The sequence below is a fragment of the Alnus glutinosa genome, chromosome 7, assembly GCF_958979055.1.
Source record: "Alnus glutinosa chromosome 7, dhAlnGlut1.1, whole genome shotgun sequence".
Taxonomy (NCBI): domain Eukaryota; kingdom Viridiplantae; phylum Streptophyta; class Magnoliopsida; order Fagales; family Betulaceae; genus Alnus; species Alnus glutinosa.
This window is the reverse complement of record NC_084892.1, coordinates 13,097,324-13,241,502: the sequence shown is the minus strand read 5'-3', so window position 1 is coordinate 13,241,502 and position 144,179 is coordinate 13,097,324. Positions and strand designations below refer to the sequence as shown.

Sequence of the window (144,179 nt, the reverse complement as noted above, 5' to 3'; positions counted from 1 at the left end):
TCAAGGTTTCATCCGCCCAAACGTAATGGCAAATCGTCCAGACGCTCTTCAGAGTTTGAGAAGACCCTAGTGTTCCAGCGCATCCGTCCGGACGACGTGGTTATACCGTCCGGACACCATTCAATGTTTGACAAGTATTAGGGTTTCTGCCTCAAGACACAGTTATGGGAAGACGGTTGTTACCGTCCGAACGATGTGTGATCCCGTCCGGACGATGATCTCTATAAGGAAAGAACGTACATTCCAAGTTCAACCGTCCGGACGTCAGCCTTCATGGTCCAGACGATCAAGCTTCATATATGGAAATTGCGTGCCCCAATTCAACCGTTCGGACGTCAACCTTTCGGGTTCAGACGCTCAAAGCCTTTATATGGTAATGACGTGCAGCCGAAGTACAACCGTCTGGATGATAATGCATCACCGTCCGGACGCGGCCTTGTAAGGAAGCTTTCAGTGCTACTTTGGAAAAGCGATTGCAGTTGACCGTCCGGACGCTCGGTCAAGCCGTCCGGACACCCTCAGGTATTTTGGTCATAACGTTTTACTCAAATATCAGATTCGGACGAAATTGGCTTCATTGGAAAGCTAAGAAAAAGTTCTGTAATTTGAACATCTGGACAGCCATTAATAGCGTCTGGATGGCCTCCGTCCGGATGGAAAGATTTACCCATCCAGACGGCCCTGCAGAAAATTCCATAATACTTTTCGGACAAGTAAAACTTGGCCCTTCCGGACGGCCCAAGGCTCCCGTCCGGACGCGCGTACCTTAGACTCCGTTTTTGACTCAAAATAGGGTTTCCTAAGCGTATAAATAAGAGGCTCTAGGCATGCTTTCAACATAGAATTCTGTGGTGAATTCTCTACAGCTTAGAGAGAGTGTTTAGGGAGATATTGAAGATCTGCTAGCTCTCTAGCTTTGCCAGTGTGTGATTTGATCAGCTGTGAAGTCTATCTTAGGGGTTGGCTCTAAGGTAAAGGATTCCATTGAAGATCCCTTCAGGTAGGAGACCTAGTTGGGAGGCACTCGTGTTGGGTTACATGTTAGAGAGCAAGGTACGACCACTGCATCAGGGGTATGTGAGTGCTACTGCTTTGTATCTAGCTTTGTCTTCTGAATAGTGGATATCCTGGGTTTAGGTGTCCCAGAGTGGTTTTTCTCTTAACTGAGTTTCCACTTCGTCAACAAAATATTTGTCTCCTTTAATTCTGCATTTAATATTTTGTTACACACTGTTCACACACACTGTTAAATTAGAAGTCCATTTAATTTTTCAATTGGTATCAAAGCAGGCACACTCCGTTGAAAGGATTTATTTCCTGAGTGTGATCCTCATCTCTTGTGACTTCTATTTTTTTATTACACCTTTTATCATAGATTTCTCTCAGTTATCTGAAGAAAATCATGATGTTGAGCTCTCTCAAGTTTTTGCTAAAATAGATAAAATTGTTTCTCCAAAAGAGCTCAAAAAGGTGAAGCAAGAAAAAAAACTCTTTGATTGTTCAGTTATCTGAATCACATGCTTTGATTGACTATTTGAGATCTGAGAATACTATGCTATCTAACATTATTGATACACTTGAGAATAAATTAAAAGAATCTGAGGATATCTTGAAAAAATTCTCAAGTGATAATTTGAAAAGCATGTTTTGTATTCATTCAGATATTTCTAACAAGCCTACTTCAATTGTTGATGATATGAGTACTTCTACTTCACATGCTTCTGATTCTGAAATAGATTCTATTGATATTAAGCCAGTGATAGTAGATACAGCTTGTTTAGAAAATTCTTGCTTAACTAATCATGTGATGCCAAAATCCAAAGATACAGGTACACAAGCTCATGGTAAGTTTGTCCCTACTTGTCATAATTGTGGGAAGATTGGTCATATTAGGCCAAATTGTTATTTGTTGAAATCCCACAGGCCTTGGATTAAGCAAGATGCTCTGAAGATTCTTCCTCAACAAATTATGTCCCTCCGCATAGGAGACATATAAAAGGTAAAGGCAATGTTATCTGTAAGAATGCTAATCATAATTTTGCAGAGAATACAAAGAAGCATTCAAACAAAAGAAGCTTGCCTACCTGTCATCACTGCGGCATCACTGGTCACATCCGATCCAAATGCCCACAACTCCAGAAGTTGAAGGTTCAGAGGAAGCTGCCAACTAGAGTTACATCAGGCACTCTACCTCCTACGGCGCTTCAGGCTCCAAGGCATCAACATCAGCATCAGCAGCAGTTGGTTCCTGCCTATCATAGTGGCAAATCAAAGAAGAACAAATCAAGGCGCTACAAGAGAAAGCCGTAGAAGCCTATTAGCTACCATGACTATGAAGGGTTTCTGGGCCTGATGCAAGGTATGCTAAGGAGAATGGACAACATAGGCAAGACCTGCAAGCTACCGCCACGAGTCAAGCAGGTATGAGTCAAGAAGGATGAGACCATTCACCCTTTGAAGGGGTGTGGACTCACCTAGTAAAGGTGAAGTCTTCCCATGCGTAGGATTTTGGTTCCTAAATCCTAGTGCATGTCAGGTATGTTTGCATTGCATCGTTTATCATGTCATATCTTATTCATTCCTTGCATTCTATTTGAAGAACCTTTTTATTCTATCCCCATATTTTCTCTGGTTTTCTTGAGAAACATCTGCAGATATTTTTTTTTGGGATGACAGTTAAAGCACGCCGAGCTGCTGCTTTTCTGTCTTGGTATTTCTAAACCTCTCTCCATGAGGACAGGTTTGGTTTTACCTTACATGTTGGGATTAGATGTCATTTCCTTTTCCATAAGCATGTCTTTGTTGTTGTTTTTTTTCTGTCTCATTTTTCAACAAAAAAATAAATAAATAAATTAGGGAGAAAATGTAGAACTTTATTTCTTTCTTTTGATAGCTTTTCAGATATTGCAAGTATTTTTGCATGATATCTCAGTTCATTGTGCATTGATTAAATATGCTTATATATGATTGAGAGTTTATGCATGATATCTATTAAGTTTTCCTGTTGCATCTTAATGATAGATAGTTACTTTCCTCATGCGATGAAAATGTGCACTATCTAAGACTCCCCTAAGGTACTTCTTTTCCTTCTCTGACTTTTTACTTCTAGAAATTCTAGATAAGAGAAGAGGTCTTTGATTAAGATGGTCAAATTGACCACATGCTAGTTGAACCTAGAGCCTAAAAATTCTGGCACTCTCTAGATTGCAACATCATAAGAATCGAGCAGTAAATCATATGAATTCTGTGCTTTAATTATTCACTGCTTATATGCTGAATTTGATTTATGCCTTGCCCTCTACGTGCAAGTAAAACATTTACTTTGTCCTTCATGGTACAAGTAAAACAATTAGGTACTGCATCTTAGGGGGAGTGTATCAGATGAGGGTGGCTAGGCCCTAGTAAGATAAGGTTTGACTTTTGGCTGATCTTTCATTGATTTTCTCTCTTGTTTGGAAAATCTTGTTACTTTTTGTCATATCAGTGAATTTCATACCTTATTGAGAAAGTCTTCAAACACACACGCATTGCATGAGTTGAGTAATCTATTTAAAATTTCTATCTGTAGGGAAATTTGTGCTTATTGAATACTTAACTCTCATTTATATCTTTGCATATTTTTGCAATGCTATTTGACTGCTTTATCAGTTGATTATACATGCGTGTTCTAAAGCTAACTTTTGGGGAAAATATTTTTCTGCATATTTTCCTCAAGTTTCAGATTTTCAAGTGTGAAGCATTCGGACGGACCTATTCTTCGTCCGGACAAGCGCAGTCTTACCATATGCTGACCTAGCAGTTGCCATCCGGATGGTTAAGTGACACATCCGGACAGGATCTCTACAGGTTTAAGACTTGCGTCTCTTTCTCTGCCATACACACATCTTTGCATTTTTATTGATTTATCATGGCATCTTGTGTGTTTTTCTCATCGATTTCTCCCGAGATTTTGGCATTTTTTGCACATCTCTTTTCATCCCATGATCTTCATTGTGTCTTCCGTTATTCTTTTAAGTCTTTGTGCTTTTAGAATATTGGAATATTTATTTTCTTGAGATAGTGTGCATGAAAATCCTTCTCTGTCTGTGTGTTGGGCTAATCTTGATATATTTATGCCTTATGAGTAGCTGCATTGCTTATATTTCTCTTTGGCATCCATTTGGCAGCCGTCTTAAATACCACATTATTTTTGGAACTAATAGGATCTAATGGTATTTTTGGAAGTATTTCTGGTTGGTTTTGATTTAGGAATATGACATCGAGCGGCTCCCAACACAATGTTTGACAGATGGATCCTTTGGAAAACTGACTATTGTTGAAGTTGGATGTTCAAATTCCAAAGGTCTCAGGATTAAGATGAGTTTTTCCCCCTATCTCATGCAGAGCCTTCCGTAGCATTCCGTTAGATCTGCATCAGTTTGAGGTTCAGTGGTGACTCTCCTCAGTTATCTTGCAGACCAGTTAATAAGAGGATGTCAATATACGGATAACCAGTTTCAGACTTTGCAAAATCAAGAGATTGAAGGATTTTCAGTTCGTGGTTCCCGGTTTCCTGAGCTAGAAGCCGAAGTAGTACAAATCCAGCTTTTACGGATTTCTCTCCGTTACTTGATTTCAATGGATCAACAGGATTTAGTACTTGGAGGATTTATGTTCCTCCCTTTTGAGCCACTTGCAGACTTTTCTCTATTTTCCTATCGTTTTGGATTTTAGAAAGTTTTTTGTCTGTGGATATTATTACTCTGTTTACCCTTGTACTTTTGAGACTTTGAGGGGGAGTAATTTTTGTGTGGTTTTTCTCATTACACTGTTTTACCCTTTGTCCCTTTGTGACAAAAAGGGGGAGTAATTTTTTATTTGGACCGGGATTGTATTTTTAACCGGTCATGTGATTTTTGTCCCATAATGGCCAAACGGGGAATTTGTTAGTTTTTGTATTGGCTGCATTCTGTTGGACAAAATCACTTCTATGTAATGTTGCTGCTTTCACAGGGATGCTACTTTATCCAGAGTCTACTCTTCAGCTATGTTCTTCGAAAAGATTCTGTGAAGTTTTGAAGGATTTATTTCGGTTCCCTGTCAGCCGTCCAGACGACGTGGTATTCCATCCGGACGCTCATCAGTCAGCAACATCCGTCCGAACAACGAGATCTTTCCGTCCGGACGCCCATCAGTGTCTAGATGCTTCGAACAGTTCAAGGTTTCATCCGTCCGGGCGTAATGGCAAATCGTCCGGACACTCTTCAGAGTTTGAGAAGACCCCAGTGTTCAAGCGCATCCGTCCGGACAACGTGGTTATACCGTCCGGACGCCATTCAGTGTTTGACAAGTATTAGGGTTTCTACCTCAAGACACAGTTATGGGAAGACGGCTGCTACCGTCCGGACGATGTTCTCTATAAGGCAAGAACGTACATACCAAGTTCAACCGTCCGGACGTCAGCTTTCATGGTCCGGACGATCAAGCTTCATATATGGAAATTGCGTGCACCAGTTCAACCGTCCGGACGTCAGCCTTTAGGGTCCGGACGCTCAAAGCCTTTATATGGTAATGACGTGCAGCCAAAGTGCAACCGTCCGGAAGATAGGGCATCACCGTCCGGACGCGGCCTTGTATGGAAGCTTTCAGTGCTACTTTGGAAAGGCGGTTGCAGTTGACTGTTTGGACGCTCGGTCAAGCCGTCCGGACACCCTCGGGTATTTTGGTCATAACTTTTTACTCAAATATCGGATTGGGACGAAATTGGCTTCATTGGAAAGCTAAGAAAATTTTTTGTAATTTGAGCATCCGGACGGCAATTAATAGAATCCAGACAGCCTCCGTCCGGACGGAAAGATTTGCCCATCTGGACGGCCCTGTAGAAAATTCCATAATACTTTTCGGACAAGTAAAACTTGGCCTGTCCGGACGGCCCAAGGCTCCCGTCCGGACGCGCGTACCTCAGACTCCGTTTTTGACTCAAAATAGGGTTTCCTAAGCGTATAAATAAGAGGCTCTAGGCATGCTTTCAACATAGAATTCTGTGGTGAATTCTCTATAGCTTAGAGAGGGTGTTTAGGGAGATATTGAAGATCTGCTAGCTCTCTAGCTTTGCCAGTGTGTAATTTGATCAGCTGTGAAGTCTATCTTAGGGTTTGGCCCTAAAGTAAATGATTCCATTGAAGACCCCTTCAGGTAGGAGACCTGGTTGGGAGGCGCTCATGTTGGGTTACACGTTAGAGAGCAAGGTACGGCCATTGGATCAGGGGTATGTGAGTGTTACTACTTTATATCTAGCTTTGTCTTCTGAATAGTGGATATCCTGGGTTTGGCTGCCCTAGAGTGGTTTTTCTCTTAACTAAGTTTCCACTTCATCAACAAAATATTTGTCTCCTTTAATTCCGCATTTAATATTTTGTTGCACACTGTTCACACACACTGTTAAATTAGAAGTCCATTTAATTTTTCAAAACTCAAATCTTAATATAAATAAATGTTGGAACTTAAATCTGTGGGTGGCCACCCAGAGATCGTATCTAAATTCTTTTTTTTTTTTTTTAAATTTTTTCAAATTTTCAAATTTTCAAATTCTTTAATTTTTAATTTTTTTTAAATTTTTAAATTTTAAATTTTTGTTTTTTTTTGTTAAGTTTAGTTTGAAAAAATGAAAGAAAAATATGGTTATTTTTTTAAAAATGTTGTCTATTCCCTCAGGAATGAGAGGAATAGCTATTCCAAGGAATAGATTCCTACCAGATAAAGGAATAGCTATTCCAATGGAATACTCATTCCATTCCAAGGATTTATTTCGTGAACCAAACGAGGCCTACATAATAGTAATTTTGTCAAACAGAATGCAGCCAACACAAACTAACAATTTTCCTAACATGGAAAGCCTTAATATGACAAGTTCAATGTCACAAATATCGAAAAAGGCAATTTTCGAAAGTCAAAGAAAATTCTGGCACACTTACAGCTCAGCAAAGGCTATTCCATTGCTACCATCCGGACGGCCTAGAGGAAGTGGTCGGACGCCCATCAGTGTTCGAAGAAGTGGCCGAACACCTCAGCAGACACCAATCACAGGGAACTCATGTTCGCACAGATGTCCGGACAACCCAGCGGACACCAACTCTTGAGAGCAGCTGTTCACATAGGTGTCCGAACAGCAAACTGAAGGCTACGAATAGTGAAGACAGCATGCAACCGTCTGGAAGCTAGGGTAATGCCGTCCGGACTCGATGACTGAAAATTAATGAAGGAACGCGTGAAACCGCGTGAAAAGAAGTTGGTTGCTAGTTGCCGTCCAGACGCCCACTGTCTTGGTCCGGATGACCCCCAAAGAACTTCAAATCAGAGTTGTATTAGGTCTTCTAAAGCTTATATATAAAGGTCTCTAGGCATGTATTCTTTAAGAATTCGGTACTGAATTCTATTGTGCTAAGAGATGGTTTTTAGACAAAGATTGTGAGATTAGCTAGCTCTCTTAGAGTTTTATTTGTGTGATTTGATCAACCCATTGAAGTTCAGTTTAGGGAGGAGCCCTAAGCTAAAGGAGTCCATTGAAGACCCCTTCAAGCAAGAGGTTTGGTTGGGAAGTGTTCACGTATAGGTATGTGTCAGAGTTAAAGGTATGACTACTACATCAGAGGTATATGAGTATGAGTGCTTTGTAACTATCTTTGTCTTCTGAATAGTGGATTTCCTGAGTTTGGCTATCCCGAAGTGGTTTTTCTCTTTGAGAAGAGTTTTCACTTCGTCAACAAAATATTTGTCTCTTTTAAATTTCGCATTTAAATATTTTGTTGCACAATTGATCACACACACACACATTAAATTAGGAGTCTTTTTTTTAATTAGACACATAGGACCACATGATTATATAATAATTATTGTTGTTAATGTTATTAACTTAATATATGTTAGTTAATATTTATATTAACTATTGTTACAATTTTTTATCATTAGATACTTATTAAATCTATATTAAGTGTGTGTGTATATATATATATAGATTAAGTATCTAAATATCTAGATTTTGGATTTTTGTATCATTACTCATAAATATATAATTACAGAATAAGTTATAAATAATAACATTAAATAAGTATGTGTTGACATATTCACAAATTAATAAGCTATAAATATTAAACAATTAAGTATGTCTTCAAATCAACATAATCAAATACAATTCAGCGAATTGGATCACCTGGGAAGGAAAAAAAAATATATAAACATAAATGTATTTTAGGACTACTAGTCCAAGTTCTTTTTTTTTTTTTTTAAACGAAAGATTTGAATATTTCATTGATTAAATATTACGAGCATAAAGCTCTTACATTACAAAGCATAAAGCTCTGCAAAATCATAGTCACATATTATGACGTTACAAAGTCATAAATACAAATAAAATTCTTAGAATAAAGTGTTATCTATGACTTCCATCTTCCGCTAACTCATGTACAAAAATAGTTAAAGAGCAAATTAGATCTAAGACAATGGTAGCCAAATATCCTAAAAAAATTATTTAAACTGGTCGTGAGAGATAACCCCTCACACCTAACTAACCGTCATCCCATAGATCGCACATGAGGGCATATCTAAAATGAATAAAACTCTTATTCAAAGCAAAAACACAACCAGCAAATAGTAGAGGCGGTCAAGGAGAAGATGAACGACATAGGACGAAGGTAGATGGACAGATGCATAGTGGAGAGGTCAAAATTGCTGATCTGATCGGAGAACACTTACAAATAAAAGAAAAAACCAGAATGTGAGAGGGGAATATGAGTGGGGAGTAAAAAGGGAAAGAAAGAGGAGGAGGGAGCAGATTTGCTCCCTCATTCTCTAATAGTCCAAGTTCATAAAAAGATCAAATACAAATTTAATGTATTATTGATTCAAAATATTATTTGATATTAAATTGGAATATTAGAATTATAACACATCTTGGCAAATGCAAATATGTGAATGAGATTGACCAAATCTACCTAATAAACTAAAGATTTACTTCTTTCAAATAAAATTTCAATTTTTTAATTAAAGGTTTTATAATCCTTTCCTTAATTATCCAAAAGAGATTTTTTTTTTTTTTAAATTCAATATATCCTAGTTATGTGATATCTCTCATTCTTTTTAAATCTCAAGATAAAACCAAAAGGGAAAGGAAATTTCCTTTTTTAAGTTTAATTTTTAAAATTCAAACTTTGCATTAAACTTCACTCAAATCACTCTTAAATTACTCTTCCTCATAATAGGCTAGTATTGAGTTTTGCAAAAATCTTCCCTCCAAAAGTCACACGCCTATGGCTAGGAGTGTAAATGAGCCGATCTTAAGCGGGTATTACCTGTTCAAGCTCGGCTCAAATTTTTTGTTGTCTGGCTCGAGCTCGACACGAGCCTCCTCTTTGTGTTCGAACTCGGCTCGCCATGGTGTGATCCATGTGTGAGCTCGAGCTCGAGCATTTTGGCCGAGCTCAAAATCGAGTATTCGACTCGAGTCGAATATTTTAATTTTATATTTTTTTTTTGAAAAAAAAAATATATTAAACTAATTTTATTAATGCTATTCCCTCCAAAAACAATTACAAAGAAATTTATACATTAATAATCAACTAAACCTTACAACTCAAATTTTAACAAATACAAATCAAATGCCATTACTGCATTACATATCAAATTAATCAAATATAATTAAAAAAAAGGGGGGGGGGGGGGGGGGGGGGGGGGAGGGGGGTTAAAAACACTTTTGGTACCTATGGTTTGTAAATTTATTTTTTTGTACATTAGTTTCAATTCGCATAGCAGATAGTACCTGAGTTTTAGGAAAAGACGGATATGGTACCTCCGTTCATTTTTCAGTCCAAAATCTAACGAATTGCCACGTGTCTACTCTCAGGTGTTGACACGTGGGAGAAGGTAAAAAAAAATAATAATAAAATAAAACAGAAAATAAAAATCTTTAAAATTAATAAAGAATTAAAAATAATAAAACTTAAAAAAAAAAAAATAATGTTAAATACCTCTTTGCCTCCTGTGGTTTAAAAAAATAATTTTTTGCCCCCTCAGTTTTCATTTTTTTATACGTGGTACATGTGCTATGCGCAAAGACAGAGATGGTACCTCCATCAATTTTTCCATCCAAAAATGACGAATTTCCACGTCAGCGACACGTGGCACCATTGAAATTACGACATGTGGCTACACAATTCTTTTCATTTTTTTAAAAAAAATTTAAGCCTAAAAAAAAAAAAAAAAAGTTCAGTTTGGCCCACGGAGGTGGCCGAACCACCCCCATGGGCCACGAGGGTGGTTCGGCCACCCTCAGATCGGCCAATCTGGGGTTGGCTGAACCACCCCCGTGGCCCATGGAGGTGGTTCGGCCACCCCATGGGCCAAAGTGAAAAAAAAAAAAAAAAAAAAAAAAAAAAAAAAAAGTTCAGTTTGGCCCCCGGGGGTGGCCGAACCACCCCCATGGGCCACAAAGGTGGTTCGGCCACCCTCAGATCGGCCGATTAGGGGTTGGCCGAACCACCCCCATGGCCCATGGGGGTGGTTCGGCCACCCCATGGGCCAAAGTGAAAAAAAAAATAAAAAATGTTTTGGCCCATAGGGGTGGCCGAACCACCCCTAGGCCAAATGGGGGTCATTTCGGCCACCCCCATTTTGGCCCTTCGGGGTGGCCAAACCACCCCCAAGGGCCATGGGGGTGGTTCGACCACTCCCAAAACTAGCCTTAAGGGTGGTTAAGCCACCCTCTTGGCCAAAATGGGGGTGGCTGGCCACCCCATGTGGCCCAAAGGGGGTGGCTGAATTTTTCTTTTTTTAAAAAAAAAAGGCTTAAAATTTTTTTAAAAAAGGAAATTTGAAAAAAATTGTGTAGCATCATGTCGCAATTTCAATGGTACCACGTGTCACTAACGTGGAAATCCCTCAGTTTTGGATGGAAAAATTGACGGAGGTACTATCTCCGTTTTTTCGCGTAGCAAATGTATCACGTATGAAAAAAAAAAAAATGAAAACTGAGAGGGTAAAAAATAAATTTTTTAAACTACAGGGGTGTGTAAGGTATTTAACCCATAAAAATACTAAAAACTTTTTAAAAAAACATGTAGAAAAAATAAAGGAGGGGGTTCTGCCACCCCCAATGGCCAAAGGGCAAAAATAAAAAATAAAAAAATTGTGAGGGTTTTGGCCATTGGGGGTAGCTGAACCACCCTCGTAGCCCATGTGTGGCCGAGCCACCCCAAGGCCAAACCCTCTTTTTTTTTTTCTTTTCTTTTAGAGGCTTTGGCCATGGGGGTGGTTCGAGGGCCAAAGCCTTCACAATTTTTTTTCTTTTTCTTTTTTTCTCTGTGACCATTGGAGATGGCCGAACCACCCCCATGAGGCCGGCCAAAGGGGTGGCTCAACCATCCCTCTTTTTTTTCAACTTTTTTTTAATATATATATATATATATATTTTAGGTTTAGTATTTTTAATTTTTTGTTAATTTTTAAAGATTTTTATTTTCTGTTTTTTATTTTTTATTTTTTACATTGTACCACGTGTCAACACATGAGAGTAGACACGTGGCAATCCATTAAATTTTGAATGGAAAAATAAACGGAGGTACCATATCCGTCTTTTCCCAAAATCTAGGTACCATCTGAGATGCGAATTGAAAATGAGGTACCAAAAATTAAAGTTTACAAACCACAAATACCAAAAATGTCTTTAACCCTAAATAAAATTACAAATACAATAAATTGGGCTTCATGTCACTAATTTTTTTTCCACAAAATAACTCCATTCAAATCAGCTCAGCAGCCTTGAATTTTGATAATCAACATTCAGGGAATTAGTGACATCAAATGCACTAAAATAAAACTTGTAAAAACACTAAAAAAAAATTAAGTTAATTTTAATTCCCTTGCATTATTTACACAAGTTCTATATGCTTGGTAAAAATGTCAAGGGAGATTTAATAACACAATTTAATGTGCCTAAATCATTAAATAGGAAATCATACATTACCACCTGGTCCACCTCCAAGGCCAAGCATATTGTACAATAAATTCAAGTAGTTAATTTAACACTATGGTCAGATATTAAAAGCAATCAAAGCCAATGCATATTGTATAGAAAGAGCAAAAGATATGTTTTCAAAACAACCACAAATTGTATATGGGTACAATTTTTATTTAAAGATATTAAGAATGAGTCGATGATTTTTATTTGAATATACAATATGCATCTATCAATGAGTATATGCTGGTCACAGACTCTCCATTCAAAACTCAAATGCATGGGAGCCAAGACACATCAGTTTCTAATTTGTTCTACCCAAAATAATAGTTACAAAGAATGGCAAAAAAACTAGCAAAATCATACATATATAATAAGCATGTTTCCCTCTACTCACAAACATACCACTTAAAAGTATTGTCCTTCCCTTTCCATAATTAACCAAAAGGTGAACAACTGTTATCCCTGAGATGAGATCTCAACATAAATTCAAAATTGTACAATATGCATTTGTTTCAACAAGTTCACCAACAAAAATTTTTGCTATAGCCTATCCCTGTCACTACAATTGTTAGTGAAAATGTCTTGTGGTATTGTTAGAACAGTTTTCGGTCTAGTGACGTATAGATCTTTGATTCGCCTTGTTCTTCGTAATCTACAAGGAAGAACAAACAATGCGTCAGAGGGGGGGTCTCCCGACGTCCCCTCTCCGATGCCTAAGTCAGTGGGCCATTTTGGAGAGTATTGAGAGTCAAGAGTTTTGTAGGGCTAGTTTGGCAACTCATTTTCATTCTCCTTCTATTTCTTTTCACTTCTTTTAAAAATATCAAATCAAAAACATTCTAACTTTTTTACACTTTTTATATCACATCAACTATATTTTATTATTATTCAAATAAAAACATCCACTACAAAACAAAACTTTTTCACTTTTCTATAAAAACATTCTTAAATTTTATATCACATCAATCACTTCTTATTCTACAACACACAAATATTCCACAATACAATTACTTACCAAACAAGCCCGTATATTTTCAGTACATATTCAGAGTGTATTTTGTACCTGGGGTAGTAGCCTATTTATAAGCACATAGTTCTCAACCGCACTGTTCCACCTTCATGTCATGGCTAAGTGGGACCCATAGTGGGATGAGATAGAGGTTGAGTGAGAGAATGGGAGAGTGGGAGAGTGGGAGAGTGGAACACTTACTCCTCATGGGATAATGTATTTATTCCATGTGTTCTAAACATAGCCTTCAAGGTGTTATAAGACTCTGTTAAGCCTTAGTGACTGAGCAGGTCAAGTTGGGCCAGCAATATCAACTGGGCCTTGGTTCGGGTATAGGCCCATTTGCCTAGGGGATGATAATTTCCCTAACAGATACCCCCCGATTCCCATTGGCTGATTTGTCCAACTGGTCGGGCATTGGGAATCTTCTTTTGTACTTGCAGATGGGGCTATTTTTGTTTGTTGATAATGAGGATTCAATGTTGATGGTCAGACGCTTGTGGAGACCGTGGTTGTCGGAGTGTCTAGTAAGCGGCATAGCTTTTACCCCCTTGTGCTTGTGACTTTTTGCATGTGGTAGTAATTTTGAATGCTCGAAGCTGTTCGCAGTTGACACATTTCACTCGCCGTTGACAAATCGGAAGATTTCCTAGTTGTCAATATGGCAATCTTTTTCATTTGACAATGTTCTATTCAGGATACACGGGCTATCTCGGCCTCGGGATATTTTTGTCTCGGAATTTTATTTCCGTCCCGGGAAAGTTCATGTTTTGTCTCAGAGTTTTGCTTAGATTTGGAAAAAAAAATTTGTCTCAGAGACTTTTTCAAACTTGGAAATTTTTTCGTCTCAGAGACTTTTTAAGTCTCGGAAAATTTTTTGTCTCCGAGACTTCTTTAGTCTCGGAAAATTTTTTGTCTCTGAGACTTTTTTAAACTTGGAAAATTTTTCATCTCGGAGACTTTTTTAGTCTCGGAAAATTTTTTGTCTTGGAGACATCTTTAGTCTCGGAAAATTTTTTGTCTCGGAGACTTTTTGAGTCTTGGAAAATTTTTCATCTCAGAAACTTTTTTTAGTCTCGGAAAATTTTTGTCTCGGAGACTTCTTTAGCCTCGAAATTTTTTTTTGTCTCGGAGACTTTTTGAGTCTTGGAAAATTTTTCATCTCGGAGACTTTTTTAGTCTCGGAAAATTTTTTGTCTCGGAGACATTTTCAGACTTGGAAAATTTTTCATCTCGGAGACTTTTTTAGTCTCGGAAAATTTTTTGTCTCGGAGACATTTTCTTTTGTAGGGGTTGTCTCCCTGTTTGGTTTGTTTTGATGACTTTTGCCGAAGCAGGATCCCTAAAATCTATTGGAGCAGATGTATATATGTATCGAATAATGATTAGTTTGCATACCTGAGTTGATAGGCTGATTTCCAAGCAACTATGGTTGTTGGCATTTGATGATGTTGGGAGCCTTGGCTAAGTCTTTAGGTGCTCGGACTGGTGCCGAGACTTTGGATGCTCGGGATTGCCGAGTCTTTTGCTCGGGATTCCTGAGTGTTTGGTGCCAGAGTTGTGTCAGGTCTTTTGTGCCTGGCCTGGGCGAGGGCTTTATGCATGGGCTGTGCCAGGTCTTTTTGGCCTGAGTTGTGTCAGGTCTTTTGTGTCTAGCCTAGGCGAGGGCTTTATGCCTGGGCTGTGCCAGGTCTTTTTTGCCTGAGTTGCGTCAGGTCTTTTGTGCCTGGCCTGGGCGAGGGCTTTATGCCTAGGCTGTGCCAGGTCTTTTTTGCCTGAGTTGTGTCAGGTCTTTTGTGCCTGGCCTGGGCGAGGGCTTTATGCCTGGGCTGTGCCAGGTCTTTTTTGCCTGAGTTGTGTCAGGTCTTTTGTGACTGGCCTGGGCGAGGGCTTTATGCCTGGGCTGTGCCAGGTCTTTTTTGCCTGAGTTGTGTCAGGTCTTTTGTGCCTGGCCTGGGCGAGGGCTTTATGCCTAGGCTGTGCCAGGTCTTTTTTGGCCTGAGTTGTGTCAGGTCTTTTGTGCCTGGCCTGGGTGAGGGCTTTATACTTGGGCTGTGCCAGGTCTTTTTTGCCTAAGTTGTGTCAGGTCTTTTGTGCCTGGCCTGGGCAAGGGCTTTTTGCCTGGGCTGTGCCAGGTCTTTTTTGCCTGAGTTGTGTCAGGTCTTTTTAGGCTCAAATCGTGCCGAGTAATCTCGAGGCAGGATGAGGTTGTAGTGCTCGAATCCCCTCAACGTGATTCGAGTCATATAAGTTTCTCTGACTTGAATCCCCTCAACGTGATTCGAGTCATATAAGTTTCTCCAACTTGAATCCCCTCAACGTGATTCAAGTCTCGGCTGGCTCAAATCCGCTCAACGTGATTCGAGTCATATAAGTTTGTTGTGATGGCTTTTTGCGTTTTAGTATGCAACACAAGGTCTTCTGGAAGCCACCTGTCTTCCAAAGAATATTCTTTAGTTGGTTGCCATCAAAATTCTCTCGACGGGCCCTCTTGACGAGCTCTCTTGACGAGCTCTTGACTTCTGTAGCCAAGGAAGACCTGCGTAGGAGAAGCTTGACAAAGCATGGGTATTTTTTTAGAATTTTCCGATCTCGCCAAATAGAGACCTCTGGTATGAAATATTAGCCTTGCCTGTGTCTAAAAGGCACATAGGTATGCATATATGCAGCAGAATCTAGCAATTAACAATTTATTAATGCAAAGTATGCAAAATTGCACTAAGATTCAATCATGCAACTTAATATAGTCTTCATATTCAGTTGTCTTTTTCACAGGGTTGGTACCCCCCCAACTTTTATGCTTAGCTCTTTTTTAGCTAAGTATGAAAGTTTAGGATATTTGTTTTGTACTACCGGAGAAAAATTTTGTTGGTACCCACCAATTTTTAGACTTGAAGTGTAATCATTTTATATGTTGCGGTGAGAAGTTCATTTTAAACTTTACCGATCAATGCATGAGATATATTTGACTGTCTAAAAATTTATGAGTAGGCTAGCATAAATGAAAATGTAAAGAGTGAACTTATCTCAATATTCTGATGAAGTTGTGCATTGAGCCTCGATCGGATTGCTCCCTTGGCTTGGAATGTTTCCACTGCTCTGAATTTATCTTCGACTCGGATTTTTATCCTCGGGAAAATTGGAGCCTCGGTTTGGCTCGGATTTTATTCTCGCCTCGGAGTTTATCCTTGGCTCGGATTTTACCTTTGGTTCGGGATTTATCCTTGGCTCGGATTTCACCCCTCGAGAAAATTGGACCCTCGGTCGGATTGGAGCCTCGGTCAAATTGTACCCTCGGTCAAATTGGACCTTAGGTTCGAAAATTCTCTTCGGCTCGAATTTTCACGGCTTCGAATTTTTCATCCTCAACTCTGACCAAATAGAGAATATTATAAATTTATGAGTAAAACAAACTCTTCCTATTCGACATTTATCAATTGATGGGAATATTGCTTTTGGAAAGCAAATCCCTCATTTAATGTTCAAGCCGGCCTGTCAATATATTTTGCCAAAGATATGGAGATAGAATAAAAATGTTTTGCTTGTTTTAATTTATTAGCTGTTGACCCTACCCTTAATAAGAAAAGGAAAGCAGACATGCACAGTGTGTGCTTTTCCACCCAGGCCTCCATTTGAGACTAATGCCTAGGTAGGCATTTTATATGGGTTTGTTAAGGACAAAGCGTGTTCTACATTTTGGATTAGCAACTTATCTTATAGTCAGTGAGGTGTGTCGCAGCCTGCTCCAGGAGTTGATCTTGGAAGGATAGGTCTCTTCGGGGAAATTGGATCCTCGGCTCCGATGGGACCCTCGGCTTGGAATCTCTTCTCCGCTCAGAGTTTCTCCTCGGGATCTTTGGCTCGGAATTTTTCATGGTGATGAAAGACCCCGAAAATCCTACAGGAAGGAGTCCCTCGTGGTGGGAAGCTCGGCGGATATTCTCAATTGGTCGGCATTTAATAAGTACTCAGCTTGGAAAGTTCTCTACATGTCTTGAAATCGTTCGGCTCTAGGATCCAGGTTCGCAGCACCGGCCTTTAGTCCTCTGGAGCTTAGGTCTGTGCTTGAAACTGAGATCAGATGAGAGCCGGCTGTGATTTTGTTTGGCTGGAAAGTCAGATCCCCAAGACTCATGGCTCGAGTAACCCTCGGCACTTTGAGTGTGTCGCGAGAGTTAAGGGGCTCAGGAGGTGGAACCCGCATCTAGTGGCGCCCGTAGAAGACGACTCAAAAGCGGTGACTATGCTAAAACAGCGGGACCTGGTTTGATCTACATCATCTTCAAGAATCCTGTGGGCTTGAACTCGGTGTCATTTGGAGCCCCATTCTTGTGGGTCTCATGGTCATGTTGTGACGTCCCACATCGCCTAGGAATGAGGATGTGTTTATATGTATAAATGCATCATTTATGACAAACGCGTTTTAAAGCCATGATGGTTATGAACCTATCAGAACTCCGCAGTTAAGCGTGCTTCTGCGAGAGCAATCCCAGGATGGGTGACCTCCTGGGAAGTCTGGTTTGGGGAGCCAAAAGCGGACAATATTGTGTCATTGGGGGTGAGCCGTTACAAATGGTATCAGAGCTAGGTTATTGTGATGTCCCACATCGCCTGGGAACGAGGATGTGTTTATATGTATAAATGCACCATTTATGACACAACGCGTTTTAAAGCCGTGATGGTTATAAACCTATCAGAACTCCGCAGTTAAGCGTGCTTCTGCGAGAGCAATCCCAGGATGGGTGACCTCCTGGGAAGTCTGGTTTGGGGAGCCAAAAGCGGACAATATTGTGTCATTGGGGGTGCGCCGTTATACATGTCCCATGGCCTGTAAAGCTTGTGGGTGGAGACCGTAAGTGGTGATTGGCATCATCCCGATGGTTGAGCAGCGCTGGGATGGTTTGGCAGTGCTGCTTCCGGTGGTGCTGAAGGTCGGCGGAACAGTGAGCCACTTCTGAATTTTGGCTCGAGCCTAAGATCCAGGACCGAGCCCAGCGCTTCTAGGAGTTTCAGCAATGACCAACCCGGGGCTGGCCGAGGAGGCGTCGTTTCGGTATCGGCAGCATGGCGGTACTCTTGCTTGGGCACATTTATTTCAGCTGGACCGGACGTTTCTATCTTGCAGGTTGCTGAGATTACTCGTTGGGTTTGGCCTTTCCAGTAACACCTTTTTCTTTCTTTCTTTCTTTCTTTCTTCTTTTTTTTTCTTTTTTTTTTGGAGCATTCGTAGCTCTGTGACTTTGGTGTTTTGGATTTTCAATAGTAAGAGCACTCACATTGGGTGATCTAACGTGGCTCATCGTCGAGCTTCACTCTGCTATAACTTGTCATTCGCCCAATAAAGAGATGTTCTAGATTCATGGTTGGTCGACAGTATATCTGTTTGGTTGGAACTCTGGCCTCAGTAAATGCCCTTTAGACTAGTCTCTCGGATGGGGTGCCACAGTATTTCTAGATCCGCATATTGTTAAGCCTCTGTGGCTCGGAAATCCCAACCTCGTGAATTGATCATTTTTTACGACATTGGGAGAGAAAAGTCCTTAGTGATCAATTTAGTGATCAATTTTGGCTCGGAAATCCCAGCCTTTTGGATTTCTCCCACAGCTCGATTATATATGATGTCGAAGATCCATTTTGTGTCAGCATGGAAAGATCATTAACATCCTCTCCATTAATATCCCGAGTCAGAAGCATTGAACATAAAAGAGCACAAATACCACTCTTTTTTTTTATATACTTCTGACAAGCTAGGGCTTAAAAAAGCAAGAGAGTTAGTGGGTTTTGCACGAATTCAATGTACAAAATTCTCAGAGAATGGCTTAGATAACTATAGATATAAGGCCAATTAAAATGCTATAATCTTCTAAACAGATCACAAGGTTAAATTATAATATAGAGACCGAAGGGTGTTCATAAATTACTTTTATCAATACCTTTTAATTATAGGTATCACACGTAAAAGTAAGATTTCAAATTTATCCATTGTTAAAGAGATAATTTTGTATGAATAATGGTGCTGCCAGAAAAGCACCATTTTGACACATGCATGGAAAAATTGCACAAAATTCAATGAAGCAATATTTGTGTTTCTCACAACTTTCCCATTGAGACTTGGCCGCCTCTCAACCTCTTGCTTAAAGACAAAACTTTCAAATAGCAATGAATCATTCAAGCATAACTCTTTTGATAAGCAATTACTCGGTGTGAGGTTCGCGCAAATCAAGGTAAACTTTTATCTCTCTCTTTTTTTAAAAAATTTTTAAAAGCAACGTATTGAGGTAAAGGGAGGGTTTGGACTTATCTTATATTTGATGAAGATGAGCGGCATAGCAGTTGTAAGGATATTTACGTGACTTTGAGGAGCCAACAGGAATACTTCCAGAGCTACTAGCAGCCTCCACACGATCTAAAATCTCAGACGTGGGCTGTGGTTTATCTGTCTTCATCAGAACCTTCGAACCCACTATGACCCACGATGAGCTGGAGCTTATCATGGCCACCCTCGGGTTTCCTTTGAAATTCCTCACGCCATCCATTGCAGTAGGTGCTTCCTCAACTTTGTCACCTTAATTCTGATGCAGGTGGAAATTGCCGAATGAAACTTTTCAAGTCAACATTACCGGTGTTGCTCCTTCTCAGTTACAAAACTCCACTGGTTGGAGCGAATTGATGCTCAAATCATTTGTGTCTCCTTCTCGATGAGGGTAATACAGATTTCACAGGATACAAGAGAGACAAATCAATCTTATTTAATGTGATGGGCTAAAAGCCTCCACGCGATCTAAAAAGTGGATATATATTTTCTGAAGTTTCTATGGCTGATATGAATGGTCAAAGTTGCATAAAAGAAACCTCCAGAATTTCACACCACTCATGTAAGAGTCATTTGCGGCAGTTTCTAAAAACATAGAAAAACATGCATGAGTTAAAGATCAAACATATCTGGTATATACGGTGAGGCCCAACACTGATTTGACGTGCGTTAAAGCACGTTTGATATAGCTAGATGTAGATCAGTTGTTTGTGAACTCAGATTTATGTAGATCTGGATGATAGTACATCTGCATATCTGGCAAAGGCCAGGACCGATTTGGCGTGATTGGATGCAGAATTGAGATGTATAAACGTAGATCTGTGCAAATCTACTGTAGATCAGCAGATATTTGCCACGGATGATAAACAATTTGGGGAAGGAGGCGTGCCCAGCCAGTCATAGCCATGATTTTAGAGACAAGAACTGTCTGATCGCATAGTCACCATTCTGAATTTTTTTTCGCAAGAAACTATTTGTCGTTTCCCACAGACGGCGCCAAACTATTAGAACAGTTTTCAGTCTGGTGACGTGTAGATCTTTGATTCGCCTTGTTCTTCGTAATCTGCAAGGAAGAACAAACAATGCGTCAGAGGGGGGGTCTCCCGACGTCCCCTCTCCAATGCCTAAGTCAGTAGGCCATTTTGGAGAATATTGAGAGTCAAGAGTTTTGTATATTTTCAGTACATATTCAGAGTGTATTTTGTACCTGGAGTACCAGCCTATTTATAAGCACATAGTTCTTAACCGCATTGTTCCACCTTCATGTCATGTTGAGTGGGACCCATAGTGGGATGAGATAGAGGTTGAGTGAGAGAGTGGGAGAGTGGGACACTTACTCCTCATGGGATAATGTATTTATTCCATGTGTTCTAAACATAGCCTTCAAGGTGTTATAAGACTCTGTTAAGCCTTAGTGACTGAGCGGGTCAAGTTGGGCCAGCAATATCAATTGGTTCGGGTATAGGCCCATTTACCTAGGGGATGATAATTTCCCTAACAGGTATAATTCATCATATGAGGTATAGGTGCAAATTACAGTAGGCTCAAGAAAAAGGGCAAGTGAAAAGATTTGTCCTTCCTCCCATACCCATTTGGGCCATTCCCAACCTCAAACAAAAAATGAATAAAAGAAATAAGGTTAGTTTGATATATGAAGGACTTGCTTCGTTCAAGTTAATTACCACAGAAGTCATTTATTATAAGAGACACAAGAAAAAGCCAAGCTTTAGATTGAATAGTTTTCAGAAACATAAACGATAAGATGTTATTATTGATGAAAAGATCTGCAAAGAAACTATAAGATGTTATTCAAAAACATGAACCATAAGACCCCAAGAAATCATTCTGAGTGTGGTAAGACTACAAACGTACTCGCTTGGCAAATTGCAACCACAAGTTGCTTGATGCAACTTCAAATTCTCCAAAATAAAACCTAATGTGTAAACACACTAAAACAAAATTGAAGTTAGTTTTTTCTCCCTTGTATTATTTACACAAGTTTTAAGTACTTGGTAAAAATGTCAAGGGAGTTTTGATAATAACACAATTTAATGTGCTTAAATCATTAAAAAAAAAAAATCATACATTACCTCATTTCTTCAACAAAATAATATAGCACAAGATATTCAACAAAATAACATAGTCCAACTTAACCCCCAAACCAAAATATACAGTTATACACTTATATTACAACACTTTAAAAAACTTTGTAAACATAAAGAACAATAACCATTATTTGGCCTCTAGCAAGGTTATCTCCAGTTCACTTTGTTCAACCTAACATTAAAAAGAAATGAGTAATTAGTACTTTATAAAAGCAAATGAAAATGATAAATACCAGTAAAAAAAAGTAAAACTCACCATAGACTTCTTTTTAAGCCCATACTTTGATCTGACCAAATCAGCTCCACACAATAACATTTGAACCATCTCAGTTGATAATGAAGCTTGATAGGGATCAATAACCCTTTCACCGGCACTAAATGTAGACTCCGAAGTCACAGTGGTAATTGGTGTTGACAATATATTTTTAGCAACTTTAGACAAAATATGATACTTCAGGCTATTTGCTTTCCACCATTCCAAAGCATTAAATTACAAACCATTTTCAGGTAAGAATACACCTTCCTCTAAATATATTTCTAAATTTGATTTAATAGGTTGATACACCGTATCAGCACTTTTGAGGAATGACTCGTACATTTCCATACCACCCTCAACACTTTCACTAATTTCACTAATTGAATGACTATGTGAAGAGCATCCTTGACCTTGAGCATTACTTAGAAGATTCTGTTCCAAAGATTTGAATTATATTCATTAACATACACACCATATATCTCATTCAAAGTTCTTTTAATGAGCTCAATATTCTTAGTAACTTTAGCTTCTCGATATATTATAGGAAAATAAAATCATATCAACACCAATTTAAACCTTGGGTCCAAGACTGCAACAATCGCCATCAACAAATTGCGCTCACCCCAATATTTATCAAACTTGGTTTTCATTTTTTATGCAATGGATCTAATGTAGTCATTTTCATCCCCACATCTCTTGGTTTAGGACGTCTTTCATTCACCATACCTCAGGAAGGAACAAGTTAGATGTTGAATAGTCACTCCCGGACTATGGCATTAAAATTTCCAAAAATTATTCTCAATTTCTTTTAAAAATTGTATTAATTAAATACCTAAACCTAGAACTCTATTATTTAATTGAATTAAACATATTCCCTTAAAATCACATTTACCAAAATAAATACAAATTTAGTGCATTATTGATTTCAAATATTATTTGATATTAAATTTGAATTTTATAATTATAAAGTATCTTGGCAAATGCAAATATAGGAACGAGATTGACCAAATCAACCTAATAAATTAAGATTTCCCTCTTTCAAATAAAACTTGAAATTTATAATTAAAGATTTAACAATCAAACTTTCCTTAATTATCCTAAAGAGATTTTTTTAAATATATATATATATTTCTCCTAGTTGCATGATCTCTCTTACTTTTGAATTTTTTAAATCTCAAGAAAAAACCATAAGGGTTCCTTTAATAAAACAATTTAAGCTTAATTTTTAAAATTCAAACTTTGTATTAAATTTCACTCAATTTCGAAAATTTCCTACAAATTGGTTTGTAGGAAATTTCTTACAACTCACATATAAAAAGGACATGTGTCCTTTAAACATGTGATAAGCACATGTTTTTATTAATGCTATTAAAAAAGCATGTAAGAAGCACATGCTATTTAAATAACATGTGAATTTCACACATCAAGGGACATATGTCGATCTTATATGAGAGTAATGCTATATATCATCTCCATGTCCTCCTTTTATCCTCCCAAAATTGATGTGGCTCTTGAAATCACAATTGAATTTATGATAGATCATTATTGAATAAATATCATCCATTTGTCCTCATTTTGTCCCCCCAAATTTGATGTAGCTCTTAAAATCACCATTGGATCAAAATTCAATAATGATCTATTATAAATTCAATTGTGATTTTAAGAGGTACATCAATTTTGGGAGGATAAAAGGAGGATAAGGGGATGATATGTAGCATTACTTTTATAAATAAGTTGACAAATGTAAATATACTAAATTTTAATGCTTTCAAATAAAATTTGAATTTTTAATTGAAAATTTTATTAAAAACTTTCATTAATTATCCTTAAATAGCCGTAATAGTTACTCCACGTTTAATTAACTTAATTTATCATTACTATTTTTTCCTGTTGAAGAACAATTAGCGACCATTGATTTCTACGTGATAGTTATATAGTGTTTTGCATTTCCATGAGCTCATGATCATTGAACAGATCCAAAGACTTGCATTTAATTATCGAATGTCAAATTTTAATCCACGGTTATGATCTCTTTTTAAATATACGTGATGCCGATCTTATAATAGACGGGCGTACAAGGGATACATTTCCAAAATTGAAATGAACATGTTACACGACTTTCAACGCATGCGAATCGATACGATGACCTTTTTTTTTCAATGTTTTGTGAAATTTCAATCGTCTGATATTTCTTTATTAGATTCTAGTCATTGGATGGAGAATTTGGATTACAACTGTAACGCATCTCTATACGTGAGAGTTATATGGTGTTCCGCATAGCCATGAGTTCACTCCAATTGATATGATCTAACGAATTATATTAAATGATGAAATATGATATTAAAATAAACGTTTAAGATCAAATATGGAGCCGATTCCATCTACACGCCCGAATTGGAAAAAATTTAAAATCCCTACTTTTAAGCATTTACCAACGCACGTGGACCAAAACTGACAACATATTAAAAATGCATGTATGAGGAAAAGTTTGGCCGTCAGATTATTTTTGGGATATCTTGGTTGTGGATTTTGGAAAATGGTTTACAATTGTAAACCACGTTTTACACTAGAATTTTTATGGTGTTTCACATAGCCATGAGCTCACTCTCACTAATCTGATCTAACAAATTGAATTAAATAGTGAAACAAGTAATTGCAATTAACGGCTAGAATCATACATGAGGCCGATTTCATCTACACATGCATGGAGGGGAAAAATTTCAAACCTCTTCTTTCGAAATCCTTCGTAAGTAATAATAATAATAAAAAAAATAAAAAATAAAAATAAAATAAAAATAAAAAAATAAAAAAACTTACCATCTCTAATAAGAAAAGAAAGAAAAAAAAAAACTTCATATCTTGATTCTCACTTCGTGTGCGTTTAGGATTGAGATTTTGTAGACAATAAGCGCGATTTTAAACCAAATCATAGAACATAAATCGTTTGGGAACTGCGTTTTTAAAAATTGCGATTTGAAAACGCAGAAAATCTACTTTTTTAAATCGCAGGTAAAATGATGTTTTTTTGAAAACACATAATTTTAAAGGCTAATTTGCGATTTTAAAAAATAAACTACGATTTTGCCAAACGCTTAACTGCGTTTTTTATAATCGCACATTTGAAAATCGTTATTTTAAATCGCACTTTTTGAAATCACAAACTCAAACGGACCCTTCTTATTATTTAATGCACGTTCCCATTTTCTTCTGTATTGTCTCCAATTCCTCCTCATTCAGCTAGCATCACCCCTCAACACCTCACCCCCACCAAATCAGGCCACGAATGACCAGATCGAACCAAGCTCCATTTAGATGGCCAATACTTCATTTGTCTTTTTCTCTTGCTTCTTCTTCTCTAAAAGTACCTTTTGAAGCTTTTTTCTACCAGGTATTGCAGTAAGTTTATACACTAGTTACAAGTGACTCAAGATGCTACCGTGGCCCCCTTTTTTCCCTGCTCTTTCGTTTATTTGATTTGATTTGTATCAATTTTATTTGTAATAGTATTTCATTTGTGTTTGTTTAAATTTGATTATATTTGGTAAAATTATCATTAATAAAATTTGTTGAACTTGTTTTTTTTTAATTTTTTAACTTAATCATTAAATTTAATAAACCTACTCAAGTCGAACTCTCAAGCTCGAGCTCAACCAATATGTTCGTGCTTGAGCTCGAGCTTGCACAGGGTTCACCCCTTGGCGAGCCGAGCTCGAGCATAGAAATGGAGCTCATCACAAACTCGAACTCGAACTCGAACTCAAGCAAATTTCAAACGAGCCGAACTTAAGCAAGCACTGCTCTCTCATGATTAACTCGTTTACGCCCATACAATCAAGACCACGTAATACATGTGTGTAACTAGTGGTTAGTTTGTCTTTTGATAAGCTATTGGGACTCTCTAGGAGTCTAGATGTAACTAGTTGTAAGCTACTTGAAGTCTTGTCTCTGTACAAGATATTTATAAACAGTGAACCAAGCATATCTGCTAAGTAAGACAATTACAACAAATCATTTGTCTTGTCGGTTATATAAATTACTAGCAATTTGGGCACATAATTATCGTAGATCTCAATCCATCTACAACAATGAATCCTACAAGCACTTTCTGTTATAAGAAAGCTATGATCAAACAAGCTTAAGATAAAATAAAATAAAAATAAATAAATAAATATAAAATATAAAAAAAAAGTCCTATGAACTAACAATTGAATATGTGATTTCGAATGATGAGAAATGAAGAGATGTGATTGCGAATGATGAGAAATGAAGAGATTTTATCTCTTTGTTTTTTTTAAGAGGCGGAGAGGGGATGATATAGACCATGGGGAAGGGGGAGAAGTGCAGTGCAAAAAGGCTGAGAGGATGTGACGGTGAGTTTTTTTGCTGGCATAAGAAGACAAGACTCAAGAGAGGATGGGTTCTAGAATTTGCTGAAAAGACAAGGGGCCAAGGACTCAAGGTCCACGTGGCACTAGCTTTAGGTCTGGAAAACAAACTGGATTCGGCTTCAGATTTGTTTGTTGTCATTTTCTTATGTTTCTCGCCGACCTCTTTTTTAAAAAAAAAAAAAAAATTCACTACTAAATTTTGTAAAACTCAAAAATTTAATAATAAATTTACACAATTTTTATAGAGAGATAAATAAGAGAATGAAAACAAACATTTCTCATCTAACAAGAAATAAATAAATAAATAAATTAAATTTTAAAAAAAAAAAAAAAAAAAAAAAAAAAAAAAAAGGAAGAAGAGTAGATCTCCTTAAAAACAACAAAAATCCAAATTTAATAAAAACTTTGTTTAACCAAACTACATCGTTTTTACGCTCTCAACTTAGAGAAATGACATCTCTTTCTTTTTTTGGATATTTAGTGGGATCGTCAAACCTAAAATAATTTATGTTTAACCTAAAAAGCGACTTTAGTTTCGAAAAATGAATTCCATTTTTAAATTTCGTAAATCATTTTTTTAGTTTGAGTTTCTCATTTTCAAATTGCTGGACCACCACCGAGCTATCTCGGACCACCGTCAAGCCTCCATCGAGCCACCTCAGTCCACAGTCGAACCACCATCGAGCTATCGCCAGGCCACCACTGAACAACCCTCGAACCACCCCAGACCACCACCGAACCATCCCCAAACCACCACTGAGCCACCATTGGACTACCATCGATCCACCGCCACCCTCAGACCATCACTAAGCTACCACGAACCACCACCGAGCTACCCTCGTACCACTATCGAGCCACCATTGGGCAACACCAGATCACCACTAAGCCACCACATTTTGACCATCATCAAACCACCTCCAAGCCACCGTCAACCACCGCCGAAACATCACTAAATAATTGAAGGGCCTCCGCCAGACCACCACCGGAACTCAAAATCATTAGGTTAGTTTTTTGTTAAAAAAAATATTTTTATGTTGTGAATAAAATTTGGTTTTTATAGGTTAATATGATTAATGAAAACAAGAAAAATATTTGTGATGTTCTGCACAAGTTGAACGTCGTTCTTTCTGAAAAAAAGGTTTTCTAGAAACAATTTCCGACGAAGAAAATTTACGCCGAATCAAATGGAGTCTTTAAGTTCAGGTCCAACTACTACTACTTTATATTGTTACCTTGATAAAGCATTTATGAGAGATACTCTAAGTGAAGATAAGAATATTAAAGCATTAATATTTTCCTAGTTATAAACAAACAGGAAAGAATTGAAAAATCAAGAAATGATCTCTGCAACCAGCCAAACATACTATTTAAACTTATAGGATGAATATTTGTTTTTATCAATGGTATAACATGCGTAATGCTATATGTAATTGCGTTCAATTTGTCATAAAACACTTGCAAAAAGGCCTTAAATTTTTCTTGTCCTTTTTACACGACTTTCCGCCCTTTGCCTCTTTGGTTCTCTTCAAGAGCTCGTTCGAGCTGCGGTGCCATTCGTTAATGGCAACATTGTCAGCGGCTGCAAAGGCAAAGCTTTGCAGGAAACTCAAGTGATTTTTATAACTGCAAATAAAAGGACATGGGAAGGACCCATCTCCAATTTCTTATCCTAATTAACCACACCTACAAAATATACAAATCATTCTACACCAGTCTTGAAAATGCAATCTATTCAAAAAAAAAAAAAAAAAGAGGGTTTAGGATCTGGAGCCGTGTCGCAAAATATCCTCTGTTTTCTTTCTCTGCCCTTCATGTTTCTCTACCATCAGTTGTCAGCAGGTTAGCAAATGACCATCTGGATTGTAGGCTCAGTATCGCGCCAAATCTGGGGTGAAGGAAAAAGGTCAAACCAATGTATCACCCCTGGCCCTGAGGATATTATATTTACAGAGAGGGCAGGTTGCATTTATTCGGAGCCATCTGCTGATGCATGCACAATGGAAATGGTGGTTGCAGGGAAGGGTACAAAGCTCCACTCCATCTACATATCGTGAAAGGCAGATGCAGCACTCCTACAAGACAGGTATGCAAGTTAGAATCCATGTTTGACTGTTCTATAAATTTTGCGCCAGCAATTGGAAGAAACAAAATAGCTTCTTTCCTATGACCATCACAGACAAATAAAGTGCAATTCTAAAAGTTTGATGAATATCAACCGGATCATATGGAAAAAACATACATAGTAAGCAATATTACATGGTAAGTTGTTAGATCATCTGAGTTCGATTTACTGATTAGCATAGCCACTCAGATTTATTAGGTGAAATGGATATCCAGCACATAAATGATGACAAGTTGTTTTGGATTAATACAAAAGATTTAAGTTACTAAGCAATAGCCAAAATAAACACAAACTACCCTGATTTTAAAAAGTTGAAAAATATTTATGGATTAAAAAAGGGGGAATTCAAGGAAAAAATTGTAAAATTACAGTTGCAAAATGAATTATCAAAGAGCCGAGTACTACAATATTCTATTAATATATCCACATTTATGTCACCTAAATATAAGCTGGCAGGGCAGATGGGGTTCAAAATTATTACAGCATTGAAGCTGTAAATCCTTGTTGGAAATAAGGGGTAAAAAATGATATAAATTAGAAAGAGTAGCACAAGATGCTTCCACGGAAAATAAACCAATAAATTTGGGCAATGACGTATATCTGAAGTACATAAAATTTATAACTAAAGTGAAGAAAACACGGAAGATAAAGCATTGGTGCTCACAGAATCCTCTGGATGAAGAGAAAGTTCATTGACATGGTTCCTATTTGCTGATTCCACCCTTCCCCACTCAAATTTCATTCTATCATCGTCAAAGGTACCCAGTGGATTGGCCTGTCGAAATCTATACTTGGGAAGATACCTGATATCATCTTCAGATGCGCCTTCTCTGATTGTCATAGCATAGGCAAATGCTACAATTGGGATGCAGCAGCAGAGAGCAAAGAAAATGATAAACGCCATTCCAACGCAAAAGATGATAAAGAATACATCAAAGGCTAGAAAAACCACTGTTAACCTGCATATAACTCACAAGGTACATACATCACTGAGGGTTCTATTACATTCACTAAAACTAAATCATGGTTGACTATTAAATTCATTATCATCATTTCTCTTATGTTAGCTTGCATACTTTGCACAGGCCACCAATTGCTAACATTAATGATGATCTTGAAATTTTATTGTCAAAGGCCCGTACAATGATCAACAATTTATCATGATGAATAACAAAAAAATCTAGGCATATATATTTAACACACTTGGAATCAAGGGATAAAATCGAAAACTAAAAAAAAAAAAAAAAAGGGAACAATGTAGCACTACAAACACATTAACAAATGATACAAATTAAATCTCTTCCTTTGAGCATCCCTAAGCATTGCTCTTTCTTTGTGTGTGTGTGTGTGTGTACATATATATGAGAAACAGGATTTGAAACAAATTGAACTCTTATTTGTGCAATTTGGAGGCGAAGGAGAGAAAAAGAAAACAGGGGGGTATTGATACAATTACCACAAGAAGTATTTCCATGTGCATTTGTTTACAGATATGGAAATTGATGGCTCCATCTGCAGGATGATAAATATACGTGCAAAATCCACTAGAAAAAATAAAAATAAAAAGCTTAGTTTTTTACTTGTTTGTCTTTATACATATCAAGTAGATTTGTTAGGGGGTCCTATTTTCCTCTATTTCAATGTATTCTTGTTGAATAAACCATTAGAATCGTGGTTCTTACCAGTAGAGGCGAGGAGAATCTTGCAGAAGTGCTTGGCCACCCACAACAATCCAATAGAATCCCAACACCCACCAGACGGAGGATATGATCGTATTTATTGACTCTAACCTCTTCACAATGCTGAAAATGGAAAATTAAAACCGAAATAGGAGATACATCAACATTCTTCCATCATTGTTACAATTGCTGCCCATACTAATCAAGATCTGAGCCCTTCAAGAAAAGAAGGGAAGAAAAAAAAAAAACAAAAAACGAAAAACGAAAAAGTTACCGGGCGTGAGCCAGAGGTGGAGCGGCAGGATCATGAGCAGAAGAAAAGGGGTTGAGAGAGTGAAGGTAGAGAAAGGCGACATGGAAAACGCAGTGGAGAGAGTAGCCAGAGAGCCAAACCCTGAGAGGCGTGGACGGCGTCTCCTTGAAGGTGGAGAGGAGCACCACCACGGCCACCGCCAGGAAGGCCAGGTCCAGCACCACAATGGGCTTCCAGTAGTAGTTGTAGTAGTAGTAGTAATAGCCGCAATTTGTTTCTCCGCTGACGTGGCTGTCATCGTCGTCGTCGCGGTGCTCGGAAGCGATCAGACCGGTGAGAGGGAGACTGAAGGTGGGCCGCCAGGGCACCGAATCATTTCTCCCGTTGTTTTCCACGCGTACAGGCAATCCCCGCTGCTCTTCCTCCATTTTGGACACAGCCGAGCCGAGGGGAGGAAGAGAGAGTGGTGGGAGTGGAAGCGCGGAGGACCAAAAGAGGAAGGGAGAGAGAAGGAGCGTAATGACGTCACATCACGGCGACGTTGACCGTTTTTGTCATATTTCCTTAATGGAGTTCGGTTTCGTCGTTAAAAGAGTAGTGATTGGTTAACGTTAGGTACAGTGACAGCGTTAATACGACATGATTGGCTTCTATAGTTGGAAAATTAGGCTACCATAATTAATTAATTGCTTCAACAAATCAAAGAATACCTAAAAACTCCCCAACGACTTATATATAATAATGCCGTAAAAAAATAATAATTTAAAACATGCTCCGTTAGTTTTAAAAAAAAAAACCAAAAACAAAAAACAAAAACAAAAACAAAACAAAAAAATCTAAGTCCTCGATTATAAGAAGACAATTTGTTCCAACCAACCTAGTTGAAAGGGGAAGGCCACATAACTACAATTTAGGTGAATGCCACGTAATTATTAAATTTTAGTCCAATTGTAATTTTAAAAGTCACATCAGTTATGAAGTGAAACAAAGGAGAATGGAAGTGACATTTAGAATTATTTCTCTTATCAGCCTAATTTAAAGAAAGAAAAGTAATCCTCACCAAATCCCAAATAATTTCATCTTTCCTCATATCATTTTTTTTTTTTTCTTGAAACATGATACTTGGTATTCTCTTATCCTTCTCCTATCATTTTTCGCTGATGTGGCATTATCAATCCACATTTAGATCGATCTTAATTAAAAAAAAAAAGAAAAAGAGATGTGCTATATATCTTTCTCTTATCCTTCTTCTATCTCTCACTGCTGACGCGAAATTATCAATCCTCCTTTAGGTCAATCTTATAAAAAAAAAAATAAATAAATAATCCAATGGTCCACATCAGTAGAAAATAATAGAAGAAAGACAAGAAAATACAAAGTAGCATTTCTCCAAAAAAAAAAATCAAATGGTGAATTAACAATGTCACATTAGCGTAAAAAGATGTGAAAAATAATAAAATACAAAGTAACATTTTTCTTTTTCCCTTCTCTTTCTTATGTTCTTTTCTAAAATCACACAATTCACTAGCGGCTTCCCTTTTTTTTTTTTAACCAACAAATCTCTCATCTATCATCATTTTTGTTTGTGATATGACGAATTAAGAGTGAGTTTAGTATCTATAAAGAGTAAATTCAAATAATTTTCAGATTCTTTTGTGCTAATTACATCCTATAGTAAAATATTTTTTGACCAATTCTAAAGTGAGTATTTACGAAAAAAAAAAAAAAAGCTTCTTAGTAAATATTGGTAAAGGATTTGGTCTGATAAGATGCTAGAGAAGGTTTGGTTTGATACGACAGAATTTTTTTTATTTTTTATTTTTTCAAGAAATTCATGAATTTAGGGTACTACTGTTTTGGCAAAATTTTGAGATTGTAGGATTTGAAGGGTTCTGATTTATCTGGCAAGTTTGACTTTTGAAATGGAAGTATGAATATTAATATATTATACGTATGGGAGGGAAGGTGTTGACTGTTGAGCCATTAGGATATCTTTCTAAATGAGTTAATTTTTGGTAAGAATACTAGTTTAGCCGTTTAGGCTCGGTGGGTTTCTTTAATTGGGATTTGGTTCTATAGAACCTAGGGTTTTTTTTTTTTTTTTTTTTTTTTTTTTTTTTTTTTTTTTGACATGTCCACACAAGAGGGGAGGAAGAATTCGAACTAGTGACTTCCGCTTCATGAGGCGTGGTCTTCAACCGATTGAGCTACCTCTTGGGAGGTAGACTTTAGAGTTATTGGTTTTTCAATAATGATCATGTTTTTAAAGATGGCCGTAAAGATGATCAAAACAATTAATAAAAAGAAATGTTACAGGTACCAATGAATAAGCTTCACATCATCTTGATATTCATCTCTTGGTAAAAAATTTGATACTCCTATCATTTCTTTAAAATAAAAAAAAAAATAAAAAAACAAATCTCTTTTTTCAGTAGAATCTTCTCAGAGTTTGAAATTTATAAACAACGTATAACAACTCCTTTTTTTCAATTATTTTATATTTCTCGTGGACTTGATTCAAAGTCCAGTTGTTTTGTGGTGGCAGACATAAACTTTCAATGGCCCTATGTTAGCCTCTATGATTGTCAAAGAAGTCCGTGCGGCCTCACGACGGCTATCACAAACTTCTGTTGGCTCCTTCGTAGCCGTCACATCAGTCTAGCAACTAATAATAGCATTCAAAACTGTCTGTTTATGGACTTTAGCACTTTATAACGTGATCTCTCTTAATCTTTACTCTCTATTCTATTAATAGGTTTAGTATTGGGTTTCTAAGTCTAAGATCAAATAAAGAAATCATTAAGAAAAATGACACTAGGGTTGAACGATTGAGACATTATCTTTTCTAAGGTTAACTCCAAACAAAAAAGTATAGTATTATAATAAAAACAGAATAGTTTAATTGGAATATAGATGGAACTTTTATAGGTGGTAAACAATTCCAAAGAGAGAGAAAGAATGGTAGAAATTAGGTGGGGAGCTGGTGGAGTTGTTTGGTTAGGGCAGTATTGACGGTGGGAGTAACCTATGGCCTATGAGGATGAGTTAAAAAAGTAATGAGAGACCTTGTTCATTGTGCTTTTTGGGAATACCATTTTTTTTTTTTTTTTTTTTTTTTTGAATAAGGATCCTCTCTAGTTCAAATAATATTAACTGGATCCCTCCCAATTCATTTGAACTGTAGAAGATCCAAATGTTTTTTTTCTGTAAAAGCCGTACATATTACCGACTTTGTCAAATGAAAAAGAATTTGGGCATTACACATTATTATTTATTATAGAGTAACGTTACACTTCACATATTTGTTATATTCATATTATATCGGATGATATAGCGTATTAAGAGAATTGTCAACAGATGCGCTAATGACTCATAATAGCTAAATATCGCTATTATGAACCATTTTAGTTTATTGTAGTTCATTGAACCTTTTTTTCTTTTTCTTTTGTCTATTTCTTTTCTTTTCTTTACTTTTTTTTTTTTAAATTTTATATTTTCTCTCTCCCTATCAGGCTATCACTCTCCGGCAAGCGAGGTCCTAGTTGCTTCAGAGGAACACATGGGTCCAGTCCAAGTACGTGGAGGGCAGGCAAATGAGGAAGTCCATGACCTAGAGGGTGTGCAGCCTGCAATCGCAATAGTCTCCGAGGAGCGCAATTTTAAAGTCTTGTAGATTTATGATGGACTCGAGGTTGGACCAAAGGCTTTGGATCTTGTTCATATAGTTGTGGATGTTGCCTATGCAGCACACCATTTCTAGGCTTGGTGGAGGGGGTAGGTATGACAACCAATATTTTTTATATACAAAATGAAATTATTATAGTGGTATGACGATTATTCACTAAGTCAATTCAAAGTACACATTTCATAATATGTACTTGATACATCAGAGACAAATAACTATGCAGCAAAAACTAATATCATAAAACTGACTAGTGTTAATTACAACGCCAAAAATATACATTTGTTTATCTATTTAAAGCTTGATCAAAATATTAATTACATCAAGGATGGCTATACAAAATTATGTGTCACATGTAATACGAGCCATAAACAAAAGCTTATACAAAATAGGGACAATCTGAGTCCGACACATACAACCATTGCGATAAGCTTCAGTCGTAATATCCCAAATACAACGCCACAATGTCCATATCGACGTCTGTGATACCTGCAACCAAAGCATCAGCATCTACACGATCATGGTAATAGCCACGTTCGCATAGATGAAAGTGTGAGTTCACCAACTCAGCAGTATAACACAAACTGGTTTTCACAATGAGCCAATCATTTTCATTCCTACCGTATGTTTACAATAACAGCTACTATTGACATGATGTTTATGTTTTAAAAACGATTCATAGCTGATAAGGGTAAACACAGGTACTTATAAACAGGAGAAACTTACTACTATATACACTTATACATATATATCAAGTGACTCAGCTATACTCGTATACAAGCATTCTACAACTTCGGGGAACACAAGCATACAAGTACATCTAAGTAGAAAATGAGTAGAATCATAAACAGGAGAAACTTACTACTATATATACTTATACATATATATCAAGTGACTCAACTATACTCGTATACAAGCATTCTACAACTTCGGGGAACACAAGCATACAAGTACGTCTAAGTAGAAAATGAGTAGAATCATGCTCCGCTATACAGAGATACGAGCATTTCCAAACCTTTGGGAAATACAAGTATCATATCTAAGCACAATTAAGCATAGTGTCTTATAAAACAGTATATGCACTCTAGTCGTAACTATATACATATGCTATGTTCCATTCAAACTCATAGGCATATCGACACGTCTAGTGTAAAATTCCATACAAAACATTTGATGCAATCTAGTTGTAACTGTATACATATGTTCTGTTCCATTCAAACTCATAGGTATACTAATACATCCAGTCATGAAAACATCTTAAAACATGTCACACATCATCATTTTGCTATGCATGCTCATAATCTGTTTTTGTCATCTTAGTGTCGAGGGTACGCAGCCCAACGGTCTTTCGTTTCATGGTACCAAAGTTTACGCAGCCTAGTGATCTTTCGTTTCATGGTGTCAAACGGTACGTAATTTAGTGGTCTTTAGTTCAGCGTTTCTTTCCATGTACATGCTTATACTTTCATGCCATATAATCATTGTGTCCATACTTTCAGATACTCATGCATCATTTAACATCATGTACTTTTCATATCATTTGCAAACTTTAACATGAAATCTTTAAGCCATCATAAAACTCATAAAAACATGCCTCATTTCTCATTCTCATAAACATACTTTGAAACCTCCTAAATCATCATCAAATCATATCTCAAAGCATTTCTCGACATAGTTGAAGTACTGAAAACAACCACATGCATATATCCATCTAAAGTAACATTGGCTCGCAATTATCAAATCATATTATTTTCTTAGCGTAAAATACAATAAGTTCGCAATGAGTAAAATACTCACTTTTGTTGCTCAGTATTTAGCTTAAAGATGGATCCCCAACCAAAGCCTTGCAATGTTCCACTGCATTTTCACATTACATGACAAGTTAAGACTAACACATAATATTTCCAACTCTAAATCCCCATTTAGCCATTGAATTGTTCAAGAACTAAACCCATGAAATTCTAGGGTTCCATTTAACAATTCATTAACTAACAATGCTAACCCATAAGATAATCTTAGGGTTAAACATCAAAAATCACTCATTTGAGCACTTAGACAAAAGCTAGGGTTTAAGAATCTTACCTTAAATCCACACCAAAACGCAACCCAATGCTTGGAGGTGATCAAGAACACTCCAAGACATGCAATACCTAAAGAAAATTGAGAAATTAGACTTAATCCCTCAAAAATCTACACAAAATCTAGAGGAACTCAAATTTTCAGATTTACCTCAAATCAATCGATGAAAACGTAGATATTGCTTCAAGGATCACGTTTTTGGCGTTGGATTTGAGTTTGGAGGCTTCAATATACTAGGATCTAGGGTTTTCGGTCAAAACCCTAAGAAAATGAGAGAAAATGGCGTGAAAGAAGAAGATTGGGCGAGAAAATGAGTTGGAAAACTCATTCCAACAAATTTAATAGACACCTGTCCGAACACATAAGTGGTATGTCCAGACAAGCGCATGAGGAATCGCGAGCATGAAGTTTCTGCAAGTCTCATCCAGACACGCATGAAAACTGGAACTCACTGAGAGTCCCATCCGTTGGCCCGTCCGGACACAGCAGCAGACACGGGTCTACTGCCAAGTTCGTCTAGACATGCTCCTAGGTTCGTCCGGACACGATACACAAAAAGTCACCACTGACTTACTGATTAACCCATCCGGACACAGGAATGGTCCGTTTGGACGCAATACACAGAAATTCAATCTTAAACATCTTCTAAGTGTTTTTCTTCCTCATTTTACCTAATTATGCACTTAATTACTCTAATTCATGTCTTGGACGTTACAGTAGGCTTGTACAAGCAATTACTGGCTCTAACCGCAGTCGCCTAAGGCAATTATTGAATTTTAATGACTGCAACCACTCCACTTAGGCTGTTAGCGGTTATTTGAACCCTTAACCGGCGCTTAATAACCATTTTTTATATATGAACTTTGGGCCTATTTTGATATTTTGGCCCTTCCTTGAGCCTCTTTTTAGGTTTATTTTTATTAATTTTGGTTTTTTTAAAAAAATAATAAGGTTCTCTTGTGCATTATATATATAAAGCATCCAAAAATCGAATTCAGAAATGAGAAAGAAAACTAGAAAACTAAGAAAATGATGATTCTTTCCTTTCCATGAAAAACACAAACTAAAAAAAAAAAACCACTCTGACACAGTGATACACACTCTAAAAATCAATCCAAAAAACACTGACATTTCGAATCCAACTTAAAGGAAGCCATATCCAAATAAACACTAACATTAGGAAATCCTAATACCAATTCAAAACATTACGAATCTAAAATCAATCCAAAAAACACCAACATTAGGAAATGTTTATAAACAGAGATGAACTCCCTGTGTTAACATGGTCAAACGATTCACACTCTCTGTTTATAAATGAAATCAAAAGCAAATGTAAACCGCAAAATGGCAAATAACGTACCTATTGGCTGCTGAAGCTACTCAAGCTAGGGAGACGCCACTAGACGGGAGAACCATAGAGGCAGAGAGAGAGAGAGAGAGAGAGGAGTATGACTATGAAGTTGGCGACAGCATGATGTGAAGAAGACTAGAAGAAAATGAGTGAGTATGAGAGAGGGAGATCAAACGAAACACTGGCCCCCGTTCACTAAACCCCTTCCCCCTCCCCTCCCTTCCCTTCCCCTCCCCTCCACTCCACTCATTTATATTTGATTGTGTCGGTACGGATGATCAGACTACTGAATGGTTGGCTTCTCCTTAGAAGCCAACATTTTACTTTATTCCCATTTTACCCCCAACATTTCAGTTTATTTCCTTGTTTTTGTTCTTCATATTAAAAGGTTGGGGGTAAAATGGGAATAAAAATAAATTTTACCCCCAACCTTTCGGTTTATTCTTTTTCTTTTTTTTTTTTTCGTTTTTTATATTCAAAGACCGGGGTAAAATGGGATTAAAAAATAAATGTTAGAATATTTTTTGCAGACTTCATACTTTTCGGTACTGACACAAACAGGAAAAAATGAGTGGAGGGGTTTAGTGAACGGGTTTATTTTCATTTTGTGGAAAACCTACATAAAACGATGTTGTTTTGGTATGGAATAATTGTACCGTTGGTCCATGTGGTATGCTATAATTATTTTTCACTCCCTATGGTTTAAAAAGTTCATGAGAAGTCCCTGTGCTATGCAATAATTACGTTTTACTCCCTGAGTCGATTTTCCGTCCACCATTTTGACGGAATCTGTTAGCTCTACACGTCAGCGCCACGTGTCGCCAATAAAATGGCGACACGTGTCCATCTTAATAAAAAAAATATAAATTTATTAAAAAATAAATAAAAATACTTTTTTTTTTAAAAAAAAAAAAAAAAAAAGAAAAACAAGAAGCAAGGGGTGGCTGGGCCACCCCCAGTGGCGCACCACCCCCAATTGCTTGGGGGTAGCCTTCGGGACACCCCTTTAAAATCCAGGGGTGGCCGCGGGCCACCCCTGGCGGCCACTGGGGGTGGTGCGCGGCCACCCCCAAAGGGGTGGCCCAGCCACCCCTTGCTGCTTTTTTTTTAATTTTAATTTTTTTTTAAAAAAATAAGTTTATTTATTTATTTTTTAATAAATTTATATTTTTTATTAAGATGGACACATGTCGCCATCTTATTGGCGACACGTGGCGCTGACGTGACATTTAACGGAATCTATTAAAAAATTTAACAGAATTTGACGCTATGGATCAATTTGTAATTATTGCATAGCACATGGACCTCCCATGAACTTTTTAAACCATAGGAAGTGAAAAATAATTATGACATACCACAGGGACCAACGGTGCAATTATCCATTTTGGTATTAAACACCAAAACGGTGTCGTTTTGATGTTATTATTATTATTATTATTATTATATATTAAATATGTAATAGAATTATTTCTATCATTTATATATAAGGGTAGGTGTTTAACGGCTTTTTATAATCGCCTACAAAAACAGTTTTGCGATTATCCGATTATAACTGCTCATTTTATACAAGCCTAGTGTGGGCTTCTGATCGTGGGTCTCACATTTCTTTCTAAACCATGAAAGTAGGTTTGCAAGCTCTACAACAAAAAGAAGTTGCAAAAAATAATAATTAAAAAATAAAAAGATTGAAAAATAATATTTAAATAAAAGGTTAAATACCTTTTTGTCCCCTGAGTTTTAGCAACTTTATTTTTTTCCCACCTCGGTTTTACTTTCGATCACAGATGGTACTTCACTAATGGCCATATACCCAAATAGCACCTCCGTCCATCTGTTGTCAAGAAAACTAACGAATTTTCACGTTAAACCAATCAATACTTAACATGTGTCACATACCTCATTAAAAAATAAAATTAAAAATAAGAAAAATAATAATTAAAAAATAAAGTCAAAAACAAAAATGTAAAATAAAATTGAAGGGGTGGCTCGAGCCACCCCTTTAGGCCAATGGGGGTGGCCGAAACGGCCTTGAGGGTGGCATAGCCACCCCCGTAAGGTGTGGGGGTGGTTTAGGCCACCCCCAAGGGGCCAAACCCTACATTTTGTTTCTCTTTTTATTCCCTTGGGGGTGGCCAAACCACCCCCAAACCAAACGTGAGTGGTCGAAACCACTCTCATTTTGCTATTTAGGGGTGGCCGAACCACTCCCTAGGGCTTTGGGAGTGGATCGACCACCCTCAGACCGGCACTAGGGGTGGTTGGCCATCCCCATTGGCCCAAAGGGGTGGCTAAAAAAAAATTGTTTTTGTTTTTGTTTTATAATTATTTTTTATTATTTTCTTGATTTTTAAATTTAAGTTTTTTAAGTTTTCTTTTTAATGAGGTATATGACACGTGTCAAGTTCTAATTGGTTTGACGTGAAAATTCGTTAATTTTCTTGACGGCAGATGGACGAAAGTACTATTTGGGTATATGTCCATAAGCGAGGTACTACCTATGAATCTGTGATCAAAAGTAAAACCGAAGTGAAAAAAATAAAATAAAGTTGTTAAAACCTAGGGGCAAAAAGTTATTTAACCCTTAAATAAAATAGAGACTGGATTATAGAAACTTTTGGAACATATATAGAAAACGCAGTAGCTAAAATAAAAATATGTATTTTTTCACTAGCTATTTTAGCTACTATTGCTAAAGACGCTCCTATAGTGTTTTTAATATTTGACAATGTAAGCCTCTTAAAACACGTCATGTCAATTGATGTGACATGAATGTAAAAAGTATGATTATTCTTAGGGGTAATTACATTTTTTCCCCTTGAACTACTAGCCTCTGTCAGTATGCCCCCACAAACTGACACTCTCACCAACCGATCGTATCGAACTACCATTTACTTACCAAAATCTCCCGCCGTTAAGGAATCTTGTTAAATCGGATGAAATATTCCATTTTTAGACGTTAAATTTCGTTTAAAAACAAAAACACCCTAAAAAAATAATTTATTAAAAAATATCAAAACTAAAAAAATAAATATATGAAAAATATAAACTTCAAAAAATATTTAACCTAAAAGTTTAAAACATTTAAAAATATTTTTTTTAAAAAAAAAAAAAGGGATAGCTGCCACCGGGGGAGGGGTGGTGGCCTCGAAGGCCACCCCCGACCTATGGGGTGGCCGTGTAACCACCTTGAACTTGCTCTGGGATGGCCCGTGAGCCACCCTAGATGCAAGCCAGGGCTAGCACGCGGCCACCCCCAGGTTCGAGGGTGGCAACGAGCCACCCTAAAGGTGGCGAGAGCCAACTCTTGGGGTGGCTCAAAGGCCACTCCTCGCCTATGGGTTGGCCACGAGACCACCCCTTTATTATTATTTTTTATTATTTGTTTAATTTTAAGAGTATTATATGTAAATTTTGATTATAAAATTAGGGTGTATTTGAGTTATTTCAAGTTTTTTAACAAGGTTGATTGACGGAAGGGGGATTTTGGTAAGTAAATAGTAGTTCGATGCGATCAAGTGGTGAGAGTGTCCATTCGTAGGGGCTGGTAGTTCACGGGGAAAAAATATAATTACCCCTTTCTCTTATATATACATACCATTATTTCTTGTGGAGTTTGTTTTGCATAGAGAGGTAATGTTTGCCTCTGGTGTTAACTATATGATTAATTTATTAGATGGGAAGTTAGTAGGTAAAACAAGTAATGAATTAAAATTTTCTAATCATTTTGGAATAGGATTCTCTTAATTTCAAATAAAATAAAGAGGAATAACTTCATCTTCATGATTTAATCTAAGGGTATAACTTCAATCAAGTCCTGGCAGAAACTAGCAACATTTTGCCTGCAAATTAGAAGTTGACACGTACCCTGAAGCAAAAAAATCAAATAGAATAAAAACACCCGATCTTCTTCAACTCTGCTACAAACGCTGCCATTCCAGAAACTGAACGGACCATGAAGAAAACACATGAACGCTGCCGCCCACACCCATTCCGTCTCTTTCTCTGTTTGTGTTCTCTCCATCTCTCTCTGTTTAGTTTCCCCACAATCACAATTGGCTCACATATGATTCTCACAACCAACGTTTTGGGTCCTCTCTCTCTGTCTGTCTTGTAACTCGTGTTCCACCACAAAATGCTGATGGTCGTGAAAATGGTGAAAATGGGTTCCATTGATGTCCAACTGGATTATTATTTGGGTTTTATTGGTGATAGTTGGATTTTTGTGTTTTTTCTTTTCTTCTGTTAATTCATTCTTCGGTCCTGATTATGGGAGGATCTGTTGTATAATCTAAAGGAATTTTTTTTTTTTTTGGTATAATCAAATGGAAACAAAAATGCAAACATGCACACAAGGTATAAGATGAAATGCCTCAACCAATATCTCTGTGCCTCTGCTTCTCATCGAGCTAGGCTGAGCTTGTACAAGAAAACTTTGAAAATCATACATGGGGTGGAGAAAAGACTAGAGTTTGGAGTTTGGATCAATGGAAGTTTGCCAAGGCAATTCCCATCTCAGTGTGTGGTCATTGCAACAGAGGTTCCAGTATAGATAGCAGTGCATGAAATAAGTGTTCAATTAAATTCTTCTTACATGCACAGGAATGGACGGGATTTGGGGCGGATTAGAGGTGGACAGGTGGACGGCTTTGGCGGCATGGTCCAGTCCGGGCGGACATGCGGTGATTTTGGGCGGAATAGGGGCGCACGGGATTTGGGCAGTGGCTTTTTCTATTTTTTTTTTAGAACGTAAGGTACTTCATAAATCATAATGGGAGAGAGGGATTGGGTGCTTCACTAACATTTCATTTTTTAGTTTTTAGCTGATGTGTCAAGTAGTTATTGGTGGGCATAAACCCACTGCTTTTTGCCTAGACCGTATAGAAGGGGCTCTCTTAATCTAATGGTGTAGATGGGATCAGGATCCTCTGCAATTTTCAAATTACCAAATTTAAGCCATTTTCAGACATCAAAACGCTTGAAAAATGCCACCCATTAAAAATGTGACATATTACAGTTGAAAATTGAGTATATTTTTCATAATATTAATAAACATAATAATAAAGATAACACACAATTGTGAGCCGTCTCTCTCAGTGCCTCTTATCATAGGGCTTCCATGTGCTTTGTGGTACACGATGGGGGTTGAGCAAGTGGATCTGAATTTGGGTTGCAACTCGCAGCTTCTCCTTCAATGTGACATGATTGAGGTGTTGCTTAGGTCCAGATTTGGCTAGTGGCTGGACTTCTACGTAACCTTGGTGGTAGGATTTTTGGGGAAAACTTGGTATTATTGGTGGTGGGGCAACAGTGGTTTGGTTGAGTGAATGGGTCTGTGTGATTATGGCCAAGCAAAGTGGTGAAGGTGGTGAGATGTCGGATTGACTAGGTGGTAACTAGAATCAATGGAAGATTCTGATAGGGTAGGGTATGGTAACGTGATTGGCTGTGGTGATAGTGAGGCTTTAATGGTTGGGTTATGAGTTTTGATGGAGTAATGGCCATCATGTGATAGCCTGTGCTTCAAACATTTGTTCATTACAACACATATCTCCTCCATTCGCTTCATACTCTCTTGTCCCAAATGCATGTTGGTCAGCATCTTTTGTCGAACAGATTTCATGGATCTCAGCTGTTTCTCTAATCGTTTCAAATGATGGTCGTCCATGGCAGAAGTAACGTGGTGTTTGGCTCAGATACCAATTATTACGTGCCTAATTACTCAAACACGCAACGGATAGATAAGGGTAGTTCAAAGAACCCTAATACCTCACAAATCAACTCAAGAGCTGAATCTTAATAATCTTTGCTTACTTTATTCGCCAATCTAATAAGTTTATATAGAATTACAAAGAAATGTGATAAACATAAACTACTCTCATAAAGATGCATCCTATCACAAACATTTCATAGAGATGTATTCTATGACTATCCTATCACTAACAACTATTAATAAACATGATAATAAAGATAATACACAACTACTTAGGAATAACATACCATCCATTTATTCTCTATTATTATCTACTACTAGAATCTTAATAAAAATAACACTCTCATTAGATAAATAACATCTCTTTCCAAATGACTATAGACTCATAACAGATCACTTAACTATATACATTTGGCCAAGTCATTCTAGGATGTGTGTCCAATCCGTTTTAGCAAATCAAAACCCACAATCAATGGAAGCTCAATAAAGAAAATATTCTAACAGTTAATTCCCGAAACATTTAATGTGTAATGACCTAACTCCTCGAACAGATGAAACTGGGGGCGGGGGGGGGGGGGGGGGGGGGGGGGGGGGGGGGGTGTGCAATCCACGTTTCTAGTGCAAATGCCACTAGAATCTACGTGAAACGACGACACAGATCGACCAAAACTGTCAGATGCTAAAAACAATGTAATATTTCCCATGGCTTCTGTCTCCTACTCTGGTGGTGAAGTAAACCGACCTTGCACAAAGTCATGCAACTTCCAACTTCCAAAGAATCCCTTAAACCCAAAATTTTGCTCTTACACTTGCAATCTGCTGCAGCTGAGGGTCACAGATGTCCATAGCCAGAGTTCCCCCAAACCCAAATTTTATATCTGGGAAGTCTGAAAGGATTGCTTGATTTTCTCCATCAACTCAGCGGCAGCAGTTGACCGTTTAAGGGATTCATAAGGTTGTTAAATCTGAAATCCTCAACTGAAATATGGACTTCAGACAAGCACTAAGCTTTGGGAGTATAACTTGATTAAAAAATTAATAATTTCTCCAAGTTCAAGAATACAATTGAACTCTTCTAGGATGATTATGCATCCGTTTCAATTATGAAGAATGGTTTATGGAACATCCACCACGGAGTTATCTTCCTTAAAAAGGCCTGAACTAAATAAAGCACTTATCTTTCTGAAATGTATTCAAAGATAAAGAGGGCTATTTAATCAAATATGTAAATGCAAATATTTCATCTAATCAAGACGACTAAAAGATGCAACTTTAAACCATCTACAATTCAACTTCAAAACGAATTGGAAAATGTTACATCCATTGAAGTCCTTAATAGTGAACAAAGATGTTGTCTGAGCTCGCAAAAACAAATTAGAATGACAGAAAGAAGCAAAAGGGTCAGCACATAACCTGCAATGACAAGGTGAGGCAAAGTTCAGACATTCTTTAGCTTCTTCATCTTCGAGGGCGGCCATCGGCCTTTCTTCCTCAACCTCCGCTTTTGAACAAGCCTCTTTCTCCTAAGCCTTATCTTCTTCGCCAATTTCATCCTCAGTTTCTGCTCCATCCTCTCCTGCAGCTTCGATTCCAACGGGAGTTTCTCAACCGGCACAACCTCTTCCTTGCTCTCAGCCTCTTCCTTGCTACCTGAAGAAGGCTCACCACCCGCTCCATCAATGTCAGAAGAAGCTCTGACAATTATCAAACCCGTCCTGTTGTTGATAAAGGGTGCGCAAATCCGAATTCCTTTGAAAGATTTTGGCTGCAGATCAGTGGGTTTCATGTGCAACCTGGAGACTGTAAACCAATACCACAAGATTTGGATATGAGTTGATGCTTGAGAACAGAAAAAAAAGAAGGCAGATTGAGTTATTCAAAACAAAACCCAGATAAGATTACGGTTTGTGACTTCAAATAAAGATGGCATTATAGCATTTAGAAATTCGTGTAAAAAGGATGCAAATTAAAGTGAAACTCATGTGTTTGAAGAAAAACCCAAACGGTTTTTTGTCGAACATGAAGTAAGGCCCTGTTGCTAAAACAGAGCGTTTTCGAGAACAACAATCACCTTTTACCATTAAAATGTATTAGCACCAAATGGAAACACAAGGGGCTTATATGAGACAGAGTGTCTTACTTGCGGTAGCATTGATGGAAAAGGTTGGTGATGATGATGATGATGACGAGGACCAAAATGAAGAAGAAGAAGAAGAAGAAGAAGAGGAGGAGGAGGAGGAGAGAGAGGTGAGAGGATTGGAGCAGAGAAGGAGAGCCATTTTGTTGGAAATTTGGTCGTTTCGATTTGGAGTGTGGATAAGCCTGAACACCTCCTCCCACTGTGTGTGACAGTGTGTCAAAGAGTGTCACCGTCTATTCTCCTCCATCCGATCGATAAGGAATCAACACGCTCCAAATTTTCCTACCCATCACTTCTCTAGATCCGGAATTTCACATCTATCGGGTCGTGGATTTTGGAAATATTTTTTTAAAAATTACTTCAGGCGAATTAAAAAATAAATAAATAAACATACCTTCGCAACTACCGCCCAATTTGTAATCTCCTCACAAACTTTTTAATTGAAGCAATATTCTACTTCTCAATCTGCAGAATAGCAATACATACCCCTTTTGTTTCACAAAAAAATACCCTTACAAATTCTAAAAAAAGGCAAATATCGTTATAAATTTGAAAAACAAAAATCTATGGTGGCCATGGGTGGGTCTGGTGAAGGCCCACCGCCGCTGCTGTAGGCCACGAGTTTATTTTATTTTATTTTATTTTTTTAAAATTACTTATAATGGTATTTTTTTTTTTATCATTTTCAGTACAAAATGGTGTACATTGCAATTTTTTATTAATTTACAGAAAGACATCACTTCAATTCAAAGTTTGTGAGAACATTGCAAATTGTCTGCTAGTTTGACGGGTATGTATACTTTTACCTAAAAACAAATTAAAAGTCATATATTTTTAATGACTTTGTTTTCCTTAAACTAAAATCAAAAGATGATTTTCAATATCAACTTTTTCTTTTTTAATTCAATATCCACTTAAATACATATTTTTTGACAATAGTTTAATAGAATGGTTTCCTACATTTGTAAGTTTTTATGAAAATAAAAAATTCAACTAACTCTTTATTTTTAAAAGAAGGAAAACTACACTTGCCCTCTCAAGCTACCACTCAATTTGGAATATTTTTCTAAACTTAAAAAAATTGCAATATCCCCTACCTATATACCAAGCCCTTTCATTTAGCCCCCTATTGTTAAAATTTTCTATTAACTTAGATAATTAATGCATCACGTAATGTAAAATGTCCGTTATACCCATAGAATTTGTTAAAATAAAACTATACCTTTGAACTAGTTTTTTTTAAAAAAAAAAATTTAGGGAAAAAAAAAAAAAAAAAAGCTTCATAGAACTGTTCGTAGATCACGCAGTCGTGGTGACCCACGGCTTGGTTCCTTTTTTTCTTTTTTCTTTTTTTTTGCTTATTCCTAAATTTTTTATTTTATCAAGGATTATTTTTGTTGTTTTTACTTCTTTCATTAGGATTTAACAAAACATCTTAACAGAGAGGTAACTGAAAAGGTTTAGGGCTGTTAGATTAGAAAAGAACATTGCAACTTTTTGACTTTGGGGAAAACAAGTCTGCGTGTCGACCCGTGGGGACCCGCGACCCGTTTAAGGTAGACCAAAACACGACCCGTTTATATTAACGGGTCGGAGCCCCAAACACGACACAACAAGGTAATTTTCACGGGTCACCTGACATGACCCGTGAAACCCGTTTAGCATAATGGGTCGTATCAGGTCGAAACGACCCGTTTGACCCATTTAGCTTAAAAAGTTAAAAGTGATTTTTTTTTTTTTTATTTAAATGAAATAATTATAGTTTTAGCAATTCATCTCTATAAATTAAACTCTTAGTAGGCTAGCACCAAATCACTTAATAAGTTTAATTGTCTAATCAAATAACAAAAATAAAAAACTGCATCATTATTACAAATTTACAAATACAAATTGGGTTCCCATTTTTGCCCCATCTTGTCCACTCTTGAATGACCTGCAAATATGCTCATTTTCCAGATGAACTTGGAATGTCACAGGAACTGATACTATCCAATGTCAAAACATCATCTTCTTCGTTATCCACCTTCATTAAAGTTTGTTCTATATCAAAAGATAAAAGAAATTAATGTCATTAGAATAAGATAAAAAAAAAATACAAATAAATGAAGAAATTAAATATGCAAATAACTAATATTACCTTGCTATCCATATAACCAATCTCTAATGCAAACCAATGCCTCAACAATATCATGCTTGAGTGAACTCATATACTGATCAATCACACATCCACCAATACTAAAAGTGGATTCCGAAGCAACAGTAGAAATAGGAATATTCAAAATATCACGAGCCATGGTAGCTACTTCAGGATAGCGAAATTCATTTCCTTTCCAAAATAAAAGGATGTCAAATGTCGTACTCTTATCCAAATACTTGGGTTCATCCAAATAAAGTTTTAATTGAGTCTTTTGTGCATCAGCATCGACTCCATCAAATGCTAGAAAATCCTACATGAAAAGAGATAATATAAACATAAAATTAGTAAGTGGTTATGAGTATATATACTAAGTTACTAACAAGCTAAGAAACTTGTGATAGTATTCACATTTTCCCAATATGAGTCTTCTTGGGGCTGAACAACTTTAGAGCTTGAAGTCGTAGGAGCACTATACTCCATAAAAAGTTTGGTTAACGTTTTCGTCACATTCTCATACTCTTGAGATTCAGCTCTATAAATCTTCGTATAATAATAATTTACAAGGCGCAGCTTGTAACGAGGATCTAAGACAATTGCAATGGCCAACACTAAATTGAATTCTGACCAATATTTCTCAAATTTAGAGATCATTTGATTTGCCATTAATCTCCTATACCCATCTTCGCTCACAAGTTCTTACTTCAAGTTCAGATAAATCAATGCAACTACGGAAAAGTATAGATTGGTAGTGGGATATTTGGTACCAGAAAAAGCACATGTAGCACATTAAAAGCAACCCAAGAAACTACTGATGTCATTCACCTTTTCCCACTCAAGTGCATTAGGACAAAACGTATGGTTTTTATCAGTCATCTCCAAATAAGCAAAAGCATGCCTATAATGAATTGCACTCTCAAGCATAAGATATGTCGAATTCCATCTAGTTGGCACATCTTGTCTTAACCTCTTATTACTGTCCAATGACATTTGAATGACAGCCTGAAGAAAACTTTATTTTCTCATTTGTGATCCTCTAAAATACTTAACACTATCTCGAATCTTTTGGATAGCATCAGTGATCTCTTTTAATCCATCTTGCACTATCAAATTAAGAATATGGGTACAACAACGCATATGAAACAACTCACCTTCACAAGGAAGGGTTTTCTTCATGTTTAATTTTGGTTTGAGATTCACAACACACAAATCATTCGTAGAAGCATTATCTAATGTTATAGAGAAAACCTTTTTATCAATCTATCACTCTTCTAGCAAACTATATATCTTTTCAGCCAAAGATGCACCATTATGTGGTGGGAGCATGAATGAAAAGCTTAACACCCTTTTAGATAATACCTAATTTTTATTAATAAAATGTGCAGTGAGGCAAATATACCCATCGGTTGTCAAAGAAATCCACAAATCAGATGTCAAACTAATCCTCCCAGGACAAACATTTAACAAAGACTTAACCTTTTGTTTCTCCAACATATGCATCTTAATCAAATCAGCCTTAGCAGTATTTCTACTAATTAATGGTACATCACTACACAAGAATCTATGCATTTCTCTTACACCATTATATTCAACATATGAAAAAGGCAAGCCATGCTTAATAATCGTACAAACCAACAATTCTCTATATCTTTTAGGACAAAATTTTGAGGCACTTACTGCTAGAGTTCCTTGATCTCTATATAGGAGCATTTGCTGAATATCATGATCATTTTTCCCCCCACAAACCTTCATATGCTTCTGTAGATTTCCAGTTCCATGTGAACTGTTAGCTATATATTTATGATCACAAAACTTGCATTTTACCCATATCCTTGTGTCATTTGAATCTGTAGAAGGAAGTTCATCAAAATGGGTCCAAACTGTTAATGTCTTCCTAGGCTTCTTCTAGACCTTTTTTTTCGTCATCGGATTCGTATGAATAGAAAGATCTTCCAATATATTTATTTCAACCACATCATCATCGAATACAACCGAATCATCATTAATCACCTACACACATAATCGTTAGTAAGTTAGAATTTCTACACCTAATTTCTTATACCTAAATCTGAACATAATTTCTTCTAATCCTACAAAAGAAATTCTACACTCTCAAAGAATGAAGAAATATAGCACATAATTAGTTAATGACACCAACATATAATAAGAACAAGAAACACTTCAAACACATATAAGCAGAAGATACGACAGAATGAATTCACTTATTGTTTTATATTTGAAAACTCATATATACATGGACTAAGAAAACACATATGTACATAGACTAAGAAATCAGCAGAAAACAAGGGGCTGAGACTTGCCGGAACACCAAAAGTCATCAAAATCTTTTCTTTTCTTTTTTTCAAATCTTAACTCATAAATCTATGATTAGCCGATTAGGTTTGGTACTAATGTTATAAACAAAGATTAACATATTAGATTTGGAAGGTTATAAACAATTTTTTCAAAGATTAACAAATAAACAAAGATTAACATACCGGTACCGGATGCGACGTCGGTGGAAGAGAGAGAGAGAGAGCGGCAGAGCGACACTGGCGGCGCAGCAGAGAGCGGTTGCGATGTTCGCAGCGAGCGGAGAGCAGAGAGAGAGAGCGTCGAGCGGGAGAGAGTGGAAAAATGAAAATCAATAGTGGAAGAAGAAAATGGAGGAAGAAGAAGGGGCTGATTGGCTGAAGACTGAGTGAAGAGTGAACTGTGAAGGGCGGCGCTGAAGAGTGAAGCCTGAAGGAAAAAAAAAATAAAAAGACTTTTTTTTTTTTTTTTTTTTTTTTTTTTTTTTTTTTTCTCTTCTGCGTGCAGCGTGCCGCGTGCGTGACTCCTCCAGTTTTTTTTTTCTTCTTATGTCCAGTCCTAAACTCCTACGGTCCTACCTAATCCCATTTCCTTTCTTTCTTCTTAAAAACTGTGTCTGGCGGGTCACCCACGAGTGACCCATGACACAATCCACCAGACCGAAATAAACGGGTCAACTCGTTTATGACTCAAACTCGTTTAAGGTAAACTCAAACCCGCTAATTTCGTGTTTGGTTGTCGGGTCGTGTCAAAATTGTCAACCCTAAATCGTAGTTTGGGGGGTAAATATAATTTCTCCTTTAAAATTTGTAGTTTCACCCAAGTCCTTGTTTTGTTCGGACCAATGATTTATATTTCTTGACAAAATTTTGATTTCTATTATTGTTTTAACGCATCACTTTAAATCAATTTTCACCCAATAAATTAAAGGGAAAACTTCACTTATAACCCATGATCTTTCATCACTTTTGCAAAAAATGTACCCAAACTTTATAAAGTGTCAATTTAGATTATCCATCTTTCAATTTTTTTCAATTTCAATCGTCCGTTAGAATTTTCCGTTAAATCCTATCAAAATTTCCAAAATATCCATGTGTTAAGTTTTTTAAGGGTTAAATACTTTTTTGCCCCTGAGGTTTAAATACTTTATTTTTTGCCCCATGTGGTTCATTTCATATCGTAGATGGTACCTCGTTTATGGCTAAAGATAGAGCTAGTACCTTCGTCCAACTTCCATTCAAAAAAATTAACGAAAATCCACGTCAACACCTCTAAGAAGTAGACATCTGTCTTGTACTTAAATAAAAATAATCTAAAAATAATAATAACTTTAAAATAAAAATAAAAGTAAAAGCTTTAAAAAAAAATGGTGGCTGAGCCACCCCCATAGCCAATCTAAGGGTGGCCAAACCACCCCCAAGGGCCATAGGGGTGGTTCGGCCACCTCCAAATAGCAAAATGTGGGTGGCCGAAACCATCCCCAAGAGCCTTGGGGGTGGCTCGACTACCCCCTTTTGGCCTGAGGGTGGGTTTGGCCACCCCTAAGGGCCAAACCCTAAACGATGTTTTTTTTTCCCCCTTTTTGGCCTTGTAGGGGTGGCTGAACCACCCCCAAGGGTCATAGGGGTGGTTCGACCACCCCTAGACCGGCCATGAGCGACCCCCCACAAGCCAAAATGGGGTGGATCGAGCCACCCCTCCTTTTTTTTCAAAAGTTTTTTTTAAAAAAAATTAAATTAGATTAAAGCTTTTAATTTTTTTTTTTTTTAAGTTTTTAATTTTTATTTAGGTACAACATAGGTGTCAGTTTTTTAGAGCTGTTGATGTGGACTTCTATCAATTTTTGGATGAAAATTAGACCGAGGTATCATCCCTATCTTTAGTCATAAACGAGGTACCATCTACGATACGAAATAGACTACTGGGAACAAAAAATAAAATTTTTAACCCATAAGGGGGTCGAACGTATTTAACCCATTTTTTTAAAAAAAAAAAAAAAAAACTTGCAAAGATTTTCAAAGATTCTAGCATTTTGCAAATTCCTTTAAATTTTGAATAACACCTAAATCCTATGAATTTTTTCTTTTCTTTTCTTTTTTTCTAAAAAAAAATAATAAGGATATTTTTGAAATTTTGACTGGATTTAACATAAAATCCTAACGGATGATTGACATTAAAACTTTTTAAAAGATGGATACCCTAAAATTGACACTTTTTAAAGTTTGGGTACATTTTTGTAAAAGTGATGAAAAATCAAGGGTTATAGGTGAATTTCTCCCTAAATTAAATGAATATTTTTTCCTTTTTTCTTATTACAAAAAAAAAAAAAAAAAAAAAAAAAAAAAAAAAAAAATTGCTTTAATAAAAGGTGAAACTGAGGTTCACTCTTATGCTTGGGTATGGTTCATATATGTTAATAAATTGACCGTGCACCCTCCGCTTGGCAGAGGAGATCTGCAATATTCAAAGATGGCAAGGAGACTTGCCGGGTGTGCCGGCGGAGGCAACCTCTGAAGCTTAAGTTAGTAGGGGAATAAAGACGAGAATCTAAGGAAAGTAGGGAAAATGCTAAGGGAATTAAATCATACCTAATAGAGACCACCTCCCCTTATTTAGAAGTTGTCGTTCCCACCACTACACGGTATGGACTCTTGCCCATTTCTTATTGCAACGATGGGAGATTCTCCCGAGCATATCGGGTGATTACACTTCATGGTCCCAGGTTGTTACTTGATATGGCATTAGGAATAATTGGGAAGTTGTAGAGATTTGTCTCGGTAGTTATACGATGAAAATGCGGATGCGGTTGTCTGCAAAATGCGGCTATCACTTTTAAATATCTACATTATATAATTACTATCCGCGCGACTATTGCAATTAAGGTAGTGCTTCTCCTCTTTCCGCAGCTTTAAGTCGGTTGTTGTTGCAAAAGACTTCAAGCAGGCCTGACTCTTGGCCTGCTTCAAAAGTCGCCTTGTGTGGCCCATTTCTTGGCTCTTAACTCAAGATAAAGAGGACGAACTAATTTTGGCTCATTTCCTAATTTTTAGTTGTACTTATTTCAAGTACTGTAATTATGTTTGGACCAATGGTTGGGAAGCCTACCCACTCTTGGTTTTTGCTTCATTGGAACCCATGTTCTCCTTATTGAATAGAATAAATAAATCAAAAAAAAATGAGTTGGGAGTAGAATAATCACAAAAATGAACGAAAATAACAAATCAAAATTAATTTGTCGGCATGACTTTGTTTCTATCTATTTCATAAGAAAATTTAAAGAATCTTAGTTCTCTACTGACTTTGGTTTTATTCCATTGACCAACTGGATGCATTTATTTATCAAAATTTTAGGATACAATCTGCCTAACGCAATCCAAACTTAAACTTTTATTCTCTTGTTGAATTTATTTTGTAAATAAGGAATTCTCCTTTTTATGGACAAAAGGATTTTTATTAGGGAAATCATTAGGAAAAAAATATTTGAAGAAATTCAAATCATGTTTTTCCAATTAACTTGCACAATTCCAAAATTTCTGGTAATTTCACTAAATTTCCAATTATATGGTTCTTGGCCAGGACGAAATTTCTTTTATAGCTACAACACACAAAAAAAAAAAAAAAAATAAATAAATAACTTCCTCATGCTTTGATGGAAATTATATAAACATACCGCTTCCACTTCAATTTCAGCTAATAATGAAATTTAGAAAAAGTTACACGAGTCCTCCCTTTCATTATTTGTCTACTATTTTACCATTAGTAAGGCACCTGTCCCCGTAGCAAATGCATTGGTGGCAGTGGAGGTGGCCTTGATTGCAATGGCGGTGATAGTAGAATAGTTTTGTAGCAAAAATGATGGTAATTATGCCGATAAAAGGGGTCGAGTGAGGATGGTATAATCTATTATTAGAAAGTCCTTGTTTCAGTTGAAACCAACCAACTGAAATGGATGCTCATCTATTAACATTTAACAAACACCCAGCGCCAGCAAAACAACAAGTATTTCCCAAAAGCTAAACCAAATAATACTCTCCTACAGAGTCAGAGTATCATACAAACACTCCTCTTTCTTGCATTGCAAACTACACAGACAAGACAGCATTCAAACAGGATCAACACTAGGGAATAGCATGAGAACGAAATATAAGAGGGTAGGTACAGCAAAATCCACTGCTCCAACACTGCATTAGGAAGATCCATACAAATTGATTCATCAGTCACACCACCACACTCATTAAGCACAAAAGAATGCCATGAAAATTACTTGGACTTACCACAGAAAGCAGCGGCCCCTGCTTAAACTTGTCGTGAAATGAAAATGCTATTGGCTTTGGATGGTCTCCAGGTCCTCTAATGAACCCACTGATCATGCCAAAAATCATTGATTAGTGCCGTCTAAAATACTAATCTATTCAATTAAAACTTATCAGAGCCAATAAGCTTTATAAGATAAGGCATGAATGAACAAGTTCACCATTTAAACAACAGAAAATTCAAGAAAAAAAAAAAAAAAAGCTACTTGCACTAAACCAAAATGACAACAATAAACTTACATTAGTGATGCGGAAACCAGGGGAGTCCTTCTAGTATCATATATGGCGATCAGACCCCTGTATAGTTCATCTCCACCTTTGTAAGATACACCCAGTCGCTCTCCTGAAGCATCCCAGGCTATCTTCTCGATGCCCTGACTGAATGAAGTAACATATGTAAATTGTTTGGTCCAGAATGTTACCATGCACAACACATGGTGTACATTACAACTGATATATCTACCCTCAGATTATTGCCTTTAAAAAATACCTTCGCTTAAATCTAATACCCTAAACAGCTTCTTTCAAATCAACATAACAACAGAGTTAATTGACCACTCCCCAGGTTTTGTGATCTAAGTCATTTCCCTAAAAGAAATTCCTTACAGCTTTCTGTTTGTCTCTAACAGAGGTATCAGAGCAGGACTTTGCAGCTCACATTTCTTTCAGACCACATGGCAACCAGCTCTAACACAATGTTCTGATACGCTCCAAGTCAGGTTCTAATTTTTGAAGGAGAGAACAATGACTATAGCAGCAGCCAAATGAAGGCCCTCTTTATCTCACAAAAAAACCTCTGGGACGTGATTGAATATGGCTATGAAAAAACCACCACAGACGGGAAACTTTTCTCCGAGGACTCTAGCATAACTAAAGGAATACAAGGAGAACGTAATGAGATATGTGAATGCCCTATGGTGTATTCAGCTGGGGGCTAAGCATATATCTATCTTTTCTATAATTTTGGAGGTAAGAGAAAAAGGTAGCTTGGGAGATCTTATAAAGGGAGTTTCAAGGCTCTGACAACACCACTTTTGTCAAGCTTTAAACCTTATGCAGACATTTTGGCAATTTTGCAATAAAAGATAGTGAAAATGTTGTGATTTCTATTCCAGGGTCGCTAAAATAGTTTTTTGATAAGTTGGGTCGCTAAAATAGTGAAATGCTTAAAAGTTGCCGTTATATGATATAAGAAAATAAAATTGTTGAAAAGATCCTAAGAAGTTAATCCCAAAAATTTGAGCAATTTGTTGCGGCACTAGAGGAAGCCAAAAATTAGTCCAAATTTTCATGTATGAACTAATGGTCTATTGAAGCCATGAGAAAAGAACGAGCAGGTTCACAGAGAAACCATTGGAGCAAGCCTTTCAATCACAAACTGTTTCAAAAAAAGGACGGAGAGAGAAAAAGAAAAAATATCAGCCACAAAATTTCAGATCGGAAAGAGGCAAAACAAATAGCAGCCATGATTGTGGGAAAGAAAGAAACAATCAGAACAGCCAATCAAGCTCAAGAAGTAACAACAGAAATGCTCCTTGATACAATATTTGCAAAAAGAACAATCATGACACCAAGGATTGTTGGTTTAAACAATAAACTCAATGCGAAAATTCTGACCATCTTGAAATAGATTGTCAACAGAAACAGAAGAAAAAAGCAAATTTTTCTGAGGAAAGCAATGCACATTCTCAAGAAGAAGATACTTAGTCCTGAACAGCAGCTGCAGCAGCAGCCATGTGATGGGAATCAAAACAAGCTTTATCAGCTTGGGTGAGATGTTTAAATTCAAAGAGGAGCTTGGAAATGGCAAATATGCAAAGGTGGAAGGCAAAGGCGTCAGTGCTGTGCAATCTAAACGAAGGTACTTCTAAACTTCAAAGGAGTGCTTCATGTTCTTTATCTCAAAAGCTGTTGAGTGTGGGCTAATTAGGATGAAAAGGCTATATGCTGATATTTGATGAAGATTGGTGCACAATCGTTGATAAGAAGAGAAAACAAATGGTACCTAGAGTCCAGATGTCTCCTAATAGGGTGTTCCCCTTCTCTATGCTACACAAAGGAGATTTTGCCTAAAAATTTGAAAATATGGATAAATCCATACTTTGGCATAGGATATATGGCCATTTTAATACTGAAAGTCTCAAATTATTGAGACAAGGATACATGGTGTTCTGCTCCCATCAATTGATCTAATGGGAGTGTGTGATGCATCTATGGAAAAATGCACAGATTACCATTTTCAAAGACTGCACGGAGATCAAAAGAAGCACTTGAACTTGTCCGTGCTGATATTTGTGTCCTACTAGGGCACCATATCTTAAGAATAGGTGATCTTTTCTTCTCTTTGTTGACATTTATTCCAGGATGATGTGGTTATATTTTCTAGAGCAGAAATCAAAGCTATTTTATTTTTCTTCAGTTCATGGCCTTTGTGTAAAGAGAAGCGGCCATCAGATAGAAAGCCTAAGAACTGATCGTGGTGGTGCATTTATTTCCAAGCCATTCTGGGAAAAAAAAAAACATAAGGAGGTAGCTGAACAGTACCCAAAGTCCCCAACAGAATGGCATGACTGGGCCAGAAAAACCAAAAGCATTTTGGAGATGGAAAGAAGCACGATGAAGAAGAAAGGACAGCAGAATAAATTATGGGCCGAGGCTGTAAACATAGCAGCATATATCCTTAACAGATCTCTGGCAAGAGCTGTCCAAAATGTAACGCATATGAAACTTGTTTTAATAGAAAACAAAAGTTGATCATTTGGAGATTTTTAGCTGCCTCGTTTATCATCATATTCTCCTCAAAAAAATAAAAAATTGATAAGCAATAAGCCAATTTCATTAAAAGCGTGAGGCGCCCCTTAGTACACTAGAAGTATACAAAAGGAAACGCCTAACTAGAGAAATGAATAAGAAAATCAAAAAAGCTAAAAGATAAGGAGAACACATGAGCCGTAATCCAAAGATACAAAGTGAGATAAAAGGAGGATAAAAGTTCATCAGAGGTCTTCTCCACGTCCTCAAAGCTCCGGTTATTTCTTTCCCTTCATAAGCACCAAAAAAGGCAATTGGGCACCATTTTTCACACCGTAACACTCCTCGACCGACCCGAAAACTACCAACAAGCAAGCAGATCGATTACCCGGCATGGCATAACCCAAGACAACCCAAAGCGACTAAAAAGGGAATACCACAAAGCAAAATCTACATCACAATGGAGAAGAAGATGGTTCACGGACTCCCCCGTCCTCTTACACATGCATCATCTGTTTATCACGATAACATGGTGCTTCCTGAGATTGTCCAAAGTGAGGATCTTTCCAAGAGTCGCCGACCATGAAAAAAAGGCTGCCCTTGAAAGGGGTTGGGTCAACCACACACAATTCCAGGGAAAGCGAGTACCTATAGAACAAGCCAATGAGTGAAAGAAAGACTTGACCTTGAATAAGCCTTTTTTAGAAGAGATCCACCAAAGCTTGTCTTCGCCGCCTCTTCTAACTAAAACTGAATGCAGCACCTAGAAGAAAGAACCAAAAACATCCACCTCCCAATCATGCGCTTCTCTAGCAAAGCTCCCATTCCACTGGTTTGAACCACCCAAAAACTCCAGATTATTTGCAACAGAGGCGTCCTTCGCAGAGGCTATACCAAATAGAGCTGGAAAAGCTGCCATGAGAGTCATATCCCCACACCATAAATCGTGCCAAAAGCTAATCCTGGTCTCATACCCCACTTCAAATCTGGTATAGCCTGAAAAAGTCTCCCAACCTTTTCTAATATTCTTCCATAATCCCACCCCAAAGGCTCCTGCTGGATTCTTCCACAACCCCACCCACCCCCTAAACAGCCATATTTGGAATCCACCACAATTCTCCACCAAGCATCTCTCTCAATGCCAAAGTGCCACAACCAATTTACCTAGAAGGGCGCGGTTGAACATCCTCAAGTTACAGATACCCAACCCTCCCTCAGAGATCGGAGAGCAAACCTTAGACCATCTAACAAGATGATATTTAAATTCTTCACCAATCCCTCCCCATAGAATCTCTCGTTGGAGCTTCTCAATACGATTAGCCACAATAGCAGGGATGGGTAAGAGGGACAAAAAGTATGTAGGTAGGTTGGAAAGTGTGCTCTTAATAAGGGTGACCCTGCCACCTTTGGACAAATACATCCATTTTCAACTGGCCAACTGACGCTCCATATTTTCCCCAATGACATCCCAAATAGTGCCTTGTAAGAAGCCCCTAGCTGAATACCAAGATACTTCAAGGGCAGAGAGGAAGTCCCACAACCTAAGATGCCAGCCAACTCCCCCATGTTGTCCACATTGCCCACAGGAACCAAAATAGAAACAGCTTCGAAAAATAAGAGTGGAACTCGGAGATAGCGGAGATGTTTAGGGTTGGCCCTATAAAAAACCAAAGTATCATCCGCGAACAACAAGTGTGAGTTATTTACGGCTGGAGGCCTAGAACCCACAGAGAAGCCTAAGAGAAAACCTCTATCAATAGTAGCAATAATCATTTTGCTCAAAGCCTCCATGACTATAACGAAAAGAAAAGGAGATAGAGGATCGCCCTGCATCAACCCACGAGAGCTACTAAAAAAACCAGCTGGAGAGCTATTTACCAAAACGGAGAAGCGAACCGAAGATATGCAATGCACTATCCAAGAGCATCATTTCTCCCCAAAACCACACCTTCTCATCATGTACAAAAGGAAATTCCAGTTGACATGGTCAAAAGCCTATACAATATCCAGCTTGCAAAGTAACCCAAGATCGCTAGACTTGAGACAACTATCCAAACATTCGCTAGCTATGAGGACCGAATCCAAAATTTACCTACCTTTAACAAAAGCATTTCGAGACTTAGAGATGCACTTCTCCATAACAGGACTCATTCTATTAGCAATGATCTTACAAACCCCATTAATAGACTAATAGGCCGGAAGTCGAAGATATCAATCGCCCTAGCTTTTTTCGGAATTAAAGCAATGAAGGAAACATTAAGGATTTTCTCAAAATAGCTATGAGCATGGAAATCTAGGAAAACCCTCATGAGATCGGTTTTGCTGACATCCCATCAATCTTGAAAAAAAGCCATAAGAAAGCCATCAGGACCTGGGGCCTTATCTCTATTCATACCTTTCACCACCTCTAAGACCTCCCTCTCCTCAAACGGGAGCTCTAGCCGAGAGGCCTCCTCCACCTCTAGAGAGTCGAAAGCAAGGTCATTCAATCTAGGCCCCCAGTTGTGATTCTGAAAATAAAGAGTCATAAAACTGAACAATGTGATCTCTGATAACTGTAGGATCAGAAGTAACTAAGTCATTAACAAGAAAGAGACTATAAAATTGAATCTCCGGTTCAAGTTAGCAAGGCGATGGAAAAACTTAGTGCATTTATCACCTTCTTTAAGCCAAAGAACCCTTGATTTTTGCCACCAACTAATCTCTTCTTGAAGAGTAACTTTTTCCAAGTCACTAGAGATCAGACTTTTACTAAGCTTCTCTTCGGAGTCTAACACTCTCTCTGCCTCTAGTCTATCAAAAGTGTGCAGTTCCTCAAGGCGAGCTTGTTTAAGAGAATCGACATTACCAAACACCTGAGTGTTCCACCTTATAAGATCGAACTTTAGTCTTCAATTTTAGAGCCAGAATGAAACTAGGAGCGCCTTGAAAACTATAAGACGACCACCATTGCCTCCCCCTATCCACAAAACCAGCTTCTTTCAGCCACATATTCTCTAATTTAAAAGGTTTTTTACCCTCTTGAATACCACACAGTCAAGAAGAATAGCAAAATGATCCGAGCACAGTCTAGGAACCCTATTCTGAAGAAACCTAGGATAGTTAACTTCCCAATCCGAAGAGACGAGAAATTGATCAAGTCTAAACCAAGAGGAATTGTTGGACCACGTAGACGACCCCCCAGAAAGGGGAAGATCCATGAGACCCAGCTCAGAAATAAAGTCTAAAAAGTCCGTCATCGCGGGACGAAAATGAGCTTCCCCTGATCTTTTGCAAGGGAAACGGGAGACATTGAAGTCACCTCCGATGCACCAAGGCAAATCCCTCCAACAAAAAATGCCAACCAGCTCCTCCCAAAGAGACCTTCTACGACTATCAATATTGGGACCATAGACCACTGCAAAAGCCCAAGTGAAATCATCTGTAACATTTCTAAAGGAGCAAGCCACAACATATACTCCCCCACACAAACCTCAATCTTCTCCACAACCATCTTGTCCCACAATAGAAGAATACCACCGAATGCTCCACTAGAAGGAAGGTAGCACCAGCCAGCATGAAGACAACCCCACAAGCTTCTCACAATATTGATAGAAATAAACTCAAGCTTAGTTTCCTATAAGCAAACAATGTCTGCCTTCCACTACCTTAAAAGATGTATGACTTTCAACCGCTTGTCAACTTCGTTTAGCCCTCTCATTCTCCTCAAAACTGAGAAAATTTTGCTATAAAAGGAGAGAAATGCATCTTTATTGGATACAGTGATGAATCCAGAGCTATCATTTATCCAACCACAACACCAAAGAATTGATGATTTCAAGTGATGTGATTTTTAATGAAATGAAAGCCTGGGAATGGAATAAAGAAGTGCATGTTCTAGCAAGATTTGATGAGGCAAAAGACACAAGTAAAGATGAACAAGGCATGTCTGTGCCACTATCAAGCACAGGCACTCCACCAACCAGCCCAAGTCCTTTGCCACCATCAAGTCCAATATTTGAAGTCTCATCTAGAAGTTTATGAATCATATGACGTTTCTTATCACAACTGTGAGCTATATAATAATGAAGATGCAAACAGAAAGGAAGATTGAGTAAAAGTTAAGGAGGAAGAAATGAAGATGATTGAGAGGAATAGTACAAGGCAGCTTTGTGGATAGGTCAAATGGGAAGGAAGTTATTGTCCTCAAATGGTTTATAACACAAACTAAAATGAAGATGGTTCTCTTCAGAAAGTCTAGCTAAAGAATACATGCAACAACCAGGAGTTGGTTTCAATGAGACATTTGCATCTGTTTCTCGCATGGAGACCATAAGGACTGTCTTGGCACTAGGAGCTGAAACATGTTTACAAGTTGATCAACTACACGTGAACTCAGCTTTGTTGAATGGAGAAAGTGACGAATTCTATGAAGAGCAGCCATGTGATTAAAGGACAAGAAGATAAGGGGTATCCACTCCAAAAAGTGTTTTATGAGTCGAAAGAAGCATCACATGCTTGGAATAGCAAAATTGAAACATCGACACAAATTTAGATGCAAGGATTCAAAAGAAGCCCATGTGAGTCCCCACTGTATGTGAAGACTACCATGACTTTCTAATACTGTCTTTATGCACATGATTTGATATGTTTGAGCAACAATTTCAACAATAATTGTAGATTTTAGAAGAGCTATTATGAGCCAAATTGAGATGACAAACCTTGGCCTTATGAGATATTTTGTAGGCATGGAAGTGAAATATGGGAGAAATTTTATTTCTCAAGAAAAATATGCTACTGATCTTTCAGAGTTTTACATCTCCCAATGCAAGCCTTGAGCTACACCTATGACAGTTGATAACAAGCTCTCTAAGGGTGCGTTTGGAATTGCGATTTCATAAACAAAAACTGTGATTTTAAACCAAATTGTAGAAAATGAATCGTTTGATAATTGCATTTTTAAAAAAATTGCGATTTGAAAACGCAGAAAACTGTTTTTTCAAATCATAGACAATGGGGTACTTTTTTGAAAACGCAGAATTTTAAAGGATAACCTGCAATTTTAAATGCCAAACTGCAATTTTGTCAAACACTTAACTGCATTTTTAAAAATCACTTTTTAAACTTGCACATTTTAAAATCACTATTTTTAAATCGCATTTTCTGAAATCGCAAACCCAAACTAACCCTAAGAATGATGGTAAGGAGAAGGTTGATGAGAGTATTGGAGACTCGTTGGACCACGCATCTATCTCGCAAACACAAGGCATGACATTGTCCATACAGTGGCATTTTCTCAATACTTATGAATGAACCTAGAAAGCTTCATTTTGCAGCAGCTTAGCAGATTTCAAGATACATCCAGCAAACCAAAAACTTCAGAATTTTATACCAGGCTTAAGCAGGCAGTCAATCAGTCAGCTTAACCAACAGTGACTGGGCAGCTTTGGTTAATGATAGGATGAGCAAGTCAGGCTATGTAGTATGGGATCAAAGGTTATATCTGGTGTTGTAGTAGTCTTTTGTACAAACATCTTGGTCATTGAAGAAGCAAACAGTGGCATTGTCATCAGCAGAGGCAGAGCAGCCACAAGCGCAGATAGTGAAATGCCTTTGCTTAGAAGACTTCTTAGAGATTTGCAGCAAGAGCAAGCATCCGCCACAACCATCTACTGTGACATGTCTGCCACAGCCATGACCAAGAATCCTGTGTTTCACAGTTGCACAAAGCATATTGGAATTCACCATCGCTTTAATAGAGCTGGTTGTTAAAAAATCGCTACTTTTTTAGAGAAGTTAGGAGTGGTAGATTTCTCAAAACTAAGGAAACTGTTGGAAATTAATTTTCACATCTAGATATAGTTAATGAAGTTAATGTACAAGTCCATGTATCACACAAGTTCATGAACGAGTAGAAGTACCATTCATGTATCAAGAGTAATAAATGTGGTTCTGGAAATCTTTTTGAGAACAATAAAAAGGAAGAGATGCTAGTTTCTTTGGTCTGAGAGTAACCAGTAGAAAATTCAGTGTAATACCAGACCTCTCCTCATCTTTTGTAAGTTCAGAAGAGAAATGCCCTTGCTTTTGTTCACTAATATTTCCCTAAAAGAAATCGGTACCACATTCTGCTGTCCCCAACAAGGAACTGGGTTGCTCACTAAGGCCTATGAAGCCAGAAAATTATGCTCACTCATACCATGGAAAACTAATGAAAAAAATTACTTTATGTGGAAAAATGAGGTCACAATATGCATAAGATTCAATAAGTTTCAAAAAAAAAAAAAGATTTCTACTTCCACTAAAGAATAGCTTATTTGGCACAAAATTGAAAATAGGCATCAGTATCCCCATTTATAAACATGAGTCCCTTTAATCAAGAACATTCCAGTAACATCATGCCAAGACTAACAAAGAAAGGTATCCAGCTTCGCTAGGGTCAACATCATACCATCAAAAAATTCCACTTTGGCCCCAGAGCATACAAAATAAGACTTCTCTCATAACGAGCTCTTTCAAGAATTAGTTTAGGCAAAAAGATTTTAGGATATGAAAAAAAAAATTTAAAGAAAATTTTTGAGCATTTCCAAACCAAAAGTACAATTAAACACAAAGGTGAATTTATCTCTACCTGCCTGTCAAGGATAGTATCTCTGGCAAATCAACTGGTAATAGGTGTGCATCTGGAAAAAAATAAATAAAAAATCATTGGCAAGAAACAAAGCATGCCCGCTAACAAGTAATACCTTGATCTATTTTTTAAAGCAATATCATTATCCATATATGTACGTATGTAAATATGTTTGTAGGATATATATATATATATATAGACACACACACACGTGTATACTTTCACACGCAAACATCATGGGTAATTATCAGAATATAAAAGGTCCACAGCCCGAAAGCACGCTAAATTGATATTTCTACACGTTTAAGACATTGTTACAAGTGGAAGAGATTGCCTGGCAAATTTGCCAGGAAATTTTGAATCTGAAAGCTCATCATGGTAATCACAATAAAGATGTAGGTCTGTTGAGATACTTTATTCAAGTAATGGAACATAATATGCTGATAAAATTTGTTTGTTGCAGAAAAAATGCTTGATAAATCCGTAAGAGGCTGTACTTTGTACAGTGGAATGGTTGAGAAAACTATTATCAAACTCTGAACTTTGACTCTACACATGAAGAGCTGGTTACTAATAAAGGTATGTAACGACGCAAGGAAAAGCGCTGGCCACATCTGCGCTATCACCCCAAAAAGATTAGTCAATTTAGAACTTTCCTAGAATCACTTATAAAACTCAGTTTCACCTAGTAACTAGACAATGTAAAACTTACCACTCATAACTATCTTTATAAACTACTCACTCTGTGGGCTACTAATCTCTTCCCAAAATGGGACCGGGATATTACAAACTCCCCCTCCCCCTTCTCTCTGACCAATAAGCTTTCTCAGATTCACTTACCAAATGGCCATCTCTCTCTCTCTCTCTCTCTCTCTCTCTCTCTCTCTCACACACACACACGCACACACACACTTCAATTCAATTTCATCTCAACAAAATTAATTTCTTACATTACTAATGACGTCACTTTGAATCAGCCCCAGATTTCTGCATATATGTATGCCCATGCTCAATTGCTAAAATTTCAAGCACCAGAACCGAGCTCTGTTATCGACTTTCCTTCCCCAACAATCGCCAGCCCAGGAAAGGTAGAACCGGAAAAACTGCTGCTATTTAGTTTTTTCATTTATGTAAGCATAAATTTGTTACCCTTTTTTTATTTCAATGGAAAAATAACTATAAATGAGAAAAAAAATTCCTCATCATTTATTTATTTCTATTTAGTGTTTTGAGAAAGAAAGAAAGAGGGATCCAAGAAAGTTAGGGGAGAGACGGGAATTTCAAATCTGAATTCATAGAGCAACCTGAATTCATAAACCATGGAAGTATCCAAATGATAGTTTCAAACCCCTCCATACAGTTATCGAAGTGTATAAAGATAATTAAACTTTGGTGAAAATGAAAATTTCAAAATAATGGGGAGCATTGAAAAAAGTAATTTGATACCATCTAAACCTCTCTAGGGATAAGTTTGGAACTTACATACCAATTAAGAATTTAGATTTCAAATCAAAGTATTTGGAATCCACAGAGTTGAAACGTAAGAATTTGAAGATCCTTATTTGGATATATATTGTTCCTTTAGAAATTTCCCGAAAAGCTAATCATAGGTTCTTCTCTCCATCAATTTATATATATATATATATATATATATATATATATATATATATAAATTGATATAGAAAAACCTATGTGTGTGTGTGTGTGTATATATATATATACATCTGCAAAGTAATTAAGGGGTGTTGAAAAAGCAATTTGAACCTTCCTACAAATCTCTTAGACATATATTTGCCAATCTCCTTATAGAATTATATAACAACAAAAGAACCATGATGAAAAAGAAAAAATCAAATTAAGTGGAGTGTTGAAATAATTATTAAAAAATTTCTAAGAATCTCAACAAGTGTCCATTAATCTTCCAAAGCTTGACAAGAGTATAAAGACAATCAAACTGTGAAAAGTTAATGTATTGTGATTCATGCAGGCATTCCAGCTCATGAATTAAAATAAATAGGAAAAAAAATGCTTCAAAGGTCCCTGAAGTGTGACTTTTTATCAAATCACTGCCTAAAGTTTAAATTTTGTCGACTTACTCCCTAAGGTTTCAATTGTTATCAAATAGATCCTTTTTTTATATAAGTAATAAATTTAAAAAAACAAAAAACAAAAAAAAGCGTAAGACATCCCTACGTACACAGGAAGTATAGACAAGAACAACAAAAACTGCCCACAAGAAGAAACCAATAAACCCTCAACCCTAATATGCTCAAACCCAAAACCCACATGGAGCATACATGCTACAACACGTGAGCCTTGTTTTTCCCTAGCTGAGAAGACACGCTTGCATCGTCGTAGTTAATAGAGCTATTTAGATTCAACACCTCCCTCCTATCTTTGTTCTTTGGACGCGCAAGCTTTACAATCCGAAGAAGGTCCTCTTCAATGGCATCCTGAAACTCCAAGGAGGGAACCTCGACCTCCTCACCATTCGACACCCCATCTTTGTCATCGGCGGGAATGCCTGATGAGCTACAGCCCAAATAGGAGGGAGAAACAACCGTCACTACAAGCGAGGACCATCCACAAAAACCTCCTGATAACTAACTTGCGCCGAAGAAATCTGACAGCTACTGGGGGTGAGTGCTGGAGAAGAACATCCCCGAGACCTAGAGAGCCTTGGGTCAAATAGATCCTTCTATTGAATTTCTAACGGTGTTGTCACATCATACCCAATCATAAAGCAACACATGTAACCTTTAATAAAAAAAAATATATCAAAATATCAAAAAATAAATTAAAATATAAAAAATAAATAAAAACAAAAAAAATTAATTATAAGCTAATAATGGACACATACGAACAAAATCTGTGGTAGTCTATAAATTTTGATTTTATCTATATTTTTTTTTTAATAAGTAATAAAAATAAATTAAAAAAAGCGTAAAACCCAAAAACCAACAAACCCGCTAGACCCTAAAACCCAAGACCTACAGGAGGCACTCAACACTACATCATATGAGCCTTCTCTTTCCAACGCCGAGGGGTGCGCTTGCATCGCCATAGTTATCTTTATCTATATTTTTATCTTAGACGTCATTGTATTTGCATCTGATATGTTCATTTTTATGTTATGTTCAAAATCGATTAGAAATATTTTTTCTATTTTGATTGAACTGTGAAATTCAATCTCTTATTTTTTATTACAATTGGAACTATACATTTTTATTCGGGTTGCTAACTCAACGGTAGAGTACTGGGCTTTTAATTTTATTTTTTAAAAAAAAAAAAGCGAGGTGATGTGGCCGCACGAGCCACTCTCCAAAGGTGTGGGGATGGCCTCACCAGCCACCTTAAAGGTGGGGGTGGCTCGAGCGGACACTCCACCTCTCGTGTTTTTCTTTCCCCTTTTTATATTTATATTTGTAATTTTATTTTTTTTTTTCTTTTTCTTTTTTTTTTTAAAAAGGGCACACTTGTCACTTTCTAATTGGGTATGATGTGGCAACACCGATAGAACTGTAACGAAAGGTAAAGTGAAGGATCTAGTTGATAACAATGAAACCTTAGAGAGTAAATCGACAAAATTTAAACCTTAGGAAGTGATTTGTAAAAAGTCATCCTCAGTGACCTCTAAAGCATTTTTCCCAAATAAATAAGATGGGCTAGAAGTGTCCAAGTATACACACATTTAAGCATCAAATTTTGGCTCCTGGTCTTGTTAGACCTCAGGTCAAAAAAATTCAAATCAAAGAGAATTGGTGGAAAAGCACTTCAGAATTTCCTAAAAATCCTATATGAGTCTTTTAATCTTCCTCTAGAATTGTATAGAGAGTCAAAATGTGATGAAAAAGAAAATCTCAAACTAAGGGGAAGTGTTGAAAAAAATAAAAAGAGAGAATAATTTGAAAATATCTAATAATCTTTAGGTGTGAGTCCATAGGCATATAAAGACAATCATGGAAGTGTCAAAGTCCAAGTATAAGCACATAATCATAGAAGTTCTAATTCTTTGGTCTTGTTAGACCCCAGATGGGAAACTCCCACCTGCACCAAGTCCTTAGTAGGAAAAGTTTGAGTGAAGAAGAACAATGCACATTTGATGTTTAAATTTTAGCACAGGCCTCTCCAAAATAACAAGATAATCTTCAGTACATATATTTAGTTGTTAAAACAATTAGATGAACTTGAGTAGACCTCATAGAATCTATAGAGTTCAAAACATTAAAAAAGCCTAGGCATGATAAATATTTATGCTTCATCTTCCGAAGACTATTTTCCATGAAGACGCACAGCGTGATTTGATATAATAATCTATTTTATCTATTTGTAGACCAATGTGCTGATTATTCTTTTTTAGCTCTATTTCTTCAATTTTGTCAACATCTTTGTTCAATTTATTAAATCTACTACCTTTGTCTCTCATTTTGATTCCTGTTCCTTTTCTTTATCTTTTATTTAGAGCTTCCAAAACTCTGCTTCATTTAGATTTGCAAAAGACACACATATACAAGGATTCCAGCAATTCTCTCATGGCAATAAACACAACAGACAGACACGTTTCAGATGTTTTTACCAATTTACTTCAAGCAATCAAGTTAATGTTACTCCCTCCTTCACCCTCACTTTGTGGGTCCTCCAAGGGGATTTCAACTTTTTTAAGGGAACATTAATAATTGCTTTCACATTCACATACAAAGGCATTATTTTTCAATACACCCCTCCTTTATTTAGTTTTTATTATATTTTAATACAAAATAAGGGTAGTTAGAAAACTCATAGAATTTGTGTTATTCTAGGAAAGTGGACAGCTATTTTGGGACATTTCAAAAAGTATATACAGGACCAGCAACATAGGATAGAGAGAGTAATATATAACACAAGATCATAAGGCTTACACCAATCACACTACCATGCAATGCCCTATCTCATACCTTTGCCTCTACAAAGTTTGGACACATCATAGTTAATGACTCAACATAAGAATCCCAAAAATAATGCTTGTGTACCTAATGATGGAGGCTTTGATGCAAAGTGTATAGATCCCAATGTTGACGACTCTGAGAAAGCAATTAGTATCATACGCCCATCAGGATCCCAAGTTGCCCCCTGATTTTAGAAGAACAAAAAACTAGTTAAATTTCCACTACTGGATGATGAACAATGGTAAAGAAAGTTAAGAATAAGTAAAGGAGCGGAATTAATTGACAAATAATGCATCAACAACTGCAACTTCCTATTTGTCTTCTCCTATAAGGACAACTTAAAAAAATAAAAAATAACACACCAACGAGCTGCCCCGGATCAAGTGGACCGAGTGCTACCCCTATCCGTTTGCTGCCCAAACCGCTGCACGAAATGCTATTCAGGGGATGTTCACCTCGCAAACTCAGCTACACCTCATAAACTTGGCTACACCTCATAAACTCGATTTCGCTCCTCGCTTTTGTTCAATTATAATTAAATAACCACGTTGATGGAGAATTGGGAACAAGAATTTCCTTTCCTAGGGAGTGCTGAAAAAGATCCAGATTCTTATTCTTAGACCGTCTATGTGCAGTGGTTTACCACAGGGCACCATAGCATGTCGGGAATAAGGAGCAAAAAATGGCTCTACCTACTATACCAACGGAACTAAGAAGAGTCCACGAATATATAAGAGTTTAATAGGAAAAAAGTTGATCTGCAGGTCCCAAAGAATTGGCTTGTTAGAAAAAAGCCTTGTTCTTTGGAAGATATATCTTTGTTTGGTACTGCCCTTGGCTTCACTATCGCAAATGACTTTGTATAGAGTCCGTGTAGTCATCGGCCTTACCACTAGAAGTGAAAGTCGTTGCTCGGCCTTAATCTTGGGCTGATCTCACACTTCAATCAACCCCTTCGTACTTCAAAGAAGCCTGTAGGACATTTTGTAGGGTGGTGCTCATTATTCCACCATGGGCTCCCTCATCGAATGATTCCGTCTAGCATGGAATGTTAGCAGTTGCAATCCCGACCAACCGCTCAATCTATAGAGTGGATGGAGGTGCAACATGCAATTACCCACCATACATACTCCTACAAGCCGATGGATCTAATCACACCCTTGCTAATCAAATAGCCGAGAAAGAGCACTTTCAAGAATTTATATTCTCTTTACTGAATCACATGAAATTTTAACTAACTCCAATGACTAGATTTTGTTTCTCAATTGGAAGCCAGCCTTTTAGACTTCATCAGTCTACCAATGGCAGTATGCAACGGACTGAGTTGCGCTAGCGCGAAAGCCATTGCGGAATCCCGTCTCAAGGTCTAGAGGCAGGACAAGGGTCTTGGTCAGTTACAGGCAAGTGTGTTGTACAATGTGCAGTGATAAATCCCAAGCAGCATTCTTGTTGAAAAATGATTTTTTTAGGAGGCAACTCAAAATGGTTTTGGATCGATTCCACCAGCACTTCAAAATGAGTACTGGCCGATGTTCTGGATCCCATCTAACTGTGTCATAGGCTTTCTGAAAGTCAACCTTAAGAGCACAGCCGGGAGTAGGGGTGTAAACGAGCTGAGCTACTCGTGAGCTTACTCGAGATCGGCTCGAATAAACTCGACTCGTGCTCGAATCGATTATTAAATGAGCTACTCGTGAACACTAAAATCAAACTCGATTATTAAACGATGCAAACTCGTATAAACTCGACTCGACTCGACTAAAGCTCGTGAACCCGCTCGTATAAGGATCGACTCGTTTATTAAGGCTCGACTCGTATATATATATATAAGCATAAATTAAGTAATAAATAACAATAATTATTAGTTAGTATATATTAATTGGTTATAGGTATATAAAATAATAAAAGTGAATAATATCAATAATTAATTATTAGTCATATGATATAATGACAATTTGTATACTTAATCATATTATTCATGTTATATAATAAGATTATATGGCTATATGATCATATAATAATATAACATTGTGTCATATGACATGTAAATATAAAATATGCAATCACTTTATTATTTGTTATGAGTTTATCATTAAATACTTAATAATCATTACATCACGTGATCTAAGATCTAAGATTTAAGATCATACGAGTTGTTAAATCATGTTAATACATTAAATATGCTATCATATGATAATACTTAGATCGTATGATCATATAATATTAGTATTATTAGTAGGTAGTTATGAATTATGATTTATGACTCATAAATTCATAATGATCAATTTGACTATATTTAATTACTTATTATAGATTCATAGATAATTGTAATTCAGATTCTAGACTCATTGGCAATTGCCTTATTGTTTGCTTTTATTGCAAAATTCTAATACGTGCAAGTGCACATTATTTTGAAAATTTGTGGTTTAATTTTTAATTTTTAATTTTTAATTTTTTTTTGCTAAAGTCAATAATCTAAATTATGATACGAGCCGAGCTCGAGCCGAGTACTCGAGCTCGGGATCGACCAAAATGGCCGAGCTCGAGCTCGAGCTCGGACAATAGTTTTTGTTACGCGAGCCGAGCTCGCACAAGATTTTTCAGCTCGTGTCGAGCTCGAGCTCGAGCTCGAGCTTTACTGTTTGTTAAACGAGCCGAGCCCGAACAGGCAATACCCGCTCAGGATCGGCTCGTTTACACCCCTAGCCGGGAGAGCCAGAGTTCTTGTGATAGTTCTTTGGGTTCGAGTGCCATTTCACCCCTAACCATAATTCATCGACTAATTCCACCATATCATCCATAAAGACAACCGGTGGTGGTGTCAGTTGAAGGTGACCAGAACCAGGACCCACAAACACACACACAAGCAAAAGTGTATCACCTATGAAAAATTATGTCATTAAGAATGTGTTTCTTTTTTATTTTCTCTTCCGGAAAGAAATCTAGTTATACTATTGATACGTTCAGAATTTTAGGGCTTACGTGGCAGCACACATGGCAGTACCGAATCCCCAAGACAGCGGTGAATAAGAAGTAGAATCTCCATATATTATTTTCCTAAGTGTTTTAGCTAATAAGGAATGTATTTTCCATTAGTTTATTTCCTTCTTAGTTTATTTTCCTGCATTATGTTATCTCTCTCTCTCTCTCATATCTCTGTCCTAGTGACGGCGCGTGAGAGCGCGTCCAGCTAGGGGTTCGACTTCTAATCCGTCCTCTCACTTTCTCTATCTCTTTCAGCCTCCTGTCTGGTCCTTTAGCTTTGAATTTCGGTCTTTTGTTTCGTCTGGGTGGTCCTTTGTTCGGCGATGTAGTTTTTTTGGGTTTGGTCGTCATAGTCCCGGGGGTGTTGTTGATGGATAAGGTTTTCTTAGTGGAGTCGAAGGCTTTCACCTTCTCGATTCTGGGTGGGGCGTTGACGTTGAGGGTGGAGGAGAAGAGGAAAAATTTTCTGGGTGTGGTCTTGTTGAATGTTCAGAGCGCCGAATGGCTTGCGTCGACGTTGGAAGTGTTGTTGGGTCTCCCGACAAAGCAAGTCTTTGTGAAGTCATTTAGAGAAGGTTCGAAGGTTCTAATTGCTCGAAGAGGTGGGAATAAAGCTGGGCGCTATTTAGAGGCGACTATGTTCGGGTTGGGCGGTCGGAAAGGATCCATTGTTATCCTTGAGGGCCGTGGAGGGTGGGGATGGCTTAAATTCTCAGACGAGCTGAGAAAGGTTGTCGATTTTGTCTCAGGTTCGGTGAGTGGCAGGCTCGGCTCCTCATCTACACCGGAGAAGAAGGTTGTGGAGGAAGATCGGCTGACTCTGGGCCTGGCTCCAAAGTGGACGGGGCCTTCTTTTGCGGAGGTTGTGAGGGCGGATTCGACCACTGTTGCGAAGAAGATGCCCATAGTGGGTGATGGTCGGTCCGGGTTAAGGGCTTCGCGGGCGACACCTTGCGAGTTCGATCTTCTTCCGGCGGTGCGGCATGCAGAGGATTTTCCGAGATTGGCGGTGGATTTCTTTTCTTTGGAGGCTCACCGGCTTGATATGTTGGGCAAAGACCAGATTGTATGTCCGCAGGGTAAGGACTCTCATTTGAAATTTGAAACTTCGAGATTGTGGACGTGGCGTAAGTTGGGTTCTGGTTTTTATTTGGCTTTGGGCCGGGCCGTGGGGAGAGTCCTGAGCCGATTTACCGGGTCGGGGCTGTTTCGAAAACCTTTAGTTTTCGTGTGACCCGATTCAAGCGGAAACCTAAAGTTTCCTGTCCGCCGCCAACCTCGCCGGAGACGACATCGGAGATGTCCTCTGGGTTGGTTCTGAATCGGATTCTTCCTGGGGGTTTGGAGGTGTCAGCGTTGGGAGATAAAGTGGGCGTGAGTCCAGCTTCTTCGGCTGATGTCGGGATCTATCCTAGGCCGGAGTCCTCGTCGGCGACAGTTACAGGGACAGATTCAGGAACGGAGTCTTTTTCCGGGGGTGAGTCGAGCAGGTCCCAGGTGCCTTCGGCGGTTTCTAGCTCGAGTGTGAATCCAGCCTCTAATAGGTTCGGTTTCCCCCCTTCTCCGGCACCGGATCTAGGTTTTCCGGGGGGTTCTGATTCTACTTCTTTTAAGTTTACTCCTTTGGGGAAACTTCAGTTTCCTAATCCCCTTTCTGCCGCTCCATCTCTCGCTGGTGCAGCTCTTTTAGGAGAGAAGCTGCATTCTCCCCTCCCTGTGGTGGCTTCTAAGCCCTTCCAGTGTTACTACAGAAGGGCAAAAAAATTGAGGGAAAGGCATTCTGTGAAGTGGAATGATGGGCTACTTTCTGACTCTTTGCAAGCTGTGAAGATGTCAATTGGCTTCATTGATAAGAGGGTTTCAGGTGGAGTGCCGCCAGCTGAGAAGGCGGCAAAACCTCCTGCTATAAAGAAGGCAATGACGCCAGTGAATCAGGGCATTTTTAGGAAGGGGTTTCTCAATCTTCCCCCGATTTCAGCCCCTACCGTGGCGCTTCAGGAGGTCAACAATGACGGGATGGTAGGTCCTTCTTCCCCTTCGAGTGGTTGCTTGAATGGTTTCTCCCAAACTCGGAATTGGCCAGTTGGCTTTGATCATAACGGGGAGATTGTGATGTGGGAGGAGGATGAAGATGATTATTGGGATGGTTTGCCATTAGATTGGGCGATGGATGGGGATTTTGGGGAGGAGGCTTTGGCTATTCGGGAAGCCAAGGAGGAGGAGTTCCAGTTTTTTGCGCGCCAAAAGTCTAAAGGGAAAAGGGAGCTTCTAAATTTGCATAGTTCCATTAACTATGGTAACGCGAATTACCCCTCTAGGAGTAGGAAAGGCAAGGCACATATGTTGTAGGTCTGTTGTGCCTTGACGGGTAGTGGGTTTTATTGTTCTTAGTTGGGTTCTTTTGTATCTTGTTTGGTTCTTTTTTGTTCTGGGGCATTGGTGATTATGTTATGACGGCTAGACCTAATGGTTATATCTTATAACCTAGCCGTAATAGCATGCTGAATATTATGAAAACCTAGAACCTTTGTTGGTATTTAGAGGTCACGGCTCCCTCGAAGTAGCCATTGGAGATCACGGCTCTCTCGAAGTAGCCCATATCCTTTTCTTTTGTTCTTTTTATTATTTGATTGCATCAACTATATGACATATTTACAAGAGAACACTAATACTTGGTAAAGGGCCTTTGATACCGAAAATCATCAGGTGCAATGAACTTATTCTGGCTCTTATTATGCATAACTTTCATAACAAAGGCCTTCTGTCACCACACAATAAAGCCTTTTACATGCTTTGGGCCATAGCAGCAATGGAAGCCAAATCTTTTTGTTCTTTTTTTCAATTTCAGTAGTTCATATCCAAGCCTCATCGTAGGCAAGCACAAAACAACTCCATTCCCCCCCCCACCCCCCCTTCCAAAAATATACAGGAAAAAAGATACACCATGATTTGATGGCAAGACCTCCCACATGGCTTAGAATTACTAATCTCCTTATTCCTAGAACTTTTCTCTATAGCTCCGGACAAAGAGGCTTTAGCGTCCGATTACTTGGATTCTTCCGGCTCTAATGTTCATTGGAACCCGAGTATTCTCAGGGCAGTCCAGGTTGGGAGCTTGAGTCTTTGGTTGCATTCCTTGATCTTTTATACTCTTCGAAAACCTCTCCGAGAGAGACAGATACAATGTTATGGTCCCCAACACGTAATCATGGGTTTGAAGTGCAGAGCTATTACAATACGTTACAATTTGGTTGCATTTAGAAGGTAAAGGCTCAACCTTGTATTGCTTCTTCACTTGGACGGCAGCTTTGGGTAAAACCCTTACGATTGACAACCTTAGGAGCCCGGGGGGGGAAGGGGACTTACCCTTGTCAACTAGTGTTGTCTTTGTAAGAAGAGCGAGGAGACCGTAAGCCACCTCATCCATTGCGAGTTTACTAGTGAGATATGGCACTTGGTTGTCATTTTATTTGGAATCTCATAGGTCATGCCGGGAAATATCCTAGAATTACTTCAATGTTGAGACGCAACGGCGGAGACATCCCAAAGAGGTCATATGGAAAGCCATCCCTTCTTTACTTATGTGGAGCATTTGGAGAGAAATAATTTCAAAGACTAGAAGACTAATGTGCTGCAATTAAAGCCTCATTCTTGATCGAGGTCCCTTTTCGATTGGGTTATTTCTTTTATTCCTAATTTCTTCTCCCCCAATCTTGTAGATTTTGTTAACTTTTTATTCCCAATAGGGTGGTTGCTTCTCTTGTATACTTTTCATGTATACGAGCTTTACTTCTTCTTCTTCAATAAATTATTATTCATAAAAAATAATCTGACATAGGACAACAGCACAACAATGTTTTCATACAGCACTGAGAACAGTACCCCTGAGTAATATAGCAGACCAGTTTTAAATGGATTTTGTTCCTAGATTATGGTGGGCTGACTTAGGTTTTCTATGGCGAGGATTGTTAAGGTTAAGGGTGTAAAATCTAGGTCAGATTGTAAAGTTTGAAGGCTGGATGAGCTTTTGTAAATTAAAGATAAAAGACAAGCTTCTAGGCATCCCAAGCTAGATTTCTTAAGGATCCCACCTAGTGTTTCATTCGCATCATGGCTTGAAGAAGGATTACATCACACAAACCTCAAATAAAGCTTCATAACTTCTGAAAAGTTTTACACATGAATTGCATATTGAGTAGAAAACATTAGCTCTATATAAATAGACAACTAATACCTAACCCCTAATATGATCTTGAGCTTAATGGGTTTTGATCACTAAGTCCAAACTCAATAACTATTGAAACTCACAAATAAAAATTCAATTACCTAATAAAAACCAAAAGAAGAGTTTATGGAGTAATATATATAGTTCAAATGTTGAAAACCTCTAAGATTACAATAATTGTATAATTCGTGAATGAAGTAAATATCATTTTCATCTACCGTGACAAATCCGCTAGTTGAAGACCATGTTTCAGATGTCCATGTGTTTGTCTCCCAAAGACAAAATGTTCCATCACTACAAAGGAACAAGCTAATCAGCTTAAAATACCCTAAACTGATGTGCGTTCAATCAAGATGAAGATAAGTTAGATCAAAGTGCAGTTATTTAGGTTAATGACCATACAATTTTGCAGCAAAAAAGTAATCTCCAGTAGGCGACCATTTCATCATTGAAATACCCCCTAATCCCCGTCGAATGGGTGTCCCCACACCTGGAAATCACATTAGGAAATAAAAATATATATATTGATAAATAAGATATCAACAGCATTTGGCAAGCAGAAAGGAGTGCCAAAGGAAACTAATGACAAATGGCACAGAAATACAAGGGACAACATTGTTATTATACCTTGAGCAACATCCCATATGGTAAATGCTGAGCTCTCGTAAGAGGCAGATGCCAAATATGTGAACATAGGTCAAGGAATTTCTACATTATACTACTTAACAAAACCTCAGGGAAAATAATATGTGGAAAGCCCACTTCTGCTGCATAAAAACAGTGTCAAAAAATAAATGAAGGCTCAACGTCAGAAATAAGAGGTCTTTGTTCAAATATGAAATATCTCAACACTACTACAAGTCTAATGCAACTTTTGTAAAAAGTTTGATTAGAAGTTGCCATATGCATAAGAGAGAAGACAACCATAGTTCGTGCACAAGCAATAATGATGATGATAATGAGGCTGATATCTAGAATTCATGTAATAAATGGAACTAATATTAATAAAGTACTGAAATTGGTTTGGATATCTTCCATCTGGACTCCATGAGAGTGCACTAATCTGTTCATCGCTAGGATTTCGAAGAAAATCCACCAGAATATATTGCCCTCCAGAGCCTCTAGAGATGGTTCCCAAGAAGGAAGCAGCACCAGATCTCACAGATGCTGCATTGCCTGGGTAAGAAGCAGCCCAAATGCAAACTCCACCCCTGAAAGTTACATTCCATCCAATTATTGAGAAATTGCATGGAGATTAAGAATTTATAGCATATCTCATAAGAACCTAATATGAACATATAAATTTCAATAAGCGGAATGTGACAACTATGGTACTTGCTTGCATGCTACAGACAGCATCTTCCCGCCATTTGGCCTCCACTCAAGTACTTTAACATCTCTTTGCAACTCATTGGTTAGTATGCAGGGATCCTTCCCTTCTGTTTAGATTATAAATTGCATTGGAAATAAGGTAAAAGGAGAAATCTCTAAAACAACAAAGATACCAACGAAATTAGCATAGAAGAAACTCATGCTGTGGGAAAAATGATAACTTATTGACAGCCTGCATAAGTTACAGACCTGAATCCTCATAGTCACGAACTATAACTTGATTCGGCCCAGATACAAAAGCAATAATATGCTTATGTTGGTGCCAGCTTACTCCATGAAGATCAACCTCCGGCAACAAGTTTACCTGTAAAGCTTATAATGTGAGATCACAAATTGTCAAATCCAAGAAAGCTTTAACCACTTTCTTGAAACATGTGCTTCTTGAGTGTAATTCCGCAGAATGCTAACATCCAGTTAAATGACCAGAACAGTTAAAAAAATAAAGTTCTAGAGTTGTCTGAGACATTCAGCAAGCCTTGTGATATACTGATAATTCATATACATAAAACTTAATACACCACATGCCTACATAAGACAATGCAGATCCTCCACAAAAAAAAAAAAAAAAAAAAAAAAAAAAAAAAAAAAAAAAATTGGTATCATTTACCAATCCACGTGATTATTTTAGAACATCTAAATTCCCTTGGTTTCAAGAGAAGATTTTTTTTATTTTTTGAAGTAATTGGCCCAAGGGGAGGGAGAGGGGGAAGGGGAGATTCGAACGTAAGAAGATATGTTTATATTAAAATCACATTGTTCAACCAAGTAGTGATTGAACTGGTAAACCGAAAATCTTTTACTTATAAGTCACACGAGCATTTAGTTCCATAAAATTATAAGTGTAGTGGGAAAAATGTCATACATCATTAGGATGAAAGAGGCATTTGATGGAGCGATTGAAAATTCCCTGCAATGTTTCCACTAAACCCTTTCTCTGGGCCCTATCAGAGGTTATCCTTCCTTCTTGTTGTTCTGTGTCCTGCTCGAAGCTCGCCGGCGCAGTTTGATCGGACTGAAACGGAACCGGGCTGAATACCATTCCCTATATCCAATTACCTCCAAAAATTTCACACCGGCGTAACCATGTACATACAGAAATAGATTTAAACATATAAATGCACACACGTAAAAGCATTACGATGACTCACAAGAATTTTGCCGTAAGTGTCCTTGGCTCCATCGTCCGACAGGTTCTCCGCGGTAACTGCAGAATCTATGCGTCAGTATTACTTCTAACACTCTTCTTTTCAGAATCACAAACCCTAAAATTCTATGCAACTGAACACACACACACACACACACACACACACACACACACACACACACACAGAGAGAAGTTAATACTGAGGTCTCGATTGATTTCACAGATGGTGACGGAACCAGGCTGAGGAAACGAAGGCATGTTAAGCTTTGTAGGTCTGGAAGCCGGGGAAGGTATGGATTTTGCTTCCCAGTGCGGACCGGCCGCGGAGTGCTGAGTGTTGAAGGCAAATTAAAGGGGGACTGGTTTTCAGCCTGATTTCCGGAACTTGATTCTTGGGACCAAAAACTCCCTTCCCGGCGAGTTCCCGCGATACGTTTTTTCAAGCTGCTTTTGTCTAAACCTTGTTTGGAGAAGTTCCAAATTTAACTGCACAGATTGTAGTTTGATTTCTACAATCTTTGTAATTAAATCACTCGTTCAGACACAATTTTGTTAATTTTTTTTACTGGAATCTATGTAATTTTTAAATCCTGCCCCATTTGTAAAACCAATTATCTCCCGCTTCATATGAAGCATATGTGAAATGCTTGTTTAAGTGGTGATATAAATAAGATTTCTAAAACGTTTTGTATTATAATAAAAAAAAAAAATTTAAAAAAAAAAAAAGTGAACTTCATTATAATCTCTAATCTTTCATAACTTTTAAAAAAATATATCCAAACTTTAAAAATTGTCAACGTAAGATATCTATTTTTCAATTTTTCTCAAATAATAATTGCATCATTGGTCCTTGTGGTTAGCCTAAATTACAAATCGCTCCCTCTGGTATCAATTTGAATTCAGAGATCCATATGTTTAGCTTAATTTACAAATCGATTCCTGGAGTCAAATTCCGTTAAAAAAATTTGATAAATTTTGTCAAACGTCACATAAACTCTACATCAACGCCAATAAAATAGCGACACGTGTCTATCTTAATAAAAAAAAATAAAGTAAAGGGGGTGGCCGCACGCCACCCCCGGCCACCTCTGCGAGTGGCCAAGCCACCCCCAAACCTTTTTTAAAAATTTTATTTTTTTTTTTAAAAAAAAAAAAATAAGTTTTATTTTTTAATATATTTATATGTTTTTATTAAGATGGACACGTGTCGCCATCTTATTGGCGCTTACGTGACGTCTAACGGAATCTGTCAAAATTTTTAACAGAATTTGACTCTAGGGATCGATCTGTAAATTAAACCAACCACAGGGATATCTGAATTCATGTTGATACTAGAGGGAGTGATTTGTAATATAAGTCAACCACGGGAACCAATGGTGTAATTATCCATTTTTTCAATTTCAACCATCCGTTAGAATTTTTCGTTAAATTCTGTCTAAATTTCCAAAATACTCCTTCTTTTTTTTAGGAAAATAAAAAAAGAAAAACAATTGCTAGGATTTAGAAGTTGGTCAGAATTTAACGAAATTTACAAAAATACTCATACCTGAATCTTTGAAAAATTTATAAATTTTTTTTAAAAAAATAAACATATGGGTATTTTGAAAATTTTAATAAGATTGAACGAAAAATTCTATCGGATTGTTAAAATTGAAAAAAAAATTGGAAGATGGATGCCGCTAATTGACACGTTTTAAAGTTGAAATACATTTTTAAAAAAAATAATGAAAGATCAGGGGTTATAAAATAAAGTTTTTCCAACAAAAAAAAACCTTTATTTTTGCTATTTGGTTGATATCTAATCATAATGCTAAAATTATGTTTTGCGTTTGGCTTGCATTTAAAATTATAACTCACTATCGCATCCTAAGTAACTCAAAACTTACAAATCACTGACCAACAACTTGAAAAAACAAATAAATCATTTAAGGACCATTTCAATCTAACCTTTTAGAGAGAGAAAGTCCCGGTTTTTAGAGAGAGAAAGCCTTTGGTGATTAGCGTTTCTCGCCGGGGGAGGGAGGTTTTGCTTCCCTCCTCTGGGTTGTTTTGATCCTCCTAGGGAGCTAGGAGGCTTTTGCCCCTCCGTGGTTTTACCACTGGAGCGTGGATTTTCTTCTCCTTGCCTTTAGGGCAAGGAGTCTGTTCCTCCCGGACTCGTTTCCGGTGGAGGTTTCGTCTCCTTACCCTTATGGGTAGTGGAGTTGTTGTTTTGGTTTTGTTGTTTTTTCTTTTCCTTGTGTTCTAACAGGAAGGCTTCTTGTCTTTAGTGTTGGTTTTGGGGTTCGGCCGCCATTCTTGTGTCTCCAGTGGAGTTCTGGTTTGAGCCGCAGTAGTTTCCTTTTTCAAGATTCCAGATCTACGTTTCTCTTCCAGTTCTTTCAAGACACGCGCTTCCTAGCCGTGATCACCGTCATCTTCTGGACCGGCCATATCCAGCCGATGGCCTTGCCATTCTTTCTTGCCGGCGCGTGGTCTGCACGTGGGGGGATCTCTCTTCCGTGATTGGCACGTGTGGATCTCGCCATCTTGTCAGGTCATGGTTGGCAGTGATCGGTGGTTGGAGATGGTTGTTTTCGCTGCTGGGGAGACTCCTGTGACAGCGCTTGTTGTTCACGCGCCGCCTCCGGTGGCGGTGTGGCTTCTTCCAGCGATGAGGACAGTGTTGCTTCTTGTTGTGTTGTGTTTGTTTGTGTATTCCCTTGTTGTCTGTGTGTTTCACAGTGTCTTTGTAGTGCACAAATATTTGCTGGACTTATTTGTAGTGTGGAGCTTTAAGGGGTGTTCATGTAATATTTGTGTATTATTTAGACAACTGCTTTGTCAGATTTGTTTCTGACTTGAATGTAGGGGTGTCTTGTACCCCTCATTCTATCTCTGTAATGCTATTTTAGTAATGGAAGGAGCACATGCTTCTTTGTTCAAAAAAATAAATCATTTAAGGCCCCGTTGGTTAACATTCTTTCACTCATTTTCACTTTTTCCCGAAAAATAAAAAATAAAAATAAAAAATCAATATTTTTTCAAAACTATTATTAAACAACTTTCTTAACTTTTCTCTCACCAAAAAAAATAAAACGTATTTTTACTATTTAAACAAAAAATCAACAACAAAACGCATTACTAAACAACCCCTTATTTCAAAATCGGAATCTCAAGCTAATAGAATCGAATGGTTTTTTTTTTTTTTCTATTCAGATTGGGGAAAGAGAACAAAGATTACAAAGGGAGTCTTTCTCACTCTTAATCCTAATAAAATAAAGAGAATGAGAATGAGTGAGAATGCTTCCAAATATATGATGGGAAGCGGCCATTTTTTGCTACTAGATGTGCACGAGAGTTGGCACATCTTGAAATCTTCAAAGCAGTCCACTTTTCAAACAAGTAGATGTTGGTAAATGTCGAAGATTGTCACGCCCCCGTTTTGGGATATAAAAAAAACGCGAACTTGAGTGCTAAAAACAAACATCTTTAAATGGAAGCGTGCATTTACAACATATAAATTTAAATCTCCTACTTTATTATACCCTTCCATTAATAATTCTTTACAATACCTTGAATTCTCCAAGAGAAACATACTATACAAAATAAAGATTTGGTCAGTCCGCAATGATCTATTGCTCTTTGCGAGATCTATGCCAATACCAAGAAATGTCGACATCTTATTGGGTCATCTGGAAAGGGTTGAGGGAAAAAGGGGTGAGTTCGACAACTCAGTAAGGAAAATACAACACCAAGGGAATAAAACATGTTATAAACCTTTATGCCATAATCTTTAGTCATGCATAATGACAGATTTATTTTACTCACTGATAAGAATTAATTTCATATATAGTGAATTTCATAATGTATATTGTTTTACAACCTAAACCAAGTGTATGATTGATTTTAATTTATTTTGGATGATTTGAGTATTTTTGGATATATTGAAACTATGATGATGTCTAGAAGTATGAATAAGATATGTGATCTTTGAGTGATTATAAGTTGGAGATTATAGTTATGCAAAGTGTTTAAGAAATGACATACTAAACTGTTTATGATTTATAAGAAAACACGTGCTAAAAACATGATTCGTGATAAGAAATGTATTGTTTTAAAGCAGGAGGCATAATCATATGAACAATTAACAGAACAAGTGAATGAGAAATATAAATAATGGCATATGAAATTTATAATGATTTAATAAATTCTTTTTATCTGTTTTCCCTTTAATCCTTTATCTGTGGTTTAACCCTTTACAGACTCTACACCGCTGTTTCCCGTGAGCGGAGCACGTTGGCTTTTGTCACACAGACCTATGGACTCAGCCTGTCGTCACAGGGGAGAGCCGTACCGGGTTGGGGATCTTCCCTAGGTGAAGGCCAACCTCGGATGGTAGCACACACCGACTTACGGTATGCTTGCCATGCTACCCTATGGGTACCAATCATAACTGTAATAGTGCATCAGGGTTAAACAATTATTATTGCACATGAACGCTTTCTGTAATTCTGTAGGCTCTGCAATAACTGTAAACTTTACTTTAAAACTGTATGAGCCGCGTTCATAACTGTAGTCATGTGCAGAATTTAAACTTTAGATCCTCTTTTCTTTCAACACTATATTCTTGAATAAAATCATATACTTCGGAATGCTCTATAATCTTAACTTTCAAATGCTCTTTTTCATGACTATAAGTATACATAATCCATAACTTTGAAATGCTCTTAATTATGACTGTAATTATGCATAAATCATAACTTTAAAATATGCTTTTAATCATATCTGTGATTTATACACAAAATTCTTGAACAATAACATATGAGTAATAAAGCTTGGCATTAAAAATCACATAAGCAAACGCTTTGTAAAATTCCCCAACACTTTTTCAAATGATTTATAATAAAATCTTGTTGGGGGTTTTTCGGTGTTGTATTCCCTTACCTGAACTTTCCATTAGCGTCAGAATCGACTTTTTACCTAGATAAAACACAATGATGAATTTAGCGGAGCGTTTTGAAATTTCAGTTTTAAGACTTAAATTAATATATCCTATATAAATATCCTACATAACATGCAATCATAATTTTTCAAATACTTCCTATTAATAAAAAAATCTCTACCCAAATTCACTGTAGATATCTGATATCATTAATAAATAGCTCACAATAACTAAGCTCATAATCAAACCTAAAGCTATAGTCAATACTCAACTCTAGGAATCACAGGTAACACATTTATTTGAATATGTTAACCCTCAATTAACAATTCAATCCAACAAGTGCTATAAAAATTCTTCCAACTCATTTAGCCAATCCCTATAGACCACAAAATATAAATCCAAAATAAGACAACCAAACTCCTCATTTCACATATCATCAAGACAACTATCAAAGCCCATAATGCTAACCCAATTCAAAGCACAACTCAACACCCTCACTGCCAACATACCTAAAACAGGGAAAAATAACAAATCAACATCCATACCCAATATACCTAACCGGATCATCAAACACATAATCCAAAACCACTGAAATTTATTAATATTTGGCCATCATCAAAACAGGGCCTAAAATCACCAACAATAAAATACTCCAAATAAACCCAACATCACAGTAATTGACCAGAATTTATCCATTATCATCACACACAATTTATCAACAGAAACAATTGTAACCTCAAAACCATTTGGCCAACATCACCCTAAATCCAAACACTACAAAATCGGTTAAGTTACACAAGAAACCCAAATCTGTCACTGCCAAAATACAACCGGCCACAACACCCCAAAATAATCAAATACCCACTGCCGACACACACACACACACAAACAAGAATAACCCAGAAATTACCCATAGTTTCTGGACTTAGGAGTCGCCGGAAAATCCTATTGAAGCTTGCCGGAAAACGCACATGGAAAACCGGGTCTCCTCCCGGGTTCAGCGGGTCACAGGTTCGGGTTGTGGGCTCTACCGACGACGACTCAGCACCACCACCAGAAGATCGGCCTTGGTTCGTTGGAGAACTCACTGGAAATCGCGTCTCAGGCCGCCAGACATGGAGGGTCGGGCATCAGGGCTCTTGGGTCTGGCGGGTTGCGGGTCGCACGGGTCACGGTCACTCGGGTCTCCGAGTCTCTTCGGGTTACGGGCTCACTAGCTCGCCGGAAATCGGCCTGGGCATCCACCGGAATCGCACTGCCTCGCCAGATTTCAGTTCTGGCCACCAGAATTGCGCCACCTGGGTCGACGGGTCACGGCCTCTCTTCCCTCTTCGTCTCTCTTATGCTCAGTCTCTCTCTCTCTCTCTGGTTCTCTCCCTCTCTTCTCATCTCTCTGTCTCTCCCTGTCGGCATCTCTCTCTCTCCCTCAGCCTCTCGCTCACTCTCTATTTCTCCCTCTCCGTGTGTCTGCGTGCTCAGGAAGCATAGGGAAGAAAGAAGAAGAAAGAAAGAGTAACGAAGAAGGAAGAAGAAAGAAGACCAAGAAAGAGAGAGAAAAGAAGAAAATTATAAAAGAATAAATCAACTTGCCGTGCAAGTTCTTCTTTTTTCTTTTTTCTTTTTAACTTACTGATTAAGTTACTTACTTAATAAGTTTTTTTATTTTATTTTTATTTTTTTATTATTATTAAAAATCTGGGATATTACAGAGATGATAGGGGCACACAGCTAATATGTGAAAATGTGGCCTTTGTTGTTGTCATAATAATTAAAAGGGAGTCCCCTTCAAGCTGAATAGAAAGATAGCCATGTGAATTGGCTAAACTGATTGCAAGAAGGGCAGCTTGAGCCTCCCCCACAAAGGCCTTAGTAGGAGGCATTTTTATTTTTAGCTTTAACAATCAACAAACCCATCAACTTTATCGCACAAAACAACAAACACTACACAGAATGTTCGAGTGAAATTTTGCTTTCACTCCGACAATAAATAAACACTTTTTTATTTTAATGAAAGAGTGAATTCGGACGAGACCTGAAATAAAATTTGGGTTTGTTCCGACTTTTTAGTGCGAATCCACCGTTCGTCAGGTTCGAAGTGCGAATCTTTAGTGCTAAAAGATTTCTAGAGTTTCAGAGGGTAGTAGACGGGTTTTTTTTTTCTAAGTATGTAGAAGACGGGTTGTGTGGTGCAATGGGTGCTTAGGGTAATTCTTCACGGGGCATTTCAGACATTTTGGATGATAAAGTAAGGGCATATGCGTAATTTAACAGGGGCATATTTTCAAATTTAGATGGTTTTATTATTGAGGGTATTTTCGTCTTTTCAAAACGGCAGCTAAGGGCAAAAGGGAGAAAAAATCAGCTGAGACGGCACGTGACCCGCACATGACCCGTTGGCCGTTGGACTTAACACATATGATTAACGGAATAGGAAAAAATAAGTAACTTTGGTAGTTGAATGCTCTATTTTTGTCAAGTTGGTAGTTCATGGGGGATTTATGCAAAAATTGGTAGTTCATGGGGGAAAAGGTAATTACCCATAAATATTTTTCTACACTTTTCTTTATACACTGATTGCACGAGAGAGAGTGAGAGAAGGTAAAAGTGAATTTTTTCACTATCTTGCCGTGCTATTTATAGGCATATTTTAAGAGATCTATTCGGTGTTGTCATAAAAAGTTTAGTCGATGGAATGTTGTAGACTGTAGGCGCCGAAATTCTGTTTTTCATCCGTTTGTTTTCACACTTTGCTTCAGATTGTATCTTACTTTTTAAAACACTATAACTTTTTATATGATTCTCAGCATTTCTACCGTGCACAAAACACAAAGAGTATTGTATTCTTTGTTTGAAAAGTCAAGCAATTAGTCTTTTTCTTCTTTCTTCTTTTGATTTCCTTTTCTTCTACTATAGACGTTGACCCACTTAGACTTTTCTCTTTTTCTTTTATTTCTAAATTAAATACCTATTAATTAATCTTTGTATAAATTACATACAAATTTCCTAGTATTTTTAATTGATCTATTTTAAACCAGAGCATTTAAATCTTAAATGTTAAACTATTCATAATGCGAATCAGAGCCTTATTCGAACTGTCAACTTCTCAATTCAAACTAATGATATAAAATTAGACATAAAATATATTTTCCAAATATATTAAATCCAACTTAAAACTATATATATTAAAGTATTCTTAATCATCCTAATAAATTCCTTGGGTGCTACATTTTCTCATCCTTATTGAAATTTCATCCTTGAAATTTTAAGTACAATATAATATTTATAAGGATGCAGGCTTAAAACATATATATTTATTGCGCTCCCATTGAGCTACCTTAATAGACATCAAGGATTATCAATGCCAAGCGTATTATTCCTGCTTTTAATTGTCATTTCTAAGTCCTTACACTTGGCTCACTTGTACTTGTTCTTATGTCTTATATTACTACTTCAACTATTCCGACACTCAATGATTCAATTCTTAACTTATTATCTATACTCCTTTGTCACATCTACCCATAAATCACCATATTGCATATGTTCTTACAAGAATCACTCATCTCATCCTATTTTTCTTTCAATCTCAACTCAAACTACTAAGTCTTTTGAGTCAAATCAATTTCTAATTAGTAAACTACATATCACACTGTCTTTATATTTTTTTTCTACTAACTCTTGTCATCCAGTGACCTTATCTTTTATCTTTATTTGAGATCATCATTTTATATCAATATATATTCGAATTTTTCTAGCTTATCAACTTTTATGCGATATGCATTTTGACAACTAAAATTCTTCGAGCTCCATCATTCTAAAGTACTTTGTACTGTGTATCAATGTGAGCTACAATCTTTTTAAGCTTATTTCAATTGCTATGCTTAGATGCCACTATATCGTCTTTTGTATAACAGTCATCCATTAAGATGCCTAATAACATATTTTTCCACCATCACACCTCAAGAGATTCATCTCCAAAGTACCCCACGGGTCATAGTCTTATCATTATCTGTGGTCTATAGAGTAGCCTTACTATCATACTCACATTCTATTGTTTTATTCATGTGCCCTAACATTAATATTTTATTATTCCCTCGCTAAATTGATCTATGAGGTCGTTTATCATTTCTCTCAAGAGTCACTACTCTATATATCATTTTGTTCATCCAGGGTTCTGACGATTCTACCTACTAATCACATGATATGTCCTACACGCTTTAATTATAATGCTCGTATGCTTACGCAACATACCTGAGCTATTAAACCTAGTGGTGTTCACTTCCCTTTATATCCATATATTTCTACGTCGAACATTATCTAACTCTTATCTCTTGGCTCCATTAAAAAAAAAAAAAAAAAAAAAAAAAAAATCTTTACCTTACATCGAAACCTGACCTTAGTACGCCCATTAGACCACCCTCATGTCATATCTTAATCTATGTGGAACTAGTTTACTTGAAATGACCTTGATCATGGTACTCCCCTCCTTAAGAAGAAACTCATTATTCTAACTTACAACTTAATGAGGATCATTCATATTTTCTTTGTCTTAAATTCCAATATATCCTTCTGTATGGATATTTGAGCTAAACATTATCTCTTAGTAATCAAATCCTTAGTTGCCGCTGACTTCCATCTCAAAATTTCAGTCAGTAAATCTATTCTTTAAGCAACCTCAATGACATCCCATTGTATCTTTCACAATACTATAAATGGCAACCTCCACGTATTCATATGGTTTGTTCATTCTTTATAAGTCTCACTATCATTTCTTTTTGTTGGGTTCTAATGACATAGTCATAATACATGATATGCTATCAACTATACTTCTAAAATGTCAAAGCTTTTTGCATAGCTTACTAAGTTAAAAATTTACTCGTTCATAACTACACCAATCAATCTAACCACTTATAAGCTAAAAGCGAAATGAACTAAAAATGGTGTAAGAAAATAATCACCTTCTTAAATCTCTTTAATAAGATGCTCTAAATCCTGTACAGTTGACATGTCCAATCTAGCAATATTTATCTTATCAATCTCTTATCTAATTTAACGGTCATGGGAGGGGTGAAGGCTAAGGTGAATGGAAGTAATTTGTTGGGCTGAAGAGGGGTCAAAGAGGAGTGAAAGAAGGTTGGTGTTCTAAGATTTGGAGAAGAGGCTATTAAGATAAGCAATGCTAATGTTTGGAAGGTTGGTAATGTAACGCCTCGAAAATTAAATAATTAAAATACTTAACTTGGAGTGTTACTCGTAGCGCATTCACACTAATTAACTAGTAATTAGCTAAAATCACTCCACAACACTAATCTATCGGAGTCTATTATAACGGAAAGCGGAAAGAAATGATATGAGATATGTGATTATAAGATCTAACAATTCTCATGATCTTAGATCATGTGATATAATGATTCCCAATTATCTAATCATAATACTTTGATCATAGTCATATGATATAATGATTAAATAACACAACGTTATATCATATTATCATATTGTGTCATATGATTATCACTAGATTATATGATCATGTGATCTACATTCGAATGATAATCCATATGATCTAAATGCTAATGATAATTCTTAATTTGTAATTGTAATAAACACATTGTTGATTCCAATGCTAATCATTTAATTTGGGATTATATGATCATATAATCTAATAATCCATATGATCTTAAAACTTAAATCATATGATCTAACGATTTTCAAGTATCTAATAATAATAATTAGATCATATGATCATACTCATATGATATAATGTTTAAATTACACAATATTATATCCTATGATCAGGTGATTATATGATGATGTGGCACAATGTTATATCATAGGATCGATCATGTGATCTAAATTCGATTGATCATATGATCTAAATTATAATGATAATACTTAATTTTTTATTGTAACAAGCATATTGTTGATTGTAATGCTGTTCATTTAATTTGAGATTATATCATCATATGATCTAGTAATTCATATGATTTTAGAACTTAGAACATGTGATCTAATAATTTCTAAGTATCTAATGGTAATATTTAGATCATATGATATAATAATTAAATGACACAATGTTATATCCGAATATCATATGATTTAATGATTATATGATCATATGACAAAATGTTAAATCAAATGATTGTATAATCATGTTATCTAAATTCGATTGATGATATGATCTAAATTATAGCGATAATACTTAATTTTTTATTGTAACAAACACATTGTTGATTGTAATGCTATTAATTTAATTTGGAATTATATCTGCAACACCTAAGGAGTTTATTAGGTGAACTAATAATACTTTAGTATAAACAATAGTTTTAAGTTGGATTAAATATATTTGAACAATATATTTGATGTCTAATTTTAGATCCTCAGTTTGAACTGAGAAGTAAACAGTTTGAATTAGGCTTTGATACACATTATGGATAGTTTAACATTTAAGATTTAAATACTTTGATTTAAAATATATTAATTAAAACAGTGAGAAATTTGTATGTAAATTATACAAAGACTAATTAATGGGTCTTTAATTTAAAAATAAAACAGTAAGAAAATTTTAAGATGGGTTTCAAGTAAGTAGTTTTAAAGGAAATATAAGAAGAAAGAACAAAATTTTTTTGGGTCAATATGTCTTTAGAGAAAAAGAGAGAAACCAAAAACAATAAAGAAATTAACAAAAAAACAAAACAAGAAGGAAACAATTTTATTTGACTTTTCAAACTTTGAACTTTCAAAGATGTGAAAGGCACAATTGTTAAGCTAAGACAAGTCTGTATGTGACTTGAGAAATTGGTAGAAGGCTTGCACAACCTTCATGAATCTGTTTAGAAGGCTTGCGTGATACTTGAAGCAGGTGTGAAAAGGAAAATGATTGCTGCGCCTAAAACATATCCAAACAGTGTAAACTTCTATCAAAATACCGATTTTCTCCCTTAAGCTTGCCTATAAATAGGCTGAACCTGCAATAGTTTTTTTTTCACAAAAAAATTTACTTCTCTCGTAATGACAGTAAACAAAAAAAAAAAGAAAAAAAGAAAAGGAAAAAAAAAAGATAAATATTTAGAGTAGTGAGGAAATTTTGGGCTACTTAAAATGAATTACTAGGTATAAATTATTTTATCCTTAGTTTATGTTCATTATAGTTATTAGAATTTAAATTATGTTCATATAATGTCTAAATTGTTGGGGAAAGTGTAATTGAATATCTCAGGGAAGAATATTATATTCAATTATTCTTTTAAAATTACAAATGCGTTGTTGTACTGCCTAAATATTTTTATGTATTTTACAATAGCGCCGTTGTGATGCCCAAACAATACTAAGATATTTTATATATGTTGTTATGATGCCCAAATAATTTTAAAATATTTTAGATAAGTCGTTATGATACCCAAATAATATTAAAAACATTTAGATATGTCGTTATGATGCCCAAGTTGCATTTATGACATTGTAAACATGGCGTTATGTTGCCCAAATTTTTAGGATTTAAAATAAGGCTTACGAATGAGAAATAAAGAATATAGACTAATATGGAGATACAATGTTAATGCATAAAATATACGAAGGCGCAGAAAGTCATATTAAGAGTATAAGCCTGAACTGTAAGTTCAAACTTACTGACCTTGCATTATTTTACAAAAGCATGTTATATATGTTTTTTTTGAGCCATGTTATTTTGATTACACATATGAATATATTTTGAGATGTTTTACATATGTGTTAAATGAAAATGTGATTTGCGAAAATGATAATATTATATGGAAATTATGTATGAATGCATGCAAAGGCCCAGCAGTTAGGTGGGGATTGTGCGCCTAACACTTCGAAGTTATAAAAGGGATAAATTATTAGCCACCTTGCAGTTAAGTGGGGTAGCACTTGACACCTCGAAGCTGTAAGAGGGATAAATTATTAATAACCTTGCGGTTAAATGGGGTAGCACTTAGCAAACTCTTGAGCATAAGTGAAAGTATAAATTCACTTATTGTCATGATGAGATGTTATGTTATGTTCTACAATGTTGTTTGCTTAAAGTATGATAATTTTAAGTGATATTTTACTTATCATACTATGAATTGTTTTACTGCTTCATATTATAAAATGTAGAGTTAATTATGTAGTAAGAAAATGCAAATGAAGATATTTATGTTTTATGATTATATATAAAACTGTCTATCACATGATTTACTATTTAGCCATACTTTTATTGAAAAAAAACTTTGTGAAAACCTCGCATACATGGCTGTCTAATAAACACTAGTGATGAGATATTTTATAAACAACTGAGGGCTTAAATTATAAATGGTTAGTTTTGTAATACCTAGAAAAATACTATGCTTAGGATGATAATGCATAAATAAAAAAAATGTGTGCACATGGATGCATAAGTATAAGGCCTAATAATTATTATTGCTAGTTTAAATAGAATTGTGTGTATATATATATATATATAATAGTAAAGAAATTACTAACCAAAGTCGATCGAGCGACTCTACAGTCAATCGAGCGACTTTGGAAGCGGAGTCGATCGATCAGATATTAGATCGATCAAGCGACTTAAAATTTGCGGGTAAATAGGATCGATCGAGCGACTTTAAGGATGATCTAGCGATTCTGGGTCGAAGTTGATCGAACGACTTAATCATCCAGTGCGATGCAGTTTATGTGTAAACAGCAATAGACGATTTTCAACCTTTGATTCTTGAACCCACACCATGTTCTCGGTTCCAAATGATCATATCCCCTTCTAGTTAGTCTAGTTAGCCCAATTTAGTTCAATAACAATTAGATTTTTATAGATATCTAGTAATAATTACCTAAATATATGAAAATCCTATTCTAGAAGATATGGAAGATTCGATTGCTATTTTCTCAAATTGAGGTGTCTTAAATCGTCCATTGAGACCCACAGCTACTAGTTTAATCTTGACTATCCAAGATTGCTATATAAGGAATGCATGGGTGATTGATTTCCATGAAGAAAAGCCAAGATTTCTGCCCAACTCTCTCTCACGTAATATGCTGTCTTCTTCCCTGTTATAGTGCAGCAACTCTGAGCACAAAAATCCCCTTGTTTCACCTTACTTTCTAATACCTAGTAAGCTAGATTTAAGCCTCAAATTACCCTCATTCCATCACCAAATCAGTAGGAATCAAGTTAGAATCAACCTTTGTTTCTTTAGACCAAAAACAGAGCATCTATTGGTGGAATTTCTGTTTGGACAATAACCTCTCATCCTCATCTGAGTCACGTTAGGATAGCCACAGTAAGTATCTTCTCCCTTAAACTCCTCAAAAAATAAATAGTTCTTTTGCTATTTTTAAACCATGATTTATTCCTCCATTGATGAAGTAATGATTACGTACTTATATGTGTACTTGTGTGTGAGTTTGCTAACTTATGTTATATATATGGCTAAAATGTTTGTGTATCGAGGAAAAATGATGCAAAATATGAGTTGTGAAGTGTAAGTGTGCTCTGTGTGGGTGTGAGTGTATGCTGTAAAAAGAAAAATAAAGAAGGAAGAGGTGAGTTTGTATTTGAAAAAGAGGTGTGTGCATGTGTTTATAAAAATATAGATGTCTGTGTGTGCTATACGGATAGGGAGTGCTTACAAAGAAAGAAATGAGTTTATATGTGTGTGTGTGCGTGTATGTGCTTTATTAGGTGACACTTGTATTCTAGTTTTAAACTTAAATGTCCACTAAGTGCTCTATATATATGTCAAAATGTATTTTTAGATGAAGGTATGTTTAATGAAAAATGGTAACTTTAGTCACGTCGTCTAACTATTTTTAATAGTCCAATTTGTATTTTATGCCTCCCATCTTCTTAGATAAAATACTTGTATGGGATAAATAAGTATAAGATTATATTTATTACATTTAAATCTGTAGCCGTTACAATTTCTGAAAAAATAGGTATAGTAATAATAATAAATATTTTCATAGAGCTTTTATTAATCTATTATTATTACGTGATTGTAATTATGCAGTTTTAGAGGGAAATCTTTGGAGCAGAAATAGTAGGTATCTCTATACTTACTGATGACGAAGCTTGTTGATTTTTCCTATAATATTATGTTTACTGCTTTATTTACTTGTTTGCGCATGTGGTTTTGCATATTTTATTATTTTAATAATCCGTCTAATAACAAGTTGTTGGATCAAGATCCACAGTGGGTACATGAGGCTTCACTAGAGTTCCAAGGTTCTCGGTGAATGAGAAAGTACTTGAAAAAAAAAATAAATACAAAAACTGGTGTACCAAGGTCACCAGGAAACCAAGGCTTCCAGGAGCCTAGGCTCCCAAAAAATATAATTAAAAGTTAAAGTAAGGAAGCCAAGGCTTCAAATAAAATGCTAATCGTGCCAAGGCCAATAGAAGAGTGAAAAAAGGGAAATACCTAAAACTCTGCCTTTAAAACTGTCATACTATTGCTTTATGATTACGTTTATATTCGATATATGACTATGATTAGCGACCATAGATTATATATTGCTTATACATGTGATTATAAAGCCATTACATTATGTTGCATTTATTAAATAAATCAGCACTCATTATATTATGGGAAACATCGGACTCACTTTAGTATTTTGTGTTGTTGCTTTTCTCTCTGTGTTATGTGCTAAATCAGGTTATGAGAGGAAGAATATCAGGACTAATCAGACTCTTAGATGGATCCTGATACTATTATTTGAGGCTAGACTGCCTCCTTTTTGGGAACTACCATGTTGTAGTTCATTAACTTAGTTTAAAGACAATATTTATAATTCTGCAGTTATGTAATTATTAAACCCTAGTTATTTTGGCTTGTATGATTGTATATGCCCTATGAGGCATGACAACTACTACTACTTTTGTATAATTATGCTGAGTTACTTATTATATCTATTTTGAAGTATTTCAGTAGAAGCTCTGAAGTGTTATTTAATTCCCAAGTCTGTATTACATTTATATATTCTGTTACCAACATTTAACTCTGATGAGTTAGTAATGTCACGTGAAAATTCAAAAAATTTCACTTACGCTTTTTGTAAAAGCGGGGCGTTACAAGTTTGCTTGAACTTACTGAACCGTGGACTCACTCTTCCACCTATAAATTTTTATAGATGCTGTTGAGGAGGAGGAGGAGGAAGAAGAAGAAACAGACCTATTCGAATGCCCGATATATGACTAGAGAAGCTGACTGGAGGCCTAAGCTTTTGGAAGGACTAGTGTACTTAATGTCAATAGTGAAAATACTTGTAATTTTAGATGTGTTCATTTTAGAATGCCACTTATGGCAACTTCTGATCTACAATGTGTTATTAATAACGTTGTAAGAGATGTAGCCTGCTACATGTGGCAGTTTTGGTAAACTAAGTTCTTAATTATTGATATTTATAATATGTGAAGTTCTTAGATGCTCTGGTACAATTATACTTCTGAAGAAAATTTGGATCTTTTAAATAAAAAAAAAAAAAAAAAGTCTGCTGCTATTTTATGTTGTAGTGTTACGTGTAATTTTAGATAATTATACTTATGACTTGTTTAGAAAGCTGGGGCGCTACAATATCATCATATGATCTACCAATTCATATGATTTTAGAACTTAGAACATGTGATCTAATAATTTATACGTATCTAATGGTAATACTTAGATCATATGATATAATGATTAAATGACACAATTTTTATATCCGAAGATTAAATTATATGATCATATGACACAATGTTAAATCAAATGATCATATTATCTAAATTCGAATGATAATTCATATGATCTAAATTATAATGGTAATACTTAATTTGTGATTATAACAAACACATTATTAATTCCAATACTAATCACTTAATTTTAGAATATATGAATCATACTATCATTGTTACATACACTCATACATACATTGACAAACTATATATTGTATTAGTATGAATTTGTATACTTATGTGACATTATGTGGTTATAATATTATACTTATGAGTTATGAATCATATCATATGATATGAAATTATTTATAATAAATAACAAGTTTGATAATTGTGAGCCATATTTATCCTAACTCCTAAGTATCTAATGATAATACTTATATCATATGATATCACATTCCATATGATCTTAGATCATGTAATTCATAATTCTTAAGTATCTAATGTTAACATTTAAATTATATGATCATATTCATATGATACTGATATAATGATTAAATGGGGTAGCATAAATATAAATTATAAATAACGTATATAAATATAATATATATTACTTAATTGCTAATATACATACTTTGGTACTTATATTTTTGTAAGTATACGAGCTAGGCTCATAAACGTTAATCGAGTCCAGTTAAGCTTTATATGAGATAGGCTTATGAGCCCTAACCGAGTTGGGCAAGTGGGTTGGGTTGAGATTTAACCAAGCTAGGTCACGAGCCTTTATCGAGTCTCATTGAGCGAATCAAATATGTATCACTTACTAATAGAACGAGTTTCTACAGTAATAAGCGGGGTTGTACAAAATCAAGTTCAAGTTTGGATCAGATTTAACCGAGCGGGTTATCGGACATACTGGTTTATGTACAGCCATAATGTCTTCGATGTCTGTCTTATATACCATATATAATAGAGACAATAAAAAGCCGTCGCTCATATGGTTTTATAAAAAAATACCAGTTTTAAATTTCATATTAATGACAACAAAAGCGTTGTTTCTGATATATTTATATCTGAGATGACAAACTTCATCTCCAATATGATTTCATATAATAAATATAGATTTTATATACCATTTTTGTGACAACATAAACTGATATGTTCATATTAGCAACAACTATAATCGTCGCGAATGTTGTTTTATAATATATCTTGATTTTATATACTATATCAATGATGACATTAGTGTTGTCGTTAGGGGTGTAAACGAGCTGAGCTACTCGTGAGCTTACTCGAGATCGGCTCGAATAAACTCGACTCGTGCTCGAATCGATTATTAAATGAGCTACTCGTGAACACGAAAATCAAACTCGATTATTAAACGATGCAAACTCGTATAAACTCGACTCGACTCGACTAAAGCTCGTGAACCCGCTCGTATAAGGATCGACTCGTTTATTAAGGCTCGACTCGTATATATATATATATATATATATATATATATATATATATATATATATAACTAGTTTTATAATATAGTATATTAATAAATAATATACTATATGTAAGCATAAATTAAGTAATAAATAACAATAGTTATTAGTTAGTATATATTAATTGGTTATAGGTATATAAAATAATAAAAGTGAATAATATCAATAATTAATTATTAGTCATATGATATAATGACAATTTGTATACTTAATCATATTATTCATGTTATATAATAAGATTATATGGCTATATGATCATATAATAATATAACATTGTGCCATATGACATGTAAATATAAAATATGCAATCACTTTATTATATGTTATGAGTTTATCATTAAATACTTAATAATCATTACATCACGTGATTTAAGATCTAAGATTTAAGATCATACGAGTTGTTAAATCATGTTAATACATTAAATATGCTATCATATGATAATACTTAGATCGTATGATCATATAATATTAGTATTATTAGTAGGTTGTTATAAATTATGATTTATGACTCATAAATTCATAATGATCAATTTGACCATATTTAATTACTTATTATAGATTCATAGATAATTGTAATTCAGATTCTAGACTCATTGGCAATTGCCTTATTGTTTGCTTTTATTGCAAAATTCTAATACGTGCAAGTGCACATTATTTTGAAAATTTGTGGTTTAATTTTTATTTATTTATTTTTTTTGCTAAAGTCAATAATTTAAATTATGATACGAGCCGAGCTCGAGCCGAGTACTCGAGCTCGGGATCGACCAAAATGGCCGAGCTCGAGCTCGAGCTCGGACAATAGTTTTTGTTACGCGAGCCGAGCTCGCACAAGATTTTTCAGCTCGTGTCGAGCTCGAGCTCGAGCTCGAGCTTTACTGTTTGTTAAACGAGCCGAGCCCGAACAGGCAATACCCGCTCAGGATCGGCTCGTTTACACCCCTAGTTGTCGTTGATATGTTTGTATTAGCGACGACCAGCAACAAGGGGATAACTTCAATTCGGTCGTGGTAGAAAGTGGGGTTTTTTTGCCTGCCAATGAAAATTTGACACGTAAGCCTGAAACAAAATAATCAAATAGATGCAATACACTCTATTTTTTCAATGTCTGCTACAGCCTACAAGCTTACAAACTCTCCTCATATTCTCTCCTCAATTCCTCATATTCTTTAGCGTCTGAGACGAACGCTGCCGCCGCCCATACCAGGACTTCTGAGAAATTCCCACACCGGTAACTCTTCGTCTATTTCTCTGTCTGTGTTCTCTCTCTCTGATTTTCTTTGTCTATCTTTCTCTGTCTCTTTCTTTGTCGGGGTCCTCTCTCTTTGATTTTCTCTCTGTCTTTCTTCGTCTCTCTCTCTGTTTGTCTTGTTCAACCACAAAATGGTAATGGTCGTGAAAATGGGTTCTATTGATGTCCAACTAGATTATTATTTGGGTTTTATTGGTGATAGTTGGCTTTTTTTGTTTTTTGTTTTAATTCATTCTTCGGTCCTAATTCAAGTGTAAATCAATTATTTCATAAGTTTTTATATATTCTAAAGGAAACAAAATTGCATTAACGCACACAAGGTATATGATAAAATGCCTCAACTAATCTGTCGAATTACTAATTGCATGGAAATCAAGACCAATGGAGAATCACCGAGGCGATATTGGATCACTCTTTCCGGATTTGCTCTGAAAAGAATGTGAAAGTTGAAACCAAAGTAATTCTTGGTGATCCAAAAGAGAAGATTTGTAAATTTGTTGAGAATTTGCAGGCCGATTTGCTTGTGATGGTGTCCTGTGCTTTTGGTCCTATTAAAAGGATGCTTTTGGGAAGTGTAAGTAACTATTGTACCAACCATGTGCAATGCCCAGTAATCGTAGTCAAGGGCAAGGGGACTGCCTGATTAGCTAAGATAGCTTACCTTTTGCACATGTCGTCAGTTTGTGCTGATCCACCAATTTACTGACATACATATATATACATATAAACAACAAAAAAGAAAAGAAAAAAGAAGCTATTTTCAACACGATGAGGAGCTATACAACAACACCTTCATCCTTGGTAGTCGAAAAAATGTCCACTAGTTTCAGCTCCTCAGAAGTAAAAAAAAAAAAAGCAATAATCTCAACACAAATTACACTAACAGAAGACTACCAAAAATACAGAACAGTGTGTGTTACAGAGTTGCACTTTCAGCTCCAGGTAGGGGTGTAAACGAGCTGAGCTACTCGTGAGCTTACTCGGGATCGGCTCGAATAAACTCGACTCGTGCTCGAATCGATTATTAAATGAGCTATTCGTGAACACGAAAATCAAACTCGATTATTAAACAATGCAAACTCGTATAGACTCGGCTCGACTCGATTAAAGCTCGTGAACCCGCTAGTATAAGGATCGACTCGTATATATATATATATATATATATATATATATGTTAAAAATAAGTTTTAATTTGTTAATATATAACTTATTTGTATAATATACTATATATAAGAATGAATTAAGTAACAAATAAAAATAGTCAATAAATATTAATTGATTATAATTATTTGGTTGTATCAATATGTATATAAAATAGTAAAAGTGAATAATATTAATACTTAATTGTTAATCATATAATCATATGATATAATGACAATTCAAATACTTAATCATATAATTCATATTATATTATTTATGTAATATAATATGATTATATGATCATATAATAATATAATTAACATTGTAGCATATAACATGTAATTATTGATTCACTATATTCAATGTTATAACTTATAAGTATTATTATTAGATACTTATGAATCATTACATCACCGTCATCACGTGATTCAAAATCTAAGATCATATGAGCATACAAATAAAATGATTAAGTATTTAGATACTTAGATACACTGATTAAGTATGATGTAAGATTTTAAGTATCTAATAATTATTAATAATACTTAGAGTCTTAGATACAATGATTAGGTATATAGATTATATACATAAGTATGAATTCATATTAATTATACGAATTATAATAACACTTTTTAAACTTAATCATATTATTCATATATAATGACAATGTAATTCATATAATCCCAAATTAAGTTATTAGGATTGGTCGATTGGTTCGATTGGAATTACTAATGTGTTAATTATGATAATAATTTAGGTGTTATCATTAGAATTTAGATCATATGATATAACATTGTGCATTTGTGCTACATAACCATTAGATATGAATCATATGATCTAAGAATTATCATTAGACTTTAAAAAAAAAAGGTATTATTATCATTTGATATATAGAATCATATGAAAATATAATTATTATAATTATTAATGTTTTAACTTAATATTTATATTGACTATTGTTACATTTTTTTTTTATTTATAATTAAATGACATAAATTTCCTACAAACCAGTAGGTATGAAATTTAATACAACTCACATATAAGATTAACATGTGTCCCTTAACATGTGAGAATCACATGTTTTAATAACAAGTGCTTCTTGTAAGAATTCAATGTCCCACATGACCTGACACATAAGACAACTTATTAGACTCGATCTTAATGTGTAAATTAATCCTCCTTTATTAATTGTTGGTTAATGGTTAATTAATACACCTTAATAAAGTGTTGGTTAATTAACTACGAGAAGTTAATGATTCTTATTAATTAATTCTAACTTTGATGGAAAGTAGAATTAATGGTAATAAAAGAACAAATGTTAAACTCGTATAAGCTCGGCTCGACTCGACTTGACTTAATTATTACCGCTCGAACTCGGCTCGAGCTCGTGATGAATAAGCTTGAGATCGGCTCGGGCTCGTGATGAATGAGCTCGAGCTCGTAATGAATGAGCTCGAGCTCGGTTCTGGCTCGCTCGAGCTCGGCACTGGCTCGCTCGAGCTCGGCTCATTTACACCCCTAGCTCCAGGGAACCTTAAAATGTCCCAAAGCACCGACACTCATTGACAAATAATCTCTTTGCCTTTCCACAATTATTCTTATTTGGGCTTTCGCTTACTTTCCCAAATTATCGAGAATCCCCAACTTTGGTTGAGAGCGCTTGCCTGAGCTGCTCCTATGTGTAAAACCGGCTACCCATCTTCACCGTAGCTTGTTGGATCATCAAATCGTTCACCAATGGGGCAGTGCTTGAACCGTCGGAGTAGCAACGTTCGATGGAGGTTTGGCCTCGATTTGGGGTTGCAAATGGGCGTCCGCGGTGTGGTCCGGCCCAGTCGGTGGCGGTAGTGTCCAGCTGGAGTTTTTCTTTAGGGGCTGTAGATCGTGATTTGGGCGATGGGGGAGGGTTTTCTTTGTGAAAGCCGAGAGGGATCCGATACATCAGCGTAATTTCATTTTTTGGTTTTTGGTTCACGTGTTGAGTGATTATTGGTGGGCAAAAAACCTATGTTTTTTGCCACGACCAGACAAAAGATGCATTTCGTCGCTAATAGTAAAAATGTTGGTCTTGACATTGGTGTCGTCATTAATATTAAATTGTTTTTTAGCATCAGCAATGAAAAATATAGCCCACGACTCAAACAACACGTAGAAATGGGGGTTGAATAGGTGTATGCCAAAATAATGCGAAATTTAAAATTAAGCAACCACACAAATATTCATCAAATGTAAAGAAAGCGATAAATCAATAAATACAAGTAATTTGGTGAAAAAGTTGAAACCTTTTGAAGAACTCTTTTAAATTAAAATCACTTTGGGGTATTCAAACCTAGGAAATCAAGCCATTAGAGAAGAATGAGAAACTACAAGATGTTCATACTTACAAAATGTAATACCCTAAAATTATATAGGATTAATTGAGCTTTGAAATGGCTAATGGGTTTGATAAGGTTCGTTAGGAACTGCTGAAAATAAGAATGTTGATTTTTGTTCCTGGTCGAACAGTTGAAGTGGGATAGCCGAACGTTCGAGTCAAACCTAATTCCGATCGTTCTATACTGGAAGTATGAATGTTCATTGTGAACATTTCGAACGATCAATTGTTTTTTCAATCACGAACGTTCAAATGACGTGGTGTACTGTGTTAGAAGGTACATCCCACGCCTTTGATGTATACATTAGATCGTACGTCGAATGGCTTAGCGAACAATGGTCTCTAGATCTTCAAAGAAACATACCTTTTAGACGGCTTAGCGAATGGTCCATCAAATGTTGCTCTTGGATTCTTTAATGGTGTAGAGCATTTGAACGGTCGAGCAAACACTCACTTTTGGAAGTTGGTTTTGACCCAGTCAATTTTGGAATTGGAAACTTTTCATGAAATACAAAGTTGTGGTATTTTGAGTCATCTTTTTTGTTGGGGTGCAACAGTGCTGTTCTACTCACGTGAATGGTTCTTATAATATGTTTTGTGGGTTGTGATTTCGAATGCCATAAAAGGCTTTGCCTTCTCCCACTAGACACTAATTGGTTTTTAGGTGAGATAGTCAAATGCTCGATCCAACAAAACATAAACTTGAATTTTCATGTCTTGGATCAACTTTTGCACCGACTAAACACTAGACTTAAAACTTACAACCAAATATGTTTTGACATTGAATTTACTAACACTAAAAACCTAACAAGCAACAATCAATAAATGCGGTCGTTATTAATCAATTATCAACAACGACCACCAAATGTCGTTGTTGATAACTTTGTCGCTAAATACTAAAATTTCTTGTAGCAGTTCCATTAGTGATGTGCTTAAATGCCATACGATTATTTTAGGGTGTGTTTGGTAAAGGTTTTTTGAATTGATTTTTTTTTTTTTTTTTTAAATAATTAATGTGATATAAAAAATAATTTATGTGATATAAAAAATAAAATATTTTGAAGTTAAATTTTTTTTTTTAAAAAATGAAGGTGGTGCCAAACATGCTCAATAGAAACTTCTTTGAGAATCTTTGTCGCGGGAACTCAAACCCTATTTTAATACCCTCATGCCTCGTGAGTCGCGACAAACAAATAAATAGCAAAATTATTTTTCGCAACTCATTTGAATTACTTAATTCGAAGAGGTGTGGGTCCACATACGGTTCGACCTTTTGGCTCGGGTTCTGGAAACACCGGGCAAGAGCTCACTGCCACACTCCTACTGTTTCAAACAAGCTCGGACTAGTGCTCTCCCGCACCACCGTGAGGCTCTCTAGCACAGCTTAAGCCTTCAGAAACCAAACACTCTGTCCTAAGCAAAGCCAAACACTCTTCAAAACCTCTAAACCCCACGCTTTCTCAAGACTCCTTTTTATTCAGACCAAAAATGGTTCCAAACCCAGCATCGCTCACTCACAAATCCACACTTTTACACCGTTTCGTGGGGTTTTCTCGTACACCCATCTCGCATTCCCGTCACCATATCCGAATTCCCGAAAATCCAGTTAAGATGAGCCGGTTTCAGAGCTGTTCTTCGTGCCAGTCTCACTCTTATCCATTGAATTCTGGTCACGGAGTTGTGTTTAAGAATTTGGGTCGTTCTGAAATTGGATTTGGGCCACTGGGTCTTTCCCGTTTTCGGGTTTCGGCGGTCTCGGATGGCGGTTCGGGCGGAACTGGTGGATATGGGGGTTCTGGTGATGGAAATTCTGGTGGGAGAGGTGAAGGCAGTGGTGCCGGCGGCAGTGATAGTGGTGGTGGAAGTAACTGGTCCTTGCTATCATGGTAATTTACTGCAATTTCAAGTTGTTTGTCTCAGTTTTAGGTTGTTAATTTCTTTGCTTTTTGGTTCCTAAACGTTTGTTTAATATTATCCTTTTTGGTTCCTAAATATTGGTCCTAATGTCATATAACACAGCCCCCCGAATAGGATGCCCTCAATTTCAAACGAAATGAAAATTATCCATTTCATGGTCAGATTTAAAGTTGGTCTATCTAACGGTCTCCTTGATTCCACATTATTTAAATTTTTAAAAACGTGCCAACATTAACTTCATATAAACCATTAGATGCACCAATTTTAAATTCTGATCACCATTTCATTTGAGATGAAATGGAGAGGATCCTGTTCCAACCCCCCAAATATGAAATGAAACTCTTTTACTTGGATTTTTAAGGTGTTGCTACCTCGTCAAGGATGATAGAGTTGTAACTTTGTGAACTTATTATTCTTATAAACTTCTAGATACCTTGCTCTTCAGGAATTTCCACAGCCATTTGTCATTGATTTCAGCGTATGAAAGCTCTTAAAAACTTAGCCGACCTTTTTCTCAAATTTTAAGTGCTTTCCTCAATGAATGCTTACACCCATATATGTGCAGACGTGCATTGCTCCATTTTTTGTTACCAAATTTGTGATGTAAGTAGAATAATATGGAATGGATTCGGTTCAGATCACTATCATCCAAATCTTGTGACATTGGATTCAAACGTAATACAGCCACATCAAAAGCTAAATGTTTCAGACATATTACACCCAATGAAAGCTGTCTTGGGAGATATATGTATTCCAAAGGCTGCTGCACCGGGCTAGCACCTTGGTTATTGACTACTAGGTTTTTTATGTTCACCTTGGGTTTCTGACTATTACATTTTATTTATTTTTTAAATGGTTTTTCCTACTGAAGCAGATAACTTGGGGCAGGTCGGCATGGTTCGTCTAAGCAGTTGATGCAACTGTCATGTTTTCTTCTTATTGATGCTTATTAGTAGTGTTTATGATGCTTTAGATCTTACACAGAGCGATTTTACTGGTCTAGCTATATACACTGTAGAGATCCTCAGTTCAGTTGCCACCTGCTACGGTTTTTTTGTCTGAAAAAAGAAGAAAAATTCCTTAGCAGGTGGCAGATAAACTGTGGTATATAATATATACACACACACACATACACGTATATATTATGTTTTAGATTTTTGTATGGACTAAAATCTAAGCAGAGTTTTGTGCTAATTGTTTTGCGCCTTGTCCTTTATACTTGGGATTGACAACATAATCCGCATTCTGCCATTCCAACATGAAGTTCTCACATTACAGGTATTTGGCTCTTCTTGCGAAGTATCCTGTGTCAATAAAAGCTCTGACATCTGCACTTTTAACTTTAATTGGAGACTTAATTTGCCAGGTACACTCTCCTTTTCTTTTAATCAACAAAAAGTATAGATACCTGTTATTTCTTTGTGGAGTTGTCATTGATTTTGCACTTCCACTGCATACCGTTATTTTGATTAGATAGTTAGGATAGAGTATGATTTATTTTGTGTGTAATTAGGATAGAATATGATTTACTTTGTGGGTTGGGTATGTTGGTATTCACATTAGATGATTCAAAACTTGATCACATATATAGGTAAGCGTCTGCGTGCTCCTTCAACTCCATCACTAATTTAAGTTGAATTGCTCTATAATTAAAGTGCTGTATCCTTTCTGATTCACTTTTATTTCTGTCCCTATATTTGGTAAGCAATTATAACAAAAATCCTGCTGAAATAGATCTTTTGGCTTCTCTTCGGGAAGTGTGTTTATACTTGTGGTATCCTAGTGTGGTGTTGTCAAGTATTTCTTTGTTTTATTAAATAAGATGCCTATGCATGCAGTTGCAGATTGGTGTGCCTGCTTAAATTTTTTAAAGCTTATCCTGGTTCTAGATGACTTAGTATGCCTAAATAGGGTTGAATAGTGATATGCCGATAAAAGATTCATGTTGCGGGCCTCATGTAGACAAGTTTGTAGTGAGTATGTTTAGATCTTAAGTGGCCTTAATTAGATTAGGCGAAGATGCACTTTGAATGGTTTCCACACATGATATGCATGGATGACAGACTCATATGTTCATAATACATATCCCTTTTCAGATTTCATAGACTCTTTATGTGCATAATTTTTTATTTTCTTTTGTTGTTGGTTATCCTCTCTTGTATATTTGATAATTGGTAGGCTTCTCCTTGGTTCTTTTAATGAATATACTATACTTTTAGAAAGAGTAAAAAGGGAAAGAGATAAGAGTAGGAGAAGATGCAACTTTTCTCTAGCTGTATGGATGAGGGTCTTTGAAGTTGGTATATTTAGGAGGCGCCTTTCTGTACACAAGTGTAAAATCAAAACCTCATTGTAGAGCCTCTTTGGTCTGAAGAAATAAGGGATATCTACTCTGATATGTTGCCTATTTGGAGGCTCAGAGCAGACTAGCAACCAAATGCTTCACATTTATCCTCGTAGGGATCTTAAGACGACCCCAGTCCCTTTTATCCTGGGTAATAAATAGAATTGAGAGACCCTTGAACTCACTAGCAACAAAGTTCCTGAGGGGAGGCCCGAATTTTTGAAATTTAGTCCCTTAAATATTCCCAAAAATTGGAATTCTTGAAGATTACCGGTTTTCTGTACTCATCCATTCCTAATTTATCCAAATAGAAGTTAGGCTAGCAAAGTTCGAACTTATCTTTCAACTGTGCAAAATTTGCCTACGTTGTCATGTCCTTAAACTTCAATTTTAGGGAGCTTTTGGGTTTAGAGAAATAGTCAAACTGTGGGATGTTTTTTTATTTTTATTTTTTGTTATAAGTCTTTCATCGTTCTTCAGTATATCAGGCGTGAGTGATGATTTCTTTTGCATTTTCCCCCTTTCTAGAACCATATTTTTCTTGCTTTTCATGACACTTATGGTCCCATCTCTTACTTGTACCACTAAGCTGGAAAAAAAAATGGAACTCTACAGAGTAGAGAGAAGGGGGGTGGGAGTGGGGTTCTGCTGATTCTAGATCTTGGTGCAGTAGAGTTATAGTGACTTGAGATACATAATGATTTTACTGTTAGTGAAGCGGTTGCCTGTTATATGGATAGATATAATTATATAATTAAAACTTGCTGTTTTTCAGTTCTATTTTCCAGATACTGCATGTTTCAATGATCTAACAATTATTAGTGTGGTTTACTGATTTTTACAATTTTTTGCCTCAGCTTGCAATTGATCAAGTGCCATCATTAGACTGGAAAAGAACGTTCCTGTTTACTATGTTGGGTCTGGTGTTAGTGGGTCCCACATTGCATTTCTGGTAACACTTCAGAGTCCATTCTCTGTGTGCCTGAAAAGTGGATTTATAGCATTAGCAATTATCATTACTTTTACCTAATGGGTTCTTATGGCACTTCCAAGCATTTTTCAATGATTCAACAATTATTGGTGTGGTTTCTCTTGCATTTTGCATTTTCTTTTTACTTACAAAAAAGTAAATTGATTAGCAATTTACTTTGCATTTTCATTAGCAATTGATGCAGTTGTCATGTGCATATTTCCAGTGATGGGAAATTAATGGTTTCTTCCTTACATCCCTTTTTATTTGTTTTGGACACCGAAGTATGTGCTAAGCAATCCTTGTTTCCTACTTCACCGTCATAAGCAAAGTTTAATAGGAAAGTTATTTTTAATTAGTCTTTTTTTTTTTTCCTATTCCTGGATATGCCTTTGGGTTGTCAAATGCAAGGGTGTTCTGTAATGATGAGCATGCACCCAATGCATTTTAGAAAAACCAATATTAATATTATTATTTAAAAAAAAAAAAAAAAAATCATTTGTGGCTTCTATAGTAAATGTTGCTTTTCATTTTTCAATCTTCATTTTCTCAACTTGATTTGTCTTTAGGTATTTCTATTTGAGTCGAGTGGTAACATTGCCTGGAGCATCAGGTGCATTCTTGCGCCTTCTACTTGATCAGGTGACCTAATTTTTTCTAATTTGTCTCTCAAATTACATAAAAAGAAATTGTAATGCCACTTAGCATCATGTTTTACGTATCTGAATGTGAGGGAGTATTATTGCAGTTCCTCTTTTCTCCTATATTTATTGGAGTTTTCTTAACTACGTTGGTGACACTAGAAGGAAGGCCATCACAAGTCATACCAAAGCTTCAGCAGGTGGTTTTGAAGGCATTTATTCATATGAGCTTTAGAACGAGTGCATTGCGAGGATTCTTTTCTATTTTCTTTTGTTTCTTAACTTGTCTTTCATTTTGTAGGAGTGGTTTTCTGCTGTTCTTGCAAATTGGAAGTTGTGGATACCTTTACAATTTCTCAACTTCCGATTTGTCCCCCAGCAATTTCAGGTCCTTGCTGCTAATTTTATTGCTCTTGTGTGGAATGTGGTTCTCTCCTTTATAGCTCACAAAGAGATTCTTCAAAAATAGGTATGTTTTAAATTTCCAAGAAAGTATAACTATGTTAGATAAGCAAATAGTGTTAGTTACATGCCTTCTATGAAGCTCATGTATAATTACTACTATAGGAAACTGCAAAATGTTAAAATACTCGTCAGAGGTTTGCTTGATTCCAAAGGACTTGCTCAAGTAATGGGAAAGCTGGATTTATGTACATCCATGTCTCTACTGTCTTAAGTGGGTCATGCTTGAGCACCAGAACTAACCTAATAGCACCCATCCTAGCTACTTGGCGGTGGCCAAAATCACAAAGTTCTGATAAATTTATGACATTATATTGGGTTATTAAATGCAATTGTTAAGATTTAGAGGTAAGTGGTGTCAGTCCTCATCAAATTAGCACAAGATTCTAAATCACATTCTCTTGGTATTTTTGCTTGGTTTAATGTCTGCTACTTTTTTTTTGATAAATAAAGTATATTTTAAAAAAAGCTCAGAGGGACGCAACCCAAAGTACACAGGATGTATAAATGATATCCCTAAACCAAAGAGAACGAAGAACACAAATCTAAAAAATCAGAAAAAGAACAATCAGACATAGAATGTAGCGTCACTCTCCACGTAAACAAGGTTTGTATCACCAACTTCTTCAAATTAAGCGAACCAGTCTCACAATCTTCAAAACTGCATGTATTCCGTTCATTCCATAGACACCACATCAAACACAACGGAGCCATTCTCCAAATCGGCACCATCACCCGGTTGCCTTTTTGCCCCCTTCAACTCCCTAACATCTCTATCACCGATTGACGCATAACCCACGTTATACCAAACAGCTGCAATATCGTACTCCACAATTCTGTAGCAACCATACAGTGCAGGAACAAATGATCAATAGTCTCTACAAGTCTTACACATATAGCACCACTCCATCACAATAATATTCCTCTTGCGTAAATTATCTAAAGTTAGAATTTTTCCTAAAGTCGTCGTCCACACAAAGAAAGCCACTCTCGGAGGAACCTCTACTTTCCAAATACTCTTTCAAGGAAAAGAAGAATGTATTGGAATAGATGATACCTTATAGTAAGACTTCACTTCAAATGATTTCCTTCTCAAAAGAATCCAACAAATTTTATCCTCTCCATCATACCCTCACTTTAAGAGAATACAAGACCTCAAAAAATTTAGAGATCACTTCCACCTCCCAATCACGTACCGGATGAGTAAACAAAATATTCCACAAAATGTTACCATTTTATCTTTGCATAGTCTGCTACCTAAAGTGTTTTCAGGATGCACTTAATCTTTTAAATTGGAAAAATTTTCTCTTTGTGAACTGATTCTTTTTCTTACAATCTATTTAAGCTGGTCCTTTTCTTAAGCAGTTTTAACAAACTCTTTAGCAAGAAGTTTCAAGCAATCATAATGATTCCCATGTCGAGCAAGACACCTTTCACTTATGTCAACCATTTTCTTGGTACGTTATATAAGATGATAAGCTCCACATGAGAAGTCTATAAGAAAGTCGTGTAATACAGAAATTTATAGAAAAAAAATACTTATAACAGATAATAATGATATTTAGTTTGTGTGTTGACTATATATCAATTAATGTTCTAGATATGTAAAAGAAACTCATGAATGCTTGAAAAAGAAAAACAACCAACACCTTGAGATGTAGCTGACATTTACAGATAATATTGACATATTATTTCGATTGCAATTTGGGAAATCCAAACTAATTTATCTATTTGGGTCTCTGTCATCAATTTGTTGGTCATATATTAATTGTATTTTTGTTTGGGAAGCACTTAGATATTACTCTGACAGTTTACGTGTTAATAGAGCCTATATATCCTAAACTCCTCTTCTATAGAGTCAAGAAAATATATATATATATTTTGCATTTTTTGCACCTGTCTAATGTTCTTAATATAAATAACATGGTTATCACACAAACTAATAAAAAAAAAGATTTTGTCCAAATAAGCATGTTGCTTATATGAAGAGTATTGATGTTGTGTTGTTAGATAGTTTTGTGTGTCAATTTAAATGTGAAAAAATAAATATTAATGTTTGATTGCAAATATGTGATTATGATATTTTCTAGCCCCCTGCCTCAAGTAGTGTTTGCTGAGAAGCATATGCATTGATGCTTTATAAACTTTGAAGAAACTATAATAAAACATTGGTTGGTCGAGGGTGAAGTCATCTCCTTCGGTAGCAAACAAGTTTTCAATGTCATTATCAGCTAATTTAATCGCCAATTGTGCTGGTGTGCCATTTCTGTATAATTTGAGTAATAAGTGCTTGCTTCTATGAAACTTGTAGCTCTAACTTTGGGAGACAAGTGTATTCCTAGTTGGAGTGAGCAAAACATTTATGTTGAAGTTGAATAGTTGACACATCTGCATACATTTCATCCTTCATTCATCATTAACTTTGGTAAACATTCAGGTTAATGTGGTGGTGACCTGACCTCAGTTCTGTCGGACTATATCCTTCACAATGATTTTGGTCCTCAGTAACACGTTTGTTACCAAAAAGATGAGAGGGATGATGCTGTTTTGACATTTGTTGTTGTTAGTTGTATACCAAAGGTTGGGATCTCTGTGCTTTGAACATGAGCTTGTAAGTTAATGGATGGAAGAACGCATCAAATTGCAGATGTAGGTGTTTCGTTTATCAAAGTTCTCTTTTTTTGCATCTACCTGAGTGAGAGTATGTTTGAGATTGCGTTAAGGAGTTTAAAAAGTGTTTTTAGTACATAAAAAGATGTGTAAACAAAATATTAGGTTCGCTTGGTAAAATACTTAAAAAAAAAAATACATTTTTTATTTTATTTTATTATTATTATTAGTACTTTTTTGCTCTAAAAAGTTCAAAACTATGTTTTGAGAGAAGCTTGAAATTGAGGCTTTATGTAAAAAGCTCCTTTAGGCCTTTTCTATATGCAAAAACTCTATTTTCCAATGTAATCTCAAACAAGTTTCAAGTTTTAAGAAAAATGATACATATACATTTTCTATACATTTCCATACAACCAAGTTTCAAATTCATCATTGAGTTTGTAGGACTCAATGTGGTTTTTATAAATTAATTTAATGGTGGATTTGAAAATAAAATGTATAGGAGATGTATTTATATAATTTCTCTTTAGGAAATGTATTTATATCATTTCCCTTTAGCAAATGATATTGACATGGGTGTGATTGTAGATCCCAAAGAAGCTTAGTGAGATCTTGAATAATGGAAGCTAACTTCAATACAGCTGAATGCCAAGCAATTAAGCTAATTCTAGCTCCAACAAATGGCAGTGTACCCCGCCCTCATTCATAGGAGGTAGCCACTTCCATAAATGCAAAACGGAAAAAATCAGTACAAGGTGAATGGAAAAAGTTATCATTGACTCATTATTATTATTATTATTATTATTATTATTATTATTTTGTTTTATGTTTTTCTAAGCAATATATGGGAAGGGAAATTACAAAAGGGGTCTTTTTCTACTCTTATCTTAATGGATGAGAGAAAAGGTGATCGGTTAGAAATGTATCCAGATATAAGGTGGGAAGCGGCCAACACAAAGTAAATAGTTCTTTGAAGCGAATAGGATTTGCTTCAATGAATATTTTGAGCAAAATTGCAAGGGATTAAAATAAGGGATGCCCTGAAGACACTTCTCTCCCTGGTCAAAAAGGAAAAGAAAAATAAATTTTGGATTGAATATGACTTATATGAGAAGTTAACATCACTTCCAAAATACATGCTGTAATTTCATTTTGAATATATTTATACACTAAAATTTCTACTTGTCAAATTTTGTTTTATGTTTTATTTATTTATTTATTTTTGTTGGCAAAAATAAGCATTAACAAACAACTTAAAACACAAAATACTTAAAATTATTTTTACCTTTATGTTACATCACCAAAAAAAAAAAAAAAAAAACAAAAAATCTAAAATTTTTTGCCAATCCAAACCATTATTATTATTATTATTATTTTTTTTTTGGTGCTGTCTAAGATTAGCATAGTTTGTTGGAGCTATATATATTATATAGGGCCGGATTCCACCTTTTGATGTCTGTCCCCCTGAAAACCTAAATTCTAGATATGTATTAGGTAACGTTGAAGTAAAACAAAAAAAAAAATAAAAAAATAAAAAAAAATAAAAAAAAATAAAAAAAAAATAAAATTACTACTAAACTTGAGAAAAAAAAAAAACTACGAAGTAAATTATAGTTCAATTTAAATTTCAAAAAATCGAACACACAAATGTGCCTAATTGGCCAAAAGAGTAGTTTGGCCACCCACAACTAGCCTTTGGAGTGACTGAACCACCCTTTTTGGCCAACTAATCTTTTGAGGGTGATTCGATTACTTCCAAAGACTAGGTTGGGGATGCCCAGACCACTTTCACTAGCCTAAGGGAGTGGTTTAGCTACACTCGACTTGCTTGTTGGAGGTAGCCGAATCAACCCTTTTGGCTACTAAGGTGCTTCAGTCACCTCTAACTTAAATTTTGGAGGTAGTTGAACACTTCATTTTGGCCATCTGGTCTTTAAGGGTGGTTCGGTTACCCCCAAATACTAGGTTGGGGATGGCCGAACCACCTCTAATGGCCCAAGTTGGTTAGCCAACCTTAACTCCTAACCTAGTTTTTGGGATGACTAAACCACCCCTTTGAGCCACTTAGGGGTTTAACCACCTCTAACTTGGCCTTTAGGGGTGGTTCTATTGGTCTTTGAGGGTGACCGAACCACCCTTTTTCGCCCCTATGGTGATTTAATCATCCCTAAATAGCTTTTAGGGATGGCTGAACTATTCTCAAATGACTTTTAAGGATGACCAAACCACTCTCTTTGGCCATTGAGCTTGGTTTGGCCAACCCAAAATAGCTAAAAGAGGTGGTTGACCGCCCTTTTGTCTATACACGAGAGAGTGAGAGAGAGAGAGGGAGAGGGGTAAGCTTTTAGTGCTGGTGGTGGTAGTAGTTGTGGTGACGAGGGTGGTGGTGACAATGAAGCTATAATGGTCGTGATGGTGTAGAGGTTGGTAGGTAAAGAGAGAGAGAGAGTTTGAGTTTAAGCTACCCTTTTGATGACATGAAAGATTTTGGGCTGTTTATTTAAATACAATGAATTAACTAAATCTAGCATAAATAATATCTTATTCTCGCAACTAAACAGACAATTAATAGCCAAACAACCAACAGTCCTGTTCTGAATAGGAATAGGTTTAGTCACCAATTTTGATGCACAATCCTTGTAGCCAAATCACCAATTTTGATGCACAATCCTTGTAGCCAAACATGCTTTTTCTTCTTCCTACAATTCAATTCGTCAGCCTTTGCACTCGCTACTCCACCATGCGTGCCACACAGGTACGGAATCAAAAAAATTTATCGCAATGGGCCGAATTATGAATAAGGAATATCTTAAGATAAGAGACAAAAGTATGAATAAAAAATATATTAAGGTTGATGATGAAATTAATATGTAAAAAACAAAATTAGTAGCCATTCAATATTAACAAAAGAAAAGAAACAAAATAATTGTTTTTTAATATACTTCAATTTTTAACTCAAACACTTATCAAAATGGAATCTGACATTCTGGAGTAATAGTAGAAGTCTCTCTTGTATCCCTCTAATAATAATGTGACTTTTAAAATCATCATTAGGCTTGTGACCGATCACTATTGAATTTAAATCAAATGATGATTTTAAAAGCTATCTCATTGTTAGAGGAACACAAGAGAAACTTCTAAAATTACTCGACATTTAGTGAAGCTGTACTGCTTCAACTTTTACGTTGCTGGCCTTGCTGTGTTAAAAACACTTTTTACGTTGTTCATGGAAGTTATTGCTCTTGTTTAATTTTTTTAATGACAAATTTGAGTTGTTTAAGGTTTAAGTATAAAATGATTTTTATTATAATAGGCCTAAAGACCAAGCCTTTTTAATTATTTTGGCCCAAATATATAAATTTAATTATATATATATATATACCATAATAAATAAAATTTTCAAAAAAGGGTAGGGTCATAGTGATAAGTCTTGAATTATTCGATTCAAGACCCCTTAATTTGCATTTGTTAAACCTAGTTTGTATTATATATATAACGTTTTGTTATGTTTTAGTGTTTTCTCTTATTTTCAGGTCTTAGTTGAAATCTAATTCAAAATACTTGAATTAGACCTGAAAATACATCAAGGGTATTTTGGTCATTTCCAGAGCTCGAAACTGATCCTGAGAAAATGGAATATTGTCCAAGGCATTTCGATCGATCGATTATTTGTACAGCAATAATTCGATCGATCGACTTCTCGATCGATCGACATAAATTCGATCGAGCGAATTCGTGTCTTCCAGAAAGTTCAGATATTTCCAGATCTTTATATTCCGTGTGCGATCCAAATTGAAAGTTGATTTTTGTGGACAGAAATGGACGCCGACTAACTCTGTTTGTGCGGCTAGGATTCACCCTCTATGATCTTTTGTAAATCCAATTCTCTATATATATGAGATTAGGGTTATAGGATAGATCATGCATCTTTTGAGATTTCGGATTTGCTCAGATGTATCACTTCAATTCCTTGCGTTTTTAGTTTCCTTTAGTGCACGATTTCTGGGCTTAGTTCCAGAGAGCTTGTCCCCTTTCTTTAATTTCAAGTTCTAGTTTAGCTTGTTCTTCATTTTCTTCCTTTCTTGTAATCCGAATTTCTTTAAGTTTAATATAGTTGTTTTTAATTCGTTTCTTTCTTGTTTCTTTACTGCTTTCCTTTAAATTTATGCTTAACTTAGATTCAATTCATGTCTAGCTAATTTAGTCCTTAGGGTTTGATCAAAAGTCCTATCCAAAATCATGTAGTGTTCTTGATGTTCTTAGGATTTTCTTTAGATGTTTGATGATTGTTGAGGGCTAGGGAATATCAAAACCCATGCTAAAAGGTTTTGGTATCAAGATTCCAATCAAATTTATTCATGAAAAAGAGTTTAACTTGTCTATGAGTTTTCCTTGAAGTCTTGAGTAAAACCAACGTTCTTGGAAACAAGAACGATGTCTTTTTCAATGGTGCTATTTGACATGATGTATGATTTCTCATTAGAGTTACCTTATAGGGTATGCTAGGGAACACCAATCATTTCATCCCTTTGGTAGTCTAATTGTCTTTCAATTGTAGTTTAATTTTATATGGAATGATTTGGTGTGAAACTAGATATCTTATCATTGTGGCCTAATTAGGGTTTTCGTGTATTGTGTATACTTATTAGGATGTGTTATAGAGTAGTAAGCTAGGGCACATTAGTCACTCCACACCTTTGGTAGAGTAAAATGTTTTCAATTATAGTTTAATCTTTATGTGGAGTTGATTAACGTAAATCTAGGTGCTTTATGATTACGTCTTAACAAAAGTATTTTCATGTCGAGGTCGTCGTAATGGTTGACGCCCATTACGCGCTCATATCAAGCATGTTAGGAAGATCCATATAGACTTTAAGCATTGCATAGGTTGAGGATTGGATATGATCAACACCCTAAGTTTTCTTTTAATTTAATTTCATTTCCGTTTTCATTTCTTTCACCTTGTCGTTGTAGCTTCAATTCTACAACTTTTGTTTTTACTTTTGTTGATAAATTAAGTTAGATACGCTCTTCTCATATCCTATTATGCAAAACAACCAATATTTCTCTGTGGTTCGATCACCCTTACTATAGTACAACCGATTCGTACTATTGCGAGTGGTAAACTTATAAATTTAAAATCCACGTAGTCGAGTTGACTACCACATAGCCAAGCCATCCCCTTCCTCCATCTATTGCAGTACACCTCTACACTGACATAGTACCAAACGGCCGAACCACCACTCACAATCACCCTTGCACAGCGCCGCTACGTCACAGACCACCACCACAACACCGTGACTCCTCCATGCACTATGGCACCAGCAACACTACCGCACCTGTACGCAACGTACGAGGCCACCCCAAACTGTTCGATTCTTTGCTGGTCTTCTTTTGTTTTATTTTGTCTTTTTGATGTTTTTAACGAAAAAGAAGAAGAAGAAGAGAAACTCGAGCTCGACAACCCGCTCGATTTAGCTCGATCAAAACTCGAGCTCGATATTGTAGAAACTTGCTCGTTACTGTAGAAACTCGCTTGATTAGAAAGTAATACATACCCGACTCGCTCAACAAAACTCTATAAGGGCTCGTGAGCTCAATTCGTTTAAAGCTCGGCCGGATCGCTTGCCCAGCTCATTAGTCTGACTTGTTAGCTCGTTCATATCTCTTATGTATTACTAAAAATGAGTTATATAAATTTAAGCATGTATATTAGTATAATAGTAATCTATGTTATATATGTTACTAAATATTTATATGTGTGTGTATTAGTTAACATACTAACTAGTTAGTTCATAAACTAACATATTATCTAGTTTATTAACATATACTAAGTAAATGTAATTAACTATATGTTACTCGATATATATATAGTAGTTAATTATAGTCTGTAGGTCATTTTTGATATATATATATATATATATATATATATATACTAAATAATCATATAGTATACTAGCTAAGTAAATATTCTATTACATATTAATTATAATACTTTGATAATAATATTTAGTATGTTAAACTAACATGTTAAGTTATTAATAGTTAGTCTGGAGGTTGTTCACAAATTCGAGCTTGAACTTTGCTTTGATCACACATTGAAAAATTTAATAGCCTACCTCTAGCTTTTGTTGAGTCGAACTTATCGAGCAACTTGGCTCGGCTCGAATATGATTCTCAGCGAGCTCAAGTTTGAGCTCGAACTAGCCCGAGTTTTAAATAAGCTAAGCTTGAACACGCATTTTATAGCTCGGCTCGAATTCGAACTCGACTATTTAAGCTCAACTCATAAACGATCCAGTTTTGAAATTTTAAAACTCGGCTCAATTACATCCCTAATGACGTAAAAGGTTCATAAGCTTAGTCCGTTTCATTGTCTACTACATATTTTTTAATAAAAGGTTTTGCATAAATTCTTTTTCGAGCAATCTTACTCATTATCCATTATTACTTATATCAGAACAGACAAATACTATCAATTTCAAATGAAATAGAGGAGTTTTTTTCCGGCTCCATCGGTGCGTCTCTCTTATTAGTGCACAGTCCTCATCTCCATGGGGTCGTTCATCCCGTGAAAACTCATAATAAGATTGAAAACAGCACCGATAGAAAGAAGTAGAGCTGGATGCTAAATTTAGAGACCCAAATGAGTAATATTTTTTCCTTTTTTTCTTTTTAATGGATGAACAACTTTCTCTTTAAAACCAGCAAGTAGTTCAAGATCAGCTACAGAACAATTAAAACCCTTTAATATAGAAACAAGCTATTTGGACATCAAGAATAGTATAAGGAATACTCGAAACATGAACAAGGCTCCAATTCAGAGGAGTGCCCATAACACTAGTCCTTCAAAAATCTAAGCTCTCTCTCAAATCACTCATAATGAGTAGATAGAAAGCATACCTTATCCCTTAAGTCATCTTGATTCCATCCCAGCCAACTTGACTATAATGACAGACAAGTTCTTTCCATGCATTAGGAGTACTTTCACAGCCCATGTCAATTCAGATCCCAAATCTCGATTGGGATTTTGATGTCCTGGATATACAGCAAAGTCTCAGGCTCTGAGCAACCTTGCCCATATTCGATTTGGAAAACTAGAGTCACAATAGATTATAGATATGATGCATGATGTCATGAACAAACTAGCAACAGAACACAAGAAAAGATATGTAGTATACTTTGAGAGAGTTGTGACATCTGGTGGCTACTTTGAAGGAGTTGTGGCATTTAAAACACATTAAACTATATTGTATAAAATAATAATCAACCATACTTTTTTATTGATAGTTCCCCCTTTCAATAGAAGAATTACATGACAGACCGATTAGGCCTTGACTTTTAGGACACGGACTGTATTAGTGAAATAACTAGGATTCTGATTCTATTAAGAAAAGAATCTGAATTGGAGATTTACTCCCTTTTGGGATTTGGAAATCTATGGAGACCTACTTCTTATTGGACTAAGAGATTTATGGAGATATATTCCTTATTGGACTCTAACGGACTCTAGGGTAAGGCTACATCATTTGATCTCTAGCCTCTATTGTTTTAGAATATATGATAACCATACAAATTAGTTATTATTAATGAGGATTTGTTTATTAGGATTGGTTGTTACCAGGTTTAATTATAATCAAATCATTTTGATTTGAGTACCATTGTTTTTTTTTTTTTTTTTTAATGAATAATTTGATTACCATTGTTATTTTATTTTCACCTACGTCAATTCTCCTATAAATATGAGTCATTTTTATTATTTATATTATCAAAGAATAAAAGCAAGATGTAACTCTTAGGCTCTTCTCCCTAGTGGTAGACGTAGGTATCTAACACTGAAATACTCGTAAATCATCATTTATGATAAAGGATTTTTAGAGAAATGATTTTTTTTTTTACATCTCTTCTAAATTAATCATTAGATTTGTAGAACTCGCATGGTTGATTTAGAAAAGAGCTGTACAAAAAATGTACATGTAACATATCTTGAATTTTTACCCTCATCATATATCCTAGTGTAATTCTAATAGTACATTAAGAGTCAATCAAGTATCCATAAATAAATGAGGTGGTTTTTAAAATCACAATTTGATCAAAATCATCATTTGATCAATCACATGTCCAATAGTAATTTTAAATGCCACCTCATTTTTTGATGAACACTTAATGTACATATAAAATTACTCTATATCCTAAAATCTCCATTTGTAATAAACACTTGGAAATTGGAAATTGGATCCCTGTGGAAGCCGAAACTCGTTGGGGCAGGGCAGCATTTTGCTGCATGGATCTGGCTTCCATGCAGTGAAAAAAATTAACAGCAATCTGCTGTAGTTATTTGAATGGTTGAGATTTGGTTTTGACTTTCTAAATGAAACGACGTCGTGGGTAAAATGAATAATTAAAAAAAAAAAAAAAACTCTCGCTCCTCTCTCTCTTCCTTCCTTTTCTCTTTTATTTTTTTCTCTTACTTTATCTTGGTTCCATACACAGTTCCTAGAGAGAGAGAGAGAGAGAGAGAGCGATAGCGAGAATGAAAGTTTCAGAGATTTTAATCAAATCCCCCGGCCACCACCAACAAGAATAGCGCCGATGTTCAAACCCGTTCAAGAAATCCCCACAGACCAAAACCCCCTTTCAATCCCAGTCAAGATGACACCAAGACATTCCTCCAAGACCCAGTGCTCTCTCTTTCTAGAAGTTCATACATTTGAGGCCGGTAGCTTTTATTTCATATGGGTTTTCCGTTATGTGGGTTTTTGATCCCTTTGAGGATGGGTTTATTCATGTTTGAGTTTGTGGCGCAAAAATCTGAGACTCATAAACCATGCCTTTTCAATTGTTGAGCTACTGATAATTTCCCTGGGCTGGCATTGTTTTGGAGTGGATCCCAAAAAAATAGATTGATTTTTTCTCAATTTCAGTTGTGGAGTGCGTTTTTGTTTGAGGAACAGAGATTAAGGAAGAGAGAAAATAGAAGAAAAGAGAGAGAGGAGCAAGAGATTTTTTTTTATCCGTTTTACCCACGACGATGTTTCATTTAGAAAGGCAAAGCTATTTACCGTCTAAATAACTACAGCAGATTGCTGTTAATTTTTTTCACTGCATGGAAGTCGGATCCTTGCTGCATTATAGGGTTAAGAAATAAATATTGAGACAATAAGGTATGTTGGGCCAAGCCCACCTATGAGATATTCTTCAGTCTCTCCAATTAATTTTGAACAATTGAGATCCAGAGAATACCTAGGGAATTGCACGGATGCAATATAATTTTTTAGGTCATTAATTTAAATTAAATGATTGAGATCGTGACAAAAAAAAAAAAATTTGTTGGGTGTGGTTCGGCTACTCTCAAATCAGATATCAAAAATGGCCGAACCACCCTCTTTTGGTCACTCCCAATCCAATCTTTTTATTTATTTTTTTAATTTTGTTTTAATGATCTAGGTCGGGCCGTTCATTTCAAATGTATTGGATTAAGTGGAATTGGTGCAATAGCTTAGGGCATGTTTGGGTGTTCAATTATATTGAATTATATTTCACGATATTTACAAAAGTTGTTTGGATTGGTTTTTTAAGTTAAAATTGTATTCAGACTTTATCCAACCTGTTTTTAATCCAATTTTTTAAAAAATTAACTTAACTCAAAAATAATAATAAAAAAATAGAAAAAAAAAAGTTAGGAGTGGTGGCCAGGAGTGGCTCAACCACCCTCGTCTGATTCGAGGTGGCTCAAACAGCTGCTGGGAATGGTTCGAAAACCAACCCTTTGGTTTTTTTTTTCCTTTTTTTTTTTTTTAATTAGTTTTTTAGTTTTATAATTATAAAAAAATCATTTTTATATATATTTTTCCCAAGTAAATTCAATTCAATTTACTCTCCCATAAATTTTTACACCTACAAACAGAGATTCAATCATTCAGGCTAATAATTTAATACGAAAAAGAGAATTATGACGCAGTGCAGGTGTAAGGGTGAGGTCATCCAGGAGCCAAACAGCCGCCTAGTAAAGAGACAAAAAGCTCCCTTAAAATTAATAAAACTGACACACTGACAACGACTCAGACAAAGTCAGAGGACACATCACCCCTTGTGGTCCCCACTCTACCCTCTAAAGGCCATTTACTTCTTTGGTCAACAACCTCCCCCGCTGTCCCATACTTTTATTAAAATGTTTTTTTTTTTTTTTAAAAAAAAAGAAGATATTTTATCGGATAAAGTTTAATAATTGTTTTTAAATTAAATAGACAATAGTTGTTATATGATAATATCCTATTGTTTTCATATTTTTATAAAAATTGAAAAAAAAAAAAAAACAATAATTTTGATCCTCTTCGATTAATTTGCAGCAGCTGTTGACCGTTGATCTAATTGAACGTGGCAAAAGGATTGAGGTTAGGGTGGCAGTGAGTAAATAGGAAGAAAAGGACAAGAGTGTACCATCAAGTACAGCCCACCGTCTTTGACTTGTTCAAACTAACTCATATATATAAACTGTACTCTCTTGGGTATTACAGCATCCCTCCCTCAATTATCACGACCATAGCTTTGAGTTCAAATTCTATCTAATTTCTTTTTTTTTCTTTTTTTTTTTGTAAATTCTAAGACAAGACATGTTACATGTGAGAAAGATGAGGAGTGAGCGGAGAATGGTTTGGTATGTTGCCAAATCAATTCAAACTTATTTCATTCAACTCTAAAAGACGATGCTGCTTTTTCCATCCTTCCTTCCACTTTCTTATCTTCTTCACGGCGGAATCAAGTAGCTCTTTCTCTTTCTTTTCTTTATATTGACCACCTCATTTCCATTAAATTTGATGTGGGGAGCCCCAATACACAGGGGATGAGAAACCGTTCTGTAACACTTTCTTTTCATTAAAAAAATAAATTTTAATGAAAAAGTGTTATTTGATGTGAATAGAGTGTTATGGGACGATTTCTTGTCTCCCACAAATCATTTTCCCTAATGTGGGTATCTCAGATGTTAGGTCCTAAAAAATTGGCTTTATTCGATGATCAAAATCACCTTAGTCTTGGTTGTAAAACTTTCTCATCACTCAGCTGTTTTGGTGTGAAAAAAGTTGTCTTTGTGAAGTCTCTATTGCATAGAGGTTCCAAATCTTTTTTGGAATACATCACTATTGCAAAAGGAATGGGTCGCTCTCCTCCATGGCTCGATCATAAAGCTGTAACCTCTTGAATCCCATATTCGATAGAGAAATGATCCCTACACTCATTTCTCACAACAGCCCCACAACAAGCTGATGTGGCTGGTAATATTTTATTACTTTTTTTGTTTTGTTTTGTTTTCTTTTTGTAAAAAAAATAATAAAATACTACCAGCCACATCAGCTTGTTGTGGGGCTGTTGTGAGAAATGACTGTAGGGATCATTTCTCTATTCGATAAGTTGTGTCTGATATCATATTCAACGTGCTAGTCACTCTAATATCAAATGATACAAACCTTGAATATAATTTACTCTTGAAAATCGGCTTGCAAGAGAGGTGTATCAAAAAATTTATATACACGTAATTAAGATTATACTTAAATCATGTGAGACACTTAAAATTGTGACAGCATAAACTAGAATATTTTGAATGTTAACTATGTTCTTAATCTAATCAGTATTAAGATTTGTAAGGGAAATTGTGATACATGAATATTTGAAGTAAAAACAGAGAGTTTTCTACTCTTGCAATTACTTCCCTAAACTTAAAAAAGATTCTTAATTTAGTGTATCAATCTTTCTATTTTATTTTTCAATTTCACTAATCAGTTAGGATTTTCCGTTAAATCCTACAGAAAATTATAAAATACCCCTATTTTTGTTTTAAAAAAATATAAAAAATAAATTTCAAAGATTCAAGTGTTAGTATTTTTGTAAATTTTGTTAATTCCTGACCAGCTTCCAAATCCTTGCAACTTTTTTTTTTTTTCCTTAAAAAAAAAAAAAAAGAAAGAAGGAGAAATTTTGACATCCAACCGTTAGGATTTAACGAGAAATCCTAACGGTTAAGTGTTATTAAAAAAAAATAAAAGATGAATATATAGAGATTTTGAAGTTTAAGGGTAATTGCAAATATAATGAAAATTGAAGGAGGTTAAATAAAGTTTTTTCAAAAATTAAAAATTAATTATATATTGTTAGCTTATGAAATGATATATGTTCTTAATAATATAATAATATTTTTGTAATGATTAATTATATGAACGTTTTTCATGGTGATGAATATGAATAATTAGTAGGGGAAATGACACCACCGTCTGTGTGAAGTGAAGAGATTTTTCTTCAAAGCTCTAAGAAGCCCGTGCATGGGGTCGTTTTTTTCCATCTCCGGTACGGAACGACTTTTCCCAGAGAATGACGTTATGGCATCCGTCATAGGTTCATTGTTTTGCAATTATTCCATCCGATAACCAAAAGTACTGTCCATCTTTCACGGAGGCCTGGTTGTGTACGTTAATTATGCCACAAAAATGCCCCCCATCTTTTTCACCGATCGTCATGACACAAGTCATTTCTTGACTCTAAACCCACGCTTCTTCTTCTTCTTCTTCTCTCTTATTCTCTCTCAATTTTTTTTTTTTAAATTTTTTAAATTTTTAAATTTTATTTTATTTTTTTAAAAAAAAGAGTGAAATAATTAAAATTCAGATTAGTAACTTGTATCTTTCAATATGAATATATCATTTTCATATATGGCTTAACATTTTATGTAATTTTATTGTTTTATACTTTTATGATTTGTTTAAGGGAAAAAAAAAAAAAAATCAAGTTTAGTCCTTATGTTTTTATGCGATTTTAATTTAATCTTTATGCTTTCAATTTCAACAATTTAGTATATATATATATATATATATATATATATATATATATATACTTTCCAATTTTAAATAGGTCCATCCATCAACCTATAATTAACAGTATGTTATGTTAGGCTAATCAATTAAAGTCATGTGGCTCTTGTTTGACACGTTATTTGCCAATTGTACGTACCATGTGGCATATATACTCTAAATTATAAATATGCCCTGGATGATTATTTATTTATTTATTTATTTTTTTTAAAAAAAAAAGAGGGAGAGAGAGAGATAGGGTTTGGCTGACACCCCTATTTGAGTGGAGGCCGCCCCTCACAGAGGAGTGGATGTCATTCTTTTTCAGACACAAATACAAAGGAATGGCCACCTCGTTCTCGATCTCCAAACTTCTTCTTTCCCCCTCCCCAACCACAACTACAATCTCTCTCTTTCCTCTGCAAAAACCCTCTCCTCAAAACTCACTTTCCCGGGCTTTGTCGACAAGTCCAAAGAACTTAGGGCCAAAGGGGTCAACACCATTGCTTGCATTTTTATCAACGACGCCTTCGTCATGAAAGCCTAGAAGGAGAACCTCAACTTCAACAAAGAGATCGAACGAGAACCATGTGGTATTAATTTAAAATAATTATACCACATAGAATATACTTTTGGCATTTGAGTGGTTCGATGTGGGATACCATCAATTAATTAACTAGTAGGTTCGTGGAGACACCTATTTAAAACCAGAGGAAAACTTAAAGACTTAATTCTCTAAATTGATGGTAGGTTGGTGGATGCACTTATTTGAAACTAGAAAACTTATGACCTAATTGTCAAAATTAAAAACCGAATGGCTAATTTTGATCTCTTTTTTTCTTTTGTATATAACATTATAAAAACTTATGTTATTATTTTTTTCTTTTTTCTTTGAAACATTGATATCATCTTCATTAAAACAAAATTGGCCCCAAATTAGGATTTAGGGACACATTGTTCCCTAATTGAGTACAGTACTCTCAATACAACAAGGCATATCCTCCAACCATACATGGCATATCCTTAAGTTTGTTGGCTCCTCAGCCAACATATGAGCTACGGAGTTAGTTCCCCTAAGCGCAAAACAAAAACATTAAAGATATATTAATATTAACATTAACTGTTATTTATATATTTATTTTAGACTCATTTATATATATACTTTTTTCCCTCACTTATAAAATTATATATTAACATTATCTATTTCGTAAATAGAAGCTAATCCTTCCTACCTCTTGGACAAGAAATACTGTCTTTATAAACCACAAAAAGAAAAGAAAAATAAAAAAAGAAAAAAAGAAAAAGAAAAAGAAAAAGAATTATGGAAATAAATGCAACTGGATAGTTATTCCATCCCAAATTCTGTCAAACGTACGGATGTTTCTTCTTCTTCTTCTTCTTCTTCCTTAGAGAGAGAGACCGAGGTTTCTAATTTTTTTTTTTTTTTTTTTTTTAACAAATAGCACGTGCTATTATCAAATCTGCAAAGTACATCATGAGTAAAATGACAAGACCCCTTAAACTCTAAGCCAAAAGGATTTGACTTAAAAACAGCTGCATACGCAGAAACATCAAACCTTACCAGAATTACATTTGAGCCTCTCTTATATTTACGTTCACTCTCAAATAAAAGAGGGCCGATCTAGCATCGAGCCAACTAAAATTTCAATAAAATCTGAGTAATACACAAGCAGACTGTACAGGAAGAAACAAGGGAATAAACAACACAAACAGACAGAAGCCACAAAAATCAAGCTGCTAGCAGTAGAAGCAGGGGCTGAAACCGCCGGAGACGGCGGCGCGTGACCCACACGCGCCGTCACCGATGCCACCCAGCCGCAGATCAGCCACCGTAGCCCCCAGCTCCACCGTGCCCGGCCAGAAAAATGAGAAGCGTGGCTGTCACGCGCGCCAAAGAGCAAAGAGCTCTCTGCACGCGCCAGACTCTGACGACTGGCGTGACCAGGGCTTCCGGCAGAAGGAGTGGACGACGTCGGGGAACACGGCTGAGGGGCGCGTGTCTTTGAGAAAGCAATGGGATTGAGTAGATCTGGCACCAAAAGTTGAAGAAAAATCGTTGAAGAAAAGGCTATAACCGCCGTTGAAAAACACGAACAGCCACTACATTCCAAGCGGGACACCTTGATTTAGCATTCCTGCCTGAGACGAAAAGAAAAGAGAAGCAAAAAACAAAAAAACACAAGAAAAAGCCACCATAACCTCGAAAGGCTAGGGGAAAGACAACCACCACCGGCTCTATCGGGGGGAACAACACCTCCACAGCCCAAAAGGCTGGGAGAAGTCAAGCCTCCGCTGAGAAAACTCAGGGAGGAGAGCAAAAAACCTTAGTCCACATGGACTAAGGGACACAAACGAGCCAGGGGGAGGGAGGCGGCCTCCCTCCTCCCGGCAACAACAAATTCTTTTTTTGGGGGGCTCTAGGCAGAAATGAGAGGAAGGGAAAACGCTTTGAAAGATATCAAAAGTGACCGAGGTTTCTAATTGAGTTGCATGAATAGTTAGTCTTGAAAAGGTGATGATTCTAAATAATTTAGGAAAAAAATCAATTAGCAAAATGAAAGCTTTGATTTTCGAGTGTCTTTTTGTTTGATGGAATAGAATCCTCTCCATTTCAATGATTTCATAGATATTATACATTTGAATGAAATGCTAGAATTTGAAGTTAGTGCATCCAACGGTGTATCTGAAGTTAATATTGTCACGTTTTTAAAAAATTTAAATAATGTAAACTCATTTACACCATTAGATGTATCGACTTTAAATCCTGATCATAAAATAAATAGTATTCATTTCATTTGAAATGGATAGAATCGTATTCCTTGTTAGATGGGGCGTTGAAGTCGATCATCGTGAGTTAAAGGAAAAAAAAATTTAGGGCAAGGACAAAGACTATTCTTAATAGTTGAAAATTAGGGTAAGAGATAATAATTGGCCATTTATTAGATATTATAACGATCAGTACTCAAATTACAACAATGGTGATAGAAATATATGTATAAAAAAAAAAAAAAAGGAAAAGGATTTTTTAGTATAATAATGGTGATACTAATATCAACTGCACCGCCGAGGAAGTCATTTGCCCCCTTTTGCATTTGGCTCTGACATTGTGTTTATGCAAAGTTTGTAATGCTCTGTTTGTTTTGACGTAAAATGATTTCCGTCGTAAAATGGTTTTAGGGAAGTCATTTTTTAAGAAAATGTTTTTTGCCGAAAGCATTTTTCGGTGTTTGGCTCGTACGAAAAATCAGAAATATTTTTTATATTTTCATTCAATCATATTAACTTATAAAAATCAATTTTTATTCAGAACATATAAATATTAATATAAAATAATATAAAAATTACTGATGACGAGATTCCGTCACTAACCGACAAGATTTCGGCCACTCTTATCGGATTTTAACTACTATAGCCAGAATTCGAGATAAAGGCTGAAATTCGGACATATTCGTAGGAATCCGGGTTGGCCGGATTCTAGGGAAAGTGGCTGGATTCCGGCGAATATGGCCGGATTCCGAAAAATGGCTGGAATTCGGCATAGAACGGTCAAAAGCCGTCTATTCTTACTGGAATCTCGCCAGAATGGCTGGCCGTTCTGGCCAGATCCAGCCAGATGACCGGAATACTACCAGTTGGTCGCCGGAATCTAGGCTGACCGGATTCTGGTGACAGTGACTAGACGTCGTCGGATTCCGGCACCAGCCAGATTTCGGTGGTGGTCGACTGCTTGAACGTGAAGGTCGGCTGTGTCGTTTAAAAGAGGATCGAATGTGTCTGCCGTCTTCGGAAAATAATTTACACTTTTAAAAAGCATAGATCATTTTTCAAAATTACCTAAGTAATTTTGGTCAAACAGAAACCATTTTTCGGTTGATTATTATTTTCGCCACCACCAAACATCGAAAAATACTGAAATCATCTTTTAGAAATCATTTTACGCCGAAACAAACGGAGCATAAGTTAATACATGTTCTTTTGTAATATATATTTATGTGTAGACACAAAAGTTATCTACATGCTATGAGATCCTTTAAGTTGATATATGATTGATTTAACGTCAATAGATAAAAATGTCTCTTGCTCAAGAAAAAAAACACACACACACACAAGGAAAACCCTAGCTCTCATATAAGAGATATCAAATTTCAAAGTATAGATTTAGTCATTCATCTTTTCTATTACTACTTAAACACAATCATACATTGTATGGGATTGAGTCTGTCCTTACCTTTCGTACGTCTAGAAGAAAAGGTACGTAGATTTTGGTCCAAAAACTATTAGTTAACTGGCTACTTGTTATTAAAAAATAACATAAAATAAAGCATATAATTTTTTAGTTACATTTTGCAAGAATATTTTACCATTTTTGTCTTGTTGAAGTAAAATTTAGAAGTTGATCGATATTTAAAAATAGAATTGACCCATTCAGGGAGTTGATACTCTCTACTCTGGAATGGAGACCCCAAGTCAGCCTTTTCTGTCACCTAACCCCCGTATACGACTTATTTTTTTAGTTATGCCTTTTGACTTTGGATAAACACTTGGCATTTTTTAACTTCACTAGATATATATATTTTTTTTTAATTAAATAACGAACGTCAGATCTCACCAGACCAGATCAGATCATTCCAGAATTAAAACATAATATATTAATTTACTTTAGCCAAATGATTTGTTTGTTAATGTCTCCAAGGACTTGCACTTGCAGGTTGGCTTACGCAAACAAGATTTCTTTTTTCTTTTTCTGGAAAATAATTGAAAATCTGAACTCACAAAGTTTTTTCCCAACAAAAGACATGTCTATAGCAGCATATAAGAGTACCACACCACGTGTTTTTTATTCTCTTTTTAACCACCATTTTTCAGTTTTTGGGTAAAATTATGGCAAAAAAGGGGCAACTGCTCATAACTACTTTGAGATTCTGAATGGTACAACGCTGCGTTTAATGTCAACATTCCTCATCGACCATAAATTATTCTCATGAAATTTAAAATAAAACTAAAACAAGCCCACATTGTAGATTAGAAAGGATAAATATTTTATAATGAACAATAAGGAGGCATCCATAAAAACCACATACCAGATCACCACTACAAACATCTAATGACCGAAACAAACTATCCAACAAAATTATAAACAGATCCACCCCACCAAATACTACGCTGTCAGTACTGGGTCCCAAAAGATTAAAAGAAAAATAAGCATAAAAAAAAGAAAAAAAAAGAAAATATATCCTGCAAATTAAGTATCACATGACCTTCCACGACTCTAAGGTGGGAAAGCTGGGAAAAGTGTCAAAATCGAATCCGCCACCATCGGCTAAACCCATGTTGGGCCCAAAGGAGAGAGGGCCGGGCCCAGAAACCCCAGTCACAGCTCCAGCCGCCGAGTTGGGTCCCACCACCTGCTGTTGGTGATGGTCCAGCAGAAACGCCGACGTGTCCAGGGTCGGCAAGCACCCACCGCCTACCAACCGGCTGCCGGGTCTCTGCGGCTCCGGCTTCAGGATCGGCACCACCGGCACCGGCGAGTTTCCGAATCTCACTCCCGTCACCTGCTGCACCATCTGGCGGAAGTTGGACGGGTCCGCCGTGATGAAGGTCGTCTGGGACCGCTTCGAAGCGCGCGACTTCCGCTTCGTGACCTTCCCTCCGGCCGACAGGTTCGCGCTTCTCTGGCGTTTGGGCGCCGTGTCGGGGTCGGAGCCGCCGGAGAGACCCGAAACGGTGGGGGTGGTGGGTGTGGTGTCGGACTTGACGAGGTTGAGAAAAGGAGAGATGGCATCGGTTGAAAAAGCGTCAGGGTTGACTCCCGATAGCGACCTCTGGAGAGCCTTAGTCAGGGTCTCGGTATCTCGGGCAAAAGATTCGGAGATCCAGGAGTCGGCAAAGGCTTGACGGAAGGTCCAGGGCTCGATACTGGCCAAGTTCTCTGGTGACGCCATATATTTCGGCAAATGTTTTTATAAAACTAGTATATATTCTTAGGCTTAAAGGGCTATCGTTATCTGTAGAGACGAAGAAAACTCCTAACGCATTTTCCGAAGAATCAGAGCGTTAGGATGGAAGAGTATATGAGTAGAATTGGAAGGAGGAGGAAATGGGAGGGAAGATAGGGGAGAGGGGGGGCAGGGGAATAAATAGGGCGGTGAGGGTGAAGAAACCGCGTTGTTTTGGGGGGGGACACGCGTCAGCATTTCCGTACGGGTGGTAGGCTAAAGCTTAATCTACTACAAGTCTACAAGTCTAAAAGCTTAAGTGCAGCTCAACCAAGTAACCATGGTTAGTTTTGTTCTATGGTGTTTGACTGTTTGAGTCTTCGGCACGTGCGTTCGTACGTGTGCTTTGTTTGCTAGTAAGCAGAGAAGCGAGAGGCGCTTGTGTGAGTCTTGACGGTCAAGCCGCGTCCCTCGGCGTTCTCCTTTACGCGTAAGCTCGCTTCCCAATCTCCTTAGTCCTTTCCCCCCAATAATTAATTAATTATATACAAATATATAAATATAATTATAATAATTATATATTATTTATCTTTCTCCTCTTTTTCAAAATCCCCCGCTTTTTTCATTTAAAATTGGTGTGTTAACCTGACCACCTATTCTAGTGTACCTACCAGTCGATGGGGTAAAATGTTTAAACTGAATTTCCACTTAATTTGGTATTTGTAAATTGTAATTAAACAACAAATTTGAAAACTCTGGAAAATATAAATATATAGAGAGTGATATTTCAATCATTGAAAGTGATGGAGGGGGTTAATCCAACGGTTGGCAACTTTTGCAATAATATTATTGTGGACTAGTTGGGCATTATTTTATTATTATTATTATATAATCAATCCCATGCAGTGTTTTGATTGAAAGCAAAAAGAAGGGCAGCAGATTGCTGATCACGTGGCAAAGGAAGCGCGTGGGCCCGATTCCATTTTCTAGCAAAATAAATAAAATAGTTTATTATGAGATTGAGATCCCCTCTGCTTGTGCTGTCCGTCGGTTGCACCGTAGTAATTCTCGACTGTCGACCCTTGACGACCAGTTTATACCATACAAAATTAAGAGTAAAATTGTTAAAAATATATATATATATATATATAATAAAATAAAATGAAGATATTAATAACAAAAATGTCACAAACACCTATTAAAATAATAAAATAATTGGAGTTTCATTTAGATGTTGTCCAATTAAAACTAAATAATTGAACGCTAAATTTTGGTGAATTTATAAATTTGTCCTATCCTTCGGTTTTTCTTTAAAAAAAATATCACTCTTTAGGTTTTCATCTCCTCCATTAGTTTTTCCATCTAAATTACTCTCATGTTTCTGCCACGTCAGCCAGTCATTAAAATAAACACACCATGTTATCTGTTCCAAAAACAATTACAACTATAATTTGAAAAATAATAAAATTACAAAAAATAGATAAATATCAAAATTTTTTTAAAAAAAGCCTTCTATATGTGTTGGGACAGGGGAACCACCACCTAATACAGGTTTTTTTTTTTTGTTAAATAAATTTGACCTTTTTGTAGTCTAAAGATTTTATTTTTGTTTCATGTGGCTCATTTCGTATCGCAGATGATACTTTGTTTATGGATAAAGATTGAAATGGTACATCCGTCCAAAAATTGACGGAAGTTCACATCACTGGCCTTAAAAATCAACACGTGTACCATTACCTAATTAAAAACTAAATAATTAAAACTAAAAAAAACTTTTTGAAAATAAAAATAAAAATTGAGGGGTGGCTGGTGCTGGTCTCGGGGTGGCCGAACCACCCCATGACCTCTGGGGGTAGTTCGGTTACCCCCAAAGAGCAAAATGAGGGTGGCCGAAACTACTCCCGTTTGGCCCTCTAGGAGGTAGAGGGCCATCAAGGTGGTCGGCCACCCTTAGAACGGCCAATGGGATGCCTTAGCCAACCCTCCCCCTCCCTCTCTCTCTCTCTCTCTCTCTCTCTCTCTCTCTCTCTCTCTCTCTCTCTCTCTATATATATATATATATATATATATATATATTAATATTTTTTTTTTCAAAAAGTTTTTTTTTTTTTTTTTTTTAATTTTTAGTTTTTCAATTGTGTTATTGTTTAATTTTATTTTTAATAGGGCATAGGATATGTGCTAATTTCTTAAGGGTGTTAACATGGACTTCTGTCAATTTTTAGACTGAAATACCATCTTCGTCTTTAACGATAAACGATGTATCATATGTGATACGAAATGAATCACATGAGATAAAAAATAAAGTCTTTATATCACTGGGAGCAAAAAAGCTTTTTTTTTTTTAAAAAAAAAAAATTTAATTTTTATTATATATATTTACATTTGTCATTTTATTATTTTTTGGACATAATGTTAATTTCATGAGAAATTATGGGAATGATGTGTTCACTTTATTACATGACTACAGATGATTTGGTGACTTGTTGATGGGAAAGAAACTTCGCCAACAAGTTGGACGAAAAAGCTAACATGAATGTGTTTCAACTTCCGGTCTCGTTGTGCAAAGAGATAAACAGTATGATGCAAAAATTTTGGTGGGGACATATGGAAAAAAATTTAAAAATTCATTGGATGAGCCGAGAGAAGATGGGTCGTTCAAAATCTGAGGCAAGAATGGACTTAGTTATTTTCAATCAAGCTCTCCTAGTAAAGCAACTCTGACGTTTACTCCAATCTCCATCCTCCCTGACTGCGAGAATTATCCAAGCCAAGTACTATCCTCAAGGCTTGATCATTGAAGCATCCCTTGGGCATAAACCCTCCTATGCATGGATGAGCATTTTATCAGCTAGACCCTTATTGCAACAATGGTTGATCTGGAGAGTGGGAGATGGTAGAAGTGTTTGGGTTTGGGGAGACCAGTGGCTTCCCACCCCAACCACTTTTTCTGTTCAATCCCCTAGAAGACTTCTTTGGGGAGAATACCATGGTAGCTGATTTCATAAACCAAGTTACAAAAGGATGGGAAACCGAACTGGTTAGGGAGGTCTTTCTTGAGGAAGAAGCTATGATCATCATCAACATTCCTTTGAGCCCACTTCAACCACAAGGTCAACTGATTTGGAGAGGTACAAACAATGGGATTTTTTTTGTTTGTAGTGCCTATCATCTGTAAAAGGAACTTCAGGCATGTAGCAAGGGAGGGAGCTCACAAGGAAAGGCAGGTTCAGAGATGTGGAAGGCAGTGTGGAGCCTTAGTGCGTAGAATGCGGTTAAACTTTTCCTGTGGAGAGCTTGCAATAATTTACTACCTACTAAGGTAAATCTGTTTCAGAGAGGTATTGTCAATGATAAAATGTGCCTAATTTGTGGCATGGAAAAAGAGTTTGTCCTTCATGTTCTACGGAGTTGCCATGCCGCTCAAGATGTATGGGGATGTGGTCTAGTAACTTTGAGAGAGAGTTTTGTACAAGTGTTTGAAAGTCTAGCCAATTATTTCAAGAAGGAAGATTTGGAACTCATGGCTATTATGGCATGGGGTATCTGGTTTCGCAGGAATAAAATGGTGTTTGAAGATGAGTTTCTCCATCCAAACTAGGTTTTCCGTGAGGCTTTTGTGACAGATGAAGATTTCAAACGATACAATCATTGTCTCAGAGGAAAAACATATTTATAAATAAACCTATTGTTTATACAAAATAGCCATCAATAGCCTATCTATTTAAGGCTTAACAACATTTATATCATATACCAAAAGAATGACTACACAAAAGAATAAGTAACACGCAGGTCACAAGCCATATACAAAATATACCAAATAAATGACATAATGTCAATGTAGATACCGGTGCTCCCCATGGGGATACACTAGGCTGAATGAAACCCTGATCAAGCAACTCCTGAAGATGCTCTTTCAACTCTCTCAACTCTGTCGAAGCTATGCGGTAGGGTGCCTTGTGAATAGGTTGAGCTCCTGGCATCAAGTCAATGGAGAACTCAACTTCACGATCAGGAGGCAATCCCGTGACTTCAGGGAAAACTTCCGGATTGTTGCGTACTACCGGAATGTCTTCCAACTTCACACTGGCTTCGGGTTTGGCTTGCACATAAGCCAAATAAGCTTGAGCACCCTCTCTGACTTTCTTAATTGCTTGAACGGCAGAGAGAAGTGACAGAGTAGATCATACTCTAGACCCTTTGAACTTGAACTCTCCCATACCATGAGGTCGAAATGTTACTTCCTTCGCATCACAATCTATGTTAGCCTTATACTTCGATAGCCAGTTCATTCCCAAAATGACATCGAAGCCCAACATGCTAAATACAACTAGCCTTGCTGGTAAGGTCTTCCCTTCTATCACTATAGGACAGTTGTCCACACATTTTCTACAAGTAATGGCGTTGCCAATAGGAGTGGCCACGTATATATTTTGCTCTAACGGCTTTGTATTCAATCTACACAACTTCACATATGATGAGGAGATAAACGAGTGCATAGAACCTGAATCAAACAACACGCAAGCAACACTACCAAACAATGGGATAGTACCTGTGACCACGTTGGTAGCGTTCTCCTCAGCTTGTACATTCTCTGGGGTGAGAGCATACACCTGTGCTGGTGCTATTGGCCTAGACTGATTGATGCTAGCCTGCGATCCCTATCCTCTGTTCGCACTTGCTTACGAACACTCTCTAGCAAAGTGGCCAACCTTGCCACACTTGAAACACGCACTTGTCCCCAACCTGCACTTTCCTGCATGCGGCCTCCCGAATTTGCTGCATCGTGGGTAATTGCCACTACCCTGGCTACCAGAAGTGCCCCTTCTCCCATAAGGCCCAGCATTACTACTCGCAGCATGCCTCTTGGACGGTGGCGAAGGTAGTGTTCCCGCAAACATTGACTGCTTCCTATTCACATTGTCAGCAACTGCATTCTTGATCCTCTTCTCAGCCATGGTGGCAACGTGCACCATCTCAGAATAATCGGCAACTGTGAGGAAGATAATCCTTTCAAGGATCCGTGGTGACAAACCATCACGAAACCTCTCAACTTTGGACTCTTCGTCTGGGATAAGGCGTGGAGCATACCTTGACAACTTTAGAAATTTAGTTGAGTACTCCTCAATTGACATGCTCCTTTGCTTTAGGTCTTGAAAGTCTCGTGCACATTGTTGCCGTTGTGCTCGACGGAAGAGTTGGTAATTGAATTCCCTTTTGAATCGCTCCCATGGAATAGGAACGTTAAGGCCCAACTTTTCAGCTATGAGGGCTTTTGCAGACTTCTACCAATATTTGGCTTCACCTATTAGTTTCATCCCCGCATAGTCAACCTTTTGCTCATCGGTGCACCTAAGCGCATTGGCGAGATCTTCAAAGGAGGTTACCCAATCATCAGTTGCCATAGGCCTTCCCCTTCTGTCAAACACAGGTGAATTGTGTCTGAAGAAGGTGGCCGATGAACAACCAACCACTTCAACTCGCTCAGGTTGCCTAGGTATGGCGACCATCAAGGTTGCCAAGAATTGCCCCAAAATCAGGCATGAGTGGAGGAGGTGGTGGTAAAGGAGGTGGAGGTGGAGGCGTATCATCGCCACTTCCATGCACTGATTCCTCTTCCTCAACGTGGTGTGCAGCTCTAAGTTGTCTAGGCAGCATAATCTTGTCTACACGTAGAAATGCCACATAAACAACACTACACATGGAACAACAGATGCATCACACTATCCATGCAATGCACACAAGAATTCGCTACTAAAGTTATCTTTTATCTGTGTTGAAGCTTTTAGAATTCTAAGGCTCTTTGTTATCCTTAAACTCTAATATAATCCAAAGCTTCCGCTTTTCCGCTTTCCTAATCAACCCTAGAGCTAACTACTTTAATAACATTTGCTGCGACGATCAGTTTTTTTTGTCTGCACATAGAAATGCCACATAAACAACACTACACATGGAACAACAGATGCATCACACTATCCATGCAATGCATACAAGAATTCGCTACTAAAGTTTTCTTTTATCTGTGTTGAAGCTTTTAGAATTCTAAGGCTCTTTGTTATCCTTAAGCTCTAATATAATCCAAAGCTTCCGCTTTTCCGCTTTCCTAATCAACCCTAGAGCTAACTACTCTAATACCATTTGCTGCGACGATCAGTTTTTTTTTTTTAAACGGACAAACGGATCATCACAGTGGTACGACTATTTGTCGCTCAGCCAACAAATGGCACATGCCCCATAACATGTACCTGATAATCAGAGTTATATCTATGCAACGAAAAACATAACGATACAATCATTATCTTAGCGGAAAAGCACATCTATAAATAAACTTGTTGTTTATACAAAAGAGTCATCAATAGTCTATCTGTTTAAGGCTTAACAATATTTATATCATATACCAAAAGAATGGCTACACAAAGGAATAAGTGACACGCAGGTTACAAGTCATATACAAAATGTACCAAATAAAGGACCCTATAGTCCAACACATTACAACTGTCGCGGTAGGCTTTAGCATAATACCCTAGGTACAACGCCACTAGATCATCATCCACTTCTAATGTACATGCAGCCAAAGGAATAGCGTCTATACGGTTGTGGTTGTAGCCACATCCGTATAGGTGAAAGAATGAGCTCACCGTCTTAGTATAAAACATACCAAGACCTCAGTAATATAAAAATCACTGATTTTTCGCAAAGAACCGACTTTTTCTTTTTATCATACGTTTACTATACCCCTACGTTGAGGTTATGAAAATTCGTCCCTTGAAAGCAATATCGTAGTTGGTAAAGTAAACACTGATATCTCAGAAAACATAAAAGTGTACTATGTAGCTATGAACATATATAGAAGTTCCAGTCATCCCACCTTGGAAGTTTCTACATATAGACCGATCTACCATAAAATACTTTTGCTCGATGGCCCAGACATACGTGCACACGGTTACTCCATTATGAATTCACGCATACATATAAGCCTTAAGCGAAAAACAGTGGTATCTTGCTTAACTATACAAGGATCTTAGCATTACTAAAAGTGGTCAATGCCGTATCTAGGTACATTGAAGCTTAGTACCTTTGATACAACAGTTCGATCATGCATGCACTTGAGTATGACTCTAAGATACAAGCACGTCTCTACTGATGAACAAATGACAGTTTGGCTATCTATAAAAGGTTATAACACTTTCCAATTCTGAGTAATGTAAACACCCATGTACGTTAAAGCTCAACGCTTTCAAATTATCAACTAGTCGATAGAAATAATCATATATTCTTGTCCATGAAAACACATATGCATACCAATACGTCTAGCATAAAACTACTACATATCATATAATGGAAACATCATGCTTATGAAAACAATGCTATACATGCTTAAGTTTTCTATCTCTTTTATTTCTTTCTTATTTTTTAGCTATATGGGGCTTGCCCCATTTTTCTCTTTCTTAGTCCATTCTCTTTGCTGTATGGGGTTTGCCTCGAGGTAGTGAAAGCTTGCAATCACTCCCCTAGGACTTGTCCTTTCATACATTTTGGAGGCTTGCCTCAGTCTTTTATTTCTCTATTTCACTAATATCTTGCCCAATGTACATGCTTTACGCTTGATACTCAAACACTATATATATTTGCTTTTCAAGAACTATGCCTTTGGCACATACTTTCTTCTTAAAACAATAAACAGTTCAACATGTCATTTTCTCAAACAATTTGCATAACTTCAATTTCCAACTGCAGCAGACATCAAATACATAAATTTAAATCACAACCGCAGCAGGCAATCAAACACTTCAAATCAATTCAAATCACACTTTTCATTCATGCAACAATTTTTATAAACATCATTTCTATATCTCAACATAATTGAAACTATTTAAGTCATCCAAAACACATAATTAACATAATGTCGGTTTAGTAATAAAAACACATCAATTCATTTTATAGAAATACTTTTAAGCATTAATTTTCTCAGTGAGTAGAATACTTACCTTAGGCCGCTTGTTCACTAACTCCCAACGACTCTAAGTTCAACCCGCAAAGTGCAGATAAAAATACAACACATTGCACTATTTAGTATTCTAGACAATAATTACTCAAAGTAGCCTTTGAATCGCTTAAGGGTTACATTATTAAATTACCCATAACTTCTAATCACTAACTCAACTACAATTATGTTAACCCATAAGTATTTCCTTAGGGTTAAACTAACAAAACAATACTTAAACAAAATACCCATAAGTTAGGGTTTGAAGAAACTTACCCAAGAGTTCACCAAACCAATACCTAAGGTTTGGGTAGCCTCTATTGAGCTCCAAATAGCCAAACACCTAAAGAATAATGAGGATTAAACTTACATTTACAAGATTTCACCCAAAAATCTCCAAATCATGAGTTTAACGACTTACCTCAAAACGATCAGTCAAAATGTAGATCCATACACATAGATCACATTTCTGAAGTTGGATTTGAGTTTGGACCCTTGGATCTTCATAGATCAAGTTTTTTCTATGAAAAACCACCCTTAAGGAAAACATGTAGAAGAAAATTGAAAATCGGAGAAATGAGCCAAAAGGGTTCAATCCCGCATTTAAGTTCGGGGCCGTCCGACGAGACAAGTAAGTCGTCTGGACACGCACACACGTGGTGCTGCGTCATTAGCCAAGACACACCGTTCATACGGGATTTGATATAGTATGGACGCTAGTCTGCTATTGTACCTGTTCGATGGATGTTCGGTGTCCTGTCTGGACACTTGGACCTGAGAGCAAATTTTGCTCTCGGTGGTTGGTGTTCGCTCAACCGTTGGATGGGTGTTTGGTGACTGTTCGAACACCAGTCCATGCTGTACCGACGCCCGTGCCAGAAGCACCATTTTAAGTATTTTTCTTGCATCTTCTACACTTCTAATTAATCATAACAGTTTATTTACTTAGATTTTACACTTAAAACACTAAATAACATTTTGGACATTACATACCATATGTGCCACCAATCACTTGGAACCCTCCACCCCCAGGAATGATTAAGGTTAATTAGGATGCGGCGGTAAACAACAAAGATGGTTACATTGTCATTGGAATTATTGCACGTGATAATAGGGGAAGTTTTCTAGGAGCACGCAACCCAACAGATTGTAGTGGAACCAAAGACAACTGAAGCTATTGCAGCCCTTTCTGCGGTGATGTTTAGCAAAGAGGTGGGTTTCTTTGGTGTAATATTTAAAGGTGATGCATTGCAGATAGTCCAAGAGGTAAATGAATTTCCTCGCCGATGCATAAAAGTGGCCATCTCGTGGAAGGCATTATACAAGGGCTGAGTTTTTTTAGATCTTCAATTGTAGCCCATGTTAAACGGGAAGCAAAATTAACGGCTCATACCCTTGCAAGGGAGGCAGCCAATTATGTCACAGATTTTGTTTGGTTGGAAGATATACCAAATAGCATCTGTAGTATTATTACTAGGGAACGTTTGTAAGCTCTTGCTTTTAGGGTAGATTGATGGTCTGAATTTGACATGGCACGGTCCCTCTCTAGATCCTGTTGTTGGATCATTCTGTTTTATCAATAAGAAGAGTGTTTTGTTAAAAGAAAAAAGAAAAAAGAAAAAAGAAAAGAAAAGAAAAGCTAACAGAAGTAGTGATTTTTAAATTGATGAAAATTTAGGAAGTAATTTTTCTTTTTGGAAGCCTAGGAGCTATTTTTTTTTTTTCTTATTGCATCTAAACCCTAAGACCAATATTTTATTTTCCTAAAACTAACCCTATTTCCCTTCTTCTTTGTCTTTGTAGTGAAATTAACAAAATATAATTTTTCAATACTAAAATTTAACCTCTTGTACCTCTTTAAGTAAATTTTGCGTGCATTTTAGACCCGAATTTGGGTTAAACACCTTTTTGATACATGTGGTTTAAAGTCTTTATTTTTTGCCCCCTGTGCTTCAATTCGTATCATATATGATACTTGAGTTTTGGGAAAAGATGGAGATTGTACATCCGTTAGTTTTTCCGTCCAAAAACTAATGGTTGGACATATGTTAACTTTTGCGAGTAAACATGTTTCATAATGTAAAAAAAAAAGAAAATAAAAAACTTTAAAAAATTAATAAAAAATTAAAAATAATAAAACTTTAAAAAATAAAAGTTTTAATAACTTTTAAATTTTTTTTTTAAAAAAAAAAAAGAAGAAGAGGAGCCACCCCCATGGCAAGTTTGGGGGTGTCCGAACCACCCCTATGGCCCTATGCCACCCCCAAGGGCCAAAGAGAAAAAAAGAAAATAAAATTGGGGTGTTTGGCCAATGGGGGTGGTTCAGCCACCCCTAAGGGCCAAAGGGCAAAGAAAAAAAAAAGTGTTAATATTTTTAATATTTTTATTAATTTTTAAAGTTCTCTATTTTTTGTTTTTTTTTTAAATTTTTTTTTTTACATTATGACAAGTGTATACTCTTAGGAATTGACATGTGTCTAACCGTTACTTTTTGGACAAAAAAATTAACGGAGGCATCATCTCTGTCTTTTCCTAAAACCCAAGTATCATCTGTGATATGAATTGAAGTACAAGGAGCAGAAAATAAAGATTTTAAACCATAGGTATCAATACCCTATTTAACCTCCCGAATTTTCATAATACTAAGTTTACAAAAGTTGTAAATATAAGAGCTCTTGCCATTCTTTTTTAATCAGATAAATAACAAAAATGAGGTGAAAAGACTAATATATACCCTTCTCATTAAATTTTTTTAAGAATATCATAGGGGTGGCTCACAACAACACCCCTACAGTTGCATCTACCCTAATATTTTTTTATTTTTTTATTTATTTTTTTTAATTATAATGGTATAATAGTCTTTCAAGTCATTTTTATTGTTTATTTGATAGAAAAATGACTAGAGGTCTTAGATTTAAATATTTGTTAACTTAAGTATTAAATTGGCCAAATTAAAAACTTAAGTCTAAAATGCGAAATCTGAAAAATAAAAATACATGGAGATTCTGGAATATTTTCTTATCTATTAGTAGAATTTAGAAAGATACTAGTAAGATCCTAAAATCATATAGAAAAAAGAATGAAAATAAAGATATTATTGCAAGGAATACACATAATTACAATCTACAAGAGGTTTTATCTCTTTAAGGCAAAAACGATTCTTTATAGTCGTATGATTCAATGACTACATTTGCACTAACTATTCACGTCAATCAAGAGTTTTGATCCCTTTTTTATTAATAGAGTTTTTAATGCCTTAGTGAATTTTAAATTCGTGTTTTTACGGAGTCTCTTGATGCGGATTTTGGCACCGTTTGACTGAACAAGTGGCATCTGCAAAAAATGAAAAGACCATCGGACCATTGTACCAAAAGGGGAATCTCTGATGGTTAAAAGAATTTTAGAAATTATTATTATTATTATTTTCTTTTTTTTTTATATCATACCTTCCATTGAAATTTTTACCTTTCTTATATATAGAATTTGGAGGTGTATCCCTAAATGGTATTTCTTAATTTTTTGGCCATGTAATGGGCACATAGTTATGTAGTAATTGTCTAATGGTCAAGAACTTTGAGATTTTATTGCCATTTAATAGATTTGACCCTCAGTCATTTATTTTTGTATGAATTGTCGCTTATTCTCGAGTTTGACATGCCTTGTGCTAATCTAATGGAAAATGATTTTTGCACAACCCAAATGCATAACTCTTATTCAACTCAAAATACATTGGTGGGATCTATGCATGGTAGAACTCACATGTATGGGTCCCACTAATATGTCTTGAGTTGTGTAAAAGTTGTGCATTTAGATTGTGTAACAAACACATCCCTAATCTAACTCTAGGAATCCATTTGGTTTGGTCATGGTAGTTAGACAACTAGTTTTTAACTTTGCATCTTTGAGTAATGTTTCGGCTAGGTTTTTATGGAATCTTCTATGTCTGTGTGTTGGTGTTCCTTGATCTGGTATCTGCTGAGTAAGGTAGTGTTACGTGGCTAGAAGGCTAGAAGTCAATTACAGCAATGCAGATATAGTCAATATGTTATTATCTTTTAGTAGTTATCATCTTTATGTAGTTATCCATTGTTAGAGTGGTTGTTAGCTATTATCTAGTAGTGGTTATTAATTGCTAGTAGGAGTGAGTGTTTGTTTTCTATTTAATATCTTCTGTTGGTAGTAGATATCTTTTGTTGGTAGTAGAGTTGGTGTTCACCTGGAGAGTTGTTCTCGTGGGACTCCTATAGTGCAGTGCAATTTGTATATAAGGCATTGCTATAGAATAAAGAAGGTAACAAAGAAATTATTCAAACTTTATGTTTGTGAGTTCCGAGCACCTCTAATTGCTCAACCAAGGAGGTCTAGGATTCCTCAAAAATCCTATCGCTAGATTTATTTTTCCATTATCTTCTCCCAAAATAGGGAAGCTAAGGAAGAACGATCCTGGTAATTTTCCAGTTCATAAACCGGTTACACGTTCAGTTGCACAAGAACGTAACAGAGTGGTATCAGAGCCAACCATGATAGACCAACGCGTCGAACGGCTAGAGTCTGAGGTCCACGATATACAAGAATTACTTCAAGGACTTAGCGCACAACTCACGAAGGAAGTCATTCAAGAAGTGAGTGCAGAAATCAGGGGGGGCGCTTTCAGATATAAAACCCACAGAGGAGGGGTCTTCCTCTAAATACGGCAAAAATAAGGGAGTTAGTGGATCGTCGCATGCGTCGGTAAATGCAAAAGTAGCCAGATTGGAGTTCCCATGCTATGATGGGACTGAAGATCCCACTAGTTGGATTTGTCGGGTCGATCAATATTTTGAGTTTCAAAATACCGAAGATGAGAACAAGGTAATGTTAACAGCTTATCATCTGGTGGGAAAGGCACAATTATGGCACCAGATTTTCAAGGAAGATGTGGTAAATGTTTCATGGGAAGAGTTGAAGGATGCCTTGCATGTTAGATTTGGGCCCACACAATTTGAAGATTTCTATAGAGATCTCTCAAAGCTGAAAACAGGCTGGAAGTGTTGAAGAATACCAATGTCAATTTGAAAAACTACTCAGTCGGGTGGGGAAGCTTTCCCAAGCCCACCAGGTGGGAAGTTTTGTAAGTGGATTAAAAGAGAACATCAAGATCGAAGTTTAAGCTGCAAAGCCAGCAACGTTAACTACAATGGTGGGCCTATCTCGGTTCTACGAAGCCCGTGTTTTGTCTCAAAGGAAACCTTCCTTTGACTCCAAACCCAGACCTTATCAATCTCAAGGCCGGAATCAAAATTCCCCTTCTGTTCGCAACAGTACACCAGCCATAAAAAAGCTCATTGAATCGGAGATGAACGGCGGGAGAGAGGACTTTGCTTCAATTGTGACGAAAAATTTTGTCCCAATCATCGATGCAAGAAACTATTTTTGATCGAGGGGATCTACCCGAATGAGGGCGATTCGGACGAAGACCCAGAGCCACCGACAGAGGAGGCCACGGCCATAGGTGATGGGGTACCTGAAATTTCCCTCAATGCCTTAACAGGTGTATCAATGCCACAAACAATGCGGGTACGTGGGCGATTCAAAGGAGGGCAAGCCGTGATATTGGTAGATACGGGTTCCACTCACAATTTCATGAGCACTGCTGTGGCTAGGCATTTGGCTCTACAGTTGAAGGTGGGTGAATGTTTCGAAGTTGCAGTAGCAAATGGGGAGAGAATTCGCAGTGAAGGGCGTTGCTTCGGCGTCCAGGTATATCTCAGTAAAGCTGAATTTGTGATAGATTATTATTTATTACCAGTGGAGGGTTGTGAGGTGGTTTTAGGGGCACAATGGCTCCGGTTGTTAGGGCCAATTATTTGGGATTTTGCAAAATTACATATGAAATTCAGTTGGAAAGGAGAGGAGACGGAGTTATGGGGATTGTCTGTACCAAGGGATAGGTTTGTAAACTCCAAAGAGATTTGGCAGGGGGTTCAAAATTAGCAGCTAGGATTTATTTTTTTCTCAATAAACCTAGGCACTACCCAACCGGGTCCTAGCTCAGCTAACCTTGAATTGTTGCAAATCATAGATAGATTTACAGCAATTTTTGAGGAACCTCGGGGCTTACCCCTATGCGGAATCATGATCATCGTATCCCACTCAAACCAGAAACGGGACCAGTCAGTGTTCGCCCTTATCGGTATCCCCATTACCAGAAAACTGAAATTGAGAAGATAGTTTCTGGTCTCCTTGAATCAGGCGTCATTCGCTCTAGCACCAGCCCCTACTCATCACCGGTTTTATTAGTCAAGAAACATGATGGATCTTTGGCGGATGTGTGTCGATTATCGCGCCCTTAATTAAATCACTATTAAGGACAAATTTCCCATACCTGTGATTGATGAGATACTGGACGAATTACACGGTGCACAATTTTTTTCGAAACTCGACTTGAGGTCCGGTTACCACCAGATCAAAATGCACACAGTAGATGTTAAAAAAACTGCATTTTGGACTCACTAAGGGCACTACGAGTTCCTCGTCATGCCATTCGGTCTCACCAACGCACCATCAACATTTCAATCACTCATGAATGACATCTTCTCCAAACTTTTGCGTAAGTTTGTTCTTGTTTTTTTATTTTTATTTTTTATTTTTATGACATCTTAATTTATAGTGGGAGTTGGAAGGATCACCTTATTCATATCCATAGGGTGTTAGAGATTTTACAACATCAATTGTTTTTGAAGAGAGAAAAATGTCAGTTTGGGTTGGAAGAGGTGCAGTATCTTGGCCATGTAATTAGTCGAATAGGAGTGTCAATGGACCCGGAAAAAATCGAAGCTATGATGAGTTGGCCGATACCCAAAAACATAAAGGCTTTAAGGGGTTTTTTGGGATTGACGGGGTATTACCGAAAGTTCATTCGGAAGTACAGGGAAATAGCAAGACCTCTCACACAACTCTTAAAAAAAGATTCATTTGGGTGGTCACAACTAGCAGGGCATGCCTTTGGGGAACTAAAGAAGGCCATGACACAAGCTCCTGTTCTAGCATTGCCGGATTTCTCTAAGGAGTTTGTAGTTGAATGTGATGCATGTAGGAATGGAATAGGTGCTGTTTTAATGCAGGAAAGGCGCCCGATTGCATATTTCAGTCAAGCTTTGCAGGGACGTAACCTTCAACTATCCACATGTGAGAAGGAAATGTTTGCGTTGGTTATGGCGGTGCAAAAATGGAGACCATATCTACTGGGCAGCCGCTTTATTATTCGCACGGATCATCAAAGCTTGCGACATCTATGGCAACAAACTATCACAACCGCTGCACAGCAACGATGGCTAGTCAAATTACTTGGGTTTGACTTCGTAGTTGAGTATAAGAAAGGAGTGGGGAATGTAGTAGCAGATGCACTTTCTAGGAGGGCAGAAGGGGGTGATTTGGCTGGCATTTCCAGTCCAGTACCTCATTGGTTGGAACCAATTTAAGAAGAAGTTGCTACCACACCACACTCGCAAGAGTTAGTGAAAAGAATTATTGATGATGAGGCGATAGGGCCATGGGAATATAAAGGCGGCCTGATTTAATTCAAAAACAGAATATATCTTGCTTCAGATTCTCCTCTTGTCCCCACTATCATCAATGAGTACCATTCTAGTACACATGAGGGCTTCCAAAAAACACTACATAGAATCAGGTTTGTTTTCTATTGGGCAGGAATGTGGAATCATATACGGGTATTTATACGAGGTTGTGATGTGTGTCAACGACATAAAGTTGCGACTACTCAACCT

At 36.4% G+C, this 144,179-nt stretch overlaps 5 protein-coding genes and 2 long non-coding RNA genes across 7 annotated transcripts; 1 reads left to right on the top strand and 6 right to left on the bottom strand.

Moving 5' to 3' along the window:
* Nucleotides 1-27,500: 27,500 nt before the first annotated feature.
* LOC133872178 (E3 ubiquitin-protein ligase At1g12760-like) lies at nucleotides 27,501-30,712 on the bottom strand. The gene is made up of 4 exons (XM_062309616.1): nucleotides 30,136-30,712; nucleotides 29,865-29,984; nucleotides 28,847-29,141; nucleotides 27,501-28,132 (listed from the first exon to the last, which is right to left on the bottom strand). The coding sequence occupies exons 1-4, from the start codon at nucleotides 30,540-30,542 to the stop codon at nucleotides 27,965-27,967; spliced, it is 990 nt and encodes a 329-aa protein (XP_062165600.1). The 5' UTR covers nucleotides 30,543-30,712; the 3' UTR covers nucleotides 27,501-27,964.
* Nucleotides 30,713-34,017: 3,305 nt separating this feature from the next.
* Nucleotides 34,018-37,430, bottom strand: LOC133874344 (uncharacterized). Its single transcript, XR_009901248.1, has 5 exons — nucleotides 37,236-37,430; nucleotides 36,026-36,136; nucleotides 35,879-35,946; nucleotides 35,594-35,653; nucleotides 34,018-34,306 (listed from the first exon to the last, which is right to left on the bottom strand). It is a non-coding gene; the product is annotated as an uncharacterized LOC133874344 (long non-coding RNA).
* Nucleotides 37,431-44,201: 6,771 nt separating this feature from the next.
* Nucleotides 44,202-45,307, bottom strand: LOC133873110 (large ribosomal subunit protein cL37). The gene is made up of 2 exons (XM_062310832.1): nucleotides 45,077-45,307; nucleotides 44,202-44,736 (listed from the first exon to the last, which is right to left on the bottom strand). The coding sequence occupies exons 1-2, from the start codon at nucleotides 45,213-45,215 to the stop codon at nucleotides 44,375-44,377; spliced, it is 501 nt and encodes a 166-aa protein (XP_062166816.1). The 5' UTR covers nucleotides 45,216-45,307; the 3' UTR covers nucleotides 44,202-44,374.
* An 8,098-nt stretch (nucleotides 45,308-53,405) lies between these two features.
* LOC133874236 (aladin) lies at nucleotides 53,406-78,369 on the bottom strand. The gene is made up of 14 exons (XM_062312107.1): nucleotides 78,069-78,369; nucleotides 77,873-77,928; nucleotides 77,587-77,766; nucleotides 76,914-77,028; nucleotides 76,672-76,771; nucleotides 76,364-76,543; nucleotides 75,960-76,018; nucleotides 75,735-75,822; nucleotides 75,551-75,626; nucleotides 68,207-68,306; nucleotides 63,198-63,249; nucleotides 54,077-54,214; nucleotides 53,798-53,885; nucleotides 53,406-53,704 (listed from the first exon to the last, which is right to left on the bottom strand). The coding sequence occupies exons 1-14, from the start codon at nucleotides 78,124-78,126 to the stop codon at nucleotides 53,642-53,644; spliced, it is 1,353 nt and encodes a 450-aa protein (XP_062168091.1). The 5' UTR covers nucleotides 78,127-78,369; the 3' UTR covers nucleotides 53,406-53,641.
* A 2,686-nt stretch (nucleotides 78,370-81,055) lies between these two features.
* LOC133874179 (uncharacterized) lies at nucleotides 81,056-84,334 on the bottom strand. Its single transcript, XR_009901218.1, has 3 exons — nucleotides 83,703-84,334; nucleotides 82,795-82,830; nucleotides 81,056-81,542 (listed from the first exon to the last, which is right to left on the bottom strand). It is a non-coding gene; the product is annotated as an uncharacterized LOC133874179 (long non-coding RNA).
* A 17,596-nt stretch (nucleotides 84,335-101,930) lies between these two features.
* Nucleotides 101,931-109,706, top strand: LOC133874107 (protein sym-1). The gene is made up of 7 exons (XM_062311937.1): nucleotides 101,931-102,572; nucleotides 103,882-103,969; nucleotides 105,805-105,899; nucleotides 106,487-106,559; nucleotides 106,666-106,758; nucleotides 106,860-107,027; nucleotides 109,458-109,706. Exons 1-6 carry the CDS (start codon nucleotides 102,175-102,177, stop codon nucleotides 107,025-107,027), a joined length of 915 nt encoding a protein of 304 aa, XP_062167921.1. The 5' UTR covers nucleotides 101,931-102,174; the 3' UTR covers nucleotides 109,458-109,706.
* A 17,799-nt stretch (nucleotides 109,707-127,505) lies between these two features.
* Nucleotides 127,506-128,609, bottom strand: LOC133873050 (calmodulin-binding protein 25). The gene has a single exon (XM_062310763.1). It carries the CDS (start codon nucleotides 128,433-128,435, stop codon nucleotides 127,740-127,742), a length of 696 nt encoding a protein of 231 aa, XP_062166747.1. The 5' UTR covers nucleotides 128,436-128,609; the 3' UTR covers nucleotides 127,506-127,739.
* Nucleotides 128,610-144,179: the final 15,570 nt, after the last annotated feature.

Excerpts from the sequence above, each read along its gene's own strand:
- LOC133872178 (XM_062309616.1), bottom strand. The coding sequence starts at position 30,542 with ATGGAGGAAGAGCAGCGGGGATTGCCTGTACGCGTGGAAAACAACGGG. Across the intron at positions 29,985-30,135 it reads CCACCTCTGGCTCACGCCCG|CATTGTGAAGAGGTTAGAGT; the intron begins GTAACTTTTTCG and ends TTCCATTTTCAG. Across the intron at positions 29,142-29,864 it reads GATTCTCCTCGCCTCTACTG|GTTAACAGTGGTTTTTCTAG; the intron begins GTAAGAACCACG and ends AGTTATATGCAG.
- LOC133873110 (XM_062310832.1), bottom strand. The coding sequence starts at position 45,215 with ATGGCTCTCCTTCTCTGCTCCAATCCTCTCACCTCTCTCTCCTCCTCC. Across the intron at positions 44,737-45,076 it reads TTCCATCAATGCTACCGCAA|TCTCCAGGTTGCACATGAAA; the intron begins GTAAGACACTCT and ends ATTGGTTTACAG.
- LOC133874236 (XM_062312107.1), bottom strand. The coding sequence starts at position 78,126 with ATGCCTTCGTTTCCTCAGCCTGGTTCCGTCACCATCTGTGAAATCAAT. Across the intron at positions 76,772-76,913 it reads TCGTGACTATGAGGATTCAG|AAGGGAAGGATCCCTGCATA; the intron begins GTCTGTAACTTA and ends TAATCTAAACAG. Across the intron at positions 53,705-53,797 it reads AGGGGCCGCTGCTTTCTGTG|TGTTGGAGCAGTGGATTTTG; the intron begins GTAAGTCCAAGT and ends TTCCTAATGCAG.
- LOC133874107 (XM_062311937.1), top strand. The coding sequence starts at position 102,175 with ATGGTTCCAAACCCAGCATCGCTCACTCACAAATCCACACTTTTACAC. Across the intron at positions 102,573-103,881 it reads AACTGGTCCTTGCTATCATG|GTATTTGGCTCTTCTTGCGA; the intron begins GTAATTTACTGC and ends CTCACATTACAG. Across the intron at positions 106,560-106,665 it reads TGCGCCTTCTACTTGATCAG|TTCCTCTTTTCTCCTATATT; the intron begins GTGACCTAATTT and ends GTATTATTGCAG.
- LOC133873050 (XM_062310763.1), bottom strand. The coding sequence starts at position 128,435 with ATGGCGTCACCAGAGAACTTGGCCAGTATCGAGCCCTGGACCTTCCGT.